Source organism: Perognathus longimembris, chromosome 6 (assembly GCF_023159225.1).
Source record: "Perognathus longimembris pacificus isolate PPM17 chromosome 6, ASM2315922v1, whole genome shotgun sequence".
Taxonomy (NCBI): domain Eukaryota; kingdom Metazoa; phylum Chordata; class Mammalia; order Rodentia; family Heteromyidae; genus Perognathus; species Perognathus longimembris.
This window is the reverse complement of record NC_063166.1, coordinates 47,653,397-47,775,292: the sequence shown is the minus strand read 5'-3', so window position 1 is coordinate 47,775,292 and position 121,896 is coordinate 47,653,397. Positions and strand designations below refer to the sequence as shown.

The following is a 121,896-nucleotide window of genomic DNA, read 5'->3' as shown; positions in this document are numbered from 1 at the left end:
TGGTATGAGAGATTGACTGGCATAGTGAACATATTTGTATTTCTATTAACATTACATTTACCCATGACCTAAGTAATCAGTGAGCTTTGTGTTGTTAAATCTTCAGAGCTGATGCTTCTGTCTACTCCAGTCTTTTGGGTCTTTCTAAAGTGCTGTCAAGTTTTTCTCCTACAGGCAAGCACAGTAAATGCTAGAACAGATGGGAGGAGGTATACCAGGCTCAGGTTAGTGACTGCCCCAGGGAGAAGCAGGAGATCAAGGATTACTCAGTGGCTCTCTACCTCTCTACAAGCCTGTAGCAAAATCTCATTTTAAACACATGTAATTGACACATATTACTTCTATTAATTTCTTTATTTTGAAATAATTTTAAAAAGCTGGGGCTGGGAATATGGCCTAGTGGCAAGAGTGCTTGCCTCCTATACATGAAGCCCTGGGTTCGATTCCCCAGCACCACATATACAGAAAATGGCCAGAGGTGGCACTGTGGCTCAAGTGGCAGAGTGCTAGCCTTGAGCAAAAAGAAGCCAGGGACAGTGCTCAGGCTTTGAGTCCAAGGCCCAGGACTGGCCAAAAAAAAAAAAAAAAAAAAAGCTACAAAACTTAGAAGTCAGTTTTAGTAGAAAAGAATTTATTGCAAATACAGTGACTCATTGCAGTAGTACATTCTGACAAACCAAATGGCTATCCATAAAGTATATTTTAGATATAAAACTATACCTTATAGTACAAATGTACATTATGCTTAATGTACATATACACATTTCCAGTGTGATGACATTTCAATGAGAAAATTGCATTCGCAATAAACACCACCATCCCTGAGTCCATGACCTTAGTTAAGTTCTACACAGAGATTCCCCCTCCCACCATAGCAGCTGGTAGTTCCCAGCAAGGGAAATCTTTCTGGAATGTGTGTTAGAACCACCATCTAGAGTTTCAATGATTTAAACAGTGAACCTTGATTCTGCATTTTAATGTTTCCAGTTTATCACACTGCACGTATTTAACCACTTGCTCTCAGATGTTGTTTGTTGAGAGCCCCAGATTCTGTCTCAATAGTAAGTATCAAAATTGAGAATTTAAGCTGGGCATGGTGGTTCAAGTCTGTAATCCTAGCTACTTGGAAGCAGAGATCTGGATGATCATGATTTGAGGCCAGCCCAGACAAAAAAGTTCCCAGGATTCTGTCTGAACCAAGGGCTAGGCACAGTGGTACATACCTGTTTTCCCCATTGACAAGGGAAAGCACAAGTAGGAGGACCCCAGCCAGGCCAGCTGGCACATGAAGCAAATCTCTACCTCAAAAATAACCAGTGCCAAGAGGGGCTGGGGATGTGGCAGGCAGAACACCAGCCTAGCATGCCAAAGGCCCTGAGTTCACTCTACTACTAGAACCACCAATAAAACAGTTCATTATACATATCTACTTGCCATCCTCTGGCATATAGTTGTGAGTCAAAGAAAAAAGTCATAGTCCTCATGGGTCCACAGGTGCATAGCTAATGAACAGAAAGTTATGGCATCAGAGTGGCTTAATTCTAAGGTATTTTCCTTAGTGTGAACTTGAGGAAAACTAGCCGTCTATACAGAGAGGGATGCTGGCGCAATCTTACTGATGAGTTTGTTAAGAGCTCGAACTTTTTCTTCCAAGATGCGGCTTTTCCTCTCGGCGCACAGTTGCTTCTCCTCTGTGGCCTGAAGAGCTTTCATGAGGTGAGCGTTTTCCACATAAAGCTCCTTGAGCAGCAAGTCAGACTTGCTGTTCTTTTCAAACTGGAAAGCAGAGAAAGCCCCATATTACTGTGAATCGGGTGCAGAACTGCCATGCGGTCAGCCCACCAACCTCCTCTCCTGCCCCAGCCTGGTCTGGTTCCCAAGGCTCTGACACAGAGCAATGTTTGTTCCCAGGTATGAGAGGAAACTTGAGAATCTGCAACTGTGTGGCAAAGAAAATATAAAAATTTGATGAGAATGATTTCTGGCCACACAATGAAGATCAAGAGTCTTCCAAGTGCAATGTAAAACAACAATCTTGGAGGTACCAAAAATGGTTGGTTTTTCTCTGCTCTGTTGCCGTGGTGCCACACAGAGGCCCTGAAACTGCCTTGGAGCCAGGTGTGTGAGCTGCTTAGCCGTACCAGTGGGTGTCCCTAACCACTCTGGCTGGCAGCCCTCACCGTGACCTTGTTCAAGACCCCATGGATGTAAGCACTAGGCTTCACATGTCTACACAGAATTCGCTCATTTGGCAAGTGGTACAGATGCTCCTGTGTGCCCACAACGCTGGCAAAATCCTTACTCTTGTGGAGCACACATTCTAGCAGAAAGGGCAGAGTAAACATAGGCAGGAACCCATCAGGATAGATGGCTGGGACGGGTCCAGAGGGGAACCTCTAAGGACATTCAAACAGATTATGAATAAGCCAGGGAATGAGGCAAGGCTGGGTGTAAACACAGTAAGGAGCAGGACAAACAAAAGGCCCTGTGGCTGGCATGTGCTTAGGGTGCACTGTGACTGGAGGGAGATGGTACGGGAGGCAGATGAGAAGTCAAATGTTCTAAGGCAGGGAGGGTCACAGGAAAGGGCCAGAGTAGGAAAACTTTCGAGATCATTGTCCAAACTGCCTTTACTCAAGAGGCATGAGAGACTCAATGTCTTAAGAAGAGGAGAGAGCTCCAGTGCAGATTAGGCAGGAAACCTGTGAGGAAAGAGAGGATGAGGTAGGAGGTGTTTGGGGTTTGGTGCCAGCTTGGAAAGTAGCACTATAGAATATCTGTGGACACCTGATGGTGGTGGGTTCAGCCATGGCCCCAAGGTCTTAGACCTGAGCCTGTGGCAGGAAGAGAGGCGGCAGGCAGGTGACAAATGGAAGGGTATTCACAAGAGGTGGGTTGGAGTGATGGGCTGAGGGAGGGTGAGAAGTGTGAAAGGTCTGTGCCTTGGTGCAGTAAGGCTGCAGGAGGCAGCTGTGGAGTGGGCAGCCCTGGAGGAGGTAGAAGATGAGGACATGGGATGGTGACAGGTGGGACATTTGAGAGAGCATGAGCAGCCCCCTGGGCATGTGAGGCAGCTGAGAGGTTAGAGGAGCTGGAAGTCAGAAGAAGGAAGCAAGGAGGGAGCCTGCAGGAGGAGACATGGGAGCGCTGAGGGAGCAGAAGGGAAGATGGCAGGAGGGCAGGTACGCAGGGAGTTAGAAAGGATTCAAACAGAATGAAGGTTTTGAATGCCAGGGGACAAATAGGGTGAGCTAGGAGCGTCACTGCCCCAGTTACAGAGGAAGAGTTCCACACAGGAGGGCGGGTCATACGGTAGCTCAGAAGGCTGTCCACCTCAGGATCTGCCTACAGCTGTGCTTCTGCCAAGAGTAAGTTCTAGGAGTGTCTGCTACATACCTGAAGCAACCAACAAATATATGAATGATGTACTTTCTAAGATGGTGTGAACCATCTCAAGATTTTGAGCCCATGCCATAAACACAGGAGGCAGGCAGAAGGATTGCAGGGTTTGTTGGTTTTTTTTCTTGGTCAGTTGTGGGGTTCAATAGGGCTGGGGCGCTGTCTCTGAGCTCCTTTGCTCAAGGTTAGTGTGGTTTACCACTGAGCCACAGCTTCATTTTGGGTTTTCTGATGGTTAATTGGAGATCAGAGTTTCACAGAGCCAGGGACTCATGGCTCACACCTATAATTCTAGCTATCAAGGAGGCTGAGATCTGAGGCTGAGATCAGTTCAAAGCCAACCCAAAGTAAGAAAGGCTGTGAGACTATTCTCCAGTTAATCATAAGGAAATTGGAAGTGGCACTGTGGCTCAAAGTGGTAGAGCACTAGCCTTAATTAAGCAAAATAGATCAGAGACAGCTCCCAGGCCCTGAGTTGAGCTTTACAACTGACAAAACAAACAAAAACCTTTCAGTTTCCTGCCTGGGCTGGCTTTGAACCTTGATCATCAGATCTCAGCTTCCTGAGTAGCTAGGATTTCAACTAGGATTACAGACATGAGCCACTAGCACCCAGCAGGTACAGTTTTAGAAAGGCACTAAGCAAAAAGTTAACAAGACTGTCTCATGGTGGTTCACACCTATAATCCTAGCTACTCAGGAGGCTGATAGCTGAGAATGAAGGTTCAAAGGCAGCCTTAAAAGACAAATCCAACAGTCTTATTCTAATTAGTCAGCAAAAAGCTAGAAGTGTAGCTCAAGTGGTAGAGCACTAGCTATGAAAGAATAAGAGTATGAGGCTCTGAGTTCAAGCCCCAGTACTAGCATAAAAAAAACAGGGATAAAAAATAAACCCTGTAGCTGGGCACCGGTAGCTCATGCGTACAATCCTAGGAGAGTAATCCTCAGGAGGCTGAGAGCTGAGGATTGTAATTTGAGGCCAGCTGAGCCAGAAAAGCAAAGTCCATGAGTCTCTTTTCTCCAATAAACCACTCAGAAAAAGACAGAAGTTGTGCTGTGGCTCAAGTGGTAGAGTGCTAACCCTGAGCACAAAGAGGTTTAGGGGTAGTGCCCATGTCCTGAATTCAAGCCCCAGGACCATAAAAAAAAAAAGAAAAGAAAAGAAAAACTTGCAGGGCTAGCAATGTGGCACAACAGTAGAAAGCTTGCCTAGCCCTGGGTTCGATTCCTCAGCACCACATAAACAGAAAGAGCTACAAGTGGTACTGTGGCTCAAGTGGTAGAGTGCTAGTCTTGAGCAAAAAGAAGCTCAGGGACAAGTGCTCAAGCCCTAAGTTCAAGCCACAGGACTGGCCAAAAAAAAAAAAAAGCTCCACAACCCTGCATAGTAATGGATGCCTATGACCCCAGCTTTGTGGGAGGTGTAGGTAGGAGACTTGCAGTCCTAGGCTGGCCCAGAAATAATACAAGACCAAGTAAGTGGGCCAAATACTTTATCTGAAAAATAAGACAAAAAAGGCATGGAGCTTGGCTCTAATGGTAATTACCTTACAAGACTGAGGAAGTGAGTTCAAACCCCAGTACCACCAACACAGACCAAAGTCACCTTAAACAATTCCCCAAAGATAATGCACATGATGCTTGAGTACAGTATGAGATATGTATGTAGGAAAATCAGTCGTCTATGGGTTCCTTTTTATTATTAACCTGAAAACATTTGTACTTTTTTCTGGTGAAGGTTAGAGGAATCTAAAGGTGAAAATAACCTGAGGGCCTGGGACCCCCTGGCTTCTCTGTGCCAGCTGCTGTGCAGGCAAGTGGGAGGGAGAGAAGGACGCATGGAGGGGCCATTGGCACTCACCTGGCCTCTCAGCTCCTCCACCTTCTCCCGCAGGAGCCATTCCATGTTCTGCAGCCGCATCTCTGCCTCTCTCATCTGCTCTTCCCTGGCTCTCAGCTGCTGCCGGTGTTCTTCCTGACACCAAAGGTGACATAACAATGTTTACTTTATTTATTTATTTTTGGTCAGCCTTGAACTCAGGGCCTGAGCACTGTCCCTGGCTGCTTTTTGCTTAAAGCTAGCACTCTGCCATTTGAGCCACAACGCCACTTGTGGCCGTTTCCTATATATGTGGTGCTGAGGAATCGAACCCAGGGCTTCATGTGTATAAGGCAAGCACTCTAGGCCATATTTCCAGCCCAATGTTTACTTTAAAAAAGAATCCTTCGAGGATTCATTTATAATAAAGTGGAACTTGGCTAAAATGCACAAATGTGAGTGTCACAGAGTGATTTTTCTTCTGCACAGAATTCCAGCTACATGAGAGGCATAGCTAGTTTAGAAATTTGGTTATATGTGCCACATTCAATTTAGAACTGTTTGTCACAAGCCATAAAGTGACTATCATTCTGTAGATCAGGGAGAATATTTAGCCTGCTTTGTCCTCAAAGAACTGACCTGGGATTTTAATTTGAAACAACTCACACAAGCAAGTCTCCCTAACTGTGTTGTGTATTGAGGATCCCCAAGTTAGGTTTCTCTATAGTGATGCAACCTAATGACAGACCAGGTCATAGGAAACCTGAGCTGTATGGCTTCAGGGTCAGCTGGTTCCTCCCATCCTAACCTCCTATCCCTGAACTCTCCTCATCTTTGTCTCAAGGACTAGGATCCTACAACTTCCCCATCCCATCAGCTGGCCCTCAGGGCCCTCTGTTTACCCAACCAGCTTGAAGCAACCCCACTCACCCGTTGTGCATCCAATTTTCTCCCAGCCTCCTCTTTCTGGAGGCTGAGCAGGTGCTGCAGCTCTGACACATGGGCCCCAGGCACCAGCTGGCCCATCTGTTCCTGCAGACGCTGGACCTTCTGCGCATGCTGCCCTTGTGCTGCCTCTAGCCTCAGGTGGGCACTGTACAACTACACCTCAGATGGACAACAGTTTTGGTAGAAGTGAGTGTCTAGAGTCATCAGGAGACCTAGCAAAGGTGCTGGTGAGCTACACTCTGACCTTAATGCCACCCCTCTCTCAAGGCAGTAGACCTCACTTCCTCCTCTGTGGTATTGTGACCCCTGAAGGTACAGTGGTACCCAGGGACCCAGAGCCTAGCTCGGGTCAGTGCAGGGACTTCACAGATCTACAGGATGATCAGATTCTGTCCCTCCCAGACCCCTCCACAGGACCAAGTGAAGCATAAACTATGTGAGCTGCATGTGGTCATTTCCTACTCTGTGGGGCCTTCACATGTCAAAGATGAAGCTATGTCCTTGGTTCCTGAGTGTGATTACTGCAACCTCTGGGTCCTCAACCACAGAGTAGGGTGCTCAGAGCCCAGTGCATGAATACACATTGTTACTAAACTACAGGTAATTTAGCCAATAACTTGTTGTTTTGTTTCACTTTGTAGTAAAGCAGCAAGCTTGCTGAAAGCAAAAGTAGAGTACCGACTCTATGGAGAGAAGCCCCAGAGCTGGGAGACCCAACAGCTTTGATTAAGCAATGAATGGGAAGATCTAAACACAATTTTAATCCATCTGACTTTGGAGTTTTCATCTAAAATATACTTGGGATCCAAAGAACTGACTACTTCAATCTGATAAACCTCTGCAACTTCATAGACAGGAGTAGGAGTCACAGCACTATCAGGGGTTCCTTCTGAGGCAGGTGTGATATGACCCCATGGTCAAGAGAAAAGGAAGGCAATTGGGCCTGGTTAGTGCCTGACAAGCTGGGTGACCTCTCACTAGTCCAATAACCTCTCGGGGATAACTAGGCACAGCAACGCTGTCAGCATGTTGTTGACACACCACCTGGGATGGGACTGGATTAAGTGCCTGCAGCCACTCCATCTACCCACCTGGTCTTGAGTTTCTTCAAGTCTTTCCGTCAGTTCTGACTGTGACAACCGCAGGTTCTGACATTCCTGATTCATGTGTTCGAGTTCAGCTTCAAGTTTCTGGATGTGGTTACCCTGTTTTTAAAATACAATTTCTCAGGTCTAAGAAATATTTCAACAGCCTGATACATACAATACAGAAGCTTCAGAGAATAAATCACAAAATGTAAACCACTTATGAGCCTGGGGCCCATGTCTGATGTACTGTCATGATTCCATGCCCCTCTTTGCACAGAACATGTTTATCAAGAGGCTGACATGAGAATACAAATATGGCACCCTGTGCACTGCTTTCTTCCTGACTGTCCTGGACAATTTCCCCTTGGACACTCAATGTTATTGAGAACTAGGTTTTTAATGGCTGTACTCTAATGCACTCATTGCCTTAATGTTGATGATTCAAACCAATTCAAGTTCTATTTTGGTATTATAAATAGCACTACAGCCAGGCGCTGGTGGCTCACATCTGTAATCCTAGCTATTCAGGAAGTTGAGATCTGAGGATCACAGTTTGGAGCCAGCCCAGTTAGAAAAGTACATGAGACTCTTATCTCCAATCAACCACCAGAAAACCAGAAGTGAAGCTGTGGCTCAAATTGGTAGAGTGCTAGCCTTGAACAAAAAAGCTTAGGGACAGCACTAGGCCCCAAGTTCAAGCCCCATGACCAAAAAAGATAAGTAGGTAGACAGATAGACAGACAGACAGACAGATAGATAGATAGCACTGAAACAAAAATAATGTTCACTTAAATCTTTTCAAAATGTTCTTAGGTGCAAGTCCTTTAAGAAAAATTATGAAGTCAAAGCATATGGACAATTGTAGTGATTTACTATTCTATCATCTGTATTTAACTTCATGCTGCTTTTTCTAGATCCTGGAGATATGTCAACACTTCAAAAGTCCACTCACTTCTCTAGGCCTCCTGAATCCCTTCTCAGTGCTGGGGTGGCCCACCTCCAGGACCCTACGGCTTTTCGTGACCTGTTAGTATCTGGGTCCCTAATGCCTTGGTCCTAAACCCAGCTGCCCTTCCCCTCCTCACCTGCTGCTCCTCCCTCCGGCCAGCCTCCTCCAGCCTCTGCATTAGCAGCTGCATGGCAGCATGGCGTTTCTCCTTCCGGGCCTGCTGGGTAGAAGGGTCCCCTTCCAGCTGAAGGACCCTGCAGTTGAGCTGTGACAATTCATCCTTGTAGTTCTGGATCTACAGTAAAAAGGGTAAAATCACTGACTGACAAATAATGCTTTTAAAACAGTAGTTCCACTGAGATTATTCCAGTGTCCCAATCAGGCACTATTTTGTTCTCCTGGAAGCATTTGGCAACTTTTAGGGACAATTTGGGTTGTCACAGATGGGGATGGGAGGAGATCCTGGTATCAAGTGAGTGGAGGCCCTTGACTTCCTGCAAGGATGGAAAATGAGGATCAGAACCCTGCTCTGCTTCTAAGAAAATACACTGAGCAATGGTCTAGAGACCTTTTAGGTCTCTCATCATCAATAGTTATTTCTAAGGTTTTTCAAGCAATTTAAATTTTTTAAACTTCGCTAAAATTGAGGCATGAAAAGCTCCTCAAAATGTACTCTGTTCTATAATTGAACATACAAATCCAGAACTTAATGGGGGCTGTGTGTCTCTAAATTGTGTCTAGCTTTTTTTCAATAGTCACTGCCTAGTAGAAGGTTCAGCAAATGCTCAGGCGTAGAAGGGAAGGCATTAGGCACAGAAATGGCAGCTAGGAAGGTGGCCTTATATTTCCTCCCCCACCATGGAAATTCCAGCTGGGCTTATTTGCTTTTCCCACAGGGGTCAGTTTGGGGAAAGAGGGATCAGCATTGGGGGAGGGAGGAGTGGCAGCACTAGGTGGGGCAGGGTGTTCTCTGAAGCACACTCTCAGCAATGCCAGCCATACACACCTCTGCCCAGAACTTGGCAGAGTTTTGTGGGTTTTAAAAGCATATAATGAGGACTTGGAATGTGGCTTAGTGGAAGAGTGTTTGCCTAGCATGCATGAACACCTGCGTTCAGTTCCCAGTACCACATAAACAGAAAAAGCCAGAAGTAGCACTGTGGCTCAAGTGGTAGAGTGCTAGCCTTGAGCAAAAAGAAGCTCAGGGACAGTGCCCAGGCCCTGAGTTCAAGCCTAGGACTGGCAAAAAAAAAAGTATATAATGAAACCTTGAAGCTTTCTCAATTTGATTCCCTGCAAGGTTAGCAAGTCTCTACACTCTTCTGGAGTTCTTCTCTGAGAATTAATCTTACCTTATTCCTTCCCCACAATCTCAGGACTGAGAGATGTTTCAAATAATACTACAAGCCTGTGGCAGCTCTGGTCAGTGAGATAACTATCCTCTTTTCCCTCTCTTTTTCTTTGCCATTTCCTCCTACTCCTTTTTTCTTCTTCTTTCTCTACTTCCGCTCATGTTTAATATGTTTTTTGTGAAATTTTTTTAAAATTGTTTTTTATATCAATAAACATATCACCATGTCTTTTAGGGACAGCTTTGATTTTATTAGTAGGAACAAAATATTCCTTTATCTCCTGAGCTAAATGGACTAGTCCATTTTCCTCTCATCTTTAATATTTAAAATCTTTGGAAACAATGTCAAACTTACAGAATAGCTGCAAGAATAGATCATTATAAGAATTCACAACAGTACCTTCAGCACATTCCTTGCTATGTGTACACAAACATGCATACAGAGGACATACACGGGCATAGATGCAATGCTTCCTCTACCTTAGCCCTTCTTGTGCTCTTGCACAACAAAACCTTGATGTCACATATGCATTCATTTTTTCGACTGGCCCAGTGACATCCTTTCAGTGCTGCTGAGTTAGCCTCCTTGAATCTAGTATGTTCTATTTGTCTTTGCTGTGTATGTGTGTGCGTGCACATGCTAGTACTAGGACTTGAACTTAGGATCTGGGTGTTGTCTCTTTTTCACGCAAGGCTGTACTATTTGAGCCACACCTCTATTTTGAGCCACACCTCTATTTCCAGCTTCTTAGTGGCTAATTGGAGATCATAGTCTCAAGGACTTTCCTCTGGGAAAGTCAAACCATGATCCTAAGATTTCAGCCTCCTCAGTAGCTAGGATTACAGGCATGATATACTGGTGCCTAGCTGACTTTTTGACATGCTTCTGGTCAGGTATTAGAGCATGTTACCTAAGCAGGTTCCTTGTCTCTACAACTGTCTACAATTTCTGGTTTCAAGCACACTAAAAGCTTAGAAATCACCACCCCCAACCTCCCAATGAGAAAAAAGCTGGATAAGCAAAATCATTGACTCTTCATAGAGCCATCAGAGAACCAAAGTCACAGGGCAAACCAAAGCCTGAAAACCAGAGAGAGAGAGACAGGAAATGAGAGTCACAGTGTGCCAGAGGCAGAAAGCTGCAATCAGAAACCATTAGGCAAAGTTGGATGATAAAGACAAATGCCAGAAGCCAGGCTACCTTGAGAGTTATAGTGCTGCATTTAATAAAGTGGGTCCACTTAGTGTGAAGGGTCCCCAACATCCCTGGCCTCATCAAGTTCTTGCAGAAGAAAAGGATCAGAGAAAAATCCCCAGCCCCAAGCGTCCAACAAAAGGAGGGGAGTTTACTGCTGTGGACTGTGCCCCCTCCCCCGTATAATTATGTTTGGAAACAAGGCATTCAAGAGATAATTATAGTGAAATTTTCCTGAAAGTGGGATCGCAATAGAACTAGTACCTTATGAGAAGAGTTTTAAGTGCCCTAAGATTATTCTCCTGTGCTGCTTTCAGGATTTGCATGATTATCTGGCAACACAGTCTAACTACCAGTCTTAATGAAACCCTGAAAAGGAATATAATTTATACTAGGTAAAAGTAAAATAGGGCTTACTACTAAGAACTACCTAGACCATCATTAATTCTTACTGTGTTTTATACAAAATACATAAAAGTATGTACCTATTTTTTTATGTCAAAAAGTTAAAAATACCATAGTAAGCCATCAATATTAAAACTTTTTTCTGGGTTTTAGTGGCTTAGACTCTCTCTCTCTGTCTCTCTCTCTTTCTCTCCCTCAGATGCTTTTACGTGCTCTTCATGTGTTTACATACATAAACACATTCATATAGTTTCAAGTGTATTTACTTAGATATATCTCAATAATTGAAGAATTCAAATACCTATTTGCAGTTGCCACCCAATATTTTTTTCTTTTTCTGCACTTGCAACTTGGGAGGCTTAGAATGTTGAGAATGTGGTTTAAGGCCAGTCTGGGCAGAAAAAATCATTTGTGAGATCCCTTCTTGGTGGCCCATATCTGTTATCCTAGCATCTGGGAAGCCTAACATAAATGGATCACTCCTCTAAGATTCATGCCAGGAAGTGAAATCCTACCTCAAAAATGATGAGCAAAAAATCAGGCCTGGGTTCACCATCGTGGTTACTGCGCCTATCTGTGCTTCTAACCATGTCTTCTCACAAGACTTTCAGAATCAAGCGGTTTCTGGCCAAGAAATAAAAGCAAAATTGCCCCATTCCCCAGTGGATTTGGATGAAAACTGGTAACAAAATCAGATACAACTCCAAGAGAAGACACTGGAGGAGAACCAAGCTGGGTCTGTAAGGAATTGCACCAGATGCCCAGATATTTATGCTCTTCCATGAACCAGTCAAGCTGAAACGTCAATACTGCCTAGGCTGACAGTTGGGCATTTTAAACTGATTTTGCTTTGGTTACTGCAAGAATAATAAATATGTGAAACCTTAAAAAAAAATCAGGCCTGGAAGAATGGTTTGCAGTAAGAGTGCTTTAGTTCAAACCCTTGTACTGCTAAAGAAAAAAAATCTATAATAATACTGTATTTTGCAAAATATCTTATTTTTTTTCTTCTTGGTTCTGGAGCTTGAACTTAAGGTCCCCTAGTCACTTGGCTGGCCCTCTATCACTTGAGCCATGCCTCTACCTCAGCTTTGGCTACAGGCAAAAGCCTCCTGTCTGTAATGGAGTTCCACTAACTCTTCTGCATAGGCTGGCTTCAAATCATAATCCTCCAGATCCCAGCCTCCTGAGTAGCTATGAGTACAGGTATAAGCCACCAGCACCTGGCAAGTCTTAACTATTAATGAGCAAATATTATACCAATGTTCATTTTTTGTTTTGCTTTGCCAGTCCTGGGGCTTGAACTCGGGGCCTGGGCACAGTCCCCGAGCTGCTTTTTTGCTCAAGGCTTTCACTCTACCACTTGAGCCACAGCACCACTTTCAGAATTTTCTTTTTATGTGGTATGGAGGAATTGAACCCTGGGCTTCATGCATGCTAGGCAAGCACTCTACCACTAAGCCACATTCCCAGCCCCTCAATGTTCATTTTTTTTTAAATCACTACCAAATTGCATTTCTGTAATGATAAAATCCTGAAGTTAAATCAGGGGCTTATGTTAGCAAAATTACACTAATGGAAGAAACCTAACAAAGTGCATAATTAATTTATCTATATTTCTTACAGCTTACATGTAAGTCTAAAATTATCAATATAAAACTTTAAAATATAAAAGAATGAAGTAAGAAATTCTAGTTGCAAAAGTAGGTTATGGGTAATAATGTACCATGACTTAAACATTACAGAACATATACATGTATCAAAATATTACATGGTACCTCATAAATATGCATGAGTTTATTTTTTATCAATTGTTTAAAAATTACTGTAATAAGAAAAGCAACAATGATGACACATTCTAGTTCATGTCCTTGATCCTTACTAATTCAGTCCAAAAGCTATTAAATGGGACCAATTACCGGTGACATCTGCATATAGAAGCAAAGAGACAGCCAGAGTGGGTGATCAGTGCCCCAATGAGTGAAAAGGACATTTATTTATGGGGCATGGGGACACTGGTCTAACAATAAGCAATATTGAGGATGATGGAAAACAGACTTCACTGTTGAAGAAATAAGTTGCAAGTATAGAAAAAGAAAAAAAATATTGGGTGGCAACTGCAAATAGGTATTTGAATTCTTCAATTATTGAGATATATCTAAATAAATACACTTGAAACTATATGAATGTGTTTATGTATATAAACACATACAAGAGCATGTAAGAGCATCTGAGGGAAAGAGGGAGAAAGAGAGAGAGAGAGAGAGAGAGCAAGCACGAGCGGGAGTACACACATCTGGAAGCTATACACCTAAGGAGCACTAGGCACATGAAGTGGCCACATCTTGGTCTCCAAAGACCATCCTATGGTACACATAACCAACACTTCTTGGAGAAATGGCTGGGTCTCCAGGAATGACATCAGGGCTGGGGTAAGGGAAAGAATCTTGAAATGGCCAGAAGAAGCACTCATGAAAATGGAGGCATGGACCAAGAAGTAGAATGACTGCCTAGCAAGCATATGGCCCTGAGTTCAAATTCCAGTACTGCCAAAAAAATTTTTTAAGTGTTAAAAATAAAAAGATTAAGATGTGTCCAAGGAACAAAGAAGTCATCCTGAAGGGCTCCCATTGTCCAAAATTTGAGCATCACAATTAATACTGATGGTAATATAAACCACTGGATAGAATATAATGGCATAAACAGATCATGATATAAATTAATCAGTGACATAGATGATTCACTTATTTAGCTCAGTGGTAAAGTACTTGCTTAGCAAGAACAGGCCCTGGGTTCAATCCCTTGCACTGAAAAAGACAAAAAAGGAGGGAGATAGAGAGGAGAGAGAAACTAGGATATTTACATAATAGCAAAGTTACAATCCTCTCATAAAACCATTCATTAATTACACAGGGAAGAGTATCTTGACTGTAGAGAGTGCCAGATAACACCCCAGTACCCAAGTGATCAAAAGTGATCATCACCAGCAATAAGACAAATTATCATGTCCTGAAGGAGTTAGAGACACATTATTTCTGAACTGTTCTTGCCAAAAAACAAAAAGCAAAAAACAAAAAAAAAACAGGGAATTTGACTAAAATCACAAGAAGACATTAGAGAAACTCAAATAAAGTAACATGCAATTCAGTTACCACCTGCAATCTTGAAAATGTAAACCCTTCAATGGCCAGGCACAGACTGACAGGAGAGCAATGTCACATGCAAGTTCCAAAGTTCTAGACCATGTGCTTCAATTGAGGAAACTCAACTCAGTCAGATTTTTTTCCTAGAACATTCTCTACTTCTTTTCTGTAAAGGTGATTATATTTTAAAATAATGAAGAGTAGCACCAGCCTCATGCCAGGTATCAATACTTAACCTGTGTGTTGAGTTTTTCCATTTCAAAGCAGGCCTTTTCCTTGTCTCTCTTTAAAACCTCGATTTCCTTCCTATAGAAAAAGAAAAATTAAAAAGAGCAATTTTCTTCCTGGTCCTCACTTTCTGTGCACCCGTGACTTAACCTACAGTCACAAGACAGATAGTATGACCACCCTGGACTGTGCAAGAGACTGCCCCATCTCTACATCATTGTTGCCACTGCTGACTTAAGGGGAAAAATAACAGTCACCATCCCAAATCATGGGGCTTGGGAATATGCAATACTTTAGATTCCAGAGAGATAATACACTTATAGTACGGTAACAACACATCCTCTATGAAATTACTCAGTCATGTCAATTTTTTTCAAAATATGGAACTATTCATACTCAGAGCTATCAAGAGCCAGATGCCTTACATGAGCTGAGGTATGTAATCAAAGGGGTCCTGGCAGGGTAGCACACTCCAGGAAAAAGTAATTTCCTTCTGCAAGTTCTACAGAATTTTTTGGTAATACACTAACTCCTACTCTGGATTCTATACTTTAAACACAGCAATTCTATTTTTTATTAAATTTTATTGACAAGGTGATGTACAGAGTGGGTACAGTTACATAATAAGGCAGTGAGTACATTTTTGTTACACCCTCCCTCATTTTTCTTTCTCTTCCCTAGTTCAGATAAGCATATGTACAATACCAGTGTACCAAAATCATATACAGTAACCACCTGGGGTACACCACAGGAAATTCACCTACCACGTAAAACATAATGACAATAATAAAATCCTCCTGTTTCCATCTCTTGGAGTTCTTTTTGCTTAGCCTCATCTTATACAATCATATGTACGTAGCTGTTGAGCTCTTGTGAACCTCTGATAGGTCTATCCTAGACTTTTTATGCTTATTAATTGTTTGGTTTTAGAGATATAATGTAAAGTCGCTGACCAAAACATGTGGATATACCATTTGAAAAGAAGTTTGTTGTTTTCCAGACACGGTCTCTACTGATTCCCCCGCCCCCCACATCCCTAACAACCACGTATCAGGGAGACCATGCGCCTTTGTTCTCTGTGCTCTAGGCTTGTCTCGCTCAACATTATTTGTTCAAGATCTGACCATTTCCCTGTGAATGCAGCAGTTCTATTAAACCAGAGCCACATCCTCAGCATTTTATCATTTAGCTGATCTTAAATTCACAGCTAGAAAAAAAAGGGACAAACTGTGGATACAGTTAGAGGTGACAGAAGAAACCCACACTCCTCTGACACACATTCTTTCCCCTTCCTGTGCAGGTTCCTGTCATGCCATCTCCATTCAAGAGAGGCCCCAGCCCAATACTCTCCTGCATAGTACTCAGGTTCTGACACCGCCTTCACTCCCAGCTCTGACTCACTGACCTTGAAATACTCACAGTGGACCTTAGAGAAATGCACAGCTGAAGCCATCAGGCCTGAACTGGCCCAGAGGGCCCCAGCAACATTTCCAACCCCTTTAATAGCACTTGCTGTGTCTAGCCTATGAATGACATGAAACATTTCTGTAGCAGTGAAATGAACCATGTCCTGTAAATGGGATGTCAACCATGAGACAGTGGGCACATACATGTTCTCGGCCTCCACATTTGAGCCCAAGGGACACAGGAGTTAAGATGGGCTGCCAGCCTGTGGAAGACCACAGCCGCTTGCCTGCCACATCTGCTCACAGATCAAGTCCATCCACGCAGGGCTTCCTGGAATGAAGACTAATCTTTGAACATCTCCCACTTTCTAATCCAAAGCCTGATAAGCTCACTGTAGACAGCCTCACAGGACTGGGTGGAACTGCAGAGGCACCCCTTACCTCTGGGCGCCATTTGTGTTCTCTGAAGTTTCCAGCTCCTGCTGAAGCTTTCTCAGGTCAGTTTGCAATAGAGTGTTTTCTTCAGAAAGCCTACAAAACTTGATTCTGTGTGAAAAATGGAAGAAGCCTGGTGAGAAAAATTGGCACCACCGATCCCAGCTCCCCAGTGAAAGCACTGAAGACCAGCCTCCATTCCCTCCCTGGAACAGGCAAAGGACACTATACCCTCCTCAGTGGTTAACAAGCTCTGGCAAAAAGCTTCTCTGCTTCTAAACTCAATTCCAGCCACAGTTCTGGAGTGCATTCTGCAGTTTGGTCTTGTTTACTTTGTGCTTACAGCTAACTTCTTCCTTGCACCTCATAACCTTTGCCAAAATGTGAGAGTACTGGCAACTTATTCCAAGTTCTGGGATGAGTCTTCAGGGTTGGCAAAGTATATTTACCCCCACCAGTGAACTGCAGCCCAGAGTTAAGATGCACAAGGAATCAAAAGACCAAAATCCATCAGCATAATTCTCAGGAAGTTTCACCCACCCCACACTAAGGAATATCTTGGAAACAGCAACCTAGGAAGATACCTACAGAAATTCAAAGACACTTGTCAGGGGAAAAGGCAGGAGTGAAACCCAGTCTTCCTGGACCACCTTTGCTTTTGACAACCTGAGAGCCTCTGTAGGGTAACAGCATTGTTTATAACCAGTTCCCCACTACGGATGTATTCTTTTATTCTCTAGGCAAGTTGTTTGGGAAATGTATTCTTTTATTATCTAGGCAAGTTGTTTTGGATTATCTGTGCAGACCTACTGTAATCACCAAGATACTTAAAAGTGGAAGATAGTGGTAGAAAGCACAGCACTGGGGTCCTGTGATGAAGGAAGGGCAGGCCCCACCACTGCTGGCTTTAAAGATGGGAGAAGCCATCAGTCCCTAGAAGCTGGAAGAGGCAAGAAAAGGGGTTTTCCCTCTAGAATTTCCAGAAGGAAATGCAGTCCCAGTGGCACCTTGATTTCAAGTGAGACCCATTCTACTTTTCTAACCTCCAAATATGTTGTATAATAAATCTATGTTGTGTTAAGCCCCTGGGCTTAAGGTCACTTGTCAGAGTAGCAACAGATAATAAACATACAAAGGAACAATTAGATTGGGGAAGATGATCTAGCAGCTCAAAGACAACAAGGAAATTTCTTGTACTGAATGAACATATGAAAAAGGCCAAGGGAAGGTAACAACTAATCTGGATTTGTGTTTTGAAGAATATTGTCTTTCAAAAATGTTAAGACAGGCTGGGAATATGGCTTACTGGCAGAGTGCTTGCCTAGCATATACAAAGCCCTGGATTCGATTACTTGGTACCACATACACAGAAAAAGCTGGAAATGGCTCTGTGGCTCAAGTGGTAGAGTGCTAGCCTTGAGCAAAAAGAGCTTAAAGACAGTGCCCAGGCCCTGAGTTCAAGCCCCAGGACTAGCAAGGAAAAAAAAAAAAAGGAGGGAGGAGGTAACAAACAGTACAAGAAATGTATCCAATGCCTAACGTATGAAACTGTAACCTGTCTGTACATCAGTTTGACAATAAATTTTTTTTTTTAAAGTGGGGGGCTAGGGCCTAGTGGCAAGAGTGCTTGCCTTGTATACATGAAGCCCTGGGTTTAATTCCCCAGCACCACATATACAGAAAATGGCCAAAAGTGGTGCTGTGGCTCAAGTGGCAGAGTGCTAGCCTTGAGCAAAAAGAAGCCAGGGACAGTACTCAGGCCCTGAGTCCAAGCCCCAGGACTGGCAAAAAAAGAGACATTTTTCAGATAAGCAAAAACTGAGGAAACTCGATCCAACCAGAATTTCATTAAAGGAATTTCCTTCCAAAGTAAAAACATGGTCCAATTGGACAGGCATAAGATATCAACAGGAATGGTAAACCTTCAATGGTGACAGGCTGAAAACTATGCAAAGTCAAGTTGTAACTGCACCTGAAATTCCTCTCATTCTAATTACCTGAGGAAAAAGGCCATTCAAAATGTTAGTATCTAGGCGAGGAGTAGAGGGCAGTGATAGAACACTTGCCTAGAATGTACAAGGCCCTGAGTTTTAGCCTCCAGCATTACACACACACACACACACACACACACACACACACACACACACACACACGGCAGTGTCCAAGTTCCTAAAATAACCTCTCAAAATAGATTCACATAGAACAAGAAAATCTGAATAGACCTCTAATCAAGCAATTGAATCAATCATTGAAAGCAAGGAGCTTAGAAGCATAGGGTTTCACTGGCATCTTCTATCAAACATTACTAGAGAAAAATTATCACCAACCTTTCTCAACCTCCTAAAAACCTGAAGAGAGGTCAGCATCATCTTGATGCTAAAAACAGCCAACACAAGAAAACCACAGATCCTATCTTTGTGAACACTGATGTCAAAATACTCAACGAGGGGCTGGGGATATAGCCTAGTGGCAAGAGTGCCTGCCTCGGATACACGAGGCCCTAGGTTCGATTCCCCAGCACCACATATACAGAAAAACGGCCAGAAGCGGCGCTGTGGCTCAAGTGGCAGAGTGCTAGCCTTGAGCGGGAAGAAGCCAGGGACAGTGCTCAGGCCCTGAGTCCAAGGCCCAGGACTGGCCAAAAAAAAAAAAAAAATACTCAACGAAAGACTAACAACTGCTATTGCTTGATGGATTCAGTTTCTGTTTAGGATGAATGAAACCAATTTGAAAGTGAATGGTGGACATGTAAGACATTGTGAATATTTAATGTCATTGAATAATACACAAGAGTGGCTAGAATAATTAGTTTTAAGTTACATGCATTTTACCATAATAAAAATAAAGTTCAGGGGCTGGGAATGTGGCCTAGTGGTAGAGTGCTTGCCTAGCATGCATGAAACTCTGGGTTCGATTCCTCAGCACCACATATACAGAAAAAGCCAGAAGTGGCACTGTGGCTCAAGTGGTAGAGTGCTAGCCTTGAGCAAAAAGAAGCCAAGGACAGTGCTCAGGCCCTGAGTTCAAGCCCCACGACTGACTAAATAAAGTTCAATATTCACTGATACCTTCCTACCAAGTAGAAGTCTAATACACTTTCAGCTTAAAGGACATTACAGATATGATAACTAGGTGCCTAGGATAATCCTTGACTGTATCCAGGAGGGCAAGGAACAATATAAAGAACACATTGGGACAGTTGCTGAAATCAGACTGTAGAGTGAATATCAATGTTAAAATTTTTCATATTCACATATTCACACACATATGTATAGATTTTTTGAGAGACTTTATTTAAAACAGAAGTGTTTAAATTTTGTTCATTGTATGAATTGCCTCTGTTCACTATGAAAAAATAGATATATATCTTGAATCAGAGTTAAAATTCTGCTATTAAATATAATGTATAGAACATAATTAATAAAATAATTTTTCTAATGAAAAAAAAATTTTCTTCTTCTTTTTAAAAAGCCAGTACTGGGGCTTGAACTCAGGGCTCAGGTCTTAAGCAATGTTCCTTAGTTTTTTCACTCAAGCTGGTGCTCTGCCACTTGTGCCACATCCTTACGTCCAGCTTTTTGTTGGCTAACTGGAGACAAGAATCTCATGGATTTTCCTGTCCTGGCTGGCTTCAAACTGGAATCCTCTGATCTCAGCTTCCTGAAAAGCTATGTGCTTGGCTATTGTTAAAATTTTTGTGTGATAAAGGTATCATAGGTGTATAGGAGGATTGTGCTCTTACAAAATAATATACTGAGATATTTAGCAGAAGATATTATGTCTGAAATTTTCTTAAATAAATCAGAAAAAGAGATCGTGAATATAAATAGAATAGAGTCACATGGACACACTTGGACCCTGGAGTGTTCAGGATCTTCCTGCAGCTTTCTACACTGTGAGCTCAGATTCATAAAACCCTAACTGACTGGTCCTTTTCTCTGAACTTGGCTTTCTCTATGATAAAGGCCCCAAACTTCACCAGGGCCTTCAAGATCTATGTCTGACCCTCACCCAGCCTAGGGTCTTGTGGCTCTGGTGGGCTTGGAGAAGTAGTTCTGCATGTTTATCTAGAAAGACTGAAAGGCTGATGTTCTGGCAATTGTATCTAAGGGCCCCTCGAGGGTGCTGGGAGCAAAACTGGCTGGGGCAGGAGTTAGGGCTGGGGACAATATTGGGCAAGGAGTAAGGGGACAGAGGGGACATCTCCAAGCTGCTGAGCCCCATGGACTCCTTCTAGACTCCTGTCTTTGTCTGAACTAGCACCTCAGTGGCTCTGCATATAGTGGAGAGAGGCTTTCTCCCAAAACACCAGCCCCGTGGTTTTCCTCCCTCTTGAGGCTCTTCCTATCTCTCCACTGATCTGGTTATTTGTAAGAGGCAGTATCACAGGATCCTGACACACAGAGAAATGCCCTCCATTTCCTCCCATTAAGCAGGTGGCACCCTGGACTTCCACTGATGGTACCTGAACCATGTCTAATGTTCTTTCCCCAGAGCTTGCTTAGAAAAACCTCTGTCAATATGGGCCTCAAACTCCTGTACCTCTGTAGCCACCATTCTGGCCTCAGCCACAACAGCCCTCTCCCCTCCCCTGACTTTCTGACATGAGAAAGCTCAGTTTCATGATCAGGCCCCAGAATTTTGGTCTCTGAAATTCCTCCATGTTTACATGAGAGCCCACATCTGTCCATTTCACCCTGTCTCCCCATTTACCAAGTACCTGTAGCCTGGGTCAGGCCATTCTCGTGTCTGAAGCAGACACAACAGCCTCAAGGTTGTTTTGCCATGAGTCCTAAATTTGCCTTCATCAAAGTCCTCCTAGGGAACCCCTACCTTGAGTTCATATCGAGTTTACATCGATAGTTTTTACATATTCCCCTGGGCTTTCACTAGAAACATGTACATTCCTGAAAAACGTAAGCCACTGAGAGGCATAGCCTTCAAATTCCTTATCCTTAAAATGTGGGGATATCCTATTTTGTAACTCTGGGACATCCACCCAATCTGGGTTCCCAAACAGCTGAGAGTTTGAAACACTTGTATTATTTCTCCTGTAATCCGCACTCCTTAGCCTGGCACAAAGCAGCTGCCGGGCACACACTGTCTAATGACTGTGATGCCAGGCTGTGCAGATGAATCAGCAGATGGCACAAATGCAGCCTTCTGAGACTCAGACCTGGACTCAGAGCATCAGTACCCAGGCTGGGGACCAAGTAGGGATAGCACTCAAAGTGAGAGGAGTCCAAGGGAACAATGGAAGAAGATTCCAGGATCTAAGCAGCCATCTGCTTAGGTCTGTGGCCTCTCCCAGTGCACACATACTATCTCTGAGCCACATTTTTAGGCCTACCTGTATTCCTCTAAAGAAGTAACATGCCCATGATCCACAATGAGCATGTGATGGCACTTGGACTGGATTCCAGTCCCATCACTCATCCTGTGACCATGCACACTTCTGGGAAATGTCCTATGCCTGAAGAGACCTCCTGCAGCCTGTAGATATCTCCAAAGCATGCTGTCTGGGATTAAATGAAGCAAACAAGGAGCATGACCTGGCCTACGTGGTATCACATATTTCACCTGACTGTATAAGTACCGGTAAAATCTCCATCTCCAGAGGAGAAGCCAGAAGATAGGCTACCTCTGTAGCCACCATTCTGGCCCAAAGCCATGCTCTGCAGCCTGCAAAAACCCTCCGAGGAGCCAGGCATCTGTGACAGAGCGTAGTTCCACCTGTGTCTCCTAGGGGAGCTGAGAAAGCAGTAACCCTGGCTCCTTGGGAATCTGGGCATCTGATTTGATGGACAGATCAAAATTGACAACCTCCTCTCCACTCCTTAGTACCTATTGAAGACAGCAGCTATGGCAGCATCTCAAGTTCCTGCAGGCACTGAGGCTACCAACTAGACTCCGGAAGTGTCTGGCCAGCCCAGAACATGCCAGCATAGAGGCTCTTTCCACAGACAGCATCTTACTCTTCCACCAGCACAAGGACTTGTTGGGCCACTGCAATTATAGAGGCTGGCACATACAGATGAAGCTGCAGCCTCTCAGCCATCAGCCTCTCTCAACAGGCAGAAAGCTGACAGGTAATTCACAACAAATATGAGGCCTCCAAATACAGACCTTGTCCTTGTGAGACCAGAAGTGGGGACACTAGTTAGTTGAGCTGCCTCAGAAAGGTCCATCCTTTCTCTCTATGCATGCTAATTACCTAGTACCCTGGGTGCCCAGGGACAGGGCTGTGCTCATGACAGCCAGCTTGGCAGTCTGAGAGCTTGTCAGTGGGGAAGGACCAGGTGACACTCCATACCAAGAGGCCACTAGGATCAGTCAGGCAACTGAGAGGCCAAACCTGTCATTCTCTCTTGAATTTGCTTCTTTCTCCAAGGCACGGACAACATCTTCCAGCTGTAGAAGTTTGGTTTTCACATCATTCTTCTCTCTCTCAGACAGGGTTTCAGCTGCTGTCTCCTCAAAGGTGGCAAGTCGCTCTGGCACAACCCCCTGAAGGTCTGGGACCTTAGGGCAAGTCAGCAAGAGGCCTGTGTTAGCAGCTTCTCCATCAAGCTGGAGCTGAGTCTCCAGGGCACCTTTACTGCCCCTGGCTGATCCTTCCTGGCCTCCTATGGAGATTGGCTCCTTGATCAAGCTGCCATCTCGCTCCTCCAAGAGCAGCTCCTGGGTGTCAGGCTGCAATGGGCTTGCTGAGGCCCTGGCAGAAGGTGCTAGCCCTTCTAGGATGGCTCCCTTGTTTACTCCACATGGCTCCACATGTGAGTTTCTTTCCAAAGGAACAGCACTGAGTGGACCTTGATGGTTGTCTTGGAGGCTGGGGCCCTCTGAGGGGCCTCTGGACATCCGAGTGGGGGCTGGGCTCTGGATGGCATACACACTGCAAGGCTGGCCAAGTGCATCCCTATCCTGGGTTTGTCCCTGGCTAGGCCAGTGTCCTACTGACACCCCCATATCTCTGTCAGCACAGAGGGCCACTTGGACCAGTGGCTGATCCCCACTATCTGGACACAGGGGTGTGGGGCTGCACAGCCTTTCTGACTCGTTGCCCACTGTAGTACCTCCATCTTTCAAGAGGGCACGCAGCACCTCTGCCTCCCGGGCAAGCCTCTCCACTTGGTCCCTGTAAGTACGTTCCAACTTTTCCTTCTCCAGAGTAAACGATCTGCATATCTGTGCCTGTTCCTCACTCATCATAGCCTGCAGCTTCAGCTGCTGCCTCCGACAACGGGCCAGGATCTCCTTCTCTCTCTCTTCCCGTCGCCCCTTCTCCAGGTCCAGCTGTGCTGCCAGCTCATTAGCTCGGCGCAAATGTGTCTGCAGCAGCTTGTCCTTCTCACACTGATGCTGCAGGGACAGGCTTTCACAGTGGGCAGCATGCTGGGCTTCCAGCCATGACAGCTTCTGACTCAGCTCATTTCCTGCCTCTCTCCTGTGGAAACATAAGTCACACACTGAATTCTGGTAGTGTGAGGCCTAGGCCCTTCTCAGGAAAGACAAGCCGCTGAGCTCCTATTCTAACCACCTAACTTCTCTTTCTTCACTAGCTTTCTGTACTTCTCCTTGCCCAGAGTTTCTATCTACTCCTAAGATGCTCCATGGAATCTACAGGGTATATGCCACCATGGGTTAGATTCCACACATAGAAGCCAGCATTTGTAACATATGGTAAATATAAGGGGGTTGTTATGTACAATAGTTCCTCTGTCCCACTGGCCACACTGAAAGTGCTCAGTAGTCAAAGGTGGATGCTGGCTGGACCATATCCATCATAACAGTCAATGAAACCCAGCCATAAGCAAAACCACCCTTGAAAAACCCTGTAAGATGGGACTGGGAATATGGCCTAGTGGTAGAGTGCTTGCCTTGCATACTTGAAGCCCTGGGTTCGATTCCTCAGCACCACATATGTAGAAAAATTCAGAAGTGGCTCTGTGGCTTGAATAGTAGAGTGCTAGCCTTGAGGGAAAAAAAAAACAAAAGGAGCCAGGGACAATGTTCAGACCCTGAATTTAAGCCCCAGGACTGGCAAAAAAAAAAAGTCCTGCAAGCTGCTGGGTTGGGACCTTTCGCAGCCCAGGGGTGTGGGATGTGTGTGTGGAAGTGAAGTGAGGATTGGGCAGAGTACCAAGTCTGGCAGGGCATGCGGTGCACTGTAGCCAGGGCAGGTAGGTCACCCTTCTGGTGGATGTGTCACCCTTTTGCACAGAGGAATAACTGGAAGCTCAGCTGGGAAGCAAACCAGGAGTGAAGAGCTAGTGCATCCAGGGCTGGGGACAGTTCAGGTGGGAGGCCAGGCACACTGTGGATGTTAAAAAGGACTCTCTCAAACCTACCATCAGCCACCTCATGGAAGTCTACAAGGAACTCCAGCTGAGTTCCATATTACACAGCCTTAGGTTTAAGAAGAATAGCTTAACACTCAAAAAAAAAAAAAAAGACTTAAACAAGAGTTCTTTGTCCTCCAGAGCAGGGACATCCAGTTTCTGTCAGTCCCCAATGGCCTGACTGGCTCCAATAGTGTCATCTTGGAGTAGAGGGCAGAAGGAGAACTTACTCTTCCTTTCTCAGCATCTCATGTTCCTGGTCATCTCCAAGTTCCCCTGGCCAAGAAGAACAGTGCCCACCTCATCTAAGTCAAGAGCAGACCCAGGTCACTGACCTGATGCTGTCATGATGATGACATGACCATGTGCTCTTAGTGTCAATATCTGACCTCACTTGCCCTGGAACAATGCCCAACTAAGCCACTGGTTCAATCCAGGCCAGTGAGAGGACTTGGTCCTGCTGGGGTGAGGGTGGCCAAATCAGGAAGTAGGAGGGGTAATCTTAGTTTTGACAGGATAACCAGTACCATATCTACAGTAGCCAGGCACCGACTGTACCAAGTCAGTCTCACAGGACATGGGCACAGGTGGCATTCCTTAGGTAACTCTGACATGATAAAATATGAAACACCACATTCAAGTTTTCCAAATAACTTTTTTCTCCTTACTACAAACATTTTAGTATTTTCAAGGCTCTCACTAACCCATATTAACTGTCAGTATCATTTTAAGGGGCTCTAAAATTTTCTCCAATGCCCCATCTGCTACTGAAACTAAAGCATGATATTAAATGGTGAAGGACATGTTGCTCTGGCTTGCCAGGAAAGCTTGAGGCAGAAGGGAAAGAACACTGAGTTCAAATTCTACACGGAGATTGTGACTCAAGTGGTAGAACACTAGCTTCGAGCAAAAGAAGCTCAAGGACAGCACTCAGGCCCAGAGTTCAAGAGCTAGGACTGGAAAAAAAAATTCTACACAGAGGAGAGCTGGGCATGGTGGTACATACTTGTAATACTAGCAACATGGAAAATGGAGTTGGGAGGATTGCAGTTTGAGACTAGGCTGGGCAGAATAAAAAAAAAAGTTAGCAGGGGGAAAAAAAGTTAGGCTAGGAATATGGCCTAGTGGTAAAGTGCTTGCCTAGCATGCATGAAGCCCTGGATTCGATTCCTCGGTACCACATAAACAGAAAAAGTCCCAAGTGGCGCTCTGGCTCAAGTGGCAGAGTGCTAGCCTTGAGCAAAAAGAAGCCAGGGAGAGTGCTCAGGCCCTGAGTTCAAGCCCCAGGACTGGAAAAAAAAAACAAAAAACCCTAACTCAAAAAAAAAAACAAAACAAAAAAAGCAACTCAAAGCCAGGTGCTGGTGGCTCATGCCTATAATCCTAGCTACTCAGGAGGCTAAGATCTGAGGATCACAGTTCAAAGCCATCTTGGGCAGGAAAAGTCCAGGAGACTCTTATATCTAATAAATTACCAAAAGAAAAAGAAAAATATCCAGAAGTGGCACTGTGGCTCAAGTGGTAGAGCTACAATAGCCTTGAGCAAAGAAGCTCAGGGACAGTGCCCAGGCCCTGAGTTCAAGCCCAAAACCACCAAAACAAAAACAAACAACAACAACAACAACAAAAACCAACCCTACAACTCAAGTATAGTGATATACACCAGTCATTTTAGCTATATAGGAATAAGAGGCAGGAGGATCATGGTCCAAGGCTGACCCCTAGGCAAAAGTGCCAGTTCCCACCTGAACAATGAATGAGGCAAAAAGGGCTGGGAGGCTGGTTCAAGTGGTAGAGCAAGATCCTGATTTCAAGCTCTATCACTACCAAAAAAAAAAAAATCACCCCAAAAACCCCAACAAGTTTCTACACAGCAAACAGCAGCATTGTCCAATAATTTAAAGAAAAGTATGGGGGTGGGAAGCAGAAGAAAATGAGGCAGGGGTAACACTGTTCAAAAAGAAATGCACTCAATACCTTATTTATGTAACTGTAACCCCTCTATACATCACCTTTACAAAATTAAGTTAAATTAAAAAATTAAGTGGAAAATAATTTATGCAACCAGTTCTTCCAACCCTGTCACTTGCCCAGAAAAAAGCCTTCCGCTTCCTTATCAGTAAAGCATTATAATCTTGAACAGTTTAACCAAACCTAATGTCAAATTTGGTTCTTTACTGAGCAGCTCTGGTATACACTGAGTCATAGCCGCTGACCTTATCTGCTGCAGCTGGTTCTGGTGCCGCATGTGCATTTCTTGCTCCAGGCGCCGGGCCAGGCTGCACAACTCCTGTGCACAGCAGTGGGCCAGCCCAGCCTTCACAGGCTCTGGACTGTGCACCTTGTCTTGAAGCTGCTCTTGCAGTCCCTGGATCACTTCCTGTGACTTTGTGTACAGGGCCTCCAGGTCTGTTTTCTGGCCTTCCAGCATGCTGACCTCAACCTGGTGAGCCTGCTTCATCTCCTTTTTTTCCTTCTCAAAGTTCTTTGTCAGAGCCTCCATTTCCCTTTCGTAGTAATTTACCTGAAGAGAGACACATAAGCAATGCTAATCAGGAAGTCCTAACAATGACCTAGTCTACCAATCAACATAGAAATATGATGCTGTCAGACAGGAGCCCTAGCCCAGACCTGATCAGACCTAGAAGCAATAGAGGAGATGGCAACGAAATTGACAGTGCCCAGTTTGGTCACATGCATCACACTATCCCTATGACTTGCAGTGACTCTGAGGCAGGTCCAGCAGGAAGTCAGGATACTTGTGGCCAAGCTGAGTTAGGTACCAGACCAGATGGAACAAGGAACACAGAGAATGTGACAAGAATTGAAATAATTAACCCCTTTAAGCCCAGTGGTTCCCCTAGGCATCCAAGAAGCCGTGACAGACTATAGATAACATGTTGGTAAGGCCATGTCACAGCTGCAAGGGGACTCAAGAACACAACTACAAGATGGAGGAGGCCTCTTTATTGAGGACATAGAAGAGTAAGTCATGGACAATGTCCCTTAAACCTCACCAGAGTCTAACAAGCAGGAAATATGACTCAGCCAGAGAGGTCAAGGACATAAAGTCACAGAGTCCTTAGGCAAATCCAAGGTCCTTTAAACAGAGAAAAGCCAGTGACTGTTGATTCCTTACAACTCATGACTACATCAGCACATCCCTATGCAGCACATAGCTCCTCCCTAGGATACATCATTCCTACATCCTGCTTCCCTTCAAAGAGAGCATGGACTTACTGTAATTGTATTTCCTTTTGTTTAATTTGAGTTAAGAGTCTCACAATTCTCCTGCTACAATTTCAAGTGTTACCACCACAGTGTTTCCTTATGATAAACAGACTTATCACCAGGCAGAGGAGGCTAAGTTTGCAAAAGTGTGACAATGGCAGCACAACAGAGCAAAGCTGCCTGGCAGATAGCCTGTGACCTCCCATTCCTCTTACCTTGGCCTCCAGCTGGATCTTGAGGTCCTGGTAATGTTCCTTCACCTGCTCCAACATTATTTCTGTTCCTATACTCACAGGAGTAGAGTCACCCACAAACAAAATGCCTACAAGCAAGAGGATATTTGGCTTACATCATGCTCAGGAGGTCCCAGGTCCCTTCTGAGGCCTCCAGACTAACATCTGGAGCTCATCAATCCTCTCACCACCCTATGACAAAGCAGCCCTTTGTGTGCACTAGGAATATGGTGTTGGCAGGAAAAATCACATTAAACTTTGAAAGTTATTCCTTAGCAATCAGAAGCTTGTCTTTACAGACTACACAAAGAATCAGAAAACTCCCTGCAAGAGGAGGGGCCTTTAGTTCACCCCCAAGTTGCCTATAAAATGGTGTATTTAAGCTGGATGTGGTGGCTAACACTGTAGTCCTGCCTACTCAGTAGGCAGAGATTGGAGACCATGGTTGGAGGCCAGCCCAGGCACAAATTGACAAGACCTCATCATAATAAAAAGCTAGACTTTGTGGCCCACACTTGTCATCTCAGCTACACGAAATGTAAATAAGAAAATTATAGTCCGGGCTGGCCTAAACCTGTATAAAAGACTCTATTTAAAGATATAACTAAAAGCAAAAAGCTCAAGGTGTAGCTCAAGTGGTACAGTGCCTGCCTAGCAAGTGCAATGTTCTCAATATCACTATAAATACATAAATAAATAAGATGGCACTCACTGTACCCTAAATTTAGCTGCTAGTGATGTCAGTACATGAGCAATCACAGCTCACTTCCAAGTGGTTTGGGGCTTCACATTTGTCTGATGCATACACAGAATGATCAGAAATACTACTACATGCACAGAATTTTTGAGCTTTATATTTTGTATTTTCTTAATAGACCAATAATATTTATTATACTAAAAATGATGTGGGTTCCTTACAGTAGTACATCTAGCACACTAGATTCTGGAAGTTTAAAGGTCCTGACAGGGGGCCTCAATAATGGCAGACTTGGTGTGGGGAAGGTTGTGTGGGGATACATGGCCTCTCCCCGGAGCCCACTCTGCACAGCTCAGGCTCCCCAGTGGACTGGGGGAGCTGACAGTCATTCCTTTCTATGAGACTGGGCTGCGTGTCACACTCAAGTGGCAATTTGTGAAAAACCCCATATATATCTGCACACCAACACCTCTGTCCTTCCTGTCACATGGAGCGTGCCAAGGGCAATCTCTCATTTCTTGGGCTACCAGAGCTGTGGATCTGGTGGTCCTCTAACTCCAGTGAAGGAGCCTGAAGGTGAGGGGGCTGCCTCAGTGGATCTCACATACAGAGATATACCCATTAGATTCCCCTTAGATGTCCCCATGTTGGCTCTTTAGGATATATATATATATATATATGTGTGTGTGTGTGTGTGTGTGTGTGTGTGTGTGTGTGTGTGTGTGTGTGTGTGTGTGCGCTTTACTATTTTCTTAAGCAGCTATAGGGCAACATGTGAACACCACAACATGCTCTTGGAATTACAGAGGGGAGCACAGTGTTCTCTGAGTGGTTAGAGCCATTTCATATGACTGAGGAGGTTGTTATGACTGGTGGGTTACCATGGACTCACTGGCAGCAGAGGGATGGGAGCCCCATGGAATAAACAAGGCCCAAATAACTGCTCCAGTGACTGCCTGGCAGAACCAACAGGAAAGAGACTCTACAAGTACATGCCATTCCCTGGCCTCCAAAAAGATCACTGCAAACCTCAAGGACGCCCTATTCTCTAGAAGCCAGGACATAGTCCCCAACAGAGGCCCCCTTAGCATTTGAAGCTTATCCCAACTACATCAGCTAAGAAGGTAGGAGCCTCAAGTAAGATCTCTCTGAGCCCAGGCAGATGAGGCAGGAGGGTTACTTTAGTGGTTACTGACCTCTATCCACTTGTAGCCACCCTCTCTAAGTGTCCCTCCAGGGTTCGTCCCTGCTGTCTGTGATGTCTCACTGGATCCATCATATGATGATCCATATCAACAAAACTTTTATCCCTGTATCCAAGTGGCAAAACCCTCCACCCTCCTCCACTGATCTCTAGTCTCTATGATGCTGTGTCAGTGTCCAGCCTTAGGACCATCTCCATGGAGCGCCACCCACCCCAGCAAGGGCTGGGTCCTACCTGCTGGTCCACGTCCAGGAAGCCGCCTTCCACGGATGCTTGAGTCCCCTGATGGGCTGGGTCGGCTCTCATGCAACTGTGCCTGAAGTCCTTCCAGCTTGGATTGCAGCTCATCATTGTGGTCTTGTAGGTCCTACATGGGCAGTTAGATACCTCCTCCAGCTACTGCAGCCACTCAGCCCAGAAATGACAAACCCAGAACCAGCCCCATCTGCAGGAAGCATCCTCTATGTACTAAACACACTCTGAGGTCGGCAGGTATTGATTGTATTCCTTGCCTATAACAGCCTGGATTTTAAGTCCCTAACTATGAAGTGGGCTAAGTACAAGTAGGGGGCAGTTCTTGACTTTCTCATGCACTAAATCATTTCCTACATGGGGAAGGACTTAAGGAAAAGAGTAGATTCTGAAGTAAAATGTGTAAAGTACAGACAATCATCAATATCTGACTCTACTGGTGCTGTTTAAAGCCACAATTGTGCTGCTATGAGGTGTGACCTTCTGTTTTATGTGCTGAGCTATATTTTGGGATCCTTTCTTCAGCAACTGTGGAACTGCAAAGGGCTCTGCAGCCATAGCTATTAGCTACTTGCTTTAGATCAAATGCCACAAAGTGGAGATACACATGGCAAAGAGATGCCTGATGTGGTAGAGGCTGCACAGGCAGCAGGAAGTGGGCGAGGGGAGAGAGAGTGTACAGGCAGAGGTAGAAGCTTCAAAGGAAGGGTCTACATTAATGGCTGATACCATTTTGTCAGCACTTAAGTGAAGTTATGTCTGGAGAAGCCAGCTCAGGTACTTTCTTATTAAAGGAATGAAAAAAGGAGTTTATAGCCCTGAAGACTCTGAAGAAGAATGGCAACATGATCACTCCTGCTGTGGGTCTATGCCCCCAATTTTAGGTCCCAAGCAAAGCTGTGATGGTTCTAACCCAGAGATAAGTAGAAAATGCGACATGCCTTTGAAGGACAAAGTTCCCCCACTTCTCTAGGATGAGCCCTCTGAGGGAAGCTGGCTACCATGCTGAGAGCAAGTCTGAACTGAGCTGTGTAGAGAAGATCAAAGGCCAACATGGCATACACACAAGACAGCAACTCCCTCTCTGGTTTTGAGTTTCTTTTTGATCCTTATAGTCTCTCTGGACAATTTTTTCTTTGGTACTAGAGCTTGAACTCAGGGCTTCATGCTCTTGCTCAGCTTTTTTGCTCATGGCTAGTACTCTATTACTTGAGCCACACTTCTAGTTCAGTATTTTGCTGCATAATTAGAGACAGAATCTCATGGACTTTTCTGGCTAGACTGGCTTCAAACTATGATCCTCCAGGTCTTGGCCTCCTTAGTAGCTAAGATTGCAGGTGTGAACCACCGATACTTGGCTGGACAACTCTTGTTGGACAAACCTACTTCTTGGAACTAGTTCTCGAGGCCAATGGGCCTGCCAGATGCATCAAGTCTCCTAAGGAGAAGGTGCCTCTCCTCAGCACTTCCAGGCTGTGGGGAGAAAGGACAGGCTCTGAAGATCATGAAGAGGTACTCACTCACTGTACTGCTGAGAATATGCATGTTTCTCCCAAGGAGGGAGAGGTTCTGTTCTGAGAGAAAGCAGTCCAGGACAGGCTGCTGGGCCAGCCTTTGGAACAGGTACTGTTTCGTTGCTAACTGGTCCTGCCCATCACAACACTTTTAGCCTCACATGGTTCATCTGGCCCCAAGCGGTCTAATACAGGGTTGTATGCTATGTGGGCTGTTGAGTTCCTGAAGCCTAAATATATACCTGATTTCAAAGGCTTTCTCCAAAAAAAAGGATATAAACTATCTCAATTATTTATTTACAATGATTGTGTTAAAGTAATATTGCTGATATATTGGACTAAATAAAATACACTACCATCACCTATATTACATTTTTACTTAAAAATGTTAATATGTCCACGGGACAACTTGAAACTACATGCCTCCATGATGAGGGAGCTCATATCATGAATGGACTAGTCAATGCCAGCCTGTAAGGCTACATCCACAGAATCATTTCTACACAATGTTATGGCTCAAGTGGCATTTTGAGAGCAGTTCCAGGAAGCCAAGGCTCTCAGATGACATGAATAGTTAGGCTAGGGATGATTGGTGAAGGTAGTGGCTGTCTCCATGGAGGCAGCTGGCAGGGGTAAGAGAGCAGGGATCCTATTATGCACAATACACATTTTTATTTTTTGGTGCATGTAGGTACTGGGCCTTAAATCCACAACTTCATGTTCTTCCTCAACTTTTTAGCTTAAGTCTGGCACTCTACCACTTGAGCCACAGCTCAAACTGGTTACCTGGAGGTAAGAGTCTTTCAGATTTGTCTAACTGGACTGGTGTTGAACCTTAAGGCTCAGATCTCAGCCTCTTGAGTAGCTAGGATTATAGGTGTGAGCCACCAATGCCAATTGATAGTGCACATTTATTTGAGTGGCTTAACGACCCTTGACGATTTTTTTTTTTTTGAGGGAAAGGGAAGTCTGGTTACCAGACAGAAGCGAGCTCACAAAGGAAATCAGGGATGGGAATAATATTCAACAGCACCATCAAGAAGCAGTTCTAGGAGATGTGAGAGGAGGGTAGAGCCTTCAGGCTGGCTATTAGGACAAGGTGGGCTAAACACGCACATGGAGGCTATTAGACAGCAGGAAGAATTGGGTATCTGTTAGGACCCTGTGTATAAGTACTTAAAGGGAAAATCAATTTTGAGTTTTCTGATAGACGGCATGCTATTCCATGGCAGCAGTGAAACAGGAACCATAAGGACTCTTTCAAGAGGGTCTGATTGACATTTCAGAATTCCCATTAACAAAAACAACTCATTAAACAGGACTGAGATTAATGGCTGAAAGAGGCAACACTAAAGTGATCGTTACATAGAAAGGGAATTTGGCATCAAGGAAAAGCATGGTATCCTTGCTAACAAACACTCTTATTACAAAATACAAGGAACCCCCTGAGTTATGACTTTGGGAAGATGGGGAGATGCACAGTGGGGGAAAGCACCAGGGTTGCCTACCTTCTGTATTTGAAGACTGAAGGGAAAAAAGGCCCTCTGGCAAGAAGCAGTGAAGTCCAAAAGCAATATACTCATCAAGCATGTTATTCTCTAAAATCATTCCCTCATGAAAGGAACCAAGACTCCTTGGAGAAATTGAAGATTCCAGAGTGAGTACAGGCACACTATAAGGTAAGCTTGAGTATGGTGCTTTGTCAGGAAGAGGGAACAAAACCAAGTAATAACAAAAATAATGATGTCATGTCACAAGGACATGGTTAATGGGCAGAAGCAAGCTCACAAAGGAAAGAATGAGGTTCAACTGCCAACATCAGGAGGCAGTTTTTGGAAGTTTGAGACTGTCATTGGCCAAATCCTGTACAATTAGAGTGACAAAATTATTAAGCTCTCCAACAGGATTCAGGATATGACAAGGACACCTGCACATTCATGTTTATCACTGCACAGTTCACAGCAGCCAAGATATGGAAACAACCCAGATGCTCCACTACAGATGAATGGATCCAAAAAATGTGGTACCTATATACAATGGAATTCTACACAGCAATTAGAAATGATAAAATAATTGCATTCACAGGAAAATGGATGGTCCTTGAACAAATAATGTTGAGCGAAACAAACAAGCCTAGAACATAGAGAACAATGGTGCATGGTCTCCCTGTGGATGTTAGAAATAAATAACAAAGAGACACAACAAAGAAAGTGGGACCCAAAGTACCATTTCACAGGGAGATTAAAAAAAAAAGAAAGGATCAGCCTTGGGAGAAAAAAGGCACCCAAAAGTAAAACACAACCACTAATTCACATGTACATAAAATCATAAGTACATAATTTAATATCCAGGCTGTGAAGAACACCAAAGATAAGGAAGCAAAAGACTTCTTTGTAACTAATCTTAGAGAAACTAAAGGACCCTATGCCCTTTACTTCACACAAGATGTACACAGGTGCATATCTGAAAGAAGCTGGGAGGAGGATACAGAATGAATGGAAAATGGGGGGGAGGGAATACAGTAGAAAGGGCCCAACAGCTGCAAGGGGCACTGATGAGAACAAATGAAGCAGCTCAAGGGTAGCAGGGAGGAGGGAAAAATTAGAGAAAAAGAAGGAACAGAGTACACTAAGCAAAAGAAAAAGAGATATATATGTATATATCCCCTAATCTGGAAGGAACTGTTTTACAATTAATAACCATAGAGAATATAAGCATTGTAGACTAGAGCAACAATGTAGATTAAAGGTAAGACTCTTTTGTTTGATTTAAAAAAATAATGAAGAAAGCTAGGGGAGTGGGGTGAGGGATGCAGGGAGGGAAGGAGGAAGAAAAATGAGGACGGGGATAACAGATATGACAAGAAATATATGTGTATTCACTACCTTAAGCATGTAACTGTAACCCCTATGTGTATCATCTTGACAATTAAAAAAAATTACTAAGCCCTCTAATGAATTAGGCACCATTGGGGCTAAAGGTGTAGCCTAATGGTACAATACTCACTTAGAATGTGTAAGGCCTGCATCTGATCCCCAGCACCACAGAAAAAGAAAAACAAACAATTCTAGTCAGGCCCCGGTGGCTCACACCTATAACCCTAGCTACTCAGGAGGCTGAGCTCTGAGAACAGAGGTTCAAAGCCAGTCTATGCAAGAAAGTCCATTGTTGGGGATTATTATGGCCTGGGAAAGGCTGCCCTTCCACCAGCCTTGGGACAATGGAAGTCCCTCCCACCTTCTGGCCTCCACCCCTTGGGAGGTGAACACGTGCGTGCCACCATGATGGGGTTGTCCCGCCCACAAAGGAAGTTTCATGATGTCACTTGATGGACATGCTCCCTAGCCTATGACTGGCCCTTTGGCCAGCCCCCTTTTCTTTCCCGCCATTACTTCTATATAAGTGCCCTTCCATATTAAAGTCTTTGAGACGCTTCCCACCACCGCAGCGTGTCCCTGATGCCTTCCTTTTCGCCTCCGCCCTCGGTAACATGTGGGGGGACTGGGGGGAGGGGAAGCTTCAGCAACCTGTCCTCAACTTAGCGCTTGCCCATGTGAGCACGCCTTTGGCCTTCCGCTGGCGGAGGGCCAGGCTGAGTGCTCTTTCATAGAGTTTGTGGTTACCATTCTCCCCGTGGGGGGAGAAAGGGATCGTCCAGATCCCACAGTCCATGAGACTCTTATCTCCAATTAACCACCAAAAAACCAGAAGTGGTGCTGTGGCTCAAGTGGTAGAGCTCTAGCCTTGAGCAGAAGAGCTCAGGTACAGTGCCCAGGCCCAGAGTTCAAGCCCCATGACAAAAAAAAAAAAAAAAATTCTATAGGTAAACCACTGGGAAAAATAGGAATTAATATGTTCATACAAACTATTAATAGACAGATATAGATTGATAGATAGACCCATAATAGATAAATAGACCTGTCTTCTTTTAATTTAAATTTTATTGTGATTTAAGGTGATTTACAAAGGGTTACAGTTATGTAAGTCAGGTAATAAGTACATTTCTTTTTGAACAGTGTCACCCCCTCCCTCATTTTTTCCCACTTTCTCCCCTCCCAAGGTCCTCCCCAAGTGTCTAGTGAGTATCAGTGTTGAATTGGTTCACCTTTTTAGACCTCTAGCTTTTTTTTTGTTATATAAATTAACCCATTTACTACAGAGATAAATTCAGATAGTAGAGCTTTAGACCTCTATCTTTTTTTCTTTTTCTTTTCTTTTTTGCCAGTCCTGGGGCTTGGACTCAGGGCCTGAGCACTGTCCCTGGCTTCTCTTTTTTTGCTTGAGGCTAGCACTCTACCACTTAAGCCACAGCGTCACTTCTGGCTTTTTCTGTATATGTGGTGTTGAGGAATCGAACCAAGGGCTTCATGTATACGAGACAAGCACTCTACCACTAGGCCATATTCCCAGTCCAGACCTTTATCTTATAGTAAAATACCAACAGCAGATGTGGAGGGATGCTGGGATTGGGACTATCCACCATTTTGCAACTAGCATAGTAAAGACTAAACTGGGTAAGAATCACTGACAGATGCTAAGTGAAAGAAATTTTTGGTGAAGAGCAGGCCTTTGCATGGCCTTTAAGTATCTCCTTGATGACTGCTTACTAGTTTTAAGAGAGAAAAAAAGCAACCATTACACACTGGGAATATCAGGCAATACCTCACATCTACAACACTGCTGACTGACCTACCATTCCAGCTGAGGACACAACAAAGGCTTCACAATACTGTACTACATATAATATAGCATACATCTCAAAATAATATAGTAAAATAACATGCTACATACCAGGAAGGAGGAGCTAGTTTCACAGCACACAGAAATGTTTGAGGAGGTAGAAATGCTAACCATCGAATTTAATCATTATTCACTGAATGCTTGGACTGATTACTGTACTACACTCTATAAATATTCACTTATTGAATGTTAATAATGTTTCCATGGAAAATTAGAAATGAGAGGATTATGTTCATCAAAAATGTCCTAAAAGACAAAGTCTTCTGAGAATGTTCCACAGTAAAGAATGTTGAAGCATGTGGTAGTAGCAAATAGGTAATGAGGATCAGGAGGTTGAGGCCAGCCTAGGCTACACAGTTTCTTTTGGATTGGAGGTGTTAGCTCAAGTAGAGCACCTGCCTAGTAGGCTCAAGGTCCTGAGCTCAAACTCCAATACTGCCAAAAAGAAAAAAAAGAAGTCTGAAGGGATAGGACAGTGATCCCTAATTTCAGGCTGATTTCTATTCTGGAGGGGAAATATTCCCAGGATAGTTAGATTAGCTAGGAAAACAGAACACAGACAGCAGGCTGACCAGTGTTTATTAGGGTTAATTCATGAAGCTGATAATACAGTGACAGCAAAGAACATTCATATTTAGTAGCTTAAGAGACTGACTCCTAGAAAACAGAGACCTATTGTGTAGCTTTTGCAAAATTCTACAGGGGAAATTCTTCTACCATAGTCTATTTAAAGCTATCAAAGTTTTAAGCAACTGAGTTCCTGAATATTTAACAAGTTGGCTCTCATGCACTACAGGGTAACGAGGAGTCTGCACAGGACTTAGGAGCAACTGTCATGGCACATGTAGCTTGTACGCAGATGGGTCAGAAGTAACTGCACATATATCCATATCTATATGACCATAAGCATAGTTCATGATGACTGTTAACCACTGAATCTGGATGAAAGTATATGGGCAACCACACTATTTTAATGTTTAGACTTAAGTTTGGAATTATTTTTAAATTAAAAGTTTTGAAAATAAGGTTGGAGGTGGGCTCAGGGTACCATGCTCAGGGCTCGGGGCCCCTAGTAAGTGAAAGATCAGATCCCCAGTATTGGAAGCAAAAACAAAAAAAGTTTAAGAAGTACTCTAAATGTTATTTTGGAAATAGCCAAAACAATCTCAAAAACAGACAAGGGGGACTGGGGCTAGTGGTAGAGTACTTGCCTTGTATATATGAAGCCCTGAGTTCGAATCCTCAGCACCACACATATAGAAAAATTCAGAAGTGGTGCTGTGGCTCAAGTGGTAGAGTGCTACCTAGCCTTGAGCAAAAAGAAGCCAGGGACAGTGCTCAGGCCCTGAGTTCAAGCCCCAGGACTGGTAAAAAAAAAAGATAAGACATTTTTCAGATAAGCAAAAACTGAGGAAACTTGATCCAACCAGAATTTCATTAAAGGAACTTCCTTCCAAAGTAAAAACATGGTCCAATTGGACAGGCATAAGATATCAACAGGAATGGTAAACCTTCAATGGTGACAGGCTGAAAACTATGCAAAGTCAGCAAGTTGTAACTGTACCTGAGGAGGAGGAGGGGGTGGGAGTGGAGGGGGAAGGGGGAGGGGGGGAGAGAAAAAGAGAGAAGGAAGGGAGGGGGAGGAGGAGGAGGGGGGGAGAGGAGGAGGAGGAGGAGGAGGAGGAGGAGGAGGAGGAGCATTTAGTTGGGGTACAGAAGTACCTGTCTATTATCTCAATTACTTAAGAGGTCGGTTGTGGGAAATCTTAAGTGTGAGGCCAGACTGGGAAAAAGTTATTGAAACCTTATTTCAAAAATAAAATATAAACAAAAGAGCTGGGGATGTGGCTTAAATGATAGACTTTTGACTAGCAAGTGTGAGGTCCTGGGGGAACCTTAGATTGCTTGTAAAATCTAGTACATTAGAGGTACATGTTAATTGATGGTATTTTCGAGATTATAAGTCTCCTCAACAAGTTCAAAGGAAGGAAAAAATTCAGCATTTTCTGTGATCCTAGAATAAAGTGGTCTAGCATGGTCTACCTGCATACCCCAACATGCCCTAACATATCAGTACAGAGGGAGAATACCATGGCTGTCCACACAGGGATTTCAAGAGTCAAAAGGTAGAGTGACAAAAAGAGGATGGCAACACGGCAACAAGGCTCAAGCATGAAGTCAGAGGGCACCAGAAGTGGTGGATACAGCCCACTCAGAACCACAGTTCAGGCTCACCTTCATCCTCTGGGCTAGCTGGAGCAATAGGCAATGGGAACAAAGGAAATGTCTATTTAAACTGGAAGGACATCACTAAAAATCATCTAATATTTGGGTACTAGTGGCTCATGCCTATAATCCTAGAGACTCAGGAGGCTGAGTTCTGAGGATCATGGTTTGAAGCCAGGCCAAGCAGTTAAGTCCATGAGACTCTTACCTCCAATTAACCACCAAAGTGGCGCTGTGGCCAAGTAACAGAGTACCAGCCTTGAGCAAAAAGGCTCAGGGACAGCACCCAGGCCCTAAATTCAAGCCCTGGTACAGAGAGAGAGAAGAGAAGAGAGAGAGGAAAAGGCAAAGAGAGAGGAGAGAGGAAGGAAGGAAGGCAGGAAGGAAGGAAAGAAGGAAGATAGGAAGGGACAGAAGGAGGGAGAGAGGAAGGGAAGGAGGGAGAGAAAAAGAGGGAAAAAGAAAGAAAAAGAGAGGGAGGGAAGTTGGAGGGAAAGGGAAGGAAGAAGGAGGGAAGGAGAGACAAAGGAGAGAGGGAAAGATAGAAAAGGGAGGAGAGGGAGGAAGGGAGGGAGGGAGGGGAAGGAAGGGAAGAAGGGAGGAAGGGAGGAAGGGAGGAAGGGAGGAAGGGAGGAAGGGAGGAAGGGAGGAAGGGAGGGAGGGAGGGAAAGATTCAACTAGTAGCAAACTCTTAGAACCAAATAATGTTTTATCTGTTTACTCAGCCATAGGGCACTTGATACATGTTCTCTCCAAAGTATTTGCTCGTGTGCGCGCGTTTCAGTACTGGAGCTTGAATTCAGGGCCTTGAGCACTCTCTTGGTTTATTTCCCACATGGCTAGCACTCTACTTGAGCCATGCCTCTAGTCTGGCATTATTGCTGGCTAATTGGAGATAAGAGCCTCAAAGATTTTTCTGCCTGGACTGGTTTTGAACCACAATCCTCAGATCTCAGCTTCCTGATTATCTAGGATTACAGGCATGAGACACCAGTATTTGGCTTCAATTTTCACATCATGTAAAATTACTTCAATTCTTGGTGCCTTTATTTGTGACCATAATAGTACCAGATTTCAAGATTGTAGTGGTCTGGAGAAAAACCTTCACAGAAAGACTTGGATGGACACAACCAGCTGTTTACTACATTTTCACAGAAGATACTTTGGACCCAGGAGCCACATTTTCAGATAGGTACAAATAATATTGCTCAACCTTATCATAATTTTTACTATAGAAAATTTGAAGGAAAAAATAAATGACTAAGCCAGGTGCCAGTGGCTCACTCCTATAATCCTAGCTATTCAAGAGGCTGAGATCTGAGGATACTAGTTTGAAGCCAGCCTGAACAGAAAAGTCTGTGAGACTCTTGACCCTAATAAACTACCCAGAAAAAGCCAGAAATGGCACTGTGGTTCAAGTAGTAGAGTGCTAACCTTGAACACAAAGAGGCTCAGGGACAGCACCCAGGCCCTAAGTTCAAGCCCCAGGACCAACAAATAAATAAATAATGACTAAAGAGTAAAATTTGTTGATCTCAGATTTTTCTCACCTTTGTCAATGGAGTTTATTACACAGGGGTTTTTTTTGGTTTTCGTTTATGCTGGTGGAGATGAAACCCAGTCCCTTGAACATGCTAAATATGATCTCTACTACTGAGCTACACCTCCAGTCCCTATATAGTTTGAATGGCCATAATCTGAGGATTCTTATTATTTAATATCTTTGGCCATTCAGCAATGTTGCCTATGTAAGATTTCATTTCTAGAATCATCACTTCCATGTTATTTTCAAGGCTATGCAGGATTCTATATAAAATAATCAGGACAAATCTCACCATTTCAATATTGAGCATTTGGTTGTTTTTTCACTTTCTATTATTCTACCAGTTTCAATGTGACCTTCTTAGTGTCACGGGTATGAGAGGGGCAAGTGGGCGATGATTGGAGCTTTCTTTTGAGACTGTGGACTTGCTAGGTTGCCCAGAACTACTAGGCCAAAGTGATTCTCCTTCCTCACACTCTAGTAAGTGGGACTAGAGACTCACACCCTAGCACCTTAATTCAATTTAACCACAAATATATTTGTATATGTAAAGATTGCTTGTCATAAGTTATACATAAATTAACTTTTGGTAAATTACATACTAAGAGCTAATAAGGAAATTAACTTTTGGTAAATTAAATACTAACCAAGAGCTAATAAGAAACAATATGATAAATTACTGTGTAAATCAGAACCTTTCTGTACTGTTAATTAACCCAACTCAATTCTTATTTGCTTTTGTGGGTTTTCTGTTTTGTTTTTTAAAGTAAACTAAAATTTCTTCAAAAGAACTGATCTGAAAAGAAACTAAGGAATTCTGGGATACAACACAACTCAGTAATGCCCATGTGGGGCTGAGTACAGCCTTGTGAGAAGCTCTGCTTTGAGAAGATGCTTCTGCTGCCTGTCTCTTATTTGATCACATGAAGACAAAGAATTCAGCCCACCATGAGAGAAAAGAGCTGTGGCCTTGCACACTGCTACATGAATCTGAGCCGGATAGACCCTGCCAACCAACAGTGCTGGCTCTGCCTCGAAGGCACCCCTTTCTACCACTGCTGCAGAGTGACTGGGGCTCGGGTATCTGAGGGGTCTGTGCACCAATGACAAACACAAGGGCCCTCAGTGTTGTACTGCAGGATACAGGACTGCTCTGGATGGCTAAGTTGGCTGGGGAGGGCACATACCCGGCATTTGAGTTCGTATTCCTTTAGGACTGCTGCAAACCGCTCCTCCTGGGCCAGGAGCTCTGTGCTCTGTGGCTCCAGCTAAAAGTCAGAAAGGTAGGCAAATAAGCATGTGTACAGCCCTGGGTTCAAAGCTCAGCAGACAAGCAGAACAGGCAATGATGGGCAGAGCCTCAGGCCAGGTACAGCCCTCCCACCCCCCAGCTCTGAGAACCTGACTGGCTCCTTCCCATAGGCTGTGCATTTCCAGGTACAAACTCCCACACTCTTTTCCTCCTCTTCTTCCTCCAAATGTATAAGAAGCCTCTGCTCTCCTCTTGGGACAGGTAAAGCCATGTGGGAATTTCTTCATAACAGAGCTCTGGCCTCCCTCATTGCTCTCACTCCTAGAAAAAGGACTGAAGCCTGATTTGACAGCCCTAGTGTGCCACTAAAGAGCCTGCTAAGTGCTAGTCATAGCTGACAGATGGTACTTCACATTGCCTTGAAGGCACAAAAGGCAAGGTCACCATGTTAATTTCCATCTAGTCTCAAATCCCAGTGCAAGTAACTAAATTCAGTCATGCACATATTTTTCAAGATTTTTTCAAGCCCCAAACCAAAAGAATGACTTGCCTTATCCTTCAATACAAACTCCAGGTCATTCTGCAGTTTCAGGATCAGCTTCTCTGAATCTGAAAGCTTTTCCACTACTTCCACGATCTCCTTCTGTAATCGACTGTTTTCCTAAGATACAGGCACATAAAGCAAAGGAAGGAGTTACTGGCAGGTCTTGGTATCACTTCTCTTAAGTTAAAGGCTTGTTCCTAGTAGCATTCATAATCAAGGAAAAACCCTCAAAAGGCAAGGCCTTTGTGCCACATAGGCAAGACTATGCCACCATGGAGCATGCCTCCAAGAGAGACAGGCCCAGTCCCCACCAAAGCTCATGGCTTCCCCATTGTGTCCACTTTTCTCCCAACTCCATGCTCAGTAAGACCATGAATATCATTTGCAAGCTGCTATCTCTGAAGTATTTGAAATAGCAGCAGTATGGCTAAAGTCCAGCAAGGAACTTAAGAGGAGAGGTCTGTAGACACTGGAGAACTGGTCAAAAGGACAAGATTGGTGGATGGCTTGGGTCACGTTCAGCCCTCCTCCCAGAGAAAGCAGAGACTGAAGGGAACCAGGACAGATATAGAAGAGGCTACATGGCCTTAAGTTAGAAAAGAAGAAAGAGCTGGGTACAGCATAGGTACAGGCACATAGGTGAGTGCCTCTATCTCAACTGTCCATGCAGTCAAGACATCTCATTGCAATCAAGTACAGGATAAGTATGGGGCATGGGACGTGAACCAAAGCCCATAGAAGCCATGTCTCTCCAGGCCACAATCCTGGAGTCTGGCAGGCTATGTCTGTAGGTATGCCTAGATTCTAGGATGCAGCCATGCTGTCTATGGTGGCTGGTCCTCCCTGCATTCAGGTCAGATAGGCCCAGAGTAGAATGAGAGCCAGAGGAAGGAGTAAAAGTGATTTCCTTGAAAGACTAGATCACTTGCTCTGGCAGAGCCTGTAACATCATTTTGTTCTTCCAACCATTTCTGTCTAAACAAGGTACCCCCAGAGATGGAGCTCCACCTACCTTCAGAGACAAAGTCAGCTTCTCTCGGAGGGTGACCTCTTCAGCCCGCAGGCGGTTCACATCCTGCTCCAGCACAGACCTCTGCCTGCGGGCCTGTTCCCAGAACAGCTCCCTCTCCATCTCCACCTCAGATCGCAGTAGGCTCAGCCTTCCCCTGTACTCCTGCTCCAGATGTCTGAAACACAGCACACAACCCACACTGGGGCTCCTACAGGTACCACCTGCCTTCCCAAGACCCCTCCCCTTTCAGAATCCCCCTGCCCTCAGCCCTAGTCTGACTACCTTGGACTCTATCATCCTATTTGGAAGATAGATTGACTTTCAGCAAGTGAACTGCCCATGCTAGAAGGAGTGCAGACCTGGTGGTGGGTGTTCCTCCCTCACAAGCTTCCAGATGTAACCTCTAGACAAGGGATGCTGGTAAGTCAAATATCAAACACCAGAAGCTTTCTCATATCCCTGGGGCAAGTAAATACATAGAATTCCCTGGGATGGGTCCTACTGATGCTCAGCCTTCCACCTACTGTTCTTGCACTTCACATACAGGGCTCCACAGTAGCCTGTGACAAAGGCCTTTTTTACACCAGATGCACATAAAAGTCAACATCCCTCCTCAGAAAATAGGCCAAAAATAGAGTATGGACAGTAAATTCCCCAAATCAGAGGGAGAGCACGGGGCATCTCCCCCTCAGACTCTGCATTCATCTTTAGCAACAACTTTTTCTCTCATGGAAAAACAAGGTCAAATCTTAGTCTTATCACTGAAACAGCTGCTTCACAGACTTCTCATACTAACTCTATCTTGATTGCAGAGAAGTGAGTCTCTTACTTCAGCAGGAGCTTTGGCAGAGCCAGGATCAAACATAAGAGAAGATACAGGGTCATTTTTCAGTTTACAGAGCCCAGACTTTTAATCTCAGCTCACAACTTTAAAGAAGCAATACCCAAAGGGGAAGAAATCAAAGGATACAAGGCAGCTGTTACTTAGGGGGAAATACTACAAATGTGACTACTTGAATACTCCATAAACATTTGGAGTGGTCTTAAATTACTATTCTTGCCAGGAGCTGGTGGCTCATGCCTATAATCCTAACTTCTACAGAGGCTGTTCTGAGGATAACAGTTTGAAGCCAGTTCAGGCAAGAAAGTCTGAGATTCTTTTCTCCAATTAATCACAGAAAAGTCCAGAAGTGGCATTCCGGCTCAAGTGGTAGAGTGATAGCCTTGAGCAAAAGGAGCCCAGGGACAGTGCTTAGGCCCAGAGTTCAAGGACCATGACTGGCAAAATAAAAATAAAAATTAAATAAATACTATTCTGTCTCTGTCTCTCTGTCTTTCTCTCTCTGTCTCCCTGTCTCTCTCTGTCTCTCTGTCTCTCTCTCTCTCTGTGTGTGTGTGTGTGTGTGTGTGTGTGTGTGTGTGTGTGTGTCTTGGGGCTTGAACTCAAGGCCTGGGCACTATTTCTGAGCTTTTTAGTTCAAAGATAGCACTCTACCACTTGAGCCACAGCTCCACTTCTGGCTTTCCATTGTTGTTGTTTGGTAGATAATTAGAGATAAGAGTCTCAAGAACTGGGCTGGGAATATGACCTAGTGGCAAGAGTGTTTGCCTCATATACATGAGGCCCTGGGTTCGATTCCCCAGCACCATGTATATAGGAAATGGCCAGAAGTGGCGCTGTGGCTCAAGTGGCAGAGTGCTAGCCTTGAGCCAAAAGAAGCCAGGGACAGTGCTCAGACCATGAGTCCAAGGCCCAGGACTGGCAAAAAAAAAACAAAACAAAACAACAACAAAAAAAAGAGTTTCATGAACTTTCCTGCCCAAGCTGGCATTGAACCATGACACTCACATCTTAGCCTGCTGAATAGCTAGGATTATAGGCATAAGCCACCAGCGGCTTATCAAAGCTTTATTCTTGCATTATATTATATTATACTATATTATATTATATTATATTATACTATATTATATTATAATATATTATATTTGATTCTATCATCCTGTTTTTTGAAAACCTTCAAATATGCCACAAAAAGGGAATAATTAAGTTAAAATACAGCAGACCCACATGACCAGATGCTCTATAGCTAGCAGCAAAGTACATACAACCATCTTACAAGTAATTATGTATACAGATAAAAGAAGTTAACATTTTATTTTGTTGATTGTGGGGCTTGAACTCAGGGCCTGGGTGCTGCCCTGAGCCTCTTTGTGCTCAAGGCTAGTGCTCTACCACTTGAGCCACATCACCACTTCTGGTTTTTGAGTGGTTAATTGGAGCTAAGACTCCCACAGACTTTCCTGCCCTGGGCTGGCTTTGAACCACGATCCTCAGATCTCAGACTCCTGAGTAGCTAGCCACTAGATCCCAGACAAAGGCATTTTAAAATGGCTGAAAATACATATAATACAGTGCCATCTTACAATTAATTATGAATACAGAGGGAAACGTCAAGGACATTAAATGGCTGAGTATGGTGCCTCACACCTCTAATTCCAGCTATTTGGGAGGTGGAGACAGAAAGGACCATGGTTCAAGGTAAAAAGTTAGTGAGACGTCACCTCCATCATTAATTTTAGTGTAATGGTATGGATCTACATAGTCCCAACTGTGCAGGAAGCATAGATTGTAGTCCAGGCTGGCTTCTAGCAAAATCACGAGATTCTAACTAAATAATAACCTAAAAGAAAAAAAGGTTTGAAGGCATGGCTCAAGTGGCAGAGTATCTGGCACTAGAGTTTGAGTGTAAACTCTAGCACTTCAAAAAAGAAAAAGAAAAGTCAAGATATGACAGCCTCTGGGAAGTGAGGTTTCTGGTTTTACTTTTGTCTGTACTTATAATTTTGTTTTCTACAATAAATATGCACCACTGACTACATCTGTTCTAAGGTGTAATCCAACCATCAAAATTATTTATAGGAACTCCTAATAATTCCCATTGCTTATAGGAGACAAGATTGAAAGACCCATACAGCAGTTGGGCTGCTGGGCTTTGACTCAGCATCTCTCTTCACGCATCCCTCACCCACAGCCACATGCAGAAACTGTCTCAGAATAGAAGATCCTCTGACCTCAAGGAAGGAAGCATTCCAAAATCCCTCCCCAGATCCTTAGGAGGGAACTGAGCCCTACACATCATCAAGGTAAACTAATTCTCATTTATTTGAGCTGTGACCCAAAATCAATTTGCTTTTAGCTTTAAAGCATATTGCTTAAAAAGGAGTCTCCTTCTTTGTAAACATCACTATTGGAGCCATTCCTCTGAAGAATGGCTGGCGTAGAAGTGTATAAGAAAGGGTCCTATGAGGATCAGACTCTGCCTTTCCCCTCACCCTTGCTCCCACCCTCCACAGAAGCTCTGAAGAGGCATCATTATGGCTTCAGAGACATCAGTAAAAAGGCGGCCAGAAGCAAACATGCAGCCCCTTATCTTGGATCCCACATTCAGGGATAAATGTGACAAGGCTGATGACAACTCTTCCTTTATTAAAAGAGCAATCAGAAAACTGTGGAGGGGACATTGGAAGAAAGGAAATGGTCTGGCAACCATGTTGATGGCCTCTCTCAGTAATTTCTGGCACAAGGATTCCTTGGGGATCAAACCCAGAGACATGTGCATGCTAGACAAATGCTAACTCTGAGCTCTATTTACTCTTTTTATGGAGGGTAGGGAGACAAAGTTTCCCTATGTAGCCTCAAACTGTTCTTGAACTTGGAAATCCTCATGCTTCAGTTTCATAAGTGCTGATAATAAAGGTGTGCACCATCAAGCCCATTCCTTCACTATTTTTTTGGGGGGGAGAAGGTGGTACTGGAGTTTAGCCTCGGATTTGTACTTGCTAGGCAGGTTTTCTACTGTTTGAGCCTTGCTGCCAGCCCTTTACTTCTCTTTCTTAGCAGTTTTACATAATTAAGGAAACTCAGACTGATCTCCAAACTGATTCTAGAAGACCGGGAAGTAAGAATATCTTAGGGAAGTAAAGGTGAGCATCTTGTTACAGGAGTCAACCTCCACACTGAAGATGTCCTAACTTGGTGCTCAGGAACCTACTGGGCTAGAGCACTGTAAAAAGTGTAAAAGCTGATTATTTCAACACATCAGCATTGCCCACAAGATGAGAAACAACACTGAGGCATTTCTGTGATAAACCCACCTGTCCTATGTGACCCAGCCCAGCTTGTCTACAAGGAGGTCCAGTGCCCCAACTACATCCCTTGGTGGGTCTCCCGTATTTCCTTATGCTGTATTCGGTGTATTCAGATTTGACTGGCAACACTTTAAAAAGTTTGGCAAAAGGAGACTTCATTTTTAACTTCCTTGAAAACTATTACTCCTGGCAAAGGTCTTTGGCACATTCACCTCCATGTACTCACATTCACACCTACATAAGCCCCATAGCCCCTCACATGCGCCCATGCACTGAAGCCCATTCTTACACATCCACATACACATTCTTATACAAACATAACTACAGTCAAACACATACCTTTCTCCCACAGTGCTATTTCTCACACACTCCTCTGCCCAGAGGTAAGTAGGTTTCAGACTATTGTGCTCAGCCTTCCCCAGTTACCTGAAAAGGACTGGGATGGTACATGTATACACAGAGTTCAGCTCTAACTACAGCCTGACTATGTAAATCATCATGGGGAAGGTAGAAGGAGGAGAGAGGGAAAGAAAAGGACAGGGAAGGAAAAGGAGGAAGAAAGGGAAGGAGGAGGGAGTGACCAAAGGAGGGAGGGGTAGAGAAAGAGAGAGGGAGAAGGAGAGAGACAGAGAAAGAGAGATGAGAATGGACCAGGACAGACAACACCTGGATTTTGACTTCACACTAGCACATATGATGATTGTGGACAAGCTACTGAGCTGCTGTAATTCTTGATTTCTTTGTTGAAAATGGGATTAAAGTGGATCTACTGGCTAGGCACTGGTGGCTCATGCCTATAATCCTAGCTACTCAGAAGGCTGAGATCTGAAACCAAAACCAGTTTTGCTTCAAAACCAGCCCAGACAGGAAAACCTGTGAGATGCATATGTCCAATTAACCACCAAAATAAATAAATAAATAAAAGCCAGAAGTAGATCTGTGGTTCAAGTGGTAGAGCACTAGCTAGCCTTGAGCAATAAAGCTCAGGGACATTACCCAGGCCCTGAGTTCAAGCCCGGGGACCGGCTCCCAAAAAAAGGATCTACTGGAGTGTTTGGTGATTGTTAGGTAAGATAGCAACTGCCGAGACAATAGTCTCTCTACCAAAGCAATCTCAAAAGATAAGAAAGCTTTCTGGGGATGTCCTGAGGCCTCATCATCTCCTCAACATCTGGGCCTTAGGTTGTCCAGCAACGGTGACAGGACATCTTTGGCAAAGAAGAATGGCTTACAGCCCAGGTTTAACAGAATATGATCAAACAGTTCTATGCGGCAGGGGTTGGATACCGAACTCCAGTGCATTGGGGCCATACTGCAGGCCCACAGTGCCCCCCAAGACTAGCTGCCCATAGCCCCAGAAGTGCTCTTCATATCCTTTGGCTTCTTGCAGCTCCTCCCTATGAGCCACAAGGGTGCCAGCAGTCTCCTTACAGAGTAGCTGCATGTTCCAAAACTGCACACCAGTAAAAGTTGGAGGGGAAAAAAATTCCTACAAAATCCCTTAACTTGCCTATGAGGCCATGTGGGAGGCTTCCTCTGTATTTCTAATGGCACCCACATATGGACACACTGTCTCACAGCCAGGACTGCTATGAAAATGTGTTACCATCAAATGCCACAATCACACATGACAGGAGGCAGAGCTCACAGGTTCTTCACAGTGAGTGAGACACCCTTGCTACATATCTGCCCCTCTCCTCCTTCACATGGTGCAGGCACATGGCTGGGCTTTGCACTGAGCACACTGACCTGCAGATGGCTCACCACTTTCCATCCTACAGAGGAGAAGCTGCAAGATGTGGGAACACCATTGCCAGGGCTCTAGCCTCTGCTAGCCTCTCCCAACTGATTGAACCATGAGGGAGAATTGGGAAGGACTAGAAGCATCTTCCTTCACCCATCATGGCTTACCTTTGGATAGAAAAAAGGTCAAGAAAGTGACCATTTAAAGGATAAAGGGGTATCAATGAAACAGGGATACTCTCAAGACAATATGGTGGAAATTAACTGTACAACTGGGGGCAGGTGGGAGAGAGGGAAGTTAGGAGAAAAATGAGGGAGGGGGTAACAAATTTGACAAGAAAGGTACTCACTACCTTATATATGTAACTGTAACCTCCCTGTACATCACCTTGACAATAAAATTAAATTAAAAAAAGAAGGTGGCCATGAAAAAGAACCTAACATACAGGCTTGGAATGTGGCTTAGGGTAGAGTGCTTGCCTAGCATGCATGAAGCCATGGATTCAATTCCTCAGTACCACATAAACAGAAAAGCTGGAAGTGGCACTGTGGCTCAAATGAAAGATTGCTAGCCTTAAGGAAAAAAAAAAAAAGCTCAGGGACAGTAACCAGGCCCAGAGTTCAAGCCCCAGGACTGGAAAAAACGAAACAAGCAAATAAACAAAAAAGAAACCCCCAAGATTCCCACAGTATGGAGAAGGAAGCCTCTTCCTCATATCTTTGGATATAGGAAATCTGTGGAGGTACTGCAGTTTAAATTCAGTCCTTGTGATTGCTAGGCAGGTGCTTTTCCACTTGAACCATGTCTCCAGCAGCTTAGGAAATCTTCTGGCTTAGTAAGTGATTGGCTCTAACTCCATACTACAGGATGTGAAATTGTGACTATGGAGTCAGGCCTTTGGTCTGTCAACCTATCAAACAAATCAGAAACATTTTCCAACCCCTCCAAAAAGCCCACCACTTTGCAAGCCAAGTGAGGACTTGGCTTGCAGAAAACAAACACAGATGAATGCTAGAGCAGAGCCAGTGGCTTTCTCTGGACCCATAAGCACACCCAGATGACATCAGAGCATGCCATAGCCACATCACAGAGTTCTGCTTTTCAACATACCCTAGCTCTTAGAAAGGACTCCCCAGTGGTGTACACACACATACATGCACACACACACACACACACACACACACACACACACACTCACACACATCTGGGAATGAGGAGGAAGAAAATAGAGGAGAAAGGACACAGAGGAGGAGTAAGAAACTAAGGAGAAAGGGGGAGGAAGAAGAGGAGGAAGTGGAGGAAAGGACATCCCAGAGCCGTGTCTTCTCAATTTCTACTAGCTCCACAGGAACTAAAAGGTCCCTGGCCCCTGCTATGGCCTATGCCTTCTAGCCTTGGCTTCTGGTCATACTGTGTATACCTTCTACCCTTAGATGGGGATCCTGGGAAGCCCCAGGTAAAATTTTGCTGTTTTGGCTTCCCAGGAGCCACTGTTCTGAGTCTAAAACTTACTTGACCTTCTTCTCTGTGAGCTGCTCCAGGGCAGAGTGGCAGTCATCCATCTCTTTCACAAACTCCAGGTTCCTCTTCTCAACCCTCTCCAGGTCCTGCCGTGCCTTGTCCCGTTCCCGCACCAGCTGCTCCACTTGCCCTCTGCCATAGGAAGGAGACAGGTCAGATGCAGTCCCCACCATCAGCCTGACATGCCCCACCTGGGTCTAGTCTGGGCCCTTTGAGCTCCATGTCTGCGTAAATTATAAAAACAGTTGTGTTAACTGGGGAGCCACATGTGGGCCAAGTGTGTACTAACCTTTCTGCCTCCACAACCACCTCCTGGGCACTTTTTACAACTGCTATGTCCACTTTACAGATGCGAATTGGGGGGCGGGGAGAGGGAAAAGGAGAGTGGGCCAGGGAAGGGAGGAGAGAAGATGAGGGGAGAGAGGGAGAGAGGAGAGAGAAGGGGAAGGGGAGTGAAAGAGAGAGGGGGGCAGCCAAATGAAGTTTTTAGGTTTTTTACTCTAGGAAGTCTGAGCCCAGAGCCCTGCAGTATGCCACACATTCAGACAGGATCAGAACATTCGAGAATTAATCTCTGGGCATGGACACATAAAAGGGACAGGCTGGCTATCAGTATTATGTTACAACCCTGCCCTGGCAGCTTGGCATCTGAGCAAGGGCAGGCGAGTCACACAGAGACAAAGGTGCTGTGTGTGTGTGAGACCTTGACTGTGGTCACCTGGCCCAAATGAACAAAGTTCTACACAAATCACCTGTGGCTCCTGCTATTCTGGAGACCTTCCCCGTGGAAAGAGCACTGGGCTCCTCACTCTTGCTTCTGCTGTTTCTGTCTACAGAGCTGCCTGAGGGAAGGCCCATCTGACAGTACCTGACAAGGAGCTGTCTTTAGAATCAAAGTTTTGGTTTCTGTCAATCTTTTTTGAAGCTTCAGAACATCAACAAGAAAACAAAAATCTAAATACTCAAACCAAAACCCAATCCAATTAGGATAAAACATGTTATCCGAACTCTACTGTATGGAAAGGACTTTCTTCCTTTGCCAGCCTTAGCCTGAGAGCCCTCTCGTTGCAAGTGGAAGCAGCTGGCTCGCTGGAGGGTATCTACCTCCACACCATTATGTTCTAGCAAAATGAGAGCTCCGGCAGGATGAAAGTCAAGCTCACATCCTTAGAACTCCAGTAAAAGGGGCTGAGAAAGGACCATAACAAGTAGATCGCTCAGCATCTCATCAAGCATGAGGAGGAGTTGATGATCCTTCAGTTCTATGGACACAAACCCCAAAGCAGTAGCCAGTGAACAATCCATAAAGTCTTGCCTAGCCTGGATATGTGGAAAACATTGGCCTTCTCTGCTCTGAAGAGCTATTCCCTTGCCTCTACCTCTGTTATAGCTAAAGGAAGGAGCATGGGAGATAGGTACATCAAGGAGCTCCCACATTCCAAGACCAATGGGACAGATGAGAGTAAGGAGGGACATGTCTTGAATTTTCCTGGAGGTGGGCCTGGCCAGCTACACTCCATCCCTGGTTCCACATGGGCTCTTACTGGTGGTAGCTCAGTTCCTGGCGGTAGCAGGCCAGGGCTGCTTGCTGAATGACACCATCAACAGTCAGAAGCTCGTTGTCAAGGGCCCAGGTCAGCTCCAAAAGGTTCACTTTCTCTTCCACGTTGAAGTCCAGGCTCTAGAAGGAGCAAGCCCCACTAGGCATGAGAAAATGAGGGACATCTCCAAGCATATGCTCTTATTCTCCAGTGGATAGTCCAGGAGCCTAGACCTATAGTGGCTATTATGGCCAGCACCTGTACCTTTCCTAGCTACCAAAGTTTCTATCATCTGGGAGAGTAAATCAATTGTAAGGAATTCTGATGGGCTGTCAACACTGTGCTCCCCAGCCCCTGCTGTACTGTAGTGTCCTGGTGTACTCAAGGGTGGGTACAACTAAGGTTGGATAGAGTTCTCTTTGCTGGACAAAATGTAAGATTCAGTCAGGGAAGTATCCTGTTCAGGCACCACATAGGGACTGAGATGGAGACCAGGGGAGCAACACTCTTCTTCCCTCTGGAACCAACAGTTTTTACAACTGTGTAAGCCTTGAAAAGATCCATAGAAGAGGCCTGCCTTAGCCAACATCACCACAAAGCACAAGAGAAGAGGATCCCAACTCCACTATGTGACCCAGATCCCATGACACCGGAATTACATATCCCTGGCTGCCCATGAAGGCCCCTAATGTTCTTTTGCTTAAGCCATCTGAGTTGACTTTTTTGTCATTCCAAACTAGAAGGTTCTGATCTACCTCTATGATACACAACCATAGATAGATGATTTTGTTGGCAGAAAAATGACCTATCAAGAGGAAGACAAGGGCAAACACTTCCCAAAGAGGAGCATCCTCACCCCCTAAGAGATTAAAAACAAACAAACAAACAAACAAACAACAACAACAAAAAACACAGGCTGGTCTGGATCTTGCATCCTCCTGACTGGGATCAAAGGTATACATCACCAGTGGCTCACGTGTATAATCCTAGCTTTTCAGGAAACTGAAATCTGAGGATCATAGTTCAAGTCCATTCTGGCAGGAAAGTCCATGAGACTCTTATCCCCAATAAACCACCAGAAAACCAGAAGTGGTGCTGTGGCTCTAGTAATAGCGTGCAATCCTTGGGCTAAAGAGCTCAGGGACAGAGCCCAGGCCCAGAGTTCAAGCCCCATGACCTATCATCACATACAGATTTTGAAAAATAGAATTAACGCAACAGAACAAATTATATCATGTGTGCTTTACTTCTCATATTTTTTAAACAAATAAACACTACACATTTTTTACTTTAGTTGGCCAGTAACTAATAGTACTTTTGGCTCCAGCTTCTAAAAATTACAATTACACCCAAGTCCAGTGGCCGGCACCACTGAGAACCTATGAGAGAAGGCACAGTGGTATGCCTAATTCCTGTCAAGTGTTAGGGGAACTGTTCACTGCCTAGCTGGGGTGCTCCTGAAGAGAAACAGTGAAAGCACAAAGAATAACACAATGCAGGTGCTGTTAGGAACACAAACACACCTTTCTCTGCAGCAACAACTTCCTGATGAACAAGAGGAGGATCAAAACCACCTTGATGGACTAGAGTATGCTTCAAGGGTAGAGCACTTTCCTAGCATGCATGCATGCATGCAGGAACAACACACACACACACACACACACACACACACACACACACACACACAATCTCCTCCTCCTCCTCCTCTTCCTCCTCCTCTTCCTCCTCCTCCTATTAAACAAAAACAACTGTGGCAAGTATGAGAGCCAGTTTCTAAGATAGCCCCATGTCTCTGGCCACCTGAGGCCACTCTTTCCATTCTGAACATGGCTGACTTACATGGTCAACAGAATACTGAGAAGCAACTCATATGCTATGCAAGCTTAAGATGTAGACACATGGCCTCCTCTATACTCTTCCAAGTAATTTGCTTTGGGGTAGCAGCTGCCAAGCTTTTAAAACAGTCTACCAGGGCTGGGAATATGGCCTAGTGGTAAAGTGCTCGTCTCATATACATGAAGCCCTGGGTTTGATTCCTCAGCACTACATATATAGAAAAGGCCAGAAGGGGCGCTGTGGCTCAAGTGGTAGAGTGCTAGCCTTGAGCAAAAAGAAGCCAGGGACAGTGCTCAGGCCCTGAGTTCAAGCCCCAGGACTGGCAAAAAAACAAACAAAAAAAACCCCAAACAAACCAACAAAAAAAACAGTCTACCAGTCCTAAGAGCGGCCTTGATGACAAGCATAAGGCCTCTGGCATGCAGCTGGCATCAACCTGCCAGCTCCAGATGGAATGGCCTCTGGGAAGAGTATGGTGCTAAATGACAACTACCTCCTCATGAGGACAATCTGAAGAGGACTACCCCAGTAAACTTCTCCCAAACTCCTCACTCACCAAAACTGTGAGAGATAAGAAATGGTGAGAGTGTAGTAGGGTAGAATTTAGTGATAATATATTGAGAAGTAAAACTAACACAGAGCAGCATCAGGACAAGCATTACTACCATAGGCCCTTCTGCAGCCCTGGCTAGAAGCCTGGAGAGCCCAGTAATGTGTTACCTGCATGTCCAGGGCTCTCCCTTTGGTGCTTTCTTCCCAGATAAGGTCTTCCAGGTGAGCAGTGATCATCATTGCTCTTGGTGGGGCCAGCAGCCTGCATTGCTAATTGCCAGCCTCACAGAGAAGGTATTATTAATGAGGTCATATGGCAAAAAGAGCCCTGATGTGGTGTGCCACACACCTCAGTTATGTGCCACTCACCCTGTATCCAAGGTAGGCCACCAACCCTCTCTGAGCTGTAATCATCCCACTGCCAAATACCCATATCAAGGCTAATGTGAGGATTAAGGCTGCACATTTGACATCATTGCTATTTCAGTCAAATCAAATCAAAACCTGAAGCAACTATCTGATGACAGAATAGCACTAAAAGAGGTAAGTTCTGAAATAGAAGAGGCAAGAGAGAGCCTCATCACTGGTCTGACAAGGATAGCATTTAAGACACCTCTTCCAGTCGAGGAGTTAGTGGTAGAAGTCAGGGGGAACCTAAGAACCATGAGTACATCTTTGCCTCTGTCCTCCCTGAATGCAAGTTTCAGTGATCACAGCACAGCATTTGGACCTCAGAACAATTGTATGGCCAGCTAGCTACCTTGGCTGGTACTTAATGACTGAGTTCAGCCCCAAAATATCTCTTCTCCAGAAAGCAAGCAGACCATTAAAAAGTCTATTTTTGTGCTATCTTAAGTACTACGTTGTCACAGCCTTTTAAAAGTTAAAATGGCTGGGCACTACTGGGCCTGTTATAATCCTAGCTACTCAGAAGCCTGAGATCTGAGGATCATGGGTCAAAGCCAGCCCTGGCCGGAAAGTTTATGAGACTCTCATCTCCAGTTAACCATCAGAAAACTGGAAGTAGAGCTGTGGCTCAAAGTTGTAGAGTACTAGCCTTGAGCAAAACAGCTCAGGGACAGCACTTAGGCCCATGACCAACAAAAAGAAAAGTTAGAGTTAAAATGAAGCCAGGCAAGGTAGCATGTACCTACAGTCCCAGCTAATTGAGCCATTGAGTTCCAGACCAGCCTAGGCATTATAGTGATATCCCATCTCAAAATACCAGTCCACAAAACCTTCGGCTGTTACTCTGCTCCTTAACTCTACAAACGGAAGTAAAGAAAGGTAAGCTTTCTTTCTTTACAGACTTTTATAAAATTGGTGTTATTTAAAAAAAAATAATGGATGGTGAAATTTAGTGACAGAAGTAATCTATTTGGCAACATTTCCTTGAGAGGGTGCCTATCAGTCTCTGACTTGGCAACCCCAGACAGAGCTCCACCCACATCCTGAAGGCTGACCTAGTGGCCAACTCCACAAAACTCTGTAAAAGAAAGGTAAGCCAACCTTTCCATGTACCAATGGCTCATGCTTATAATCCTAGCTACTAAGGAAGCTGAGATCAGGAGGATCAAGACTCAAAGCCAAAGAGGAAAAACAGGCTTTGAGGCTAGTCCAGGCAAAACATTGGGAATTGTGTTGCATTTTTCCACTAAAATATAGATGCCAAATCACAAGTAGTCATTGATTAATATTTTATTCTAGTCAGTCTGTTTCAATTTTATATTCACAAAATCTATATTAGCATCTGACTCATAGAGAGTGGTGAATGGATTTTTTCATTGTAATATGCAATTTATGCATAATGCTAATAATCTTTAACATATCATATATACAGTATAAATGATACATATATAAACTTTATAATGTATATTTAATGTACATATATACACTATATACACTATTATAAAAATACCTGACACTCTAGAGGAGAAATATATAACATAAAATTATGTTAAAATATATAACATATTATTCATATAAGTGCATACATATGTGTATATGAATTTTTTAATATATGACTTATTAATCATATAAGTCCATACCATATACATTGTATATTTTTCTATGTGTGAGATACATATGTGGATATTTAATCATTTATACCTTGAGATATTTTAAGGTAATTCTTGTACTCTTATTGGTGAGCTAAATGTAATGAACTACAGTAGAGTATTGTTAATAGGACATTGTAAGAAATTAAAAGACTCAAAAGCCAGTCTGAGCAAAAAAGTTCTTGAAATTCCATCTCTAAAACAACAAGCAAAAAGCCAGGCTAGACATGTGGATAAAGTGGTAACAGCATCAGCCAAACAAGAAACCTATGCTAGTGTAGGACCCTGGGTTGAAAACACTGCTACAGGCACTCTAGGGAACTCTGGGAGGAACTATGGTTCACTGTGAACAATAAGACTTCTTACAGTAAAGAAGGGGATTTCTTTTCACTAGTTTGTGGATGTCCCTCCTTGGTGTAGCAATAGTGGTGCAATGAATAGGACTGTGAAACTTGCCCTCAAATGAACTTCTTCAGACTGCTGTTCCCTCAGGATTTTTATCTTTTTTTGGTCAGTCATGGGGACTGTCAGGGCCTCAGTGTTGTCCCTGAGCTTTTCTGCAAGGCTAGTACTCTACCACTTTGATCCATGGTGCCACTTCTGGTTTTCTGGTGATTAATTGGAGATAAGAATCTCATGGAGTTTCCTGTGTGGGCAGGCTTTGAACTGCGATCCTTAGATCTCAGCTTCCTGGGTAGCTAGCATTATAGGATTACCAGTGCCCAGCTGTTTTCTTAGTTTTTTGGTGTTTTTTTTTTTTTTTTTGCCAGTCCCAGGGCTTGAACTCAGGGCCTGAACATGTCCCTGCTGCCTTTTTGCGCAAGGCTAGCACTCTACCACTTGAGCCACAGCACCCCTTCTGGATTTTTCTATATATGTGGTTCTGAGGAATCACAGGGCTTCATGTATACAAGGCAAGTACTCTACAGCTAGGCCATATTCCCAGCTTTCAGTTTTATTATTTTTAAATAATTTTTTCCTTTATTTTAATAGAGAAATTTGAAGAAAAATATTTCTTAAACTTTCTTTTATGAATTATTTTTGGGGGGGGGGGTCAATCCTGGGGCTTGAACTCAGGGCCTGGGCACTGTCCCTAAGCTTCTTTTGCTTAAAGCTGGCACTCTACCACTTGAGCCACAGTGCCACTTCTAGCTTTTTCTGTTTATGTGGCACAGAGGACTCAAACCCAGGGCTTCATGCAAGCTAGGTAAGCACTCTACCACTAGCTAAATTCCCAGCCACTTCTGTATGAATTGTTAGCACAGAGCACAAGCTCTGCCATGTCCCTAGCATGGGTGCTTCATCCATCTTCCTTGGTGAATATACAGCTTCCACTCTTCCCTTTCCGGTTTAGCCACACCACTGCCTGCCACCCAACAGAGCAACTGTAAGTAGTGAATTCCAAACCTTCAAAATCTCTCTGCCATTCTGAATCCCTTCCTGGGCCCAGGCAGCAATAAGCTGATCAGGAAATGCGAAGCCACTGCCATCATCGACACTGGAGAAGAAGCACAGACCGGAGCACACAGACACGAGGGATGAGGTGGTGGTGGTGGTGTGGCAGCCGTTCTCCTCCAGGGCCTGCACGTTGAGAAGGAAAGGCACTCTGAGCACCCAGGTGTACTGAAGTGTGATGTCTGTGTGTTTAACATACTTTCTACCCTCACCAGCCTCTGGTGAGCACTTTTCCTGAAAGAGGATCGCTGTGTGATTATTTGTTTCTTTTCCTAGAAAAGAAGATGGGCACTGCCACAGAATTTGTCAAGATCACATAATTTTGCAGGAGATGGACTTGAGATTTATCACAGGGCTCCTGATCCCTTCCCCAACACTCTCTTGAGGACCCCTAAGCACAAGAGGCCTCATGCCTAAGTAGTCTGTACCGTCTTGTCAGTCAGGGATTTTGACATCTCACCTAAGTTAGTAGGTGCCTGCCTCACAAAGAAAGAGCCCAGTAAGCTGTGTGCTGTGCCAGGAAAATGCAAACTGAAGAAGGAAATGGCAGAGGGTATAAAAATGAAGACATAGTTGCTACCTCCACATACAAGACACTCAAGAAACCCTTCCCAAAGATAATAAACCAATCACTAACTAAATGGGCAAAGGAACAAAGGAGAGACTTCTCAAAAGAAGAGGTAAGAATGGCAAAGAAGCACAGGAGAAAGGCTCAACATCCCTGGCCATAAAGGAAATGCAAATCCAAACAACTGAGATTCCATTTCACCTCAGATTGGCCACCATCATGAATTCCAACAACAAATGTTGGCAAGGATGTAGGAAAAATAGGAACTCTATTGCACTGTTAGTGTGAATGTAAACTAGTACAATCTCTCTGTACAGTAGTCTGGAGGTTCCTCAAGAAACTAAACATAGATCTTCCATACAATGCAGCCATATCATTCCTGGCCATTTACCTAGAACAACACAAGCCAGGATACTGTAAAGACACTTGCACATCCATGTTCACTGCTGCACTATTCATAATAACCAAGTTATGGAATCAGCCCAGTTCCCTACAATAGATGAATGGATCAAAGAATGTGGTACTGGGGGCTGGGGATATAGCCTAGTGGCAAGAGTGCCTGCCTCGGATACACGAGGCCCTAGGTTCGATTCCCCAGCACCACATATACAGAAAACGGCCAGAAGCAGCGCTGTGGCTCAAGTGGCAGTGCTAGCCTTGAGCGGGAAGAAGCCAGGGACAGTGCTCAGGCCCTGAGTCCAAGTCCCAGGACTGGCCAAAAAAAAAAAAAGAAAAAAGAAAAAAGAATGTGGTACTGGGCTGGGAAGATGGCTTAGTAGTAGAGTACTTGCCTAGCATGCATGAAGCCCTGGGTTCGATTCCTCAGCACCAAATAAACAGAAAAAAAACCAGAAGTGGTGCTGTGGCTCAAATGGTAGAGTGCTAGCCTTGAGCACAGAGAAGCTCAGGGACAATGCCCAAGCCTCAAGTTCAAGCCCTAGGACTAGCAAAAAAAAAAAAAAAAAAAAAAAGTGGTACCTCTATACAATGGAATTTTACACAGACATTACAAAGAATAGTATTATATCATTTGCAGGGAAACGGATGGACCTAGAACATATCCTATTAAGTGGGGTAAGCCAAGCTCAGAGAGAAAAACGGCGCATGTTTTCTCTCATATGCAGAAGCTAGGTATAAGATACACTGGGGCATGACAAATTATACAGCACTGTAGGCATCCACACACAGTGAGACCAAAGAAGGATACTCTTAGGAAAGAGACCCAAAGGTGTAATCCCTGTGTGCATCTGATCATACAAAATAATATTTATCAAAATGAACTCCAGGAAATAGAAACAAGTGTTTTTTTCTTTGTTGCTGTTTTTGTTTTCTTTTCTTTTTGTCTTGTGCATCTGTTTATATGTTTAGGGGAGGGTAAGGGGAGGTACAGAAATGGAAGAACAAAGGGCAAACAAATGTAGCAGTGGTACTCACTGTACATTATCTTGAAAATAAATTATACAATTTGCAGGTGGTGCTGTGTAGGGGACAGCTGGCTGCTAGCCAGTAGTCCCACCTCCTTCTGGTTCCAAAACTGGAAGAGGCAGCCAAACCAGCCCCCGCCTCTCAGCGGCGAGCACGTGTGTTGTGATGGCGCCAGGCCGAGCCAAGAGGCCGGGCCTCTGCGGGAAGTTCCATGACATCACCGTGATGGACATGCTCATTAGCCTATCGTTAGCACCTGGTCAGTCTCTCCCCTTCCCTCATCATTATTGCTATAAGTCTGTTAGCCCCTCCCTTGAGTAAACAGAACGCTCTTTGAAGCTTCTCCGAAGTGTCCGTGCTAACCCTGTCTTCCTTGGCAAGTATAGGAAGGGGGAAGGGCATTCTAGCAACCACGTGCTGACCGAGGCTGCACGTGGACCTCGCCTCCGCAGTATTCCTACTGGCCAGAGGATATGCGTTGAGGGCAATAGGGGACCACACGGAAGGGGCAGATAGGCCCAGGATCTCTACACGGAAGGAGGTGTAGAGCTTAACCCAGCAGTGCTGGGAGGGAGAAAGAGAAAGGGTGACATTGTCCAAAGAGATATGAACTCTTTACCTGACTTACATATTGTAACCCCTCTGTACAACACCTTTATAATAACAATAAAAAATTTTAATGAAGAAGTAGAATGGCTCATGCAGAGTCTCACATTTCCCCAGAACTCATTGCCACAGCTCATGGCTGAGCCCTTCTCAGGTTTACAATACAAGCAAACAAGTCTCTCAGACAGAAAGCTTCCTGTAAAGTTTCAGTAATATAAAAATCCAAAGGGCATGAATTATTTCCCACCACTGTTTTCTGTCCCAAGTAGAGGGCTTACCAACAGCCTCTGCTGTCTGGGATCACAAGACAGAGGGTGGCAGAATTTCTTTTATACTAGGTACCTGTGCTCAGGACCTCCAGGCTCCTACCATACCCAGAAACACTGCTCGTGTCCCTACACAAATACATAACCTTCTTGTCAGCCCTCTTATCCAGGCACCAGCTCTAGGGTCCTCTTGCCCTTCCCAGTATTCCAAGACTGTCTGGTGACCTGAAACACTTTCTCCATCACTTACCAATCTTTTCTTTCCCCTAGTTTGGCTTGTCTTTTCCTCAGACCTCCATCCCTCAAAACTGACCTGCAGCCATTTCCTAATGCTTACTATCCCATCCTTCCTTAAAGCACTCAGTATCTCCTAGGCAGAGCTGCCGTACCCCCATCTTTCCACACAGTCCCTTAGATATGAGCATTTGCTGAGCTGTGTGGATGCTTCACTATCCCTGTCTACTGAGAGAAAGGGAAGTTCCAAAATGTCTGGTGATAGCTGTAGCCACTCAAGAAGATGCTTATATACCCAAATGCACCTGAAAAACCTGTTGTGCCCTCCTCTGGTGTCAGCAGAAAAGTAGTGCTGAGGCAAATTCACTTGAAGTTTACCTCCATGAGGCCAGTCAAGCCACAACATGCCAGCAGAAACAATAAATTCTCAACCCTACAGCCTAGCAGGCCATTCTGCCATTCTGGTACCCCAAATGGTAACCCAAAACAACAGTGAAGATGTTCTTTTTTTTTTTTTAACCAGTCCTGGGCTTTGACTCAGGGCCTGAGCACTGTCCCCGGCTTCTTTTTGCTCAAGGCTAGCACTCTACCTCTTGAGAAACAGCACCACTTCCTGCCTTTTCTGTTTATGTGGTACTGAGGAATTGAACCCAGGGCTTTGGACATGCTAGGCAAGCACTCTACCACTAAGCCACATTCTCAGCCCAGTGAAGATGTTCTGAGACAGAAGGCATCAGAAAAGTAGGAACTCTGTGCTCTACAGACTGCCTTTGTCCCGTCTGGCTCTGTGTGTGAACACAGTGTGTGGGGCTGTGGGGGGGGATATGGGGGATATATGTGTGGTATGGTGCCATGTACAATGAGTATAGGCTTATGTGGAATGTGTATATGCTGCAAGAATACATATATACAGTGTGTATACAATGGGTAAACAATTAAGTGGGTGTGCATATACATAGTGGGTATACACATAAAGATGTCTATGGGTATATAGTGGTATATGCATGCTATGCAGCTGTGTATGGGCCATGTGTGTGTAGAGTACAAAGTAGTGAGGAAAAACAGCTCAGAGTCCACAGTACCCAGACAGATGGTAGCAACTCACCATGAATGAGAAGGGATAGGATCTGAGTTGTTCATGAGGGGCTACAGCTTCCTGCACACTCGACTGTGTGACCTCTGCAGCAGATGAGGTCACCAAGTAAGGAGCCCATTGCTGAGATGCACATGGAACCCACAGCCTTCCTCATATGCCAGCCTAGCTCAGAGGCAGCTGCTGACCCCTCCAGTCCAGTCACTGAGGACGCATTCCACAGACCAACAGAGGCATCAAGCACAGGGAACGGGGTGTCTTCACTCAAGAGAAAACATCAGCTTGACCAATACCAAGCACAACTTGACAGGACTTCTTTCCTATCTTTTTTACTTTTTTTTTTTTAAAGGACTGGAGATGAAACCCAAACCCTTGTACTTGCTAGGCAAGTACTCTACTACGCAGTTACAATCCAGTCCTTGGTATTTCTGACTTGTAAGACCTGACACTGTAGGCCAGGCACTGATGGCTCATGCCTATAATCCTAGCTACTCAGGAGTCTGAGATCTGAGGATAGTGACTCAAAGCCAGCCCAGACAGGAAAAGTTCATAGTTCATGAGACTTTTTTTGTGGTTGGTCATGGGGCTTAAACTCAGGGATTGGGTGCTGTCTCTGAGCTCTTTTGCTCAAGACTAGCACTCTATCATTTTAAGCCATCACCCCACGTCCAGTTTTCTGGTGTTTAATCAGGTAAGAGTCTTGTGAACTATCCACGTCTGGTTTTCTGGTGTTTAATCAGAGATAAGAGTCATGAACTTTCCTGCCTGGGCTGGCTATGAACTACAATCTGCAGATCTTAGCCTCCTGAGTAGCTAGGATTACAGCATGAGGCCCCAGCACCCAGATTTATGTGACTCTTATCTCTAGTTAACCACCAAAACTCTTGAAGTGGAGCTGTGGTAGAGTGCCATCCTTGAATGAAAAAGCCCATTCTCATTATTTTAGTCAGAAATTTAGGCTCTCAGATGAACCTGCTCCAGTAGGACAGCACTAGGTGTTCCATACCATATCCACCAGCAAACACATGTTGTGCTCTGTCCCCAGAGCAATCCTCATGCTGAGGAAATGAAGTGCCAGGCCAGCAGCCACTAAACAAAGCCACTGAACAGCATACCTGCAGCTTCTTGAGAGGCAAGGATTAGAAGGACTGCAGTTTGTCCAGTCGGCCAGAACAAAAAGTGCAAAACCCAGTATCACTCAATAGGCTGGGTATGATTTACATGTTAGTGCCTAGAGCTTCATGATAGACCAGAGATAGGAAGATTGCAGTCCAAGGTGGGCTTTGGGCAAAAATGTGAGACTCTACCTGAGATAAAACTATAGGGGAAAAAAATGCTGAGGGTGTGGCTTAAGTGGCAGGTACTCAATGCAAGGCCCTTAATTCAAACTCCAATATTGAGGGAAAGGGTTAGTAATGTCCTGTAGTCTGTTGTCACAGAGATGCACCACCTGGGTGAGATAAAAATCAAGACTGCAAGAAGGGAAGTATACAATTAAGGCACCCTGAGAACTAATCTGAGATACATCAGAACCTGTCAGCAACATCCTCACTTCACAATGAAGAAGAAAGGAGGGGGGCTGGGGATATAGCCTAGTGGCAAGAGTGCCTGCCTCGGATACACGAGGCCCTAGGTTCGATTCCCCAGCACCACATATACAGAAAACGGCCAGAAGCGGCGCTGTGGCTCAAATGGCGGAGTGCTAGCCTTGAGCGGGAAGAAGCCAGGGACAGTGCTCAGGCCCTGAGTCCAAGGCCCAGGACTGGCCAAAAAAAAAAAAAAAAAAGAAGAAGAAAGGAGGGAATGGTCTCACTGAAAAGTATTTCTGTATATTCCCTATCTGAGAGGACCCACTGAGGGATCACCATGTCCCACACACAGTGCATTATCTTCTGCAAGCCCTGAAGTCCAAGCTGTCCTCATTCTATGCATAACCTTGGAACTCAAGGAAGTTGAATATCTTCCTCTTACCACATTGGCAGAGCAGTTAATACTCTCAGTGTCAGGAATGGCAGGTACTATAGGGTTCAACAGTTAATTGTTCTATTTTACCTGGTAATGAGACCAAGGCCTGCTTGGTTTGATTGGAGTTGAAGATTCTGGAAGTGAAGCAGGGTCATGACTGAACAGGCCAAGTTGGAATTCTGCAAGACTTACTCTTCCATCCCCATCTTGATCCAGTTTGTTGAACAGGTCTTCAAGTTCCTAGACAAAAGCCATCAGTCTTCAAACCCAGAGGATCATCACCCTTCCTGCCTCTGGTTCTAAGTGCCTGAACAAGAGCAGTCTGCTTGTTCTTAACCAAAATTAAGATTGTTCAGGCCAATCTACTTAGGCTTTGGCTTGAGACCTATACGGCCTTGTTGCCCTCTGTGAGTGAGAAGCCTCTGAACTTTCTAAATCCAGAGATATCCAGTGTCCAATGAGGACAGGAACTTTGGACACTAAGCTGATGTACACAGGAAACATCATTTGTAGTCCCGCAAAAGGCATAAGGTTAAGAACAAATGTGGCAAAGTGGTGCCTACCTTATCACAGCTGCTGTCCTATTTATTCCCACTGAAGAACATAGGTACAACAGCTGCTGGGGGACACAGGCAGGCTGAGAGGTGGAAGTGATGCATGCAGAGGAGGGGAAAGGGTGTTTACTGCAGCCAGAGCAAAACCTGTGAAGGTATCTGGCCAGTACGCTTGAGAGAAGTTTGTGAGGTTAGGTAGAGAGACTCTCAAAAGTGTCTTGGGAAACAGTACTGAGAGAACAATTGTAGACTAGAAAGTGTCAGAACTGAGTTAAGAGTCTAAAGGGTGAAGTGATACTCCAGACCCACATTAACTGGGACCACTGCAGAGAGTAAGTCACCATGTGGTCCACCTGGACCCCTTACCTCTTTCTCAAGTCCATGGAGCCCAATGCTCTGGCAGACCACTGCCAGCTCCTGCTTGTTCAGGTGACCACTGCTGCCAACCCCCAGCTCTGCCCAGATTTCCTGGACTTGACACTCAGGTGTGTTGGAGAGACTGCAGAACTTCTGAGGGATTCCCAAGACCTCAGAACCCCATTTTTGCAGCTGGCCTGAAGCAAGGAGGATTCAGATCAAAACCCCAATAAATATATAATGGAATGTTCATGTATCTCCTAGTTCCTCACCCAACTAGAGGTGTCTGAAAAAGCCCCTTTCCATATTCAGCTCCTGACTCTTCCTCTGCTGAAGCTCACACTCTAAAGCATCATTTTCTCCCATTGCTGCCCTCTTCAAAGACCTCTAACCCTTACAATCACTGGCTTCACAGGTCTGGCTTTAAGGACTCAGTTTCCTCCCCAAAAGTCTACTGATACCTCCAGTTTTTGGTTAGTGAAGCACAGCAATACCTTCATGTTCTAACTCTTCCCCTCTTCTGAAATGCCTAAATGTTTTCAACTTTCCCTATGAGGCAATTTAAACACATGATCTCAAAATCTTTGATACCACTCATTAGTAAGTGGGGTGTGGCACTTCTGCAGTACAGGCAGCTTTGTGACAGCTTCCACAAGCAGAACATGCAGAACAGATGCTATCCATGAGGCTAACTCAGCCTTGCTTGTGGGTCCCTGAGATGTCATGCTATGAGGAAGCCCAGCTAAGAGGTAACTTGAAGGTAGACCTCATCTGAGACCCTGGTCACACATATGTGAGTGACCTTTGACATCTCAAGTGATTTCAAAATTATCCTTCATGCTTCTCAGTAGAGACCTTGGCCATCACAGAGTCCATCCTAAGTCTTGTCAGCTCCAATCATTGCCTGAGCACTCCAGTCTCTTCCTCAGAAAAGCTCTACACCAGTACTGTAAAACATTTGGACTATGTGGCCATAAAAGACTGAAGTAAACCTCACTCTTGTTCTCAAGCTCAGCAAAGACCTTTGCCTCAGGCTATGCAGTAAGAATAAGCAGGGCTGACTGCTTTGAGCCTATTTCAAGGGTTAGACAGGTTCAGGACTCAGCATCATAGCTATACACTCCTCTCACACCCATGTTGTAGATGATCTTTTCTCACTAATGTAGTAAATAGTTTTACACCATCTTTGATCTTTTGCAGTTTGCCACAGACATTTGTCTTATTTCCAGTTATACTCTGTCTAGACCAGGTAGAAATTAAGTAGTATCTTTTTTTTCTTTAACATTTTTTAAATCATAGAAGTACTACAGGGAAATACAAGATAAAACAAAAGAAAAAGGAAATCCCTTGCCCCTATAATCCTTGAAAAAAAATCTGCCTTATCAGAAAAAAAGTTATGTTACATACCCCACAGGTACACGTAAGACATATGGAACCCCAGAAAATGTGGGTGGACTTCTCATTCTGATCATGCCTATTCACCTTGCTTCTATTTCTAGCCATGGATCACTGGGCCACAGCAATGCAAAAAGCTGAGCTGTCCTTTTCCCAACCACTTGCTGTTTTGGGTGCTCTATGACTTGCTGCTGGCCTTTAGTTTCTACATGAGGTTTTTAAGACCAGGATCCTGTCTTATACTCTAACGGGGGAAGAGACAGGTCCCTAGTGAGTGCCATGACTGCTTCAGGTGATTGTCACAGTACTGTGTGTAATGCCAACATCTTAACCACTTCTGGAAAGTGGGCCTATTGGAGACATCACCTGTGACATTCATTTCCAAAGAAATTATTCTTGTGGCTATATCCTGTCCAATACCCTGTCCCCACACTCTGAGCAATCAAACCACTAGTCAACATGGACTAGAGCATTACCTTGTGCTTCAAATAATTCATTATGAGGTTCTTTGGCACTATCAGCTTCTTCATCTGACTTGAAGCTCTGTGGAAAACATAATGAGAAGAATATGAATCCTCCAATGAGAATCAGTGTGTGCAGACCACCAGGGACATGAAGAATATTATGTTCTAGGTAGAAGAGGAACAACCAAGGATGCACTCTAGGCTAGCAACCCCAGACTGAGATCCCACAAGTTATGGTCCCCAATGAGCAGCATGCAGTGCGCCACATGGATGAATGCCTCTCAGAAGCACAGGACTCGGGTATTAGAAAGAGCACGTATTTCTTTCTCCACACTTCTTAACATGAACATAAGCTACTAGTAGTTCACACTGAAAACACAGTAAAAATGTCACACACTAACAGAAGAAAACTGGGCTCCCTACATTAGCATGAGGCAGTGTGACTAGCTGGCCAATGTTCCAGTCATAGGATACCTCTCTCTATCCCAATGAGTCTTGTGAAGTCATGGACCTCTGCACTGGCCCTTCTCATGTATTTCAGGTCAGCAAACAGAAAATGAGAGAAGATCTCTGTGCCCTCTAGAGAGGCTCTACAAAGGCTCTAGCGAAACACACTGTATAGCAAGCAGTGCAACCTTGGTGGCCTTTGAAAGCTTACATCTAAGACTGGAAAACAGACAGAACCATTGAGAACACATGACTTAAGTCAAAACCTTATGTTCCTGAGGCTAAGTCAGTCGGCCAGAGTCAGTCTGCTTCTGACCAAGTTTGTATATCCCAACTAATTCTCAAGTGCCTTCAAAGTTGGGACTAAATGTCAACAACTAAGATGACAACAAATACCCTATCCTAATTTCCACATGTATCCAACCCAACTGGCAATCCCAATCCCTGTGTCCATATTTTGAGGGTCAAAGATGACATAAGCATGGCATGGCATAATGGAGGTGAAGTCTAAGGGCAGGCAGATCCACTCAGCCCCCTACATCTGAGGCCCAAAGTCAGTAAGAGAATTATAAAAGGAGGTCCTGGATTTAATGGTGTTGCTCAGACACAGAAGGCCCCCAAAGAACAGTCTTCTTCTTTGCCTCACCAAATGTTCAAAATGCACTAATCATTTTAGACCTTGAAGATATTACTAAAGATAACTCCTAATATGGTCCTATCTGGCAGATGTTCCCATCATTGACCACTAAGAACAGTGGCTCTTTTGAGTCCATAATTATCTCAAATGTTATATATACCTGTATCATGGATACATTTCTTTATAGGAAGCATGCAAGACTATGGCAGCTGGTGCCCAGACAACTGTAGTGAATGGCCCAAGGCAGGCAGGGGAATGTGTCAACTCTCAAGGTTCCAGGGAGAAATCTGGCTCACATCAGACAGGTTCAAAGTATAGGGGTCTTGGCATATTTTGAGGCAGGTGGAACCATAGATTTGATACATCCACTTTCCTAACCTTGAGGGCTGCATCAAAAACATCTTTCCTTTTGTATCCTTCAGCATATTAACATTTTACTTGGGCAAAGCAAAAAAACTGGCCTCTTGGCACATGCATGGTGAGCAAACCTAGTCATTATAGCCAATGTACATTATGTAAAAAATGAACTATGTGACTCAAGGGTAGAGATAGGAAGGGGGAATTGGGGGAGAACAATGGAAAAGGTGACACTGATCAAGAAGTACTATATTCAGGGGCTGGGAATATGGCCTAGTGGCAAAAGTGCTTGCCTCATATACATGAAGCCCTGGGTTCAATTCCCCAGCACCACATATACAGAAAATGGTCAGAAGTGGCGCTGTGGCTCAAGTGGCAGAGTGCTAGCCTTGAGCAAAAAGAAGCCAGGACAATGCTCAGGCCCTGAGTCCAAGGCCCAGGACTGGCAAAAAAAAAAAAAAAAAAAAAAAACACCCAACAAAAAAACAAATAAAAAAGAAATTGTCATAAAAAAGAAGTACTATATTCATAAACAATGACTTAAGAAATGATAAACAACTACTTAATAATAATAAATAAAGGAAAAGGAAAAAAAGTCTCTTGCAATGACAGGAAATATGCCAGTGGTAAATGAGGAAGAAAAGAAACAAAGAATGCAAGCATAAATCCTCCCCTGCTCCATGTCTAAAGAAGAGTGTCTGTAGTCAGGACGAGACAATCAGACCTAGGATAATTTTAAATGAAATGCCATCCACAGTGTGCCAGGCCGGCAACTTAAGATGCCTGGAAATGTGGTTAACCTCCACACATCCTCTGGTGATCATTGCCAATGATGGACAGCAGTAAATCCAAACATTACTTCTCCAGTATTGGGCAACATGGGGTGGGATGTGATGGCTGATTTACCTCCACACTTTCTAGAGATGCAGAACGCCGGAGCTGCTGCTTCTGGCTGGCTTTGGCTTGCTGTTCTGCTCCAGAATATTTGGCTTCAGTGACAGAGTCCCATAGCTCAGGTTGGCTCCGACGACCGTACCACTTAGAGCCATTCACATACTTTGGTTGGACAGCACAGGAGGCAGCTGAAAAGAGATCAGGAGATACGGGTGTACAAGAAAGCCCTGACGTGGGATTTAGATCCTTTGTTTCCTTTCTTCCTCACTTACCACTGGCATCTTTCCTGTCATTGCAAGAAACCAATTTTTGCTGTTTATTATTAAGTAGTTGTACAACTTCTTAAGTCAGTATGGAAGTACAGAAGTGGGCCCTATATACTAATAGGACACCCTAAGAAGCTGCAGACTGGAAAGTGTGACTCACATATGCACTGTTGCGCACACAAAAATGCAAATGGTTAACAGTAGCTGTCCTATTGTCTGGGGAGAAACAGAGGCAGGCAGGCAGAAGCGTTTTCACTAAACTTTAGGTGCTGTTTGCAACTTTTATCAAGCAAAATTTGTTTTGTTTATGAAATGGAAGACTACTACACAATATATCTTTTATGTAAAAGAAATAAACCTTCTAATAAGCAAGAACACATAGCTCTAGAGACCTGATAACTCTTCTCACAACTATCTGCCTTAGGTAGGACTTCACTCAAATAGGGCTGAAGAAATAGACATCTGATTCTCCATAGCTCTGTGGCAGATATGAAGGGCTAGGACAGAAATAAGAAATGATGTTGAATTTTGGGTTTATGAGAATAATTTAAACATACCTACTAGTTACCACTTCTACTTTGCATATATCATGATCCAAACAAAGTGTATGTGGGCGAGGCAGAAGAAATCATAGGGAAAAGAAAAGTACAGTAGCCATGGCAGACATGGGGAGAAAGTGACCAGAATGGGGCCAGCTGGCAAGAACAGGACTGGCTTAATAAGGCAAGGCCTAGAAAAGAAACCAAGAAGCACTTCATGACAGACATCTTAGGCCTTACCCTACAGAAGGCAGCTTACTGAGACCAAGAACCACCTCATTTCTTTCTTCTGTGAGGCTGGTCCACAGTCACTCTCCATGGGACCATTGAGGAAGAAGCTAGGTAGAGCCTAGCCAACCAGAATAGAAAGAGAACTAGAAATTAGGGATGGAGTTTAATGAGGAAAAGGTTGAGTTCCACTCAAGACATGCTGAACATGATGTAACAGGTGCAATGCTCACAAAAGCTCAAAACATACAGGGTGACTGCTAAAAATCAGAAAAATGAGAAAATCATCAGATATCAGACAAAAGGCATCAACAAGACTGGCTCAGAAAACTCTCCTCACAGAACATGTTGAAGAGTAGGAAAACCTTCCAAGTGAGCAGAGAAAAAAATGTAACAATTTTCATGGGGTGACAACAGCACAGAGAAAGACTCTCAATTAAAAAAAAAAACAACAACTGCTGAAAACATGAATGAGAAACCAACAATAGATTTTGTTGCTGATATCTGGCTTCTATTTGCTGACAAGAAGTGGATGGTGATAAGAGACAGTCTCGTTTTCACTCCTTTGTATCCTGAAGAGGTACCTTGATATGACAAAGGATGAAGAAATCCCTGCCACATAGTATGCTAGCATGGTATGGACAGTTAGGCAGATGAAACCCAAGGGTGTTCACACCCCCTGGACTACCAAACATGCCATAAAGAAAATCATGGCTATCATGCTGGCTACCTGTGGTCCCATCCTGGACCTTAGCCAAGCACCTACATACCTGGGGACACTGCAAATGCCTGTTTCGGTTTCCCAGGCTGGATTTCCTTCTATTCACCATCCCTTCTGAAGCTTCCCTCTTACCCCTACTCAGGCCCCACACTGACCTCAAGCTGTGGCATTACTCTACCATACTCACTATTAGTCATCCAGCACTTCCCTTAGATAATAGCTGCCTGCAAATATACCTGTTCTTTTCATGATAGACCCTAATGCTCTTAGCAGAGCAATGGAGGAGAAGCCTCTATCTATCAAATAAATGTTACTTGAAGAGTGTCATGACAACAATGACTGGACAGCTTTTCAGTTCCCACATATAATCACAGGGTCTCTCCCTCTGGAGTAGGAAGCACCATAAGTCATCTGGGCTCAGTGTCATTCACTGTGTCCCCAACCAGTCCCTCATCTCATCCCTCAAGGGCATCTGAGGAGTAAGGCCCCAAAAATCTCAGAGAAGGCTTCATGGTACACTTTTGGGCACACTTTTTGACCAAAATCCTGCACAATTATGTGCCTTCTTTACATGTACTTACTACTAGAAAAGTGTCCCAAGAGCAAGTACATATAGTTATATGTTCAATAACAGCCTTCAACAAAAGGGAGTAAAGGTGATAGGGGAGTAGGGATACTCTTTACAACCCAGGGCACCCAGTCACCCCTGGAGAATCCAAAGCACATTTTCCTGATCACAGTGAGGGTAGGGGAGACAAGTAAAAATTTTGGAAATCTGTCAGAAGATGATATGACTAGAGCCCAAAAGACAAGCAGGGCCTAAGGACAGAGAGTCCTACAGTAGTGCAGAGAGGCAAGGAACAGGAAGAGGCACAAGGAACAAGAGTCAGACATGTGGGGTAGGCAAGTAAGATAAGCAGAATTGGGCAGGAGGCACTGAACCAAATTCAGCCTTACAGGGTGCAAGTGGCATTGACTGATTCTCCACACCTATCTGTGGCCACAGGCTCTCAAGCATCCAGTCAACCCTTGGAGAAGTGGACAGGCCTGTGGAAATGGACAGAAGGAGCTCCCAGCACTGACTTGAGCTTAGCCATATCATAGGATTATTTAGTTGAGGAAATCTTTTGTATTCTAATCCAAAAGAAAAGAAAAACTGAGCCAGGCACTGGTGGCTCACGCCTGTAATCCTAGCTACTCAAGAGGTGGAAATCTGAGGGTTTCAGTTCAAAGTCAGATTGGGCAAGAAAGTCTTTGAGACTCTTATCACCAATTAACCACCAAAAAGCCAGAAGTAAAGCTGTAGTTCAAGTGATAGAGCACTGGCATTGAGCCAAGGAGCTCTGCCCTGCTTCCCTGCTTGGCACCGTCAGAGGCCAGGGTCAGGTGCACAGCAGTAGCACTGACTTCCTCACAGATGAACTCTCCCTCTTCCACACTGCTCTTGTCACCAGCCCTCTGTTACAGGCAATAGAGAGGAGGAAACAAAGGGAGAAAAATCCAGGTCTACACAGCTTGGTAGTGATGAAAATAGGGTTCGAATTTACGTTCCAGAATGGGTAGGTCATTCTGAATGGCAACAAATAAGTTTTGAAAGGAACCTAAAGTTGATAGGAGAAAATCCTCTTACCTGAGTCCAAAGAACTGCTTCCTTCATCTGAGGAGCTAACAACAGCATTTGAAGATAACACAGCCACAAAACCTTCCTTAAATTCCTCAAAGTTAACCTGAATGAAATTGAGTAAAGAAAGGACAAGGTTACTTTCAACAGATCCACATTTAATATGATTGCTTTTGGATTTTTTTCTCAAACAGCAACATCTGTTGCCTTTTGGATTAAGAACATTCAAATACCTATATAAGATTATTTATAACAAAAGAATATAAAAAAAGTAAAAGTGAACCACCATTACACCATCAAATAAGTACTGCTAACAACTTTAAAAAGGCAAATCAGTTGTGTGTACTTATAATCCCTAGCTACTTGGGAGGATTCCTTGAGGTCAGGAGCTTGAGAACAGCCTAAGTGACAAATTTTGGTCTTAAAAATAATAAAAAATTATTGAAAGGAAAGGGCAGGGAAGGGAAGGAAAAAGAAAAGAAGGGGAGAGGAGGGAAGGGGAGGGGAGGGAAGGGAAGGGAAGGGAGAGGAAGGGAGGGGACGGGAGGGCCCTACCAGTATGTGGAAGGCCCCTCCAACCTGGATCCCTTTTCAATAAATTTCATGCCCCTAGTCTTACTTACAGTGATAATTTCTTGTTTTCATGTATCCCTAAAACATGGTTTAGTTGTCCCTTTTTTAATTTGAATTAAATGGAATCACACGTAAACTTTCATTCATATCTTGTTTCTGGGACTCAATGCTACTTCTGCATTATTCACCTAAGTTGCTGTGATAGATATAATTCATTTATTTTCTCTGCTCTACAGTGTTTTGTTGTGTTACTGTGCAGTAATCAATTCATCACCCTACTGACAAATCTTTTCATTGTTTCTAACATTTGCTTACTAAGAACAAAACTTCTCTGAACATTGTTGTACATAGGATCTTTGGGTTTCGTTATATGCTTAAGAATGGGCACGGGGCTGGGGATATATAGCCTAGCGGCAAGAGTGCCTGCCTCGGATACATGAGGCCCTAGGTTCGATTCCCCAGCACCGCGTATACAGAAAACGGCCAGAAGCGGTGCTGTGGCTCAAGTGGCAAAGTGCTAGCCTTGAGCGGGAAGAAGCCAGGGACAGTGCTCAGGCCCTGAGTCCAAGGCCCAGGACTGGCAAAAAAAAAAAAAAAAAGAATGGGCATACCAGGTCACAGAATGTGAATTCAGGTCCTTTGATAAACTGAACCTTTACTAACTTACCACTTTTTTACTTCAAAGTCAATTTCCTCTTATATCAAAAAGCTACCTAGGCTTTCTTTTGGTTAGTACTTATATGATGTAGCTCTCTATGAAGTTCTTCATTTCAACTATTTATGTTTTTATGTTTCAGATTGTGTGTAATGAACAGAACTGACCTGAATTTTTTCCTAACCTGGTAATTTGTATCATTTAACTGAAATACTTATTCTATATATATTTAGTGTCATTATTGGTATATTTGGATTTAAGTCTACTATTTTGCTTGGTGATTGCAATTTGACCTGTTATTGATTTTATTTCTTTTCTGTTCTTTCCTCTCTTTGGATTTACTGGTTATATTTTAGGACTTCATTTTTCTCTTCATTAACTTAGAAGCTATGTAGTCTATTTCTGTTCCCTTTCTGTTCATTCTAAAAATCATAATATGTGTCTTTAACTGACCAAAGCAACATTATGTCCTCTCCTATGACATTAGATAGCCTGTCATGTTTTTATCTGCATTTACTACACTCTTGGCTTCCATGCCTGGTAGCATATATTTTAATCCTTTATAGTTCTAATACCTCATAAAATTTGTATTTTGTGTAATGTTCATTGAAATTTTTCACTATATTTACAACTCTCTCTCTCTCTCTCTCTCTCTCTCTCTCTCTCTCTCTCTCTATTGTACTGAGGTTTGAACCTAGGGCTTTATGCTTGCTAGGAAGATGTCATATTGCTTGAGCCATACCTCCAATTCTGTTTTCAATTTTTGTTTTGCATTGTCTTTTGGACCTTTCATATGGGATAAAGGATAAGACATATTTTAGAACTTCATTTTTCTTGCATATATTGGTGCCAAACTCCTTTAGTTAGTCTGGGATGCCTCAGTATCAACTATAATTTCTTATTAGAAAAAATTAAAACTTATAATAATTTATAACTTATTTATGACTTTTACCAATATACAACTCATAAATTATAATGATGCCTTTTTGTTGATAGTGCTGGTATTGGGGCTTAAGCTCAAGGCACTGTGCTCTTTTTTTTTCTGCTCAAGGTTCTTATCACTTGAACCCTACCTCTACTTCTGATTTTTATTGGTTGAGTATCGGAGTCTCTAATTTGTCTGGTCAGGCTGACTTCAAACCTCAACTTCAGATCTCAGCCTTTTGAGAAGCTAGGATTACAAACATGATCCACGGGCACTCAGCTTACTTATTCTTCTAAGAGAGGAGAAATGACTGCTGCCCATTTTAAATAATCATACATGAAGATGACTATGAAATGAGAACAAAATACTGATAAAGTCACAACGATGTGAATGTATCTCAGGAATATAATGCTGAGTGGAAAAAGCTAAAAAAAAAAGAGTATTAATGAGTAAGTACTGTATATTTCCTTATTTACATAAGGTTCAGAAACAGACAAAAACAGATCTATGATGTCAGTTTCAGAAGGATAAATGGTCAGTCTCTGTTGGTTATGGGACCAACTAGAGATATGAGGAAGGATGTAGGGTGGTTATACAGGTGTGATCACACTGAAGCACTGTCCTCTTTATGCTGCCATCAATGCCACACAGGAAAAAAAAATCAATGCAAAGGCCACAAATATCACCAACAGGTGTTAGGGTCATGGGCAGAAAACAACTCCACTATTTTGCAAAGAAATTGAGAGAGTAACTCTGTCATTGGGGAAGGGCTGCTTACAAAGTTTAGATTAGAAAAGTAGGTATAGTCTATGATCCAAGTCACCACTTTTGAATTTCCCATCTCTCAAATGTTCTATCTGGCCTACTTGAAATTAGAAGCATCTTAGATATAGAATCCTACAAGAGTAGTTTTGCACTTGTTTGTTTTTTCCAATGCTTGCTGAATTTCAAGCTGTAAAATTTTCTAAGATAATCTATCTTCAAGGTATTTTAAAGTTATCTCTGAATGACTTACCAGAATACTCACTGCTCTTAATTCAGCCTAGTGTGTTTGTAACCAGAGACCACCCACTCATTCAAAACCAAACCCTTACCCCACACTATTCCAGTGATAAACAACTAAAACATCTTTCTTGTTGTTTTAGTGCAAACTCATGGAAGTTATTACAGAAAAAAAGAAAGTAATCTTAAAAAAAAAAAACATTCTACACGCAATTAGGAGAGTAGGAGAGATGGGGGAGGTAACATTAGCCAAGATGCATTGTACTCATACACCGATGCATTGAATTGAAATTCCTTTGTACAACCACCTAAAAATAACAATCTTTTAAATACTAAAAAAACAAAAAGTCCTTCTACCATACAGAATTCCCACAGGAGGAAACACCATTGCATTTGCTAATAACATTCCTTTGACAAGTATCTTTTTTGGGCAAAAATTTGCAAATGCCATGAGAATCAACTAGAGAGCTCTGTGCTCTTTTCCTGCAAAGATTCCACACCTACCCTGGCAAAATGATCATCTCCAAGAAGAGTCTTCAGGAGGGCCGGCAGCTGTTCTCCCAGGTGAAGCTTATGGCAGAGTTGGGTCAGCTCCTCTCGGTCCAGAAAGCCTGTGCCTGTGCTGTCACAGCTGTGGTACACTTCCCTGAGCTGTGAGACGTAGTGATTCTCTTCCTCGTCATCCATCCCATAGCAAGCTGGTACTGCTGGAAGGAAAACACTATTCAACATGTTTCTTGCTACTCACTCTCACCACCTCCTCCCTACTCTTCAGAAAAAATAAAGCCAGGGAGCTGGTGTATGAGAAGACATTAAGAGCCCGCTCAGGGTCAAGTGCAGCTAGAGAAATCAACTCCATTTTGTAGAAGAGGCCAGAAAAGTAGTAAGTGACCCAAGATTTTAAAAAGCTGGTCATAAGGCAATGAAAACACAAAAATTTCTTTGTTATACACACACACACACTCACTCACCTTGTAGTCCTGGCTACTTAAGAAGCTGCATCAGGAAAATAGTTTGAGCCCAACAGTTAGCGGTGACCCTGGGCCACACAGTAAGATCCTGTTTCAAAAAGAAAAGACGGGGGGGGGGGGGGGGTAAGGAAAGGAAAAGAGAAAAGGTAAGTACAGAGAGACTAAAACCATTCAAATTACATTTCTTTTGTTCTGTTCTGTTTTTTTGCCAGTCCTGGGACTTGAACTCAGGGCCTGAGCACTGTCCCTGGCTTCTTTTTGCTCAAGCCTAGCACTCTACCACTTGAGCCATAGCACCACTTCTGGCTTTTTCTGTTTATGTGGTACTGAGGAATCAAACCCAGAGCTTCATGTATACGAAGTGAGCACTTTACCACTAGGCCATATTCCCAGACCAAATTCCATTTCTTAAAAAAAGCTATTATAAGGGGCTGGGAATATGGCTTAGCAGTAGAGTGCTCGCCTTGCATGTACAAAGCCCTGGGTTCAATTCCCCAGCACCACATATATAGAAAAGGCCAGAAGAGGCGCTGTGGCTCAAGTGGCAGCGTGCTAGCCTTGAGCAAAGAGAAACCAGGGACAGTGCTCAGGCCCCGAGTCCTAGGCCCAGGACTGGAAAAAAAAAAAAAAAAAGTCAAGCAAAAGGGGCCCTGAGTTAAACTCTGAGGCAAAGAGAGAGGGGGAAGGAGGAGAGGTAAAGGGAGAGGGGAAGAGAATGAGAGTGGAAAGGGACAGGTATGGGTACCACATGCTGTAATCCCAGCTACAGGAGGATCACAAACTAGATAATTTAGTGAGACTTGTCTCAAAATAAAATAAATACAAAGGAAGCAAGGGGAAGATGCAACTTCATGCATGTACAAGGCCCTGAACTCAATCTTCCTCAAAACAATAACTTAAATTATAGAAATTTTTAAATACAGCTGGGCACTGGTGACTCCTAGCTACTCAGGAGGCTGAGATGTGAGGATGGTTTGAAGGCGGCAGAGACAGGAAAGTCCCCATGAAACTCTTATCTACAATTAACCATCCCCAAACCAGAAGTCGTGCTGTGGTTCAATTGGTACAGAACTAGCTTTGAACAGAATGAGGCTCAGGGACTGAGTTCAAGCCCCACAAGGTTTACTAGAAAGGAAGCCCACCACATGGTTCAGGCAGAAAGGAGTTTATTGAGGGGAGATCAAACTGCCGGCCCCCACACACAAGATGGAGGTGTGGGGAGACAGAGGGGAAGGAAAGAGAGAGTAAGTGAGAAAAGGAAAGAGATAAAGGAGAGAGCAAGGACTCGTGTTGAGCCCGGATTGTATAGGGAAAGGGGAGAGATCTGGACAAGTGGATTGGATGTGACCTCAGAGAAGCAGGAGGTAACTGCCTCCAGGTGTGCCAGGAAACTCAGGTACTGGGCGCAGACTTAAACAGGTGGGGGGCATCTGCATGGAGCCCTCCCGAGGTGGGAGAGAGAGAGAGAGAGTGAGAGAGAGAGAGAGAGAGAAAGAGAGAGAGAGAGAGAGAAGGGAGAGAGAGAGAAATATTCACAACATAAGGGCAGGAAAGAAAATAACCTAAAGTACAAGACAAAAGAACTGCTTGCTTAATTTGTCATAGCGAGAATCTGGAACCAACCCAGATGCCCTCCGTAGACAAATGGATCAGGAAAATGTGGTACATATACACAATGGAATTTTATGCCTCTATCAGAAAAAATGGCATTGCCCCATTTGTAAGGAAATGGAAGGACTTGGAAAAAATTATACTAAGTGAAGTGAGCCAGACCCAAAGAAACATGGACTCTATGGTCTCCCTCATAGGGAATAATTAGCACAGGTTTAGGCAAGTCACAACAGAGGATCACAAGAGCCCAATAGCTGTACCCTTATGATCCCATAAGATGATGCTAAGTGAAATGAACTCCATTTTATGAAAATGATTGTTATATCAGAGTTGTAACTACTTTCAACATCCCATGTGTATCTGTAGTTTCTACTATTGATGATGTTCGTGTATCACCTTCTTGTGATTGTATCTACACTATCTCTGTAATCTTATCTGAGTGTATGGAAAACAGTGTGTACTGGTATTAGAATTAGGAAATTCAAAGGGAATACCAAAATTGAGAGACAAAGGGTAAAATACGAGAAACAACAAAAGCAATACATGCAAAACTGTTTGGTGTAAGTGAACTGAACACCTCAGGGGGGGATGGGGGAGGGGAGAGGGGGTATGAGGGACAAGGTAACAAACAGTACAAGAAATGTATCCAATGCCTAACGTGTGAAACTGTAACCTCTTTGTACATCAGTTTTATAATAAAAACTTAAAAAAAAAAGAATTGCTTGCTTAATTCCAGGGTATTTAAACGACAGAATGTTACACCATCTCTAAAATTACATTTCTAAAACATACTAGCATAGAAAGTATAGTTAGTAAATATCAAGGCAGGATAAAATCTGTCTATCATAATAATAGTTAATGACTTATTGATCACTTTTCAGTCATTTTACATATAATAAGTCAGTTATGCCTTATACCAGTTCTTTGAAAAATATTCTGCAACTTCTCGGAGAAAATATATTCAAAAAAAAGGAAAATAGTAAGAGTTTTGTAATAATAAATATATATATACTTCCTATTGTGCACAGTTTTTATTTCTCAAAAAGTAATGACAATGGGGGGAAAATGAGGGACTTGGATAAGAAATATACTCACTGCCTCACATATGAAACTGTAACCGCTCTGTATTTCATTTTGACAATAAATAAAATAAAATAAAAAATGATAAGGGGCTGGTATTGTGGCTTAGCGGTAGAGTGCTTGCCTAGCATGTGGGAAGCCCTGGGTTTGATTCCTCAGCACCACATACACAGAAAAGCCAGAAGTGGAGCTGTGGCTCAAGAGGAAGAGTGCTAGCCTGGAACAGAATGAAGCCAGGGGGCTGAAAATGTGGCCTAGTGGTAGAGTGCTTGCCTAGCATATATAAAGCCCTGGGTTCTATTCCTCAGATCCACATAAACAGAAAAGGCCAGAAGTGTCTCAAGTGGTAGAGTGCTAGTCTTGAGCAAAAAGAAGCCAGGGACAGTGCTCAGGCTCTGAGTCCAAGCCACAGGACTGAGGAAAAAAAAAATGACAAGTAGAACACTTAAAGCTAGAAAAAGTTGCTAGTACATAAAAAACACAGTCCTAAAGATATTAAGATGAGCCATAGAAAAAGCAACATTTGGCCATTCTAAACCACAAAAAAATGGCAATTTCATATGGTCCAGTCAATGATACAAACACAAGAAGAGGCCCCATGAAAAAATTAGCCAAGCTTATATAAGCAAATTATTTATAAACACGTAAGAATGAATCAATAGCTATTACTAATAGGCACAGCACAACAAACACCAACTTAATACAGATGCAACTCTTAACACGCATATGGTATTTACCTGCTCTCACTCAAAGGGGAAGGGAGTTCTGAGTCAGAACTGTAGGAAGGACCGAAATGCTCAGATCAATCTCCCAACGAGAAATCAGCATGCCCAACATTCCACTCAGAAAAGCAGCCTAACAAATACAGTGGGTAGAGTGACTCTATGACTGTAATTCTAGCAGGAGGCAGAGATTGACAAGATTATGGTGCAGAGTTGGTTTAGTCAAAAAGTTTACTTCATAAAGACCCCACCTCAACCAAAAGCTAGATATGGGCATACACACTTGTTACCCAGCTATATAGTAAGCATAATAAAGAATATTGTAGTTCAGGCCAGTACGGGCATAGCACAATATCTGAAAACATCTGAAAAATAACTAAAGCAAAGGAGTTGGGGACAGGGATCAAGTAGTCAGAGCAAACACAAGGGCCAGTTTTTTTTAAAAAAAAAAAAACAGTAACACTAGAAGAAAAGAAATATAACCAATGATATAAAAGTTAACATTAAACAAAATTCTCATTGTGATTTATGTGATCATAGGCAGACAGTGAAGCATCCCTTCTGATCTCTTAGCACTTGTTGGTAAATTATAAAAATCAGCCAGCATCCATATAGAGAAGGAATTGGTTTGTAATCTCAGTTGGTGGGCATAGTAATGAATCTGCTCAATAACATTATACCTCTGCATACTAAAGAGTATACAATCATACTTTAAAATAAAGAAGACATGGAAAAATCTTCCACATCAGTTAAAAAAAAACAACATCAATAACAACAAGTTGTCAAGGGCTGGGAATGTGCCTTAGCAGTAGAGTGCTTGCCTAGCATGCATGAAGCCATGGATTCAACTCCTCAGCACCACATAAACAGAAAAATCCAAAAGTGGCACTGTGGCTCAAGAGGTAGAGTGCTAGCCTTGAGCAAAAAGAAGCCAGGGACAATGCTCAGGCCCTGAGTCCAAGCCTTAGGACTGGCAAAAAAAAAAAAAAGTTGTCAAATAATACGTCCAGTGTTCTGTGAAAATAATGTGCATCGGTGTAGGTTATATGTACACACATGCATGACTGTGGATCCTAAAGACTTGAAAGAGTCTCACAATCTGCACCCAAGGCAGTAGTTTCCCCTGGGAAGTGGGCTTGGGGACAGAGGGGCAGGTTTTGCAGGGCTTTCCCCCCCTTCTAATTACTTGAATTAATTACAACTAAAGATAAAATGGGGGGAGGAAACTAGGGGAGATTTAAAAACAAGGTTTTGTTAATTCATGGATACATGGGATAGGAATGAGGCTAGGATTACTGGAGGAAATGCAGTGTGGTCAACTGTGCCAGAGGACATGTAGTGTGATGGGCTCCACTAGGCACATTCCTTCTGTCACTCGACACCTCCAAGTCCTCATTCCCGGCCATTTAGATCCTGAAATTTTAATTTTGTCACCTGTCTTTCTTATATGTACTCTCCTATGAGTTCACTTCTGGCTTATCAGAAATCAGCATCTGTAGATTTCAGCAGTTTTCTGTAGTACAGAAAGAACAAAAAGGAAGGTCTTTGTCTACAGCAGGTTACAGCATCCGACTCAGGAAGGGAGACATTTGATAGATCTGAAAACAAGCAAAGAGACCAGGTACAGTGACTCAAGCCTGATCCCAGCGACTTGGAAGAATGAGATTAGCCAGATGAGCCAGAGACTCTATTTCACTCAATAGCTGAGTGCTGTGGCATGCATCTGTCATCCTCAGTAACACTGCATAGAATTACTAGAATTGCAGCTCAGGCCGGCCCAGACATTAAGTGGGACTACCTTGAAAATAACCAATACGAAAAGGCACTGAGACATGGTTTAAGTGGTTGAGTGTCTACCTTGCAAGCATGAAGCCCTAAGTTCAATCCTCAGTACCACCAAAAACAAAATAAATGAACAAAAAACAGGCAAAGGACTTGCATATACATTTCTTCAAAGAAGTTACACAAATCACCAAGAAACACAAAAAGGCACGCAATTCTACTAATGCAAGAATTATAAATAAAAAACTCCAGGGGCTGGGAATGTGGCTTAGCAGTAGAGTGCTTGTCTAGCATGCATGAAGCCCTGGGTTCAATTCCTCAGCACCACATAAACAGAAAAAGCCAGAAGTGGCGCTGTGGCTCAGAGGTAGAGTGCTAGCCTTGAGCAAAAAGGAGCCAGGGACAGTGTTCAGACCCTGAGTCCAAGCCCAGGACTGGCAAAAAAAAAAAAAAAAGACCCAAAACAAAACAAAACAAAATTCACCTCAACAAGGAACCACCTCACATCCACATTAATTAGGATAACCATTTAAAAAGAAAAAGAAAGAGAAGAGACAATAACAAGTGTAGAGGAAGATGTGGGAAAATCAGAAGCCTTTTGTATCATGATGGGGAATGTAAAATGGTGCAGCTATCAAAAAAAAAAAACCTTTTTTTTGTTTTTTTAGAATTACCATAAAATCTAGCAATGACACATCTGGGTATATCCCCAAAGAATCAAAAGCAAAGTATGGAAAAGGTATTTGTACTCTTACCTTCACTGCAGGATTAGTTCCAAAATATGTAAGAGGTGAAACAATTACAGTGTCCACAGATTACTGATAAAGAAAATGTGGCACATCTATGCAAAGGAATATTAACCTTAAATAAGAAGGAATTCTAACACAACACAGAATGAACCAAGAGGACATTATTACTAGTAAAATAAGACATCATAAAAGAACAAATACTGTATGAGTCCATGAAATTCTATGAGATATTCAGAGTAGTCAAAATCTCACATGCACACATACATACACATCCATATGTATTGTTAGTGATTACTAGAGAGTGTAGGAAGGAAAAATATGAGAAGAAATTGTAGAGTTTCAGGTTTGCAAGACAGAAGTTCTAATATAGAATCAATGTAATTGACCATCAGGGGTGACTGAATAAAGAAAACAAACACACTCACACAAAATTGAGCAATGAAAAAGAAGAAAACCATGGGCTGGGGATATGGCCTAGTGGCAAGAGCGCTTGCCTCGTATACATGAAGCCCTCGGTTCGATTCCCCAGCACCACATATATAGAAAATGGCCAGGAGTGGCGCTGTGGCTCAAGTGGCAGAGTGCTAGCCTTGAGCAAAAAGAAGCCAGGGACAGTGCTCAGGCCCTAAGTCCAAGGCCCAGGACTGGCAAAAAAAAAAGAAGAAAACCTTGTCATTTTCAACAACATGGATGAACCTAGAGGACACAATGTTAAGTAAAATAATCAGGCATGGGCTGGGAATGTGACTTAGTGGTAGAGTGCTTGTCCAGCAGGCATGAATCCCTGGGTTCCAGTCCTCAGTCCTCATAAACAGAAAAAGCCAGAAGTAGTAGAGTGTTAGCCTTGAGCAAAAGAAGCTCAGGATCAGTGCTCAGGCTCTGAATTCAAGCCCCAAGACAGGCAAAAAAAAAAAAAAAGTCCAGGTATACATATTATACAATCTGATTTCTCTGCAGAATCTACATGAGCCAGTCTCACAAGCAGAAAGCAGAATAATGGTTAACAGGAGCAGGGGGAGACATTGGTTAAAAAGTACAAAGTGATGGTGAAAAAAATGTAAGCTGTTTCTGGGGTATGATGTAGTGAGTAAAACTAATAATACACCCACTGAACACTTGAAAGTTACCAGGAATTAAATGTTCTCACACAGTTCAGTAAGCAGGTGCCAGTGGTTCAGGCTTATAATCCTAGCTACTCAGGAGACTGAGATCTGAGGATCTGAGGATCACAGTTTAAAGCCAGCCCAGGCAGGAAAGTCAGTGAGATTCTTATCTCCAATTAACCATCAGCAAACCAGAAGTGGCTCTGTGGCTCAATGTGACTTGAACTGAAGAGCGTGGGGACAAGCCCAGAGTTCAAGCCCCATGACTGACCAAAAAATTTATTTTAAGAGTTCAGTATATGAAGTAACAGATATGTTAATCATTTCAAACATATATAGATATCCAAACATCAGTTCTTGTACACTGTAAAATTTTTATCTGACAATTTATATCTTAATGAAGATGGAGAGGGATAAAAGAATTCTAGAGGTATAGCCAGGCACCAGTGTTCATACCTGTCATCCTAGCTATTAAGGAGACTGGAGGATGGAGGCTCAAAGCCAGCCCAGCCAGGAAAGTCTATGGGACTTCTAATCTTCAACTCACCAGCAAAAAGCTGGAAGTGGAGATATGATTCAAGTGATAGAGCATTAGGTATAAGAGAAAAATTTGCCAAAGGACAGAGCTTTGGCCCTGAGTTCAAACTCCAGCACCAGCAAAAAATTAAAAGAAAAGTTATAGAGGTCTATAACACAATGTGAATATAGTTAATATAATTTAAACATGCACTTAAAATGGTTGAGAGAATAAATTTCATATTATGCTCTTTTTAAACCACAACTTAATAAGTTACAAATAAGGCAGGCAATGGCATACACTTGTGATCCCAGTACTCAAGAGGAAGAAGCAGGAGGATCATGAGTTCAACACCAACTAGGGCTATACAGTAAGACTCAGTTTCCAAAAAAGATAAGCATTAAAATTAAAACAAAAGAAAAAGTTCAAAGTAGTGTGGCCTACTTTCTGACACTACCTTCCTCTTCTCTAAAAGCATTTTTCCCCTCATCCCCTTAATGTAACCAACATTAAGGCCTGACACATCTTCCAAAAAGCCTAGAAAAGAAAACCAAAAAGGAGGAGAGGGAAACTCCTGGAGTATAATAAGACTTTTCCAAACAGATATGTGGTAAAATCTTGCCATGTGAGCCAACAAATTAACAAAAATGCACATCAAGCATGTCCTCATGACATTTCAGAACATCAGGGGGACTAGGGATATGGCCTAGTGGCAAGAGTGCTTGCCTCATATACATGAAGCCCTGGGTTCAATTCCCCAGCACCACATATACAGAACATAGCCAGAAGTGGCGCTGTGGCTCAAATGGCAGAGTGCTAGCCTTGAGCAAAAAGAAGCCAGGGACAGTGCTCAGGCCCTGAGTCCAAGCCCCAGGACTAGCCAAAAAAAAAAAAAAAAAAAAAAAGAACATCAGGAAAATAAGTGGTAAACACAGGCAGAGGAAAAAGCTAGGCTCTCACAGCCAGACACTGGCTCAACCCATCCCAATGCAGTAGGGCTGAAAGTTAAAGAACTGAAACAAGGCTTTCCATACCAAAAGAGGAAAATATTCTAATGAACTGGGAAGCTACTCCAGTGTGATATGAACAAAACAAGGAACTAACCAAAGCAGAGGAAGAGCCAAGCTCTGGGATGTGAGTACCAGCCAGGCCACATTGCTGCTCTAACCTACCTAGAAAAGACAGCTGGGAACCACAAGCCACTCACATCTGGATGGATTTGTAACATCACTGACAAAGCTCTTGGAAAAGCTCTTGGTTTTTAACCCAGCAAATAGTATCCTCTGCAAAGCCAAATTTAGCAAAAGAATGGAAATGCAACTGTCATCAATCTTTTGATTCTGTGGTGGACAATACCTTACAGTCCAAATAGCAAAAATGCATGCTGACTACTCAGAAACACGTCATGAAAGAACAAAATGCTCTAAGAGGGATGAATATGTCTGATTTTTTTTAATCCCAGAGATTATAAGAAATAAGAGAAAAGGCATTATTTCACAGGAATATGGACATAAACATCAGGATAAAAAAACTAAAGAGAGTTAAAAGTGGTTGCTTCCAGGTTTAGGCAAATCACAGCAGAGGATCACAAGAGCCCAATAGCTATACCCTTATGAACACATAAGATGACACTAAGTGAAATGAACTCCATGTTATGGAAATGATTGTTATATCACAGTTGTAACTACTTTCAATGTGCCATGTGTAACTGTAGCTTCTATTATTGATGATCTTCTTGTATCACCCTCCTGTGGTTGTACCTACACTATCTCTGTATCTTATCTGAGTATATTGGAAACCGCGTATACTGGTATTAGAACTAGGAAACTGAAAGGGAATACCAAAATCGAGAGACACAGGGTAAAAAAAGACAAACAACTACAAAAGCAATACTTGCAAAACTGTTTGGTGTAAATGAACTGAACAACTCATGGAGGGAGAAGGGAAAGGGGGAGGGGAGAGGAGGAATGAGGGACGAGGTAACAAACAGTACAAGAAATGTATCCAATGCCTAATGTATGATACTGTAACCTCCTGTAATTCAGTTTGATAATAAATACTTAAAAAAAAAGTGCTTGCTTCTACGCTTGCCTAGCATGAGGCCCTGGGTTCAATTCTCAGTAACATACAGTCACACATACATTGGTTACCTCTACAGAATGAAATAGGTTAGAAATGCAGAGAATGGAGGCTTATCATTATCACTACACATTATTTTAAATTGATTTACTTTATTGTTATTATAAAAGTGATATACAGAAGGATTGAAATTACATGAGTCGGGTAATGAGTACATTTCCTTTCATAGTGTCTTCTGTTCCCTCTTTCACAGTCCCTCCCTTCTTTCATTACCCCTAAGTTATATAAAGTTCACTTTGGTCAGTGTCCAATGAGCTCCACTGCTGCACTTTTTCACCCCTTTTCCCTTGAGTTCTTAACCCTCCCCCCAGCCCTCCTGAAGGTATACACTTGAATATACCAAACATAAAGAAGACAGAATCACCAAAAAAAATTTTTTTAAAACCCTAAAAACTGAAAAAAGAAGAAGAAAGGAGAGAGCTTTTGCTTCCATATCTTGGAATTCATTTCAGTATATATATTATTTTGTATAAAAATAAAGGGGCCCTTAGGCACCATGCCTTTGTGTTTCTCTCCTAAAAAGAGTATCCTTTTTTGGTCTCACTGTATGTAAATATCTAGAATCCCCTATAATTTGGCATATCCCAGTTCATTTTAGATCTAACTTCCACATATCAGAGAGAACATGCACCATTTGTCTCTCTGGGCTTGGCTAACCTCACTTAACATGATTTGTTCTAGTTCCACCCATTTCCCTGCAAATGACATTATTTTATTCTTCCTAATGGCTGTGTAAAATTCCATGTGTATAGGTACCACATTTTTTTGATCCACTCATCTATTGTGGGGCATCTGGGCTGTTTCCGTATCTTGGCCATTGTGAATATAATGAACATGTACGTACAGGTGTCTTTATCATACCCTGGCTCATGATATGCAGAGTAGATGCCCAAGAGTACACAATAAACTGTTATTTTTAACCCATCTGAGTATGTTACTCAGAGAAATTAAAAACTGATTTCAATCCAAACGATGATTGGATCATTTGTGTTAGTTCTGTACATAAACCAGAGCAAGTGATCTCAAAAGATGTGGAAGTTGATTATATGCCAGTTTTTCACACACACACACACATACACACACACACACATACACACACACACACTCTTCAAAAGTAATACAGGATAATATAAAGCAAACACTAAATTTCACAGATTTGAGCATTCAACATGTAAACTGAAATAGCCACCAGGTAGTAACACACCCCCTATGAGATGACAGGGATGTGGCTGCAGGAGTGCCATCAAACAAGGTGGTGGCACTGGGTTGCTGCAGGAAGAGGTAGTTGTGGGGGACCACCTTAACACACAGTCAACAATGTGTCTGCATCTTTGTAATTCAGGAGAGAGTGGGGTACTTTAAGACACTGTCTCCTTTATGGCCCACAGTGACATTTCACAGGGACTCAGCCCCTACCAACACAACGGTGATGTCCCACAGTGTAGCAGCTGCCCCTAATGGGAAATTCTCTCTAGGGTCAAGCTTACTCAGGATTTACTAAGCAAGACCTGACCTGACCTAGGTAGACCAGCTCATACTCCGGTGAACTCTCCCAGGCCCAAACTTTGCAATATCAACTGAGAGGTAAATATATGTCACCATTCAGACTAGAAGGAAAATATAATATGGGAGGGGCAGGAAGTGGCATTTGCATTTAGTCCTTAGTGGATTGGAGCCTGTGATTGCTAAGCTCTGAGAAGTATTTTTGCTCAACTTAATCCCACCTTAAGAAACTATGCTCTGTGGAGTTCCTCTACAGAAGAGGCACACTTTTGTTCCTGCCTAAGACATTCTGAAAAGATCACTCCAAGACAGTTGAACAATTCCACAAAGGTAGCAGCTCTGTTCTACTACTTGTGAAAATACAAAAAAGAAGATACATTTTTCCCACAAAATAAATTACACCAAAGTAAGTTTTCAATTATTCTTAGCTCCCAGCTTCTTCTGAGTAAGGAATTCTTAACACCATAGACTTAGTGATCAGTTCTGGGTATTTCCAGCAAAACAGTCATGGTCTTAGGCCACCTCCTTATAGCTGGCCAACTGTGAGTGCACCTGCCAGCCAAATCTCCAATCCAAGAGCACTAATGTGGCTTGATCCCTAGGGGGTAGGATGCTGGGTGGGTCTGGGAAGAACATGGGACACAGTCACAGCAAATGCTCATGAGCTAAGGATCTGAGGGCAAGCACATGGCTGCTGGACCAACCTTTCCCACTGATACTTTGAATCTGATCAAATGTGAGCAGTGCTCTTCAGTGTCTAGTGAGTACTTAATAAATGTCACCAAAGCATACATTAAAATGGATTCGGCCATAGGCCAATTCTGAAGGAAATGCTGACATCCCTGTCCAGGGCTCCGATTTCCCTAGAAATATGGCTGTATGCACACCAATGATACCAGCTAGAACAGTGATAAGGAGACCAGGATACAGCCACATTCCTACTGCCAAAATAAATGGAGAGAGGCCCTGGATCATATGCCAGTATTTCACAGTGCTAGAACCTTCTGACATATGTAAACTTGGCTCCAGGCCAGTCATATCTCCTACAATTCAGCTTCTGGAATTGCAGACATGGTAGACTGCTTAATGAGATGGTTACAGAGAATGACAGTAACAGGAAAAAAAAAAAAAAACCACACATTATCCATATTCCTTACAGGACAACTACCACAAATAACACCACATGACCATTCCCCCACCCCCACCCCCGACCTATAGCCTTCACTCTGCTCCAATCCTATTCCCAGAAGGGCCTAATTGCCCATCCCTCTCATCTCCTTAAATAAGCAGTCAATTGAAGTCACAGCACATGATCCTCCCTGGATTCTTCTGTTTAGGATTTCACAAGGCCTTTGCATGAGGTGAAGGCCCCTATAATCCTGCCACAGATCCATGAGAAGGAGAAAAGAAACACATTGAGAGCCTTTTCTGAATTCTCAGGCTGGGCCTGTGGTGGCTTTGCTGAGATTATTCATCTAGTACAGCCCCTAACAACCCTGCTAGTTCCTGGAGTGGCTGTTAGGCCTACTTGGGAGCTGAAGGGCAGGTCTCACAATGAAGTGGCTTGTTATAAATAATAAACAGTATTTATCTGGGAAGTTCAAAGGCTCTTCAGCTTCTGCTTCATCAAAACTGAATTATAAAATACTCCTCAGAATTACACATACATATATTTGAATTCAAACCTCCTGAAAACCTGGCAGAACTCAGCAGCTAAATGCAAAACTGGGGTAATATTCCAGATAAAGAGGAATGCTTGGTTTCTCATAGTTTTGTTTTGTTTTGTGTGGGGGTTTTTTGAAGCTGAAATGAGTAGAGTCTCGAGAGCTGCAATTCAACAACCCTTAATTTAAATTTTAGACATAACACTTCCACCAGGTGAATATAAAATCTATCTTCATCCAGGAGAGGGAACTCTACCACTGAACAAAATGAGCAGCACCAGAGACAGATGTCCTTGGCCTTCACTCAGGACAATGTGGTTCTCTGGAGGCAGAAGGAGCACAGTGTTCATTGCACTTTATTTATGCAGTTATGATGAAATTTAATCTGTGGTCCCTGAGAATCTGCTGAGTATCAAAACAGAGAAGAGGGAGAGAGGAAGATGGCGCTGCCACAGTAGGGAGGCACCCTGACTCACTCCAACTGAATAGCGAGCTGGGAACTCCAGCACCCAACACCCCATCAAGAACCCAGCAAAACCAGCAGCCAGAAGCAGTGGAGAAACGCAGGAAAACAAAAAGGAGCAAAAAAGAAGAGCCGAAAACCTACTCGTAGCTGGAGAATATCCGGGTACCCTCCCCCCACCAGCCGACCCTGGCCCTAACAGGGCCAGGCTGGGAAAGGGGACCCAGCGATCCGCAGACCAACTGCCGAAAACTCACACCAGGAGCACAGAGTCCAGACAGCGGGACTCCACGGACACCAGGGAGAGTGCGGACCAAGACACATGGCGACAGCGACGGCAGCGATGGGAAGTTCGGGGGTCCACACTGGGAAGGGACATAAGCAGCTGGGGAACGCTGCGGTGCAGAAGGGGAGAACCGGGGACGCCACCACGACCTTTCGCCACACCACAGCACTCGACCCCCGAAGGACCAACGGCGGCACGGAACACACACATAATCCAGGACCCGTGCTTCCCCCATTCCCGCCTCCCCCAACAGGAGACCAGCTATCAGAGACCCAAACCCTTCAAAGAAGCTAGATCTCCCTCCCACCCCCTCCCCACCCCAAGGGAACAAAGAATCCCCAAATCAGGCAGGAAGGCCCCATCAGGCGCTGGGAAGTCACAGGAGTTTAGCAGGGGAAGGGTGGAGCAGCCCCAAGGCCCCCCAGGAGCCTGAACTGGCCGCACCGGCCCCACCCCCTTCCCAATAGGGGCCAGGAACAACAGGCGGTGCAAGCCCCACCCGAGGCGCCTGGACCTCCAGGACTTTTACAACTAAAATCACAGGTGCTGGTGGGCAATACCAGCACAGCAGGGACACCTGGGCCTGATCAAGCGCCCCCCTCACAGCAGAGGTGCAGTCTGAGGGCACTAACCCGCGCCCGGACAGTTGATCCCACTGGGTCCCGCACATACCGCCCCCCAGAGCAGACTCGCGGGAGGGCACAAGCACAACCCAACAACCCGGGGCTTGCTCTGGTAGGCGTACCTCACTCAGGTGGGCAGGGCCACAGCGGCACCGCCCGTTGTAGTGGGAGCACAGCACACAGTTGGCGGGGACCCCGGCAACAGCGCCTGCTCTGGTGGCGCGCCTACACAGGAGGGCAGAGCTCTCCATCGGCCCGTGCCCACTCAGTTTGGCCCATTTCACACAAGTGGGTAGGCCGGCCCCTCAACAACACTGGGCTCGGAGCGGTCCACACAGGAAGACAAATTGCCTGAAAGGTGAGCTCCTCTGACCAAGATACAGAGTGGAAAAAAGAACCAAAGAAGAAATAAGCATCCATGCTACGCTGAATCAGCGACTAGCAAACCCCCACCAGGGGCTGGCTAGGGTCAGCACAACACAGCGGCAGGACACTGTCCCGCAGAGAAAGACACAGAACCTACCGGCCCCCAAGTGCAGGGAGAGTGACCACCTTAGCAACAACTGAGAAGGTCACGCTCACCCATTGGGAAGCAAGGTTCAACAGCCAAAGCCAAACCCAGAGCCAGGACACCAGGACACAAGGCTCCCACTGACGGACCAGCGGGAACCAGCACAAAGCCAAACCAGGGAAGCCACCCATAGATCTCCAGATGCGCAAATCACAAAGAAATGTAACAGTTCATCAAAGGGCAAGCCAACTCGCCAGCTCCAAAAAGCAGCACGACTGAAGAGGAGATGGAGAATAAAAAAGTAAATGAGGCCATGTTAACAGAAATGATGGAAAGCATCAGAAACGAAATCAAAAAACAATTCCAGTTTAGAGTGGAAGTCTTGAAGGACATCCAAGAAGCCAAGAAAGAAATGGAAGCAAAAATGGATACAAGGCAAACATCCGTTAAAGAAGACCTCAACATACTGAGAAGTGAAATGCATGAAAAAATAGATTTAAAATACAACTCTTTAAAGGAAGAAATTTCCACGATCAGAGTTGATCTGACAACGATAAATAGCTCTCTGACATGCATAAACTCTGCAATTGAATCCACAGCACAAAGATCTGACCATATGGAATCCAGAATCTCTCTCTTGGATGATGAAGCAGCCGACAAGAACCAGAAAATTACCACATTCCAAGAAACGGTGAAGCTTCAGGGCAGACTAATTCAGGAACTAGTGCACAAAGACAAGAGATATAATCTGTGCACAATTGGAATAGAAGAAGGAGCCGAATACCAGAGCAGAGGGCTTCATCATATTTTCAATAAAGTTATTGCAGAAAACTTCCCCAATCTCACAAGGGACCCCATCCTGGTAACCGAAGCCTATAGGACACCTGGCAGGCCAGACCCCAGAAAAGCCACCCCAAGGCACATAATATTCAAGACTTCAGATCTCAAGAATAAAGAGCAAATTCTGAATGCAGCCAAAGCAAAGAAGGAAATTTACTACAATGGGAAGAGGATCCGAATAACAGCAGACCTCTCCACACAAACCTACCAAGCGCTGAGTGGAAGAACACGATCCAAGTTCTACAGGCCAACAATATGCAACCTAGGATTAAATATCCAGTGAAGTTGGAGTTCACATTCGAAGGGAAAACCAGATCTTTCCATAGCAAAAAGGATCTAAAGGAGTATATGAATAAAAAACCAGCCCTACAGCGAATTCTAAGAGGGGAATCCCACCCAACAGAAATCGTACAGGACACAGACAGAAACAGAAAGAAACTACAGAAAGAGTAGCTGACTAAAGACAAGAAGAAGAAAAAAAAAAGGGAAAAACAGCCCAACAAGAAAATGGAAGGAGAAAAAACACTCTTATCCTTGATCTCTTTGAATATAAATGGTATAAACTCTCCGATAAAGAGGAACAGACTGGCACAATGGATCCGCAAACAAAAAGTTGGCATCTGTTGTAGACAAGAGACCCACCTTACAGCAAGGGACAAAAACAGGCTCCGAATGAAAGGATGGAACAAGATCTTCCAAGCAAATACACCCACCAAAACAGCAGGTGTAGCCAGCCTGATCTCAGACAAGCTGGACTTTTCATTAAAATCAACTCAAAAAGACAAAGAAGGACACTACATATTAATACAAGTAAAAATCCAGAATCAAGACATCAAGGTGATAAATGTACACTCACCAAACAAAAGAGGCCCTACATATGTCAAGCAAATCTCACAGAATTACAGAACAAGATAGACCAAACACAATCATAGTGGGAGACTTTAATAACCCACTCTCTCCAAGAGACAGATCCAACACCTAGAGGATCAGCAAGGAAGCTGAGGACCTAAGTAACACCATATCCCAAATGGATCTGACAGATCTATACAGAATCTTCCACCCTACAGAGACCCAAAACACCTTCTTCTCAGCAGCCCATGGATCATACTCCAAAATGGACCATGTCATAGCCCACACAAAGAACCTCAGCAAATACAAAAGTATTGACATCATCCTATGTATTATATCTGACTACAGTGGAATAAAGGTAACCCTCAATAACAACGGTTACCACAGAGGCTATACACATTCTTGGAGGCTAAACCCCACACTGTTATCCAACACTTGGGCCACAGACCAAATTAAAGATGAAATCAACAAATTCATAAGCCACAATGACAAAGAAAATACATCACAAAGAAACCTATGGGACACAACGAAGGCAGTACTGAGGGGCAAGATCATTGCCCTCAGCACTCACATTAAAAGAATGGAAGCAGAGCAGGTGAATAACCTCAAGATGAAACTAAAACAACTGGAGAAACAAGAAATGATCGAGGGCTGGTGATATAGCCTAGTGGCAAGAGTGCCTGCCTCGGATACACGAGGCCCTAGGTTCGATTCCCCAGCACCACATATACAGAAAAAAAACGGCCAGAAGCGGCGCTGTGGCTCAAGTGGCAGAGTGCTAGCCTTGAGCTGGAACAAGCCAGGGACAGTGCTCAGGCCCTGAGTCCAAGGCCCAGGACTGGCAAAAAAAAAAAAAAAAGAAATGATCGAATCTAAAATGACTAGGAGGAGAGAGATCACAAAGATTAAAGAAGAGATAAATCTGATTGAAAATAGAAAGACCATTCAACAAATAAATAAGACTAAAAGCTGGTTCTTTGAGAAAATAAATAAAATTGACAGATCCCTCGCAAGACTTACAAAAAAAAGAGACTCATATACGTAAAATCAGGGACTCCACAAGTACACATGATATTCAAACAATCATAAGGAGCTATTTCCAGAACCACTATTTAGTAAAACACAATAATTTTACAGAAATGGATCAACTCTTAGAGAAGTATAAACTGCACCAACTGAACCAAGAAGAAATAAATCAACTAAATAAACCAATAACTTACAGTGAGATACAGGGGGTAATCAAGAACCTCCCAACAAAGAAAAGCCCAGGCTCAGATGGATTCACCAACGAATTCTATAAAACCTTTAGTGAGGAGCTAATACCAATACTCCTCAAACTCTTCTGCGAAATAGAAACAGAGGGAGAAATCCCAAACTCATTCTATGAAGCTAATATCATACTCATTTCCAAACCAGGCAAAGACCCAACAAAAAAAGAGAACTACAGACCAATATCACTAATGAACACAGACGCAAAGCTCCTCAATAAAATATTAGCTAACAGGATCCAGAAACTGATCAAGAAAATCATACATCATGAGCAAGTAGGCTTCATCCCACAGTCACAAGGATGGTTCAACATCTGTAAATCAATCAACGTAATTCACCAGGTTCAACATCTGTAAATCAATCAACGTAATTCACCATATAAACAGAACTAAAATCAAGAATCACATTGTTATCTCAGTCGATGCCCAAAAAGCCTTTCACAAAATACAACATCCATACTTATTAAAAGCTCTGGAGAGAACAGGAATAGATGGAACATTCCTCAAAACAATAAAAGCCATATACAACAGAGCAACTGCTAACATCATATTAAATGGAGAGAAACTAAAATCATTCCCCCTAAACTCAGCAACAAGACAAGGATGCCCACTCTCCCCACTTCTTTTCAACATAGTGCTGCAATCCCTAGCCATAGCAATAAGGCAAAAGGAGGACATCAACGGGCTCCACATTGGCAAGGAAGAAATCAAATTATCCCTATTTGCAGACGACATGATCTTATATCTGAAGGACCCAAAAAACTCAGTCCCCAAACTCCTACACCTAATAAACCATTTTGGCAAAGTAGCAGGATACAAAATCAATCCACAAAAGTCAGCAGCTTTTCTGTACACCAGCAATGTACAAACAGAAAAGGAAATTATGGAAACAATTCCATTTACAGTAGCCAAAAAAAGAATAAAGTACCTAGGGATCAACTTAACCAAGGACATGACGGACCTATTTAATGAAAACTATAAAAATCTAATAAAGGAAATCAAAGAAGACACAGGACATGGAAACACCTCCCATGCTCATGGGTAGGCAGAATCAATACAGTGAAAATGACCATATTGCCCAAATTGTTATACAAATTCAATGCAATCCCTATCAAAATCCCAGTCACATTCTTCACTGAAATAGAGAAAGCAATCCATAAATTTATATGGAACAGCAAAAGACCTAGAATAGCCAAAGCAATTCTCGGCAAAAAAAAAAAAAGCAGTGCAGGAGGTATCACAATACCAGACTTCATGCTCTACTACAGGGCCATCATAACCAAAACAGCCTGGTATTGGTATAAAAACAGACCCAATGGATTAGAATTGAAGATCCAGAAATAAAACCACACTATTCGACAAAGGAGCTAAAGACATACAATGGAATAAACATAGCCTCTTCAACTACTGGTGCTGGGAGAACTGGGCAGCCATATGCAGAAAACTCAAAGTAGACCCAAGCCTATCACCATGCACCAAGATCAACTCAAAATGGATCAAGGACCTCAATATCAGACCTGAATCCTTGAAACTACTGAAGGACAGAGTAGGAAAGACGCTAGAACTTACAGGCACAGGAAGGAACTTCCTGAATATAGTCCCAGGGGCACAACAAATAGGGGAGACACTCGACAAATGGGACTACTACAAATTAGAAAGTTTCTGCACAGCTAAGGACATAGCCACCAAAATAGAAAGACAGCCAACCATATGGGAAAGGATCTTTACCAGGACAGCAACAGACAAAGGCCTAATTAATATCTGTCACCAACAGAGAACTCAAAAAACTAAGCCCCTCCAAGCCCAATAAACCAATTAGGAAATGGGCAAAGGAGCTAAAGAGAGACTTCACAAGAGAAGAGATAAAAATGACAAAGAAACATATGAGGAAATGTTCAACATCCCTGGTAGTAAAGGAAATGCAAATAAAAACAACCCTGAGATACCACCTCACTCCAGTTAGAATGGCCTATACTCTGAACTTAGGCAACAAATGCTGGAGGGGGTGCGGGGAAAGAGGAACCCTTTTCCATTGTTGGTGGGAATGCAAATTAGTACAACCACTTTGGAGAACAGTATGGAGGTTTCTCAAAAAGCTCAATATAGACCTACCCTATGACCCAGCCATACCACTCCTAGGCATCTATCCTGAACAGCAGGTCCCAAGATATCAAAAACACATTTGTACTTCCATGTTTATCGCGGCACAATTCACAATAGCCAAAATATGGAAACAACCCAGATGCCCCTCCACAGATGAATGGATCCAAAAAATATGGTACCTATACACAATGGAATACTACATAGCGATTAAAAATGGTGAAATATTGGCATTCGCAGGGAAATGTTCAGAACTTGGACAAATAATGTTGAGCGAGACAAGCCTAGAACACAGAAAACAAAGGGGCATGATCTCCCTGATATATGACTGTTAAGAAAGGGAGATGGAGAGACAGTAGAGACCAGGCCTGTGAAACCAAAAACTGCTTGTCAAATGGTATTTCCCACAGGATTGGGACAGCGACCCAACAGTATGTAACTAAAACCAAACAACTATTCAACATATAAAGGTCAAAAATCAACCTCTCAGTGGGATACAATAGCTCAAAAGCTATGTATGTACGTTCATATAAGACTACTGTCGACATATTGTCTAATATCAATATCACATCTAAAGCCCTAGGCGAATTTTCTTGGGCTTGGCCACGTGGCTACTGTATATGTTCTTGATACATTGTATATATGTCTACCTAACCTAGAGAAGGGAAAGAAAAACAGGGCGTAACATATCACAAGAAATGTACACACTGCCCTACTATGTAACTGTACCCTTTTTGCACAACATCTTGTCAAAAAAATTTGTTTTCAATTAATAAATAAATTAAATAAATAAATAAAAACAGAGAAGAGAAGCTGGTCTCCTAGAAGTAGGCTAGTTGTGAACTTTGTTTGGAGACCCAGACACCCCTCAATTAGGAAACAATTCCAAACAATATCTACTCACCCAGAATGAGTCTGCAGTAGCCATTCTACATGGGTTCATTCTTTATCTGGGAAGATGTTACAACTCAAATAAAATACTGAACCCAGTCCTTGGGTTCCATCTAAACAGACTTTGGCACCACTCAGTGGCTCTGCACTCAGAAACCAACCTCCATACCTCCGCAGTTCTGAGAAATCAGCAATAACTTTTGCATTAATTGCTTTCATGGGTCTTTTTATTTTTCAACATGTATGCATTTTAAACAATTTCACAGGCCCTAAGTATCTCAGCAATTAAAACTTGAAAAACTGCCTTCCCCATGCCCCTCAATGCTGAGAACAGAACCCTTAACTTTGAAGATGCTAAGCAAACAATCTATCACAGAGCTACACCCTCACCTATGAAAGCTATCTTTGTATTATTCCAGTTTCAACAAGCTGATATCCCACTTAATTGTTGCTTATTATAATATTCTCCTTTCCTACAAAATTGAGATTTATATAAAAAAAAACTCTATAAAGACATCAAGTTTGAGAACTACCCTGGAAAAATCTACATATCTTATATCTCTTAAAGATACATCTATGTAATGGCAGACTGCTGTCAGAATCCACATTTAAACTTGGATTCTACTACTTTCTAGCTCTGTGACCTTGGGTAATTTACTTCACCTATCTGAGCCTCAATCTCTACCCCTAAACAACCTCATCAGGACATTATGAGCATTAAAGGAGTTAGTGGTAAGCATGCAGCATGTTAGGTGCCAACCAAGACTGTGCACCATGTGCCTGGCACATGGTGAGGGCTGAGTTAACAGCATGCCCACTAATACACAGTTAGACCTGTCTTCAGTCACTGACAATCTACACGGACATTTATAATTTAAGAGGTAAACATAGGTTAGGAGCTAGTGGCTCAGACCTGTAATCCTAGCTACTCAGAAAGGTGAGATCTGAAGTTCATGGTTCGAAGCCAGCCCAGGCAATATAGTCCATGAGACTCTAAGCTCCAATTTACCACACACACACACACACACACACACACACACACACACACACACACAAACAAAAAAAATGGAAGTAGATCTGTGGCTCAAGTGGTTCAATGCTAGCCTTGAACACAAAAGCTCAGCCTCAACATATAGGCCTGAGTTCAAGCCCCAGGACTGACAAAAAAGAAAATAATAATGATAAACATATACAGATTAACCTGTATATTGTTAAACTATATATCTATATACATATAATAAATTTTTATAAACACATACTTGTATTTCTACTAAGACTCTAATGATAGACAAAAAAATCTGTCTTTTGTGTAGTTAAAAATACTTGAACAGTTAATTATATACACTTATATTATTCATACATAGTTGTATGCATATAAAATGGGCTCTCTTTGCTGTGTTACTGGGTTCGAGGGAGGGGGCACAGACTCGGGAGCTGAAACTGTGACAGTAAAAAGCAGGCTGACCAGCCAGGGACACAGTGCAGACTCAGGAGTTGCCACCCTGACCCTGAGCAGTCCTCGAATTGGGGTTTATAAAGGTAAAAGAGTAGCACAGATGTAAGGGGTTGATGCAGGGGGTAGAGCAAGCAACAAACAAGCAAGCCATTTACAGAAGCAGAATTTTGGGGTCAGGTTGACCTAATCTACTCCCCCCAACATTTCCTATACCATGTTTCCCTAATCAAGATGGTGTCAGCTGTACTCCCTACAAAGCTGGGCATGGTGGCAGATGACAATAATTGCAGTACTTGGGAAAATAAGGCAAGAAGGACTAAAAGGACTCAAAGTCCAAGGCTAGTGTGTGCTAAGACCTTTCTACAAAACAAAGAAAAATGAGCTCTCTCTATATATAAATTCATATTTAAAATTTTTTGTTGCCGGTCCTGGGCTTGAACTCAGGGCCTGGACTTTGTCCCTTAAGTCTCTCTGTGCTTAAGGCTAGCGCTCTACCACTTGAGCCACTGCACCACATCTGGCTTTTTCTGTTTATATGGTACTGAGGAATCAAACCCAGCGTTTCATGCATGTTAGGCAAGCACTCTACCACATTCTCAGCCTCATATATTATAAATACAGAAACCTTTACTCTTTCAGTCAACTGAGAAGAAAGTTTCCTATATCGACTTCTAACTTAAATTCAACTACAAAATTCTCCTGGAAAGAAAGCTGTAGTTTTTCATTTTGCTGTAAACAGTCAACAACAACACAGAAGAAATGATAGAACTGGAAAGGCATAATTTTTGCAAGCACCAATGCAGGGATAGTCAGGATCATGAGCATGTGACCAGGAACAAGGGAGGAGTAATGTCATGAAAATGATGGTACAGGAGGCTCTGGGCATCAACAGGTTTACCAAAGCCACCATGGAGTAAATAGAATCAATTATCTAAAAATTCTAGAGCCAATTTAGACATTCACAAAAGCAAAAGGTAGTGAAATTTTTAGAGTGAGACATTCACAAGCCAGCAACACCCACTCATACTCCCCTGTCAAACTACAGTTGTGAGGACAGGAGCCCCTGCCCTTGCTTATCTAGCTGGTGCCAGGTGGAACAGTGGGGACCCTGACCTCCATAACACAGCTGGTCTGGTGAATCCCTGAAGAAGTGGAGCAGACACTTGCCTTGCTTTCAGTCTTCCTGGGCTACAGCAGCTTCCCTCAGAAGCATCACTCAGGCAATATTAGAGGACAAGAATGTCTTTTGCGAAGGAGGACTTTTATTAGACCACTGGATGCCTTGAAGAAAAGAAATTTCAGTCACTAAAACAACAAAGATTACACAATTTGTAAAACTAGTTGGAGAGAGATGCAGCTCTCAAAAGTAAAAATCTTTGATTCCTGAGTGGAAAAATTAGAATTCCAGTTACCACTACATTATGCGAAGAATTTTCAGTTCCAGGAATCTAGAAGATATACACGGTCCATTTACAAGGAAAAAAAATTTACAAAAATCAAATTTAAACCTGGAAGTCCAGAAATTAAAACCAAAATAAACCATTACATTGATTTATCTTGGGCATTTTGTCAATAACAAGAAACTGAGAAACACCATTTCTACTGAACATAGTGCTGCAAGTTCTAGCAAGAATTACTAGGCAGGAAAAAGCAATTCATGATTTCATAATGGGAAAAAGACAGAATTATATGTTTGCAGATGGTATAATCACTTACAAAGAAAATCCTCAAAATTGCACACACCAAAGTTGTTAGAGCTAACTATTTGATTCAGCAAAACTTCACCATAAAAATTCAACATTTAGACAGGCCTTATAGTGCTGCAAATGTCTGGGAGACTGGAGAATTAGATACCATTTCACAAGGCAATGTACTTCTGTAGAAGGGCATGCTGCTGCCAAGCACTGACAATACTGGCCCTCATTCCAATTGGCCAGATCTTAGGTTCACAATCTTGTGAGACTGTAGTTTGGAAAGTGTCAAAAACTTTGACATGATGTAACTTAATTTAAAATACAAAAGCGACAGGAGAATGTAACTAAAACTCAATGAACTTGTAACAGGATTAGATAATATAACTAAAACACAATCAGTGAAGGCCAAGCCACCAGGCCAAAGCAGAACTTGTCAGAAAAACAATTCTCATAAGGTTGACTGAAAGGCAGCCACCACTTTGACAGAAAAGATTTTAATTCTTACAGTGGCATAACACCTTAATCTCAGCACTCAGGAGACTGAGACATGAGGATCACAAATTCAAGACCAGCTTGGATTATATAGTGAGACCCTGTCACAAAACAAACAAAAAAGAGGAAGGAGCCAGTGGCTCACACCTATAATATTAGCTACCTGGTTGGCTAAGAATATATCACAGTTTGAGGCCTGTCTGGGAACAAACATTTGGCAACCCCCTTTGAGTGAAGTGACATGCACCTGTTATCCTTAACTAGTTAGGAGGCTGTGACTCTAGGCTAGAGAAGCAAAGTAAGTCTACAAGACTCCTTATCTCTATAGAAATAAAGCTGGATAGGGAGACTAAAATAGGGGGTCATGGTCCAGGCACAAGCCTAGATAGGGAATGAGAATGAAGTTAAAGGGGACAGGGGGATGGCCAGGCACTGGTGGGTGACTCACGCCTATAATCTATTTACTCAGAATGGGATATGAGGATCACAGTTCAAAGCTAACCTGGACAGGAAAGTCTATGAGACTCTTATTTCCAATTAACCACCAGAAAACCAGAAGGGGAACTGTGGCTCAAAGTGGTGGAGTGCTAACCTTGAGCAAAAGAGCTCAGGGACAACGCCTAGGCCCTGAGTTCAAGTCCCACAACCAACCAAAAAAAAAAGAGGATTAGAGGTATGGATCAGCAGTAGAGCAACTGACTACCAAGTACAAGTCCCTAAATCCAAGTCCTAGTACCACCAATCAATACAAACCAGTTGCAAACTCATACATTAGTAATAAACAAGCAAAGCAGCAATTAGTAAAACAATTCCATTTTACAATAACATAAAGAGGAATAAAATACTCAGAAATAAATTTAGTCAAGGATAAAAGAAATTTTTATACTGAAAAGAGCAATATTTCTAAGAGAGTTGAAAAGACATATGATTGAATGGAAGATATTCCATACTAAAGAACAAAAATACTCTATATTGAGGACAATACTACATAATGCCAGTTGCAAATTCCACACAATCACTATCAAAAACCTGGTTGCATTTTAGAGAAATTTAAAAACCCATTCTAGGACTGGGGATATGGCCTAGTGGCAAAAGTGCTTGCCTCATATACATGAGGCCCTGGGTTCAATTCCCCAGCACCACATATACAGAAAATGGCCAGAAGTGGCGCTGTGGCTCAAGTGGCTCAAGTGGCAGAGTGCTAGCTTTGAGCAAAAAGAAGCCAAGGGACAGTGCTCAGGCCCTGAGTCCAAGCCCCAGGACTGGCCAAAAAATAAAAAAATAAAAATAAATAAAAACCCATTCTAGAACTCAAATTATATCTTAGGTGACCTCAAATAGTAAACCCATTCTTTAGAAAGATAGTGTAAAGCAAGTTCACTAATCACCAATGCCAAGAAAGGACACTTCACAAAGAACAACAAAGATAATGCCACAGAACCAGAAACAAGAGTCCATATACTTACTCTGCATGCAGGGCTACTGCTTAGACCCATTACCCACTGATTACCTATGTGTAATCAGAAAACGCTCAGATACAAGTTAGGTAAAGCAGCAAGAGACAGAAGAAGCTTTAAATCCATTGTGAGCCAGTCCTCTAAACCTCAGAAAAGCTGCCCAGTGTGGATGAAGTTATAACTGTGCATTTCTCCCTTTGTACCACAGCTGAAGCGTCCCAAAAGGCAGCCTGCCTTCAGGGGCATGTGACACACTGGGCAAAGCTTGAAGGACACCCTGCTTCCTGGGGAGAAGAGAACAAAGCCCAGGCTGCCCTCCTGGCAGTTATTCCCTAACTCAAGATGTTACATTCTCTAAGAGAAACATGAACAAAGACCAGGCTGTTTCAGGCTACTCCTCTCTCATCTCAACACTGCATTCCCAGCACATTCTAGCTATTCTTGGGAGCATAAACAAGAAAGGAGGAAAAAGTGGGTTGATTTAAACATACTCCGAGAACTATCCTGAAGAACTAAATGGGAGAGCTGCCTTCAAAATTTACTACAAAGCTACAGCAATCGAAACAACATAGTACTAGAGAAAAAAAAAAAAAAACATAAAATTAGATCTTCAGTTTGCATCATACAAAAATTAATTCAAAATTGGTTAAAGCTTGGGTGTAGTGGTACACAGCTGTAAACCCAATACTTGGGAGATGGAGGCAGGAGAGTTTCAGATTACAGGCCAGCCTGGGCTACACAGTAACGTCTGTCAAAAAGTAAAACAAGGGGCTGGGAATATGGCCTAGTTGGTAGAGTGCTTGCTTTGCATACATGAAGCCCTGGGTTCAATTCCTCAGCACCACATATATAGGAAAAGTCAGAAGTGGCACTGTGGCTCAAGTGGTAAAGTGCTAGCCTTGAGCAAAAAGAAGCCAGGGACAGTGCTCAGGCCCTGAGTTCAAGCCCCAGGACTGGCAAAAAGAAAAAAAAAAGTAAAACAAGCAAAAACATTAAGACAAATTTAAAGGCTAAAACCATAAAACTCTTAAAAGAAAATAAAGTTAAGCTACAAGATACTGGATTTGGATAATTTCTGGTTGAGACACAAAAATACAGGTGTTGTGGTTAAAATGTGTCCCCAAAGCTCATGTACTGGGAACTCAGTCCCCACGTGCAATGTGTAGAAAAATGGTATCCTTAATAGGTGATTTAGATCATGAGGGCTCAGCTCTGGATGAATGGATAATGTCACTATCATGACAATGCATTTGTTAGAAAAAAGAGATTTTGGGGCTGGGAATGTGGCTTAGTGATAGAGTGCTTGCCTAGCATGCATGAAGCCCTGGATCCGATTCCTCAGAATCACAAAACAGAAAAGGCTGGAAGCGGTGCTATGGCTCAAGTGGTAGAGTGCTAGCCTTGAACAAAAAGCTCAGGGTCAGTGTCCAAGCTCAAGCCTCAGGATTCTGGGGGTGGTGGGGAGGAGAGAAAGAGAGATTTTTGTCCCCTTCTTGGCTCTTTCCCATTGCTGGCACCTTGATATTAGGCTGTCCAGCCACTGTCACTGTGAGAAAAATTTATTCTCATCTCCTGTTTTTGTTTCTGTTTTGAGACAGAAATTATACTACCCAAGCCGGCATTGAACTCCTGGGCTCAAGTGATACTTCCATCTGTCCCTGAGTGCTAGGGCAAATGGGCTGGTACCACTACTTTATTTATAACTTACCCAGACTCTGCCATTCTGTTGTAGCAGTACAAAACAGACTAAGCCAGTAAGCAATAATAGAAAACCAGATGCTAGTGGCTCACACCTGCAATCCTAGCTACCCAGGAAGCTGAGATCTGAGGATCATAGTTTAAGGCAGGAAAGTCTGTGCAATTCTTATTTCCAATTAACACCAGAAAACAGGAAATGGCACTGTGGCTCAGAGTGGTAGAGCACTAAGCTTGGGCAAAAGAGCTCAGCAACAGTGCCCAGGCCCAGAATTCAAGCACCAAGACCAAAACAAAAGATAAATAAAACATCAGCAAAATTAAAAACTTTTGTGCATCCAAAGATACCACCAAGAAAGCAAAGGCAAAGAATACAATGGGAGAAAATAATTGCAAAACACTTAATCTAATAAGGAACTAATATTCAGAATAGGCAAAGAACTCTAACAACAACCACCACAAAAACAATAACCTAATTCAAGACCTACAAGGGTTTAAGTAGACACGTCTTGGAAAAATATATACATACTGACTTAAAGCACATAAAAAGCTGCTCAGCATCATTAGTCATTGGGGAAACGCAAAGCAAAACCATAACGAGGTCCACCTCAGACTCCTATGATGGCCACCATCAATAAAACAAAAATTAACAAGTGCTGGTAAGGACATAGGAAAACCGAAACCCCCACTCATTACTGATGAGAATGTAAAATGGCACAGCCCTTTGAAAAAGTTTGGCAGTTTCTCAAAGAAATTAAATATGTTAAAAATTAAAATATATATCCAATAATCGTACTCCTTCCTAGGTCTATTGCTATATACCCAAACAATCCAATGCAGAGATTTAAGCACACATTTGTACAATAATACCCACTACAGCATTGTTCACATTTAGCAACATTTTTCCACATTCTTCTATTGATAAGAGGGAAATGGTCCATCCTATCAATAGAAGAATGAAGAAACAAGATTGATACACACACACACACACACACACACACACACACACACACACAGAACAACATCATTTAGCCTTTAAAGGGAACAAAGTTCTGGCACATGATATAATGTGAGTGAACCTTGAAAACATAATGCTAAATGAATAAGCCAGTTACAAAAATCACATAAGTATAATCCCATTTTTTTTTTTTTTTTTGGCCAGTCCTGGGCCTTGGACTCAGGGCCTGAGCACTGTCCCTGGCTTCTTCCCGCTCAAGGCTAGCACTCTGCCACTTGAGCCACAGCGCCGCTTCTGGCCGTTTTCTGTATATGTGGTGCTGGGGAATCAAACCTAGGGCCTTGTGTATCCGAGGCAGGCACTCTTGCCACTAGGCTATATCCCCAGCCCAAGTATAATCCCATTTTAAGAGCTATTTTGAGAACAAGGGTTATCCCCAACTACACAAGAGATGAAGAGGGAAGCTCTAGATCAGAGATTAGCCCTGAAAAAGGAAGTGAGACTCTACCTGAAAAACTAAAAGCCAAAAGGGCAGGGAAGGGCATAAGTGATAGAGCACTTGCCTAGGAAGCATGAGACACTGAGTTCAAACCCCCACTATCATTTTTTAAAAAAAGAAAAAGCTTATCTTGAACAAATTTAAACCCAGGCACCAGTAGATCATGCTTGTAATCCTAACTACTTAGGAGGCAGAGATCTGAGAATTGAAGTTTGAAGCTAGCCCAGGCAGAAAAGTCTTAAAGACTCAATCTCCGAATAACCAGCAGAGAGTTGGGCTGAAAATTTTATTCAAGTAGTAGAATACCAGCCAAGAGTGAAAAGGCTGAATGGGCTTGAGGCTCTAAGCTCAAACTCCAATACTAGGGGAAGGAGAGTTATAGGGTCGGAAATAATAGTAATAATTTACAAATGAATTCCTAAGAGCTAATAAAATGCTTCTAGGTAGGAATTCAAACACCCAAGACTAGAGACACCTTTCACCCATGTACCTCAAGGGCTCCTTCCCTAGCTGTGTTCTCTTGCTGGCACTGGGCTCTCTCTAATTGTGTTGACCTGCATATTCACTTAACACTAACCAGATCTCCAATTAAACAGTGCAGGGAAATGTCCACATTCCACATCAGTGATGATCCCTGTTTAGCACATCACAAAGTACCCAAACTTCATAAAAGCAGCAAACTTCATAAAACCAAGCATTTGCTTATCTCATCTAAAATCCACTCAACAGTACTACTACCAAAGAAGACCTGCCCAGGGGTATAGCTCTCTTGGAAATTCAGTCTCCTAGATGTCTCTTCAACATTAACACCAGAAATAATCAAAACTATACTAATGCCAGTCCAAAAACAAAAAACAAAAAACAAACCCACAAGTCTGGATTATCTTACACAGCATGCCCTTTTTAAAACCAGAAAGAGAAGGTCATGCATGCTCCACTCAGCCAACAAGACAGCCTAAGAAATAATATTGTTATTGATTCAAAAGCCAACTAAGGGAGTGATCTAAAAACAGGAGATGGGACCTTTAAAAGTTCAAACCTGCATTAGAACAACAGAAAAGCTGGCAAAAGCTGTCAGAGTCAACATTCTTAGAACTCTGGAATAGTCAAAGGTTTGCAGCAAACAAGTGAACAACCAAGTAAAACAAACCAACAACAACAAAAAAAAAATAGCTGAATGTGGGTAACAGCAGTAAACACTGTAATATTCAAACCACCCAAGCCCCATCCCTTCCTCATTCCTCAGCTCAGCAGTAGGTTGAAAAGTAATGGCTTGCATTCCAAGGACAAGGGAAGCAGAACAGAGCTAGAGTTCTTTCTGAGACTCATGTCCAAAGAAATTGTCTTTATTTGTTCTGTCTAGTGGTGCTCTACATAAATCTACCTAAAAGTCTCATCTCCATTTGACCTCACACAAATCTGTGTGAGATGACAAATCTGGAGGTGACTGTGCAATGCTGCAACATCACAACAGCCTGAGATGATGGCTATCCATTGTGGCAGACAATACACTAAGGAAAAAAAAGAAAAGCAAAAGCTGGGGAAGAGGGATTTGAAGCTGACATATTCCTGGAAATCTAGAAGGTCACACATTTACACACATCTGGCTGTTTGCATGTTCAGTAAAGAACTAAGAAAATCTTAAATTCTGTCCTAGAGGGAGCTGAAGGCAGAAAAACTAAAGCAGAGTTGTAACAGTCTGGCTTAGTGTTAGAAGGTGACCTCTAGGGCTGGAAGAATTGCTCAAGTGGTAGGGTACATGACAGCAACATCTCTCACATTAAACACCATTAATGAGATAAAAATTATAAAAAAGAACAAACTAGAAATCCTGAAATTGAAAAGTACAACAAGCAAACTAGAAGATAGGTCAGTTACAATGATCATATCTGAAGGACAAAAAGGCCATGTGCTGGTGGCTCATGCCTGTAATCCTAGCTAGTCAGGGCAGAAAAGTCTGTGAGACTCTTATCTTCAATTAACTAGCAAAAATCCAGAAGTTGCATGTGGCTCAAGTAGTAGAGTGCCAGCCTTGAGCAAAAAAAGCTAAGCAAGAGACCCTGAGTTCAAGCCCCAGTATCAGAAGAATGAAAAAGAGAGAGAGGAAGGAAAAGAGGGAGAGAGGGAGGGAGGGAGGGGAGAAGAGAGAACAAAACAGAGAGAGAGAGAGGAGGGAGGGAGAGAAGCAAAGTGCCTATGGCTCACGCCTGTAATGCTAGCTACTTAGGAATCTAAAATCTGAGGATCTAGTTCAAAGCCAGTCAGGGCAGGAAAGTCTGTGAGCCTCTTATCTCCAATTGAGTTAAAACAACAACAACAACAAAAAGAACTCAGGGACAGAGCCCAAGCCCTGAGTTCAAGCACTGAAACTGGCACCAGAAAAAAAAAAGAAAAAGAGCCTAAAAGCCTGGGAAAACTTTGAGAAATTATTGAACACAACAGCATACACATAAGAGCCCTCAAAGGAAAGAAAAGGACAAAAAGAATACTTAAAGTAACAGAACACATTGAAAACAGAAACACAACTAGCAACTATCACATATAATGGACACAATTCGACAAACAGCTAACAGACTGGGGGCTTGGTAGTTAGTGCCCATCTTCTGGTAGACTCAGAACTCAACTGATGTAATCTCAGCTTTTTATAAGGTTGAAGAGGAAGGAGGATTGAATGTCTGAGGCCAGCATGGGAAAAATATTAACACTCCAAATCTAAAACAAAACAAAATAAACATATGAATTGGATGTTCAGTGCTACAGAATTGATGGTTTTCTTACTAATGGAGAAAAATTCTGGCACTTTCTGAGAGCATAGAAAAGATGTCTTCTGTGTTGTAATGTAAGAAAATGTATTTTCTAAACAGCTACATGTTGTATGATTCAACTTTATAACTCTGGAAAAGACAAAACTGTGGGGTCGGGCTGGGGATATAGCCTAGTGGCAAGAGTGCCTGCCTCGGATACACGAGGCCCTAGGTTTGATTCCCCAGCACCACATATACAGAAAACGGCCAGAAGTGGCGCTGTGACTCAAGTGGCAGAGTGCTAGCCTTGAGCGGGAAGAAGCCAGGGACAGTGCTCAGGCCCTGAGTCCAAGGCCCAGGACTGGCCAAAAAAATTAAAAGATCAGTAAAAAGATCAGTAAAAAGATCAGTAATTGCTAAGGTTAGAGAGAAGGTAAGAAGTCAAAACATAGAGGATTTTCAGGATAGTCAGACTATTCTGTATGATACTGTAGTAGTAGTTACAGATACTATGACATTTGTCAAAAACCCATAAGTATGATGGGTACACACCTATAATCTTAGCACTCAGGAGGTAGAGGCAGGAGGAATGTGAGTCCAAAGCTAGCTTGGGCTACATAGCAAACTCAAAGGCCACTTGGGCTATGCAGTAAGTTCCGATCAACAGAGAAAACAAAAATGATAGAGTATGCAGAACCAAGAGTGAGCCCTAATGTAAACTATGGACTCAGGTAAAAATTATGTAAGTGCAAGTTCATGAAGCATAACAAGTGTACCACTCTGGATGCAGTATGATCACAGTGGAGAAGGATGTGTGGGGGTCAAGGTAGAGTGCATACAGGTTTTCACTGTACTTTTTGCTCAATATTGTGTAAACCATAATCTGCTCTAAAAAAAAAAAAAAAAAAAGAAGAAGCAGTGTCAGATAAACAAAACCCCTGACCAGTTCTTTAGCAACAAATCTAACAAGAAATACTGGATTACTTCACTCAATATGATTTTTTTTCCAAGTCTTTCCATTTCCTTACAATTCATTCTTTCTGGTTATTCTTTCTGGTGAAAGCATACAATTCCATCGTGTGTATGTATGTGTGTGTGCGTGCATATATATATATATATATATATATATATATATATATATCACCTTTTCTAGATCCATTCATCCACTGACGGGCATCTGGTTTGATTCAATGTTTTGGCTATGGAATACTACAATGAACATAGTTGTACTAGTAGCTTTAGTGTGGCCTAGTAGCTTTAGTGTGGCCTTGTGGTCATTTAGGTAAATGCCCAGGAGTGAAATTTCTGGGTCACAGGGGAGCTCTATGCTTAGCCTTTTGAGGAACCTCCATACTGCTTTCCAGAGTGGCTGAACAAAGTGTACATTCCCACCAACAGTGTCCTAGCATTCCCTTTTGGCCACATCCATGCCAACACCCATTATTATTAATTTTCTTGATAATGGCCATTCTAACTGGGGTGAGGTGAAATCTCAATGTTGTTTTGATGAGCATTTCTTTCACGGCAGAGATTTTGAGTGTCTATTGAGCATTCTTATTTCCTATTCAGAGAAGTCTCTCCTGAAGTCTTTAACCCACTTATTAATGGGACGGTTGTTTCTTTAAGGATTTGTTTTTGAGGGGTTTAATATTTTGAACTCTAAGTATATTTTAGATATGAGGCCCTTGTTTGTTGTATAGCTAGTGAAGATCTTCTCCCAACCTGTGGGCTTTCTATTTATCTTACTAGCTATGTCTTTTCCCATATAGAAGCTCTGAAGTTTAATACAATCCCATTTATCCAACCTTTCCTTGATTTGTTGTTTCTGGGTCTTTATTGAGAAAGTTTTGAACTGTGCTAAGGAGCCCTAGTGTTTCCCCTATTCCTATATTTTCAGGGTATCTGATTTTACATTCAGGTCTTTGATCCATTTAGAGTTGATTTTGGTGCAGGATGGATGAATCCAAATTCAATTTTCTACAAGTGAATAGCCAATTCTGCCAGCACCATTTGTTGTGCTGAAGAGGCTGTGTTTCTTCAGACTGAGAGCAAAGGACACTAAATAGTAACTCAAATCCACATGGAAAAATAGAAAACACTGGTAACACACTGTACATAGCTTCTTTTTCTTCTCTCTTTGATTTAAAAGACCGAATAATACATAATTTACACAATTCAACTATAAATCTAGGTTAATGGGCACAAAATGTGCAGACATAGTTTGTGATGGTAACAACATAAAAAGGGGAGAAATAGAAAATAAACTGAAAAAATACCTAAAATGTTATGATAAAAAATATTTAATACAAAAGGAAGCAATACTGGATGAACTAAGGAATACAAAAGACACATGACGTATACAAAACAACAAAATGGAAGGCATAAACTGTATCTGTTACTGCATTTAATAAAAAATAGATAAGTTTTCCAACTAAAAGGCCAAGACTACTAGATTAAAATTGAGGGGTGCAAAGATTGGACCCACAGCTTTGCATATGTAAAACATATATTCTACCCCTGAACTATACACCCTCATTTCAAGATGGTCTTTAGAAAAAAACAAGATTCAACTGTATGCTACTTACTTAAGATACAAACTAGATTCAAAGACACAAACAGGTTGAAAGCAAGTGAAGAAAAATTATATATCAGATAATTGATAAACAGAATTGGAGTACTCATACTAATACCAAAAAAATATTACCAGAGACAAAAGGGCATTTTATTATTGGGATACACAGCAAATTCAAAGGCTACTTGGGCTATGTACTAAGTTCCTATCAACAGAGACAACAAAAATGATAGAGTATGCAGAACCAAGAGTGTGCCCTAATGTAAACTATGGACTCAGGTAAAAACCAAGTCAGTGAAGGTTCATGAAGCATAACTAGTGTACCACTCGGTGCAGTATGCTGACAGTGGAAAAGGCTGTGTGGGTGTCAAGGTGGAACGCATACAGGTTCTCACTGTACTTTTTGCTCAATATTGTGTAAACCATAATCTGCTCTAAAAAAAGAAAAAAAAAAGAAAAGGGGGGCTGGGGATATGGCCTAGTGGCAAGAGCGCTTGCCTCATATACATGAAGCCCTGGGTTCGATTCCCTAGCACCACATATATGGAAAACGGCCAGAAGGGGCGCTGTGGCTCAGGTGGCAGAGTGCTAGCCTTGAGGGGGAAGAAGCCAGGGACGGTGCTCAGGCCCTGAGTCCAAGGCCCAGGACTGGCAAAAATAAATAAATAAGTAAAAAATAAAAAAAGAAGCAGTGTTAGATAAACAAAACACCTGGCCAGTTCTCTTTAGCAGCAAATCTAACAAGAAATACTCTATTACTTCACTTAATATGATTTTTTCATATGGAAAGAACCAATCCATCAACAATTATGAAAAATATATCCAAAAAGCTCCTGGGAGAGAGGGACTAGGTGAGAGTGTGGGAATAGAAGACACTGTATGAAAGGAAATATACTCAGTAACTGACTTGTGTAACTGTAATCCCTCTGTGTATCACCTTTATAATAACAATAAAGTAAATTATTTTTTCTGAATGATTATTTATTACCAAACTGATGTAAAGAGGGGTTATAGTTTCATACATAAGGCAGTGGGTACATTTCTTGTACAATTTGTTACCTCCTCCCTCATTTCCCCCCTCCTCCCTCCCCCTACCCTCCTCCCCCCATGAGTTGTTCAGTTGGTTTACAACAAACAGTTTTGTAAGTATTGCTTTTGGAGTCATTTGTCTTTTTATCCTTTGTCTCTAGATTTTGATATTCCCGTTCCCTTCCCTAGTTCTAATACCAGTATATACAGTATCTAGGGTACTCAGATGAGATACAGTGATAGCAACGGGGACAACCACAGGAAGGGGATACAGGAGGATCATCAATTAAAAAAAGCTATGGTTTCACATGGCATGTTGAAAGTAATTACAAAAGTGATATAACACTCATTTCTATAACATGTAGTTCATTTCAACTAGCATCATCTTATGTGTTCATAAGTGCATATTGGGCTCTTGTGATCCTCTGCTGTGACTAGCCTAAACCTGTACTAATTATTCCCTATGAGGGAAACCACAGAATCTATGTTTCTTTGGGTCTGGCTCACTTCACTTAGTATAATGTTTTCCAAGTCCTTCCATTTTCTTACAAATGGGGCAATGTCATTCCTTCTGATAGAGGCATAAAATTCCATTGTTTATATGTACCACATTTTCCTGATCTGTTTGTCTACTGAGGAGCATCTGGGTTGGTTCCATATTTTTTTTATTTATTATTATTTATTTTTGCCAGTCCTGGGCCTTGGACTCAGGGCCTGAGCACTGTCCCTGGGTTCTTTTTGCTCAAGGCTAGCACTCTGCCACTTGAGTCACAGTGCCACTTCTGGCCATTTTCTGTATATGTGGTGCTGGGGAATCGAACCCAGGGCTTCTTGTATACGAGGCAAGCGCTCTTGCCACTAGGCTATATCCCCAGCCCCCGGTTCCATATTTTAGCGATGACAAAATGTGCTGCGATGAACATTGTTGTGCTGGTGGCTTTAGTGTGTTCTTGTTTGTAATCTTTTGGGCAGATGCTCAAGAGTGGGGCTGCTGGGTCTTAGGGGAGCTCTATGTTTAGCCTTCACCCTGCACCAAAATCAATTCCAAATGGATCAAAGACCTTGAAATAAAAACAGATACTCTGAAACACTACAAGAAGGAGTACGAGAAACACTCGGGCTCCTTGGCACAGGAGAAAACTTCCTTAACACGGCCCAGAAATGCAACAAATCAAAGAAAGGTTGGACAAATGGGACTGCATCAAACTGCAGAGCTTCTGCAGGGCAAAGATCATAGCTTGCAAGATAAACAGAAAGCCCACAGATTGGGAGAAGATCTTTACTGGCCATACAACAGACAAAGGCCTGATATCTAAAATATATGCAGAACTAAAAAAATTACATTCCTCCAAAACAAAACCGCAAAGAACCAACAGCCCCCTCAACAAGTGGGCTAAAGACCTAAAAAGAGGGGCTGAGAATATGGCCCATTGGCAAGAGTGCTTGCCTCGTATACATGAAGCCCTGGGTTCAATTCCCCAGCACCACATATACAGAAAATGGCCAGAAGTGGTGCTGTGGCTCAAGTGGCAGAGTGCTAGCCTTGAGCAAAAAGAAGCCAGGGACAGTGCTCAGGCCCTGAGTCCAAGCCTCAGGACTGGCAAACAAACAAACAAAAAAAAAAAAACAAAACAAAAAATCAAAAAAGAAAAGAAAAGAAATGGCTGGGGCTGGGGATATGGCCTAGTGGCGAGAGAGCTTGCCTCATATACATGAGGCCCTGGGTTCGATTCCCCAGCACCATATATACAGAAAATGGCCAGAAGTGGTGCTGTGGCTCAAGTGGCAGAGTGCTAGCCTTGAGCAAAAAGGAAGCCAGGGACAGTGTTCAGGCCCTGAGTCCAAGGCCCAGGACAGGCCAAAAAAAATTTTTTTTTAAAAAAAAAAAGACCTAAAAAGAGACTTCTCTGAAGAGGAAATGAGAATGGCCAAGAGACACATGAACAAGTGCTCTACATCACTGGCCATAAAAGAAATGCAAACTAAAACCACATTGAGATTCCACCTCACCCCAGTAAGAATGTCCATTATCAGGAAAAGTAACAATAACAAATGCTGGAGGGGATGTGGCCAAAAGTGAACCCTACTTCATTGTTGGTGGGAATGTAAACTTGTTCAGCCACTCGGAAAGCGGTATGGAGATTCCTCAGAAGGCTAAAGTAAATTATTTTTTTAAAGAACTTTAAAAATTTTGAAAAGCAGGGCTGGGGATATAGCCTAGTGGCAAGAGTGCTTGCCTCGTATACATGAGGCCCTGGGTTCGATTCCCCAGCACTACATATACATAAAATGGCCAGAAGTGGTGCTGTGGCTCAAGTGGCAGAGTGCTAGCCTTGAGCAAAAAGAAGCCAGGGACAGTGCTCAGGCCCTGAGTCCAAGCCCCAGGACTGGCCAAAAAATAATCATAATAATAATAATAATAATAAATAGATAATAAAATAAAATAAAATAAAATAAATTTTTGAAAAGCACAAAAAAACCCTCCAAAATACATGAAGCAATAATGAACAGAACTGAGAAAAGAAATAAACAATTCAACAGTATTAGTGGCAGATTTCAATGCCCAATTCTCAGTAGTACATAGAACTAGACAGAAGGTCAGCAAAGAAACTGAACAGTAATTCTACAAACCAATTATACCTAATAGATATTTGTCAAACACTCCACCCAACAACAGAATACGTGTTATTCACAAGTACAAATGGAATGTTAGAATAGACTATAAACTTGTCTCAATAAATTAAGAAATACAGAAATATGACTAAGTATACCATCTGACCACAACTAAATGAAATCAGATATCAATAAAACAAGAAAGTCTGGCCAATTCACAAATGTGTGGAAATTTTACAACACTCAAACAATAAATGAATTAAAAATAAGATGGATAATAAGAAAATACTTTGACTCAAAGAAAACAAAAACACAATATGCCAAAATTAATAGTAATGCAGCAAAGGCAGTGCTCAAAGAAAAATATGTATCTGTAAAACACCTACAAAGGAAGAAAGTGATAGAGAAAAGGAAGAAGGGAGGGAAAGAGAGAGGAAGGAAGACAGGAGGGAAGAAGGGAGAAAGGGAGAAAGGGAGAAAGGTGGGGAGAAGGGTGAAGGCTGGCATCAAATTAATAACCTCAGGCTTTAAATTTAAGAAACTAGGGGAAAAGAGAGGCAAATTAAAGCAAAGCATGTGGAAGCAAGGAAACAACAAAAGTTAGAATGGAAATAAATAAAATAAAATAGAGAACAGAAACAAAATAGACAATATCAAAAAAGCTAAAAGTTGGTGTTTGGAAGGAACCATGAAAATGGTATCAAAACTTTAGACTGATCATGAAAATTAAAAAGAGCCATATCTCCTATTACTAAAGTCAAGAATCAATGTGGAGATAACACAACCCTACAGGGAAACTACTCTTTACCGAGCACCAGCTCTGTGCCTGGGATATAACATACATTACCTCAATATTATAATGTACAGATCAGGAAGCTTAATCAGAGAAGTCATGGCCATAGACCCAAAGTCACAAGGTAATACTGGAACTGGAGGAAATCCCAAATCAGCCTCATGCTCAAGTTCATCACCTATACCCTAACTATGCTACCCTTCCAGGTTTTAGGACATGAGAAGTCCACCATAGTGGGTGCTGGAACCAGTCTAGTAAGCACTCTCTTATTCTCGGGAGTGCAGTCCTCTGTCTATTCTCTGTCCTTTATGCCACATTTGTGAGATGCCAGCTTAGATCAGTCCTAAACTGCCATCTCTCTTTGGATGCAGGTATTACTTTATTTTATGAATGATCAGTTCCCGGCTGGGCACATCGGTTGTTTCTAATTTTAGCACTTGGGCTTTAGAACCTCCCTTATCATTGCCTCTTTCTGGAACCTCAATTCAGGCATCCTTCTATGCTGAGCCCAGACCTCAGAATTCTTTTATGTGTTGGGAGGATGGAGGAAATATGCCAGTAATGGGGTGTGGAATTTAGGGCCTGGATTTTAGCGTTTTTACTCAAGGCTGGAACTCTACCATTTGAACAATATCTCCACTTCTGGATTTCTTCTTTTTTCTTTTTTTGATGGTTATCTGTAGAAAAGTGCCTCACAGACTTTTCTGCCTGGACCAGCTTCAAATCGAGATCCTAAGATCTCAGCCTCCTGAATGGCTAGAATTATAGGTGTTTGTCACCAATGCTTGGCAGAATTCTTAACACAGAGCTCCAGTCAGCCATGATTTGTAAGTGCTAGCATGGACGATGTAAGAAGTCTTATCCAGCACAGTGACAAAATGGAGTTCATGTAACCTTATGTAATTCACAAGACATCCCCCACTTGATTAACTGGCCAGTTTTGATTTGACAAATGAAATTTGGTCAGAAAAACAGTGACATTAATTGCCAAGGACACCCTCAGTCTCTGACTTCAAGGGCATCCCCCATAAATGGCATGAAGAAGGTATACAAAGGCAGATGAGCCCAAAGAACCACCTATCTTCAGTCTCATAAATGGATCATACATTATTATGACTCCGTATCTACTACTTCTCAACTTGTAATGAATTAACATTCAAGAAAATAGTAAGATGAAAAGAGATTAAAAATCAAATTAGTAGCCAGGTGAAGTGTCTCATAGCTATAATCTCAGCTACTTGAAGAGTGAAAATTTAACAAAAGCCAATCTCCAACAGATACCACGGTTCATAACTATGACCTCAGCTACAAGGGAGAAAGTAGATACTTGACTTTATTGACAAGCTGTCAAGGCATTAAAATTTTGAGTTGTGCTGGGTACCAATGGATCACACCTGTAATCTTAGCTTCTCAAGAGGCTGAGATTTGAGGACTGCAGTTCAAAGCCAGCCCAGGCAGGAAAGTCTTCTGAGATTCTTAGCTCCCATTCAACACACACACACACACACACACACACACACACACACACACACACACACACACACACACAGCTGGTCAGGGCACTGGTGGCTCATTTATAAACCTAGCTACCAAGAAGGCTGAGATCTGAGGATCACAGTTCAAAGCCAGCCCACACAGGAAACTCTGTGAGACTTATCTCCAACTAACCAGCAGAAAACTGGAAATGGCACTGTCACTCAAAGTGTTAAATGCCAGCCAGCCTTGAGCAAAAGAGCTCAGAGAGGACAGCACCCAGGCCCTGAGTTCAAGCCCACCAGAACCAGAAGAAAAAAGAAGAAGTGGAATTGTAGCTCAAATGGTAGAATGTTAACCTTAAGCATGAACACCCAGGAAAGCACCCAGGCCCTGAGTTCAAGCCCCAAGAACAGCACCAAAAATAAATAAATAAATATACATATATATTTTATTTTTATTTTTTTTTAGTTGCTACTAGGGAAGATGGGGTAGGAGGATTCCAAGTCCAATGCTAGACTGGTCTATACAGCAAGTTCTAGAACAGCCTCTGATATATAGTGATATATAGTCTATTTTTTACCCTAGAATTTCTAAACAATTCTCTGCACTTTGATTTAAATGCTAAACAGCATCTGTGTGAAATGAGAGTGACACAGGGATTTTCCTCTGGCAGAAACTCAAGTGAATTCAGTGGAAGAGAATTTGCTAAAACAGACTTCTGATCTTGAGCACCTCCAAAATAACTTCAATCTAATCACTGTTGCCCAATCTTCTTGGCAGCATGAATTTTAAATAAATAAATCTCTCTTTGAGTTGCATTTGTTAATGGTGGATGGACACCTCACTTTCTCAGTAAGTATAAACTAGAATATTTAACACTAAACAGATTTGGCAGGTTTTCCTCACACGGATTCTTACTGAATGCACTTCACAAGTGATTTCTCTAATCTTGTTATTCAACACAAACCCCTCTGGAAAAAGGCTTTCTTATTTTCCCATGCCTCCCAATCTGAAGATAACACTACAGAATATCAGTTATAAGATACCAGACAGCACCTAGCTCATTCAGCATATTTTACAGATGAGGAATTCCAATTTTATATATGAACATATAAATAAAAGATGTTCTCAGCAGGCTGATAGAAAGATGAAGCACACATAGGTTCAGCAAAAGCACAAAAATAAATGTTTCTAATTGAACCATCTTCCCTTCCATTCAAAGTATGGATGGCATCTTTCTTGACAGAGGTTTTCCAACTACAACTCTATAAGTAGGTTAAACCATTGCTCCTGTTCCTAACTATATGTAGCTCAAAGGCCAAGAAACATCCTTCACTGATTTCTCTTTTCCTCCTGGCTTAGACTTTGATGACTATCTTATTAAAAAAAAAAGTATCGCATGACTAAAAATCTTAGGTTGGAGCTGCTCATGTTATTTAGTAAAGGCTGATTGTATATCTCAGTCCAACATACAATTATGTTGGCAACTTGAAATCTACAATACTGAGATTATTTATACCACAGTAACTGGGACTTTTTTAAAGCAGTCTTGGGGCTTTAACTCTGGACGTGGGCACATCCCTGAGCTGTCTTCAGCTAGCACTCTAGCACTTGAGCCACAGCTCCACTTTCAGCTTTTCCTGTGAATAACTGGAGATAAGAGTCTTGCAGACGTTACTGCCCTGGCTGGCTTCAAACTGAGATCCTCAGATCTCAGCCTTCTGAGAAGCTAGTATTACAAGTGTGTGAGCCACTTGCACCTGGCTAATAATTGGGACTTTTGAGGGAAGAAGGGCTGTTCAAAGTTTTCAGTACCCTATACCAGTGATTAAGATGTAAGACTGATCATATCAAGTGCTAGTGAAAACATGGAGTAGTTGGGATGTTCATACTCTTGCTGGTAATAATACCAACAAGTAACACTAGCTGGTAACTAATAATACCTTTTCAGTATTATGACCTATAGCTAAACATAGACTGACCTGTCAGTTCAATCTGCTACAAAACAAAAATAATAATAATGTAAACTAAATTGAAAAGCAACAGAAAGTGCTTTCTCACAGTTCTTTGTTTTTTGTTTTTGCCACTCCTGGGGCTTGAACTCAGGGCCTGAGTGAGCACTGTCCCTGGCTTCTTTTTGCTCAAGGCTAGCACTCTACCACTTGAGCCACAGTGCCCCTTCTGGCCTTTTCTATATATATGGTGCTGAGGAATCAAACTTAGGGTTTGATGTGTGGGCAGCAAACACTTTAGTACTAGGCCATATTCCCAGCCCTGTCACAGTTCTGAAGGCTAGAAGACAGTCATAAGGGTATCAGCATGGTGGGGTTCTGGTGAGGTTTCTCTTCCAGTTTGCAGACTGCTAATTTCTCACCATATCTTCACACAGTGGAAATAAAGCTCTCTGGAATCTCTTCTTATATTTACTCTATTAATTCATGAAGGCTCTGCCCTCATGATCTAATGACCTAAATATTGCCCCAGCACTTCCTCATAATTCCATCACACTAGGAGTTAGGTATCAACATATGAATTAGGGGGGAGTGTGGCCAGGCATTTAGCCTGGAATATATGCCTATATACATATACCTACCTATATACTCAAAAGAAATACATGATGCTCTGCCTCAAAGGGGCCCAAAGTCATGGGAAATTGTTGTTCAAGTCATACAGTCCAGGATATTTTGTTATAGTAAAAGTATCTCATGTTTGCAGATAAAAAAATTAAAAGATTTGGTAGATATCTTTTTGTAAGAAAAAATATATGAAGGGCCCACATGTGGTAGTATTTGCCTATAATCCTAGCACTTAGGAAACTGAGGTAAAGGACTTGCACAAGTTTGAGACTAACATTGGCTACCTTCAGACATTGTCTCAAAAAAAAAAACCCATGCAATAAACATTTCCTCAGTTGCAAACAATGTACCAAGCTCTAGATGCTTGTAACTAGATATGTCTTGAAACTGGTATTTTCAGTAATGAAGATTTTGCTGCCAAGCCTCCAGGACAGAAAGACATGTAAATGAGGAAAATGTTGACAATACACTGTACTTGAAAGAGAACTTAGCATGGAGACAATGCTGCCAGCAGCCAGAGTCCAGGGGCATCTGGCTACCACAATCCCTCTGGTCTTCTCTCATCCAGAAATTTCTAGTTTGTGCAGATTGTTGAAGAGACTGCCAGCATGAAAGTTCAGCAAGTCAGAAGAGAAAACAACATGTGAACTGGTATGATCCTTAATTAATCACAGCAAATCATTATTCTTAGAAATCCATGAAGATATAAAAACTATCAGATGAGCAGAAACTGCTAATACAGGTTAAATGTTGAATATTCCTAATGTAAAATTCGAAAATCCAAAGTCTGAGCTGCTCCAAAATCTGAAACTTTTGGAAGCTGACATGATACTACAAGTAAAAATTCCATATGTGACATCATATGACATATTCAGTCATTAAAAATAGTACACAAGCCAGGTGCTGGTGGCTTAAGCCTGTAATCTTAAGCTACTCAGGAAGCTGAGATCTGAGGATCATAGTTCAAAGCCAGCATGGGCAAGAGGGTCCTTGAGACTCTTTATTTCCCATTATCAGTAAAAAGCCAGAAGTAGAAAGTAGAGCTGAGGGGCTGGGGATATGGCCTAGTGGCAAGAGTGCTTGCCTCACATACATGAGGCCCTGGGTTCAATTTCCCAGCACCACATATACAGAAAACGGCCAGAAGTGGCGCTGTGGCTCAAGTGGCAGAGTGCTAGCCTTGAGCAAAAAGAAGCCAGGGACAGTGCTCAGGCCATGAGTCCAAGCCCCAGGACTGGCAAAAAAAAAAAAAAAAGTGGAGCTGAGGTCAAGTGGTAGAGCACTAGCTTTGAGCAAAACAGCTCAGGGACAGCACCCAGACCCTGAGTTCAAACCCCAGGTCAGGAACAAACAGGCACACACACAGGTGTACACATACACATACACATACACACACACACACACGAATAGCATACAGTGGACAAGGGAAAAAAGAGGATAATAAGAATGAATACTATAGAAGAGCATAATATGTCTATATGTCAATGAAAATAGCATAATAAAACCCACTAAAAATTCTAAAATGGAGGGGGAGGAGAGGAGTCTGAGAAAGAGTAAATTTGATCATCACATTATATACATTCATGTACATTATATACATACATGTAAATAACATAAATAACAATGAAATTCTTTCATACAGGTAGTTGTTCTAATTTTTAATACAGAAAATCACTTTCAAGTTATGCATATAATTGAAATATATTTGAAATGGGTTTGATTCCTCAGCACCACATATACAGAAAATGCCAGAAGTGGCGCTGTGGCTCAAGTGGCAGAGTGCTAGCCTTGAGCAAAAAAGAAGTCAGGGACAGTGCTCAGGCCCTGAGTTCACGGCCTAGGACTGGCCAAAAAAAAAAAAAAAATTTACTAACCAATCTGACAGGGTATAAAATAATAACAGAAAAACCAATAGCTTCCATAGGTATAGATAAATAATCAATTAGTAGATATAACAAAAAATTATTTTTATTAAATTAGCTTAAGAAGAATGCAAAATATGCTCAAAATTTTTTAAGGTCCTGAAGGACACACAATACTTTTAATCAATGGTAAAAAAAAAAATCCACATCACCATTACAATAAAAAAATTCCATTGTTACATATGGAGGCTAATAATATAAAATCCATTCTGCTTAATTTTCATAATTAATGTGATTCTAACAAAAAATTACTGAGGCATTTTTAGGCTTAAGTAAGTTGCTTATAAGGTTCATATAAATAAACAAAATAGTAAAAAATATATTTTTTAAGTCAAGGAAAGATGTGAATTACCCTAAAATAAAAAAACAAAGCTAGTATTAACTCATGTTAAAATAAAGTCCAGCTGAAACCTCATTCCTTGAATACAAATACATAGTCACAGAC

General features: G+C 42.8%; 1 protein-coding gene and 1 pseudogene across 5 annotated transcripts; one reads left to right on the top strand and one right to left on the bottom strand.

The window, feature by feature from the left end:
- Window positions 1-610: 610 nt before the first annotated feature.
- Window positions 611-111,886, bottom strand: Ninl (ninein like). Of its 5 annotated transcripts, none has more exons than XM_048348676.1 (26): window positions 111,754-111,886; window positions 109,023-109,408; window positions 100,045-100,212; window positions 76,308-76,510; window positions 72,658-72,754; window positions 69,286-69,461; window positions 66,951-67,017; window positions 65,089-65,276; window positions 64,256-64,408; window positions 57,964-58,137; window positions 52,115-52,251; window positions 50,562-50,702; window positions 43,157-43,331; window positions 42,151-42,261; window positions 41,536-41,616; window positions 30,308-30,440; window positions 28,155-28,261; window positions 26,925-27,232; window positions 22,722-23,813; window positions 16,373-16,477; window positions 14,534-14,603; window positions 8,340-8,498; window positions 7,258-7,371; window positions 6,149-6,319; window positions 5,261-5,374; window positions 611-1,776 (listed from the first exon to the last, which is right to left on the bottom strand). In XM_048348676.1, the coding sequence occupies exons 4-26, from the start codon at window positions 76,488-76,490 to the stop codon at window positions 1,585-1,587; spliced, it is 4,248 nt and encodes a 1,415-aa protein (XP_048204633.1). In that variant the 5' UTR covers window positions 76,491-76,510; window positions 100,045-100,212; window positions 109,023-109,408; window positions 111,754-111,886; the 3' UTR covers window positions 611-1,584. The 5 variants fall into 5 exon arrangements, with proteins under 5 accessions (XP_048204633.1, XP_048204634.1, XP_048204632.1 ...); XM_048348677.1 differs by lacking the exon at window positions 111,754-111,886 and adding an exon at window positions 76,780-76,862 and having other exon boundaries at window positions 76,308-76,516; window positions 109,023-109,545; XM_048348675.1 differs by lacking the exon at window positions 111,754-111,886 and having other exon boundaries at window positions 109,023-109,545.
- On the top strand, window positions 11,704-11,995 carry LOC125353175 (annotated as a pseudogene).
- Window positions 111,887-121,896: the final 10,010 nt, after the last annotated feature.

What these genes read in the sequence shown, in the direction of transcription:
- Ninl (XM_048348676.1), bottom strand. Translation starts at nt 76,490, where the DNA reads ATGGATGACGAGGAAGAGAATCACTACGTCTCACAGCTCAGGGAAGTG. An exon ending in TGGAAAAACTCAACACACAG is followed by an intron (nt 8,499 to 14,533) that starts GTTAAGTATTGA and finishes TTTTTACTGTAG; the next exon opens with ATCCAGAACTACAAGGATGA. An exon ending in TTGAAGAAACTCAAGACCAG is followed by an intron (nt 6,320 to 7,257) that starts GTGGGTAGATGG and finishes TCTGAGGTGTAG; the next exon opens with TTGTACAGTGCCCACCTGAG.